Here is a 144,179-nt window from a genome sequence, read left to right as displayed (position 1 = left end):
GAGAATCAGTCCTCTTTCATTCACATGTAAGAGGATCTTTTTAAAATTTCTGTCCATGACATTCTACAATCTACTAATTGTTATATATGTGCATTGTGATTACAATTAGGGTCTCATTTAGACGATAAAAACAACAATCCCCATACTAGAAAATTCCCACGTGGAGTGTAGAGCTGGTTAAGAAATATTGAGTGGAAAACACTGATTGATCAAGCTCAGCATCAGTTTTCAAAACACTTTTTAATTAATCTAAGTAATTAATGCAAGATACACTGAGTAAAAAGAAGGAAGGATGATGACTGAAGACCATCAGAAAAAGTTTGTAGAGTACTATTAAGTGCTCTCCTGCAGAATTAAGAGAAGGGACATGCTGAATGTAGTAGCTAACTGGATAGATGATCTTTTGGGGGTTTTTGTGGTGGATTGCTTTTTTCCCCCCGACTGATCTGTTTCACCTTTATTGGAAGAGCTGAAAAAATTCTGCCTAAAACAGTAGAGAGAACAACTGCAAATTCTTCCTTTTCTGCCACCTTGTCTGTTCATGGAATAAAAATTAGGCAGACTCCAATGACTCTTAAGACCCTATTTTATCTTCTATCTCAGACTGTTTTGCCTTTCTAAGAGCCTTGGAAGGAGCTTGACCTTTGGGGATTTGGTGAAGTAAGGCTATGCTTGTGCTGTGGTGAGACACAGTTCATGAGCACTCTTTGCCCTGCTCCTCTGATCATCTCAACTGGAAGACTTCTGAAGCATGGGACTACTCTGCCTTTGCTTGCATGTCCAAATTTTCCAATGGAAACTAGATGTCCTGGGCAGCAGGTAACTACCTTTTGACAGGTAGTTAAGACCCCAAAATTGGAAAGTAGTCCTGTGTCCTTTGCTGTTTGCAGATAGTGCAAGAGCCTCTAACTTTTTCTTCCAAAAAACACCTCTCTCGCAATATGGGTCATTAATTTTGGAGGACAAAAAAAGAGAGTAAACAACTTGGAAGGTATGGAAATAGATATCAAAACAAAGCAGACATCTTGCCAGGATGGGAAGTTAAACAGATTATAATCTAGCATTATTAGTTAGTAAAAAAAATCTACTTTAGCTCTTTGTGCCATACAGATCAAGGTACATTTTCCTTTTGCCTATCCTTGTCATTATCTCCCAATTTCCTTTTCTCTTTCTAATATTTGCAAATGATTGTGTCGTTCTGCAAAGATTAAAAATGGCTTAATTGTATTGAAGGAAAAATACTATGAATCCTCTTTAATAGCAGTGAAATCTAAATATAGAAAATTGTTTTAATTGGCAGGTAAAAATTGTTTGGTTCAGATAATCTTTATCTGATGGAGGAAAGATCAGTAAAGTGGTCCTAATTAATTCTATGGATGGTTCATTTCATTAGATCAGCAAAGTAGTACTTTAGTTATATCTTAATTAGCATTTTATGTTCTACAGAAACATGCAGAAATGTGCTTGAATACCTCTCTTTTTTAAACAATGTCCTACAGAAAAATATAAAAGTGTAGTGGAAGAGTTCAGAGTGAGGCAGTCTGAATTTGTTAAAACAATAAAACGTGGTTTGGCATTGGAGAAACTTGCTTAATTCATCTCTGTCCCTACTGTTTAATTGTACAGCGTGGTAGCAATTCAGCTCAATGCTAGAAAATTTTATGTATAAATAGATTCTACCTATTTAGAAACAAAACCAAAAAAACCCCAAACAACCCTTTTTTTTTCTAGATTAAAGCAGCAAAATTTTGATGAAATTGTCCGAACTTTATTATTTTGAAGAACATGCACAGAAAGAGGCATCCTTTACTTGCCAATATGAGTTTTCCTATTGGAACTTGACAGCATCCTTGAGTTTTTACTGTTTGATGGATAATTCTCTTACAGCTGCTCTTCCATGGAAGGCTAGAGATCAAGCTTTCATCTTTACCCTTTCACCATCACTTTTAACCTCCGTAACAGACAAGAGATTTTCAAGTGCAAAGAAAAAAATCTGGAACCATGTAAAATGAACCACAGTCATCACAGAGTTGGTAGACATGCAGCTGTTTCTTGTAGCAAAATATATTTTTATCATTTCTGTAAAAGAAATGTATAGATGCGATTCTGTAGGACAGAAGGGAAGAAGTAGACAGAACAGCAGGTACAATTACAAGATTTATATACACACAGATATATAAGGTCTCCTTATATTAAAATATTACAGACACTGAAATGTACACCACTAATTACTTTTGTCTGTTTCTGTGCACAGTCTATGCACTATGATGGAAAATTAGCAGACTGGGATTTGATTTTGATGATCACTTCCCTCAAGAAGGAGACCAGATATTATGTGGAGAAAAGTACATGCTGAAATACAAAAAACTATCCTTTTTATTCTAAGTGAAAAGCCATACCTTTCCAAATCTTGTAATGCTCAGGGAAGCAGCAACTTCTGTGAGGTGAGATGTAAGATAAGTAGCAAGGCAGTTTAATTAGAAAGGACAGGGAATGTTCTTGAAGAAGTGAGCGTGCTGCATGGAAGTAGAGAAACAAGTGACATAAAATCATGATATTGGCAATATTGTGCAGCACGGATTGGGTTTTGGAATGATACCAAAGGATCTTTCCAAACCATTACAGAACTTACTTGTATTAACTATGTGACAGAAGCACACCGCAGACAGAGGAAACCAGAGGAAGCTAAGCCCACAGAGGATGCTATGCTTCACCTTGCAGTGTTTTGAATTCTGCTGTGGTGTTCATGGCTTGGAATTTAGATGCCGTAGTACCCAGGACTATTGTATCTTTGTAAGTTTTCTATATGAATATGATATATATTTTTAATCAAGATAATAGGTTGCTGATGGCAAGTGCAGATTGGAGTGCTTAGATAGGCTCCTGAAATTTGGCACATTGAAAAAGATATATAAACCCAACATTCAAATAGGGGATGCAAAGAACTTACAAACTACCTTCTCTTGCATTGTTTTTGAGCATGATTGAGATATATCTGAATATGTAAAGTATCATCTTACGTCACACCGAAGCACTATCATTTTGCATTAATTTAACAGACTTTAAAACTGGATTTGTGTTCATAAATAGCCTAGCAGATCAATAGCATTAGAAGTACTTATTGATCTGGGAAGATCAATCAGTCTGGAGGCTTGAACCACTTATCTGTGCTTCAAGAATCTTTTTCTGCCCATTACTTTATTCATTGGAGCTTTGGAATGTTATCAGCTTGAATAAATGTCCTAATTCCTGTTCCACCTTTGAATTTTTTTCTTTCCCTCCTCCCACAAATTTTGAGAGAAGATGGTAAAACGACATGAAGGTTTCTCACATTTTATCTTGTTTAGCTTAATCAAAAGCCTTTGGCCGCTGCTAGGGAGAAGTCTTGTACCGGTACTTCATTGCTCCTTCACATCCAATCTTGATCATGGGAAAGCCTGCATCGTTCTCCACACTTCCATCACTTGCCCTAAAAACACATAGTTATGTATGTATTATGTAATGCCTATCTTCTCAAGCAAAGTAACTGCTAATTAAAAGCAGGAAAGAACACCTTAAGTTTAATGGAAAATAGAAGCTCTTAAGACTTCTGTTTCTTGGTTTAATTTTAAAAACCAGAAAGGAAACATGGGAATTGCATGTCCAATGTAAGGAAAATAATTATATCATATTTGTTTCTACTTCAGTACACTTCTGTCCATCAGAAATGTTTCTAGTGTAAGTGAATATACATAATTACTGCTCTGCTGTTCTGATTGCTTATTACACCACAGACTGTTACAAGAAGAGATCATATGGCTGTCAAGATTTAGTCATAGTCATTAGTACATCACCTTTATCTTAATACAGTATATGATATTTTACTGTAAGCTGCCAGTGGTACATTATATGCATCACTGCATTTCCTAAACAGGGAATCAATTATAGTTGCCATTATCTTGTAGCCTTTCCTGGTGTAAGTGGACACTAATTTCAGTCCACTAAGTAATATTTTTATTATCCATCCTTTCTGTCACACCTACATATGCACAAGCACAACATAACGGAAAGGTCACAAGTACTGTGTCAGAATAAGAACTCAGGTGTCAAGTAAAGCACAGGTATTCACTTCTGCTTCATTTTGGTAATATAATTTCATACTGACTGCACAATGTCAGAACTATATTGTAAAGAATTCAGGCTGTATATTGTGAAACTATATACAAGAAGGGTAGATTTTTTTTTCAGTGATCTTTGGTCATATGTTGATGTGTCTGGTTCTTACCAGGTGTTTTGTTTCTGGTTTTAACTCCTCTTCAATGTCAAGGTCCATGGAAGTATATGAGTAACATTGTTCAAAATTCTGTGATTTCTTTTGAATGGAAATATCTGTCCTGCGCTTGAGTGCTCTTTCAGGGTTTGTTGATATCAGCTGGTGATATCAGCTATGCTCAAACACCCTTAATCTGTAAATTCAGAATAGATGCTTGGTTGGTGTAAAGTAATACAGCTCTGGTGGCTCAAAATTGTTGAGTCCAAAGCTTTCAAATTAAAAAACTGTCTTTGTCCACATTAGGAAACTTAATTCTCAAGTAACTTTATAAATTTCAAAGGAGCAAAATTCACTGTGTTAACTTTAGGTCAGCCCTGTGAATAGGGTGTACACTTTCTCTCTCCTGCTCCTGACTTGGGGGAACTAAAATTATTACTTCAGGAACATGTTCGTTCCTCCTCATATGTGTTAATTTCTTCCTTTTACTGTTGACATCAATACCAAAAGTGCCAGTAATAGCCCTTTATTTACTCAAGGATTTTTTTAGGATAGCCTGACCTACAGAGGCAGTTCTCCCACTATCTTTGTGGGAGAAAGAGTTCTAGTCTGAGAGAAGGGGTATGTGATCATGCTGGGCTGTGCTTATGAAAAACAGGATAGAAAACTGTCAATACATTTGGAAATCATCATCTAGTACTGTGCTACACTGAACTAAAACCTGCTGTAGAATCCTTGTCTCCAGAATATTCACTTTATCCAGTGAGATGGCCTCTCAGGACTGTTCAATAAACTGCAGTGCATTACATTTGGACTGGTTTTTGTCTCTTGATACTGAAATGAAGAGAAGAATGAGACTAGCTAATGGTATTTGACAGAAATACACACATGGGAAATCCAGCCCTTATTACTGAGGCTGTTGTGGTGAACAAGGACCTGCCTGGGTGGGAATTGTGCAGGAGAATACCTGTTGGTGTGACAGGAATAAACCCTCTCCCAGAGTCTGCTGCACTGCTGGGTACCTGTGCATGTTAGTGATGGAACTGAAAAGGCAGCGGGAGGGCAGGGAGCATTGCTTTTCTGTGTTCAGGGCTTTGGCGTGATGCGGGTCCTTGTAAATGCAGAGGTGTTTTAATGCTTCCATGTGGCATACTTTCTGCTCAACAGGAATGTGGCCAAGATGTGTCTCTGTTCTCCCTCAAGACTTCTCATAGTTTCATCTGAGGTAGAGTTAAGGATTTTCTTTAATTTTTTCAGTTTTGTGAGTGAGCTGGGACAAGGTAATCTACACAGCATATGGCACTGGGTGACTTCTTCAATCAAATATTGTCAGGCATGCATTGACATTATACTAGCAAATTCAAGTCAACTTTGTTCATGTTTTTTTTTTCTACTCAGTACCCAGGAACAGCCACGGAAATATGTAATTTCCAAGTGTGGAATACTGCTCACAGCAACTGAAAGTCTTTTAAAAACTGTGAGAAGAGGTGCTTGTGAGAGTGCCTGGGGAAGGAATGAAATGGCTGCAGTGTGTCATTCATGCTCCCTTTCTGTTTAGAGAACTATAGCCAGCCAGTAAGGAAGCAGAAGCCATAACACAGCTCAGGTGAATAGCCTGAAAAATGGGTTACAAATAGCATGAATAGTAGTTGTTTGACATATTAGTTGCAGTGGATTGGTTCTGCAAATTTTTATGTCTGCATTGAGCATTGGTGGAATGATTCTGGGTACCAAATTTGCTAACAACATGGTTTGCTCATGATTAATTTGTGAACAGAAAAATGAGCTACATTAGTTATGTAAATGGTGAATACTTCTGGTAGAGGCATTTTGTCAGACTGCTTCAGCATTTTTCAGGTATTAGTCAAAGCAGTATCTATCAGAGCATCTGCCTAACTCCTTATGGCAGTAAGGGAGCTACTGCCTTCTCATTGTGTGGGCTATGTGAAAAGATGGCTAGATCCACATAAGGATCCAGCATCCTTAGTCATGTCTAACATTTTATAGTTACCTTGTTAATCTTTAATTGAAGTTTTTCCAAGATTATATTCAGTTTCATTTCAAAATAATAATCAGTTCAGACTCAGGTTGAAGAGAGGTCAGTTAGCACTTAAAATCTGTACTAAATTTGTTTCTGATCGATCATAGTAAAACTATTACAGGAAGCCACAGCATCCCTACTGCAGAAAGTGTGAGCATTCTTTATTGCTTAAACTAGCACAGTTGTTTTTCTTGTTGAATCCAAATGCTGCCTGGTAGGACCAGGTTATTATGGTGTCTAGAAATATCACCCTGGGGAAAACTCCAAGGAACGTATGTGTTTATACCTTCACTTATGTGCTTTGCATTTCCCTTGCTGCTGTGGTTAATGCTGTAGGATATCCAATTTGTATTTGCCACACAAACTATATAATACTTTTCTTGCTTCCTACCCTCACATGTGATTGCTAAGAGCAGACTGGAGAGCCTAGTGGGGAGATGTACACGACTGACTGGGCTTTTAGCATACTACCTTCTTGAACCCAATTCACAGAATAGCAGGGACAGGTAAAATGGAACTGAATTTCTGAAATTTCAGTCTGTATATACTGAACTTTTAGTGGTGTGTTTCTATTGCAGCATCAAAGCAAGAAGTCCTTTAACCAGAGCAAGAGTTACACATGTGCACAAGTGTAAACTAGGACTCCTAAAACAGGATAGCAGTAGTCTACCAAAATGCCCTGGTGCTGGGCGAAAACTGAAATAGATGTTACTTTCACAGTAACTGGTGAGCATCAAAAGTGTGGATGACTTTCTGTAATTCTTTTCCTTTCCATTTCTCTGCCACTTCTAAAGCTGCCAGCGTATAACTGAACAATTCTTTCCAGCTATTCACATTGGATAAGTGGACAAATCTTATTATGCACACTTAACTTGTTGTGGTTTGTGATTAAGCCAGAAAGCGCTCTTTTCTCCCCCCCTCTCTAAAACATGCGCTATCAAATGAGATTTAAAATGCAATTCATGTAAAGCAATTCAAGTAGCCTAGGAGATTATCCTGGGAAATTTCATCTGATGCTGGAGTCCTTTAGGCTTCATAAGAGCAGTAGTACTAGTATCTTAAAAGGCTATTTACAACTTTTAGTAACAGCATACCTGCATTAAGCAAAACAGAAACAATGGTCCGAACAGGAAAAAACCCACTAGATCCAAGTAGCTATGCTATAAAGTGCTATTAATCCAACAATATTGCATACCTCCTGTGGTAAAATTACATTCTTGATATTTTCTGGGGAATGTTTTCTCAAAGCAATTTTTAAGGCATGTAACACTTGCAAACAGATACAGTTGGAAGCATAATTTGATTGTTTATTAGTTATAGTTTCCATTTCTGCTTAGATCTTCTGCTTCTGTACTCCAAAACACTAGTGCTAATGGTTTAAAAATAGATTTTGGACTGGAGTGCCAGTATTATTAGGAAAAAGGTTTTATTTTGCACTCTGAATTCTACAGGAGAGATTAGTGGTGTGCTGTGACATGTTCTTCAGATACTGAGGCTTGTTGCTTTGAGAGACTCACTGTGTTGTGTCATAGTATCTGCACATTCTATTTGATGAAAAATAAATAACTGGCCCATTGTAAGCTTATCCTCTGCATTTTCATTTTCTGTCAGATTCAGAGTGGAATAATCAAGTGTGACAGTTCCTCAGCAGTCTGAATTTGTGAGTCTTTATTGAAATGGAACCGAGCATGAGGAAAGAAGCTGTGAGAGCTAAAAAGTATGCCCCGTTGAACTGTGACTTCTTCCTCATCTTGCTTATAGGATAACAGTCCTTAAAAAAGTAGTGTTCTCAAGAAAGATTTAAAGAGCTTTAAGAAGATCTTACCCTTTATGGTAGAGCTACAAAGTATGAATTGCTCTGGATCAAACAGGACTTAATGCAGGAATTCTCAGAGAGCATCCTGTGACATATATAAAAGGTGAGACAATGTCTGCTCTGATAAGAGAAAGCATTGACAGTGTATCAGCAGATGAGCACAGAGACATTTCAAACCCCATAGCTGAAACAATGCATAACTAAGGCTGCTTTAATGAATAGCCTAAATTTGGGGAGGAGGGAGAATATGGAAAAAGAAAGTTTCAAAATCAATTTTAACTGAACAAGCAAAAAGACATTTCATAAGTATTAGAAGAAAATGAAGGGATGTATAGGACTTATTTAATAGACAAGGGGGAAAAATGATGGTCTCAGGAAAGTTATACTGCTAAGAGATCTCAGTCCTTCTCCTTTTAAGGAAGAGTGGGAGTGTGACCTGGTCAGCACAGTTTCAAACACCAAGACTCAGTAGGATCAAACCCCATATAACCAGTTGCTTTCTTCCCATAGGCACATCAGCTGAGGCTTCATTTTCGACACGCTGGTTCCCAGTCCTGACAAAGTAGTAGCTCTGTCAGCGCAGGAGTGCTAATCTGGCTGACAGCTCTCATGCAGGACAGTTGGCATGTCTGAATTTTGCATCAGCATGACCTGGAATGAAACACTAAAAATGGGCAAATGTCTGACAGAATGGAATTAATTGAGACTGAGTTTGCAATCTGTTTTCCTTGGAAAAAAAGAGTTTTTAAAAAATTATACTTTACTATTTGCAGTTGTAAAAAAACCTACATAACTAATGAACTCGCATATGGTATCCCTGTAAAACTTTTCCATTACAGGGATCACTCTTAATACTAAAGCAGGTCATGCATCTCCCCTCAGCCTCATAGCAATTGAGGAGATACTTTCTTAGTGTCTCCGTGCAATTTCAAAAGCAGGTTTACCACTTTGTCCTATTTAAAATGAAAGTTCTCAGGTCCTCACATTAAGATTTTCAGTCAACACTTTGTAAGGATGAGCATGATATAAAGTGAAAAAGTAATGAAGTGTCAGAAAAATAGTACAGAGGGGCCCCAGTTTCTTTCCCTGTCCCAGTCATATTTCCACGCTTCTATTTTAAACTTGAAGCAATATCTTTTCCATCTTTCATGTCGATTTTATATTTTTTTTCTGATGGTTAAAATATACTAGTTTTACTGGGGGAAAAAAAAAGGAATAAGAATTATCTAGGTGTTCATTTAAAAAAACTTAGTCTCCTCTTTGCACTGGGATAATTTTTCACTACTGTAAGAGACCAATATGAATGTACCAGATGCTTTTCAGAGGAAATGTTGACATGGTCAGATGGTCTTCGTATGTCAGTTCTTTGCTCATGCTCTGAACTAGGAAAGAGTAAGTCAGCTCCAACCTGGATATCAAGCTATTCTGCTATCTGGTGTGAAATGCCTGTGTCAAAATAATACTAATGCTGGCTTGCGTTCAGCCTGCCTGGGGTGCGGGGGGAGAACTAGAGTAGATGGTCAACGTGTGCATGTGCCCATGGAAACGTGCCCTACACTTGAAAGTTGGACTGGAGTCATGCAACAGTGAAAACAAGCATGCATAACTAAGAGTACCCAGGAGCAGCAAAAGCTGGCAGAGAGAAAGGCTAAGACTAAAGAGAATTTAAAAAAACCCAACCAACCAAAAACAACCCCAAAGAGATTCTATTAATATACTTAAAGTAAGAAGGAAAACAAAGGCAAATACAAGCCCAAGTATGTACTACAAAAAGACTGGAAACGATTAATATTGTTTTCATGTAAGTAGTCACAAAAATATTGGTTATATATTGAATGAAAATAAGTTTAGTGAGGAGATAGAAGTGCAGGTCAACATATGAAATAGTAAAGAATGGTGAAGGTTAAGTCAGCAGGGACAGGACCAAGAAGCTCACCCTAAGGGACTTGAGAATGGGCCAATCTCTAATGAATTCCCAAAGGAAACATGGTATCTATTTCTTTAAAGGGACTTGGGTAAATTTTCAGCTGGTCATCTTAACTCTGATTCCTAGGAATGTTCTGTACCAAATTATTACTCAGTCGGTTGTTATGTAGCTTCTGGATAGTAAGGCAGTAAAGTTAAATCCAGGTAAGGTGAATCTATGAACATTGGATCACACAAAGTTAATTTATCCCCTGCTTTTTCCCCTTTGGTTACTGGTCTTGTAGACTAGTCTTTAAAAACAAAAAAAATAAAGATAGGAAAAAAAAAAGTCAGTGATAAATGGTCATTATAGCAAAGGGGCAGAGTTAGTAGAAGAGTCCCATGAGAATATGTTCTGGGAATTATGTTGCTTAGTGCATTTATAACTGAGCTAAAAATGAGATTGAGGAGTAAAGCAAAAATATTTACAATTGAAAAAAAAAAGGTCAGGATAGTCCAATGCGAAGCTACGTAGGAAGAGTTGCAGAACTATTTTTCAATACTGAATGACTAGGTGATAAAATGACAGATGAAATCCAGTGTTGATAAATGCAAAATAATGATCCCAGGAAAAAAAAACCTTCTCATGCATATACCACAATAAGTTTGACATTAGCTGTTCTCATTCAGAAGGGAGATCTTTAAGGTCAGTGAGAGTAGTTCACTGCAAATATCATCTGTGTGCTCAGCTACATTGAAAAGGCAAATAGACTCATAAAATATTAGGGGGAAAAGGAGAACAAAATAGAAAACATCTTTATACCATCTATAAATCTAGGCTTTTCTTGCACATTGAATTCAATGTACAGTTCTGGTCACTCCTTGAAAAAGGACATAAGGAAAGCAAATACAGAGAAGAGCAACAAAGATGTTGAGAGATGGGAATGACTTCCATGTACAGATCTAATTAGGCCCCCGTTATGGCTCGTAGAGGCAGTACAACTGGGATATACAGAACACAAAAGGCACATAAGGAATTTCTCTTCACTAATTCTCATGGTAGTTGGTGCTGAGCACTTCTGTATTCAGTTGTAGTTTTCCCTTTCCTTCAGTTGGAATTGGGTATGGATATAATCTCTATGAATGTACATGCCTTGGTCCACAGAAATTTCACTCATTGAAGGATCATTCTATTTGGGGAGGATTATAATTTTAAAGAAATATCTGTTACAGTAGTTACTGAATGTCTTTATTAAAAGTCAACTCTGCACTACATGAAGTTAGATATTTTAATAGTCCTCGTAGTGTTCCTCAGCCATGACTCACAACTGTCTATGTGAATTTCAATGGTGTTATCAATATTATGGTTTTGCAATATGACCCTCAAAAGAGGACTGAGTCAAAGAAAAAGAGAGATTAGCTTATTTGTGAGGAGTTCTCTGTCAAATGTCTCTTTATCCTTATCAGTAAGCTCTGTTGGGTTGGTTTTGTTTGTTGGTTTTTGTTTTTTTTCTTTTTTTTTCCTAATGGGAGATATTTGTTTTTGGCAATAAAACTGAAATTGCATTATTTTTTGTATCAAGGACCGTTATGATTAGAATAGGAAAGACTGATGTACTACAGGAATAGAAGAAAATGTTTCTCATTGGTTAAATAATTAGCTGAATTAGCAAAGGGGATTTAATAATCTAAATACATTTTACAAGGGATAAGAATAATTGTTCTCGCTTCATCTTCTGGGATAATAGTGACTGACTGCAGTTCCGTGGTTTACAGTTTTGTCTGCTATAATGATGCTGTTAATAAAATATTTTTACTCGCGATGTAAGCAGCACAGCCTTGTCTTGCAAAACCTTCTGCCTTCCTCACTGATGCCCCAACTTTGCTTACTGAATATAGCAGTCATCTGAGAACTGCAGATTGCACATATCTGTGCATGAGCCTGTTTCAGCATCTATTATACCACACTGGAAAGGTGTCAGCCTCCACCATTAATGCAAGAAAGGACTGAATGCTTCAAACTTCTCTGCCTGACTGTAGTTTTCAGCCTCTATTTCCCTGAAACAAAGTTTGTGCTAAACTTCTGTGAGCTTAATTTTGGACAGAACTGCTCCATACTCCATTCCTTGAATAAGGATAGGGAATTGTGTGGGTTTTCTCAGGTTAAAAAGCTAAATATGACAGTAGTTTTTACATTCGGCAGAATCATTGTGTCAGAGACATACCTTTTTTAACAGTAAAGAAGGTGTGCATGCACACACTTGAAGCTGAATAATTGCCCATTTAGTCCCCTGAAGAGGGATGGGATCTCACTGAAAAAAGCCAACACAGATTTGACTGTATGACTAAAGTTTCAATTCAGGCTGAAATGGTGAACATGAGGGAAAACTAGAACTTTTTGCTCTGAGAACTCAGCTTTACCTCACTATTTCAGAGGATTTGGTTATACTTAACTTGTTTGATGTAAGCATAACATTAATTTACATTAAATGACAGGACACAGGCGAAATGGGTACGACAAACGTCTCTTACAGCTGATTCATTGCCTTTCACCTTTTGCAATAGATGTATAAACTGTGATCATATCCCTTTATTATTTCCCGTTTAGTTTTGTTTCTTTGACATTTAGATTAATTACCCTTACTCAACCAGTATGTGTGCAAAATGCTTTGATTCACACATTTTTTCATTTAGCAGAGCAACAAGCAAAGTTCTCTGAAAAGCCAGGTGAAAGAGGAAAGGAAATAGGTTTCTCAATAAAAACCCACCTATTCCAATGGAATTTGAGCTTACAGCTTCCAATGGCAAAGTTAGGTGTGGGTCCCTTGGGATTCAGCCATCTCTAAGGCAGGCAGCTGCAATACAGAGTTGTTGGAATTAATCACGAGAGGTTGTCTTTGTGCCTCGTGTCACAGGAGCCTACTGACACTGGAGACCTGGATGACAGATCTTAGAACAGGCATCATCCCAGTTCACAAAAGGCTGTCTCCAGTCGTGAAAAATTTTTCAGAAAAAAATTGGGCTTTGTCCCAGACACCGCTTTTAATCAGCAGTATGTGATTATGTGGCACTTCATTTATTTTAAACCCAAATTAACCTCTGTTACAGAGCCTCTGCTTAGTTTCTGTAAATTAACAATGGGATATGACTTTTTGCAACTGAGGTTACGTTAAAAAAGTACAAGTGCAAAAAACAATAGGGAAGCTTGTTAAGCTTCTCTTGCAGTTATGTTCCTTATTACTTATTTTAAAGAATAGTGCTACATATTTTCTGTTACCTTTAGTTGAAGCAATTTCCATGTTGTGTATCGCCATATATTTTCTTATACGTTTCCCTCTCCTTCCTGTCTGCTGCTTCCCCCCAAAAAACCAGTACCGGAAACACATAGCAGCAGGACACCACTGTTCCCTTTCCGCAGTGACTGGGAGGTAGGTGAAGTCAAAGCCAGGATCTTGCAGAGTCAGGAATATTTGTTCAGTATTGTTCCTTCCCAGAGCTGGTGTGATGCTTGCTCCAAGTCTCCCCTGCCCCTTATTTATCTCACCTGGACTCCAAATGTGGCCACCTTTCATCTTCTCCCTCCATTTGCCTCCTTACCACTTTTCCTTGAGTGTTCCCTCTTCCCATCGCTCTTCAGTTAGCTAACCCCCTTCTACTGTAACTGCCATTGGCAGCGCTCTGCTGATCTGTGCTTTCCATCCCTTGAATGCTGCCTTTGGTCTGGCTAGGTTCCTGGGTATCCTTTGCCTCTAGAGCAAGTGCAGCAGGATGAGTTCAGGGGCTGATGGTCTTCTGGCAGAAGGAAGTGCTGCAGTTCGCAGGGAATTCCTAAACCTATCTCTGACCTCCATGGGTGTGGGGTTTGGGCATGGCTTAGATGAAACACTGTATGGGAATAGGCAGCGTTGTGTTCTTCTGCCACCTGTCTCTTTGAAACACAAGGTGGTTGTTTCTTGCTGTAATAATTGTTCGTAGTGCTGACTTCAGTTTTGAAATGGCTGTTTCAATTGTGACCAATTCTCGTCACCCTGCCACAGAGTCTGTTTCTGCTTCCCCCAGTGTGTGGTTCAGTACATAGGCTGCTCTTAGAATTGATCCATCTGTTATGTTCCATGAATGTCAAAAGAAAGAGGCCTGGTATAGAAATGGACAAGTAAAAGTCCAGTACTGTTGCTGTTTGGAGTAAACTGATGTAGATATTCACAATACCTGTTAAGAATCTTCATTTTGACCTTGTGAAACAAGTAGGGGAAAATGCATTTGAAAGTTAGAAAGCAGACTAGGAGAGAATGGAATATAAATAGATTTATGGAAGTGTCACTGAGTGAAGATGGAAGACAAAGTGCTGTTACAATTGGTGTTGTCAAGATGAAACCAATTAGGCAGCGCGAGTACTGTGCTGGCCATCGCAGCAAGGCGATGCTGTCAGAACAGAGTTGGTAGCAACACCAGCTTGTAATTTGAAACCCAGAAGCATTGGAAAAGATAATTTACCCATCCTTGTGTGCACTTCAGAGCTGGTTAAGCATGCAGGTGGATAAATTAATCCTTACGCTGGTATTAAGACTTAATGAATCCAAATGTTTCTATTTAATCAGTTATAATGGGACTTTCTTAATATGCCTGTTTCAACTGGCTTCTGGCTTTGTCTTGTAGATCTGTGGCTCCACAGTGAAACACAAACTAGTTTACAGCACAATAGTCACTCCTGAACTATCCCTTGAAGTCATGCTGTGAGAGTGCAGAGCTCCATCGGCAGTAATTCCAAAGAATGATTGTAGTGACATTACGGACAGTATCATTACCAGTGAATAGAATAGTAGTCTTGAATCCAAAAAGCCCCAAAACTTTGGTTACATTTCATTAGGAAATCCTTAAGGAGTGAACTAGTTACCCGTTTAAACCATCTGTTTTCTATGATTGTATCAGTAAATAGAAGAAATCCTGGATCTGCTGCTGATCCCTGGAATTAACCAGCATCTGAATTTTAAGTAAATATCTGAGGGGTAGCTCTTCACCTTGTGTGAAAAGTAAGAGTATTAAACACAGTTTCCATTGGCTGCAGGTGTCTCAAGACTCTCTTCAAGCTCTATATCTGAAAAACTGTGGGGAAGGGAAATATGGGCTGGCTACTATTGTTTCTCACCTTTGGGGGAGATTTATATGTACTAGTGACATGAGGTAGCAAATGCATTTAGATTTCCCTGCGTACTGTGCTCCTTTTGCACTGAAGTAAACAACTGTGCAGAGGTGGTAGAGTGCCAAGAACCCGTATGTTGAATTTTGTCACTGTTCACGTGAGATTTTTCAGCTCTGTTCTTTCCTCAAGCCATAGGACTTTCCTACTTGCCACTGGGAGAACCTGGCCAGCAGCATTATGCGGAGACTCCTAGGTCTGGTTCTGGAAACACAGGAGAGGCACCCTCCGGAACAGCGAAGGATGTAGGGCTGCAGTGGTGCCGTGAGACCTTTGCGCAGGAGGCAGCGTTAGCCAGGAGAAAACTCAAAGGAAAGATAGCAGTGGGGGGAATGTTTGTTTGATTGCAGAAGAAAGCAGGAAAGGAAGGAATGGAGACAATGCAGCTTTGCAATTGTCCTTTACCACTGAGATTTCTTTGATGATTCAAGCCTCATCTCTCTGCTGTACCGACAGAATGAGATTAAGTATTAAGTGGGTGGAAATGGAGGAGGAAAGCATACTGAGTAGATTTTAACCAGGCCAGCCTCAAAGTTTGGCACAGCAAGCAGCTATTAAGTACACATACGCAAGCATTAAGCATTTAATTTATAATACTGATAGACTGCATTTTTTTTTCTGCTGAGTTTTGCTACTGAAGTAAGAAATGACATTTAAGTCATTTAATAGCATGTCAGTGATAGCACTTATTGCAATATTTGAGTCTTGATGTCATGTGTGTGACTGAAGGCTGGGAGTCATTAAGCTCCCTAACTGAGAAAGTGAGGGCTATATAACCATATTTCCTGTGCGTTATTTTTGTTACCTGCTTGTAATAAAGACTAATTGTTTATAAATGTTTTGATTACACAGATACAGAATACATTTTTCTGCTATGCTCCCTTTGTAATAAAAATGATGCTTTAGAACAGTAAAGAAAAGTTAAAGACAAAAGCACATCCAGAGTCCAGTCGTGCCTGCTCATTCAGTCACACCAAAGCTGCCCCGCAGGCAGCTGGGGGTGTAGCTGGTGAAGAGCAGGGTGTACCAATTTGTACCTGTCTGTAAACACTGGGGTGGTGCAGGACAAGTGGGAACTTGTTGTGAACCTCCATTCATGGCATCTACCCTGAGTACTGGAGGGAAATAGAAAGGTAATAATTCATTTTGAGTAGAAACTGAGGAATTAAGGTTATAGTCAGATCCCTGTCAACAGCTGCTGAGCGTGATGGGGAACCATTTTACAAGATGATGCTGGGAGGTTTTCATAGTGATGTTGGCATGACTCTAAACCAGCAGGTGCTGAGATTTGTAGGATTTGTTACATGTTATTCATTAAAGGAGAATTGCAATCAAAACAATTCGAGCACTCCTGAAGAAATGTGGGACTCCACTCAGCTGAAGTAAGATAAAATCTACGGGAGCTCAACACTCCTCACTTGGTTGCCAAATCTGAAAGAAAACTGTATGAAGTGTAAGATTAGATCATTAGATTCAGACAGTGGTTTATGATATAATAAAAACACTTATGTCCTTCAGTACAGCAGAAGCAATAGCCGTGGGAGAGACCCTATGTCTTCTACAATGCAGTGCATAAAAGACACGACGAATTGTACGGTTTAGCAGATGAGAAGTTCACAGAGATAGTCAAGGTCTGTGAACTTTGCAAAGTACTGCTGGAAGGGCCAAGTGGATTTCCCTGCACGGAAGAGAGGAGATACAGTGCGTTTGGCTGGTTAGTGACTGAATTTTCAGTGATATTTTTGTTGTTCTTGTTCATTTGCTTCACGTCGCTGTCAACTTTGTCAGCTGCTGTATAAATATTTTTAACTGGAGAGCTAAACACCAGTGAGGTAGTATCTGTACTTCTGATGTTATAGACTGTTAGTATTTATAACCTCTGGCTGTTTTGACATCCTTCGTATCATAAAATAGGCAGCGGAGGGGCACCATTCTGTATTAGAATAATTCCAGTAAAACATTTTAAGTACTTTAAAAGTATTCTTTTAATTACTCTGCTCAATTGAGACTGATATCTCATTAAGTGAAGAGAATTAAACAGTTGTTTCCAAGCCTGAATTCAGGTCTGTATGGTAGTGAATAAAAAAGAATGTGATTGTTTTGATCTAGTTCCCTTTTGTAGCTATTAAAGGACTATTTTTTATTGGCTATAACCTCCAAGGGAAATAGACGGAGTATCTTCAGAGTAGAAACATGCATTGTAAGGATACTTGAGCAACACTTCCTTATCTCTTTCTTTACACTGACTGAAATCATGTGGAGTGCTGAGAGACTGTTAAGGTTGAATTTGAGTCAAAAGGAAGAAGTAAGTATGCTTGGAAAGTTAACATGCTTACTGTGTTCTTTAATGATGGATAAAACAGTCAAGAATGAAAAATTCTTCTCTGTATTCTTTCCCTCTAGGAAAGAAAATGGAAACAAAGTGCTAAATTTATATGGAGAGGTTGGAAGTAGAAACTGGGAAAAATGAATTATGAAGGAATTATTTTTTTTCTCTAAACTTTTTAAAATGCTTTTTTCTATTTAGTCTGTAAAAATTCTGTGAATACAAACTTTTTTTAGACTCTTCAAAATATTTTTACACCATTTTTAGTTGCACAGTTTGCAAACATTTTAAATCTATCCATGATTTTTTTTTTTTTTTAAATCATCAGTGTGAAGGCCAATATTTTTTTCTGGAAGGTAAAAAAGAGGAGAACAATTTCCATCAAAGCTGTAGCCTATTTGCCATGTGGCAGAAAGAGAAAATATCTGCAAGATATCTCACTTTTTAATAATCATTCAGAAAGACAGGGCTGCGAGTTTAAGGCCAAGGATAAACATTTGGAGAAAATGTAAGGGTGTAAAACTATAAATGCCTGATTTGGGTTAGTGTATGCACAATTCAGTAGCAGAATTTTCCATCACATTCTCTGAGTGGAGGCTGTGCCTTAATTTTTTTTTTGGATGTGCCTAAACCTTATATCTTCTATGTTTGTAGGTGATCTGGGTCTTTAGTCTCCTATGAGAGAAAGTCAAGCTATTTACCTCCTGATGTAGAGATTCCTAAAATCTTATTAACCAGGCTACTTAAACTGCCTCTTCCAGTGCAGATCGCTCCCATACAAGGGAGGATGAAGTTCTAAGTCTTCTGTCCAATGCATGCTGTGATTGAATAGACCAGATGTGGTTCAGGGAATCGTGAGCTTTAACGTGATTTTGCTTCTGCGACATGACAGGCAACTTTGCGAGTCTGTTAATTTGGTTTTGTTTTTGCCTCACCAGAAAAGTAGGACTAATGCTCCTGCTGCTATCCAATTCCTAGGGAAATAGTTCAGTTTGTAGATCGATATCTTTGGCAAGTTTGGATTATATCATCAACCCACAGGCACATATTTTGTATGCAGCCCATACCTGAGGTCTTCTTGATGTATTTGGGCTAGTTATATGCAACCAGGCTTTCCTTTGAGGACTATTTTATATATATATTTGGTATATTTTCCTTTAAGGACTATTTTTTATATATATATATTTGGTATACTAGTACAACTTATGGCAATTGCCTCTATCCTTCCTAACTTTGCTAGTTGTTTTCCAGCAGACAAATTTCATCGCAGGCATTTATTATTTTATTAGGTATTAGAAAAAGACTCTGAAAGGATGATCTAGCTTTGTTTTACAAGCTAGTTGTTGAATCTACTAACTGTTCAAAAAAGCATGTCATGTCAAAGTCAAAGGGAGAGCCTTCTGCATTAAATCACGGGGGGAACTCTACAGTCTGCCAGGAAGAGTGTATGATGATACAGTGTGGTTCTGATGTCTTTCAGATGGTGTGATGTTATCCTGTCTGACATTATCCTATTAGGTACACGATGTGAAATGGCATAATGTTGCATGCGATAAAACCATATTCAATTAAAAGCTAGAAGAGTAATGACAAAGTCAAACAGGCTAACAATAGCTTCCTTGCAAGCCAACAAATAAAACCCCCCAGTTTTCTAAACCAAGTATGGATCTTTCCATTCAGCTGAAATTAATATAATTTCAAGCAGGCTTAGCTTTTTACCATTACACATACCTTCACACCCACACAGAGTTTATTTCTGGTTCTGCCTATGAATTCTTAATGTTTAAGGTTTAATAGGAAATGCATTCGCTGAGTCAATTAATGCTGCAGCCGCTACTTGTTTTAGCCCCACTGTAACTAAAGGAAAAAAGTGTCATAACCTTCACAGCTGTCTCCTATATCAGTCTGCTATATCTGATGTAAAAGCATGAATAAAACAGAACTGCAGGTTCAGCTGGTTTGCCAATCCTCCAGTGTCTTAGCAAAACACACTTGAGTTTGATACTACTTCTTTAAAAAAACCCCAAATTCTTTTGCCATCTAGCCCGTCTCTGGGCCATTGTAGCAATCAGCATGTCCAGACCCTGCCTCAGTCCATCATCACTAACAGAGCAGTTCTGTGAGTTGGACTTGTACGCAATTATCACTGGCATTAGGGGAAGCAGAAGCTTGGCCTGAGGTTTTGGAATACAGGTGAATGTCCCAAGGATTTTTTCATATATAATCTGACAAGTTCCAGCCATTTGCAGCTTTCAGGATGAACTGCTTAGGAACTGATCTTTTATCTGGTAATGGCACAGGCAGAGCACATTTGTTTTACAGTGTGTGTGTGTGTTTTACTGATCTGTTTCTCAGGGTATCATTTGCAGGTGTCATGTAATTAAAGTTTAGTCTAGCCTAAGGGTTTTTTTTAATAGTACTTTTCCCATTCAGACTATCTCAGGGTACTTACTTAGATGGTGGAGTGATTATATAGGCAATTAACTCAGTCATTATGCGCTCAGCAATAGTTCACACACAGCTCTGTACATTACAACCTGAATTTTATAGAAGAATCTAATGTTAGTCTAGACACCAGGGTCATTTGCTCCTCTTTTAGAAGAAGCCTTGTGGGACCTTTAAACTTAGAGGCCGTCACAGGGTCTAGCTTTATGATTGCCATTAACAGAGAACAGCAGCTGGACTTTCCTAAGTGTTACATGCTGCAGTGTCAGCAGCTGGTTATAAAAATGTGTCATGATTCCCTTTAAAGATCATGACCACCTCCCCCAAAAACGAAGTCGTCGATCAGTAAGCAGGGCTGAGACAAGTGTGGTTTAGTTTGTAATTGTCTTGGAACTGTGCAGTTGGTTCTTTTGGATAGCATATAGCTCCAGATGTCCTCAAAGTCCTTTGCTGTTCTTTGATGAGTATTCATTTCTGATGCTGTGATTTTTAGGCCCAACATTTTGGCCAATAAATTATGCCCATCAGTCACAGATGGTAGATAATGAAGCATTCCCATAAGAAGCCTACTATAAGAGGAACTCTCGCAGAAAGACTATCTTGAATTATCATGAGCAAATGTGAGGAGCTTATTTGTGTGTTTGGCTTTCTGTTTTAAAAATGGCATAACTCTGAAAGGTGCTTTCAGTCTTAAGAGTCCAGAGTAAGGCAATGTGTCAGATAACACTTGCTTTTAGAGTAAGATGCTGACGTCCTGATTGACAGAACCTGCAACTTAGCCTCTTACTGTAAGAACAGGACTGCATTGTGGCCGCATCAACTTATGGGACTTTACTTAGTATAAGGTAGATCATAATGAAGTGTACACACCAGGGTGACCCTGGAAAAACCTCACTGAAGGCAGTAACTTCTAGTCCAGCACCGTGAGTAGGAGATTAGGCCCAGTCAAAATTAGCAAGACACTGCCACATATCAGAAATGTCCTTGCTCATCTTCTCCATGACAGAGAGTGGAGCACTAAGAGAGGGGCAAAATAAGTCTTTTCTCAAGAGAAGGACGTGCCTGGAAGGAATGAAGGTTCCCACTCACTGGTGAGGAGGGGGTAAAGCAATTAATTGTTAAAGATGTTTCAGGAGCAGACAACTCCAGACCAGGGAAAAAAGGTCAAAACCAAAAAAAGTGGATGCCTGCCTAAGAAGGGTAAGCTCCAGTTTCTTTTGTAATTTAAGATCTGCTAATTTACTGTTATAAATTGCAAGGACAGAAGACTAATGAGACAGGAACATAAACTTGGATTTTATAAACTGAAATCTAAAAGCAAGGTTTAATAACAGCATAAATATTGATCCAAAAAGGTTTGAGAATGACTGAGAAACAGATATAAATAAAATGCACTGAATTAAAACATCTTAAAAGGAAGATGATACCCAGAAATCTGGCAGAATTTTCTAAGGGAATAGAACAAAGCATAAAACGGGTTGAAAAGAGTGAATGGGAATTTCCCTAGAACTCTGAAAGTTTCTGTTATAGCAACAAGCATAATTTCACAGCTACCAAGTTTCTGACCTAGAAACTGAAACCTCTGAATAGGACATAGGAACAGTGAGGACTGGAAGCAACTAGAGATGAAGAGAAAGAACAAATTGAGCATCTTCTCAGCAGTGGACAATTTCTTTTGTTCTTTAGGGAAGGGATGTAAAAGTCATCATAGCTGTGTATTTTAAAAGGGAATTTACAGCTGTTGTAAACACCCACTGGGTCCAGCTAACATGATTTTCTACTGCATGCTTATAAACAGTTTGAAGACTTGATAGTATTTCTGGCTGTGGGAAGCCAGAAGCAGACTGCTTTGCAGCAGCAGGAGCCACAGGGCAAAATATATCTGCTGTTATTTATGGCTTGTCAAAAAAATTTTCATTTCCCTACAGTTCATTTACAATTTTGTTGCATTCATTCATACTCTGTGCTTTGTGGCACCGCATCTGCATTGTGGGTCCTCTCAGATGTAAGTAGGGATTTATTTTTTTTCATTCCTATGTAAATGTTGAAAGACTGGTCCAGTTCTTCAAAACACAGCTCATTGAACTGGTCATCTTGGCTAAGGGCACACCCTTTGAAACAGAGTCTAAATTGGGCTCATCAGTTGGAAGGTGATTGCTTTGACATTCTCTGTGATCTGGCTATGAATGGTAAACCCATTGGAAGTGCCTGCTGGAAACCGATGGGTTTAGAACAGCTGGCACGTAAGAAATGCTTTTATAACACAGGATTTTTTGACAGCAACGTTAGGCAGCGAGACTCCTTTAAGTGTACAGATCTGGTACTTGTCTAAGAAATACTAGTGTGGCAGTTCTTGTAAACTTGTCCTTGTCACACCAGGTGCACTAACACACGTGTGCTGCATGGAATATTATTTAAACATCAATGAACCCTCAAAAGGGGAAGAAATCAACCCACTTCCCTCTGGCTTGCAGTTTGTGGTCTCACACCTGAAAGTGGATTTGTTTTAAAATACTGTCTGAAGTCAGGTTGCAGCTATCAATGCCCAGCTGGCACCAGATGATGTAACTTTCTGGAATTTTTTTGTATTATTTCAGGCATTCTCTTATGTTAAAATAGTCTGTCAGGGATTTCTCTTGCATCGGGATTCTTAAAGTGATGTTATCCCTATGCTTGTTTTTAATAACCATTTTGCAGCTGACAGCATGTATCTGTTTTCATATATATTGTCTTCCATTCTGTATGCAGCATGGTTTGTTTATTTTGTTGCTATTTATAGTAGGGTCTCCCACAAGGCTGTGGGCGCTGGTAATGATTTTTTAAGAGCAGAAATATCCTTGCAGCAATTTCATAAATGGAAAGTGACACAGAGAATAAACAGATGCAACGAGAGAACTAATGCATATTATAAATTGGCTCTTCATACCCTCATCACTCAGAGGAGTCTTCCAGTCCATGAAGCTAAGCTGAACTATTATGGATCTGTCTCAAGGAATATATGCTCATATCTTCCAAATATGATGATTTTCTCTGCCAAAAGAAAATGGCACTAGATCTACATTTCTTAGGAAATCTAAGGAGTTTTAATATGGAAAACATGGAAATTGCTGTAATTTACATGCAACCATCATTCTTTTGAGTGCTTTCAATAAAGGACTCCATAATCTATAATACTTTAAAAGAAAGTAGAGGAGGAATTCAGATGTTCACTGTGATGGGACGAAGCCAGTCATAAAGATTTTTTTTTTAAATGTTGTAGCTATTGTATATGAAATCTAGTTATAATCATTACAGAGAAGTATTGCGTTAAAATGGTGCTGTGATTTTGGGATAATAATAATAATAATATAGTGCTTAGGCTATCCTAAAATACTGGTAGTACTTAAACTCAAGACCAAATGTTCACCTTGCCCCAAATGACAGAACTCAACCATCTTCAGTTATGCTGCCAGTGTACTAGAAGGTTTAGCAAAGAAAATGCCTCCTTCGTTTGGGTTCAACTTCCAAAACTTTTGTCATGTACCTCTAAAGACTGTGGATTGCTGAAGAACCTTAAGGCGAGTTCTCTGGACAACAAGCAAAGAGCTTTGAGGATGTCTCAATCCTTCCTGACTGTCTCCTGTGGCTGGTTCATAGGGATTCCAAAGCCAGAAGTATTGGGGCATGCTTTTATACCCAGAACATGGGTTTTTTTGTACTGTCTTCTCAGAACACAGCCATCCCTTATGTAGCTCTTACATTCTTAATCTGCAAGGGCTGTGTTTGTAGGAGTAGGCAATGTGTTTGCAATGCAAATGAAGAGAAGGACTGACCAGACATCTGTTTTTCTTTTAATATTTAATAATTGCTTACATTTCCAAATATGTTAGTTCTAAAGTATTCAATCTGTACCTAAATCTCAAACCAGGCATTCACAACCTAATTTTAGTGTAAAGCAGAACATTCAGATTAGGCACAGATGCCTCATATTAGGCACCTAATTTTTAACATGCTGCTTTTCTTGCTTTAAGAGGGCAACTGAGCTGTATGAGTCATTGTACTCTTCAGGTTTTGAGACATAATGTCTCGACAGACCCTTCTTTCTTTCCAAGCCAAACAAATTGCATGGCACAAAATGCAGGATCACAGCAGGCTTCTCCTTTCTTCTTAGAATGAGAATATGTACAAACAGCCCTCTAGCAATGGTAAACGGTTGAGGACCTGGAGTTTAGGGTTTGATTCAGCATCCTGATCTCTGACTTAACAATGAAGCGGCTTGCTGTTTTCTTGCTCTTTATCACATTTTGTTACTTGACTTCCTTCCCATTTTACTTTCAAATCAATGTCACTTCAGCATCTACATTAAGTTCACTAGTGAATCTGATGAAAAAAAAAATCACTAAAGAAGTGTCACCTATACTCTGTGGTACAGGCTCCAAAGGGTTTTTCATGTCTCTAACATAGTGATCAGTTAGTTTGAACCACAGGAAAATTGTAATTGGATCTAAAATAACTCTGAAATGCTGGTGCCAAAGGGCCACTTCAAGGTGATTTTGTGCTTGTGCTCAGTTACATTAACCTAACTACTGTCCCATATTAAAATCAGATGTTAATGGCAACTAACTGGTAATAATGGGCCAATCTAGGTCTTAGGTTATATCTTTGCCATGATAAAGCTTTAGGCTTACAACTCTTCTATGTTAAAGATAGCTCAAGGACACAGGATGGAATCTTTCATCTGGAAGAAATGGAAGTTTGTCCAAATGAATTCACAAGTGTGATATTTATCAGCTTCCTCAGTTCTTTAGCACTTTTCTGTCTTGTCAGTATTCAAATAGACAAAATTATTTTAGCTGCAGGTGGTATCTCCATTTAGCTGTATGCATTAGACAGTTGTTTTTTTAAGTTATCACTAAAACTGTGAATTTGCCCAAGCTATTATATAAGCATGAAAACTTGGACTGATGCTTGCAAACAGTTTCAGTACTTTAGGTAGCCTTATGTTTATGCTGGGGTAAAGTTTGAGTAATATGCTATCTCCTCCCAAGATAATAAGGTGGCTTTTTTTATTCCAACCATAGGAACCAGCATGAAGTAAACCACAACTTTTGTTAATAAGAATAATTTTTTCTATTTTCTCATTGATGCTAAGATCAAATGTCATGATATTGATGGGAACCCTCTTTGGATAAGATGCACAGAGTTTTCACTACCAGTACTTGTTAGAAAACTCCTGATCAAAGCTTAGTAGGAATTGTAATTGGGCATATATCTGTGGATATAGATAGATGTATTGGGCGAACTAGCAAATGCAGTTAAAAAACAATTGGGTCCAGAATTTCCTGACACAGAGGAGCACCTAACTAGAGGCAAACAGTCAACACACCCCACCCCTACAACAGTATTATATTGTTTCTGGCTTTTATCCTGTGCATTCAAAGAATAAATCTTTCTTTCACATGTGAAACACCATTTTAGCGACAAGAGAGACAGCATTTCCCTGGCCACATACCAATGATCAGTCCAGAAGGCACTTTACTATATTGCATGCATACACATTTTACCAGAGAGAATAATTTCAGCCTGAAATCTGCAGCTTTTCTAGAACTAGGAATGTAATTAATACCTGTTAATTAAAAGGTAAAGTTAATATAATCACTAATTTAAAACTTATTATGGTCTCTTATGTTAGTTATGTGCTCAATATATGCTCTACATAATGACAGCCAAAAGACAGTATCAAATATTTTGTTGATAAAAACTGGTGAAGCTCAATTGAGGTCAATAGAAGTATGCCCACTTGCATGACTTTTTCATTTTTTTGGTCTCAACAAAATGAAATCTCTCCCCTCTGTATATGTATAGCCAGAATGTTCAAAAAATGCTATAGAAGATGGGCAGCGGATTTGATTCAACACAGTAGAGAATGAGGGGGCAATTTCTTAAAAAGAAATATTTGCTCTGGTCCATAAAGCAAGAAGGATTTCAAATTGTCTTTGTGTTCCTGGCTCTCCTAAGCTTGTTAGAAAATCCTGGTGGTTTTTATAGTGATACAGCTCTGATGTTGCCAATGCTGCAGACTCTAATGATAAATGAACCCTGTCATTTTACCTAGAAGTTTTTGGAGTAATATTTTGGAGCTGATTCTTGTAGGAATAACTTTAACAGGATTATTTGGGGTTCAAGGTGACATTCTGCTTCGATGGTGTCTTTTCCCTGCTTCTAGTTAGTTTAACTGGTTGGGAGTTTTAGGGGCAAGGCATAAAGCTAATTCAGCCTACTGTCTGCCTCTCGTTCATCCGAGGAGGCAGTGGCTTTCTGGAGTTTTCCCTTTTGCCTGGATTAACAACCTTGAATGAACTCTAAGCATTTGGTTTCACACGTCCCCATTGCAGTAGAGCCCAGGAACTTTGCCCTGTTGCATACTTGCACGTCATGTAGAAAGTGATAGCATCCATAATCATGCATTCTGGAAAACCATGGCTAGATGTGGTTATTTCAAAGTAGCTCTTTCATGTTACTCCTCAGTTTCCTTCTCTTCCATCTTCCTTCCTTAGAGGCTGTTTCTACCTAGTGCAGCAGTAAGGATGAAGTTTTTCAACCATGTGCAGGGAGCTTGAACAGTAGCATTGGCTTATTAAAGCCTGCTTATTTTGCGTTAGAGGCTTCAAATTTGGCTGTGGGCTCTAGCCAGACTGGCACAGAGTTAATGTACTCTTTCAAAGTCTGCTGAGGGTCTTCATGTAAACACAATTTTGCCAGTAATAAAGCATGTTCTCCTAGGGTCCAGGGCTTGCTGTGTGTATTGATTTTTTTCACTTTGAACGTCCTCGAATCAAAAGATGAACCAGATTCTCCTTTTGTGCTTATTTCTTTCTACCAGCCTCCTGGTACCACACATACAGTCTCTTTCCACATAATATCATTAACTTGAATAGTGCAGTTCAATTTATAAAGATACTTTCTAGCAACCTGGAGATGCCTATTATCACATACAAACATAAATAAAAAAAAAGAAAAGCCCTCGCCAGCACAATCAGGATTTATGTATCAGCAATGTTGTTAGTTTTGTTGTGGATACTTGACCAATGGAGATCTCTGGCAAACTGAAGGGCTTCCTTCTTTCCTTCACTGCGTTCTGTTAGAGAACCCAGGAAGCCTGGAGCAGGGGGAAGTGTGAACACAATAGACTGAAAGTTTTGAGGGCTTAAAGAAACCCTTGTTTCTGTATCCAAAATGCTTAGACAATTTTTATTATCTTCTTAATAAGCAATGTGGATTATTTCTGTGGAAACCAAATGGTTTCTTCAGTGTCTTGGAACACATCAGCTTGCTTTTGGTGATCTGGACTGACTTTGCAAAATACAAGGTGGGGCTTAACATGTACTTCGTTCCTTTGGGGTACATTTGTCTGAGACACCTGCAACTATTGAAAAGTTGTGTAGCTAGAGAAAAGGATAGGTGAGACAAATTGTCTTCTCTTGCAAATACCTCTAGAGCGGCTGTATGGTAGACCTCCCATCCTAATGCTTTCTAGGAAATTCCTGGTGCTTTCTAAGTAATTTTAAAGTGCTTTCTTGGAGTTCTTCCATGCTGAGTGAGAACCTGGTACCCTAGAGAAAGGCATGTACTCCTTTATGCTGTTCTTATTTGGGAAGTGATGCATTTGTCCTGTTGTTAATGATGGACCTAAGACTTAGCTCTGCCTCTCTTGGAGAGGCTTTTCATACTTCCCCAATGCTTCTTATATTCAGAGTGATTGATAGCTGAAAACTGATTAATTCTCATGAAACACTTGTTTACACTGAAGGTTTCACCAGCGCACTTTTTATGAAGGACTTAATAAATGATTAAAAGGCTCTTTAAGAAGCGATTAGTCAGCTGTTATAGGTTTTCCAATGCATCAATACTATGAATCATAGCAGGAGTCTTGCTAAGTGTTCTGTATTGCTCCTGGAGGAATCTGTCTGTCTCCTGTCGGCTGTAGCACCATGCTAAGAGCAGCCTTTTAGCTCAGGTGGCTAAGGCAGATGCTGAGAGCTTTGTGGCTGACCCAGGACTCAGACTTCCCCCTGTCCTGCTCCCCACTCCTGGCCCTTTGGAAGGAACTGTTTTGATGCAAAACATTTCCATGATCCTAACTGAAAAATGAAGGTATTTTTCTCTTATGTTGTAATATAACATAAAAGCTGAATTTCTGGCACAGTGTTTTCATGTTATTGAAGTTGGACAGCTTAACAGATCCAAACAAAATAATTTGGAAATTGCATATAACATTTTGTGTTTTTTCATTCTATTTTGAAACCCAAACACATTTCAAAATGTTAGAATTTTCTGGGGAACTGAAGGTCTGAATTTTGATGAATTCTAACGCAGAGACCAGAGAGTACTGTGGCTCAACATATTCTGCAGGTGCTGCATGAGTATTCCTAGAGACAACTCTCAACAACAGTTGTAACATTTATAGCTCTGGTCAGTGCTCAGGCAGCTTCTGTCTTGGGTTACCAGGCAAATGCAGCCAGTCTGCAGCGGAAGTTATCACATACAGCAGTTCATCATCATTTTTAATAAAGGGAATGGAAGTTTGACAAGCTAAAAAATGATTCATTTACAGTTTCCCTCAGGAAGCTTCCCAGTATCATTAGCAAAGGAGATAGACAGGAAAAGACTTTACTTATTTTTGATGGGATTACAGCTTCTCCTGAGCATCTGGGGTTAAATGCACAAAAAGAAACACCACAAGGAACTGAAATCATGAATTCTCTTTCTTTATTACTTCCAGAGAAAAATCCTTTTGCAATATTCTGTGCTCCATACTCTAGTCTGTGTCTGAAAAATGAGCAAACTGGCAGTAAGCAATCCAAAAATGCAGTAGGATCCGGCTGATCTATTGGCCCTCGTGTTGTAGCGTGCCTGTTGTCCCTTGGGGCGGGCAGGCTGCGTGGTGTGACAGCTCACCGACACAGGTAATGTGGGACATGGAGATGGAGAGGTGTGGTAGGAATCTGTCCAAATGGAAAACAAATATCGGTAGGAAACTGTCCAAATGGAAAACAAACATCTTGGAAGCTGATGTGTCATTTATCCTTATTCTTATCCTGACATGGCAGATTGCATACTGTAGCATTTCTTACGTATGGTCCAGTGTTGAATTGCTGATGTAATCTTTTGCTTTTCTTGGAATCACTTCTATTTAGACTGGAAAACTGTGTAATTGGTCACCATGGAGGGTGCTGGCCTGTTACAATTGAACCTTTTTTCTTTGCTGTGTTAGAAAACATTAGTTAAAAAATTAATCATTTAGTACAGAAGGCAGGCTTCCCCACCATGGCCTCTCAAGGGTACTGCTTGTGTTTACAGTGCTAAATGTTAACAGATCCAAGGATATAAGGCATTTACCTTACTGTTTGTTTCTTTGTACTGAGAGAAGGGAAGGTCAGCTGAGTCAGACCTGCTCAATGCACAGCGAAAAGGCCTGTGGTAGAAGGATTATGAGCAGGACAGGAAACCTTCTGCTGGATTTTTAAATGTAAGAGTGGTTGTGTCTGCAACTCGCGTGTCTGCAAGTGCTCTCTGCAATGACGGTTTATTTCTAGTGTTTTGATGTGGTATACTGAAGGGTTAAAAATGGGCAGCGGAAAACAACTCGGAAAAGTCCAGGCTGAAGAAATAAGATTCTATAATAACTTAATTATTGTACAAATAAGTTAATCAAACCCAGACTACAAACAACCCAATGAGTTTAAGAAAATGAAATATAACCATTATCAGATGTTACAGGTCGTAATAAGAACAATCTTCTATCTTTACATCAGCCTGTTCCTGGAGGTTTTGAAAAATAGCCAGGTTCTCAAACTCATGCTGTCTTATTCCCTGTATATTTCTGTATATAAACACTAAGTTTTCTTAATAATTTTATGAACTTTTGAAAACTGATCAGCCCAAAATGAGGAACAAAACTTAATGCTGGGAAAAAAGCCATCCTTCGTGCAGAAATCATAGCTGTTTTCTTGAGCAAGCATCAAGGGAAAAGGTGGTTCAGTAAGGATTTGCTTTGGATTTTCCAGGCAAGCTTAGGCCCTCCTGAGTACAGGGCAAACCCTCAAACAATGCTAGACCTAGCTTCCTTGAGGCTTTGCTTCACTCTAAAGGGAAGCCACTGGTGGATTCTAACGCTGCCCTCTTTCTGCCCCTTGCTTTCTAGTAGTGTGGAGAGCCACGTTGTTGTCTTTTGTGCCCTCCAAGGTAGAGGAAATAAGTGGTAGAAAATGGACCACACTTTTCCCGACATTTCAACCACAAAAATGCAGCAACATAAATTAATTGTAAAGGATGTAGAGGCCACTGCTACTGAGCTGTTGCGGCCAGTCCTCATATTATTATTATTATTCCTAAGGATCCCAGAAATAAGTGACGCACCCCTTTTGGTAGGGTAGAAGGTGCAGAGTAGTATTACAACCATCAAAAAAAGACAGGGAAAAATAACAATGTGTTACCATTCTGTGCCTAAAATTTAAGCAGTAAGCAGACCCTGGTAGCAGTGACCCACAAGACTGAATAAACCAGCCCATTAAAAAGCTCTATGCTATGTTGTGAATTGAAAACATGTTCAGCTGCCTGTTTTCTCTGGATCCTGACTGGCTTGCTTATAATACCAGAATCATAACCCTGTTTTGTTTGATTCTGCAGAGGGTGGAAAAGCAGAGACAACGGGAGGAGGCAGGGAGCTGTTTGTTATTTGTGGCCATATGTCATTGTACTAGCTATGCAGAAACCAGAACAGTGACTTTAGAAGGAAACTCACTGAAAAGATTTTAAATGGAATTAATTAATTCTTCCCTCCCTCTCTTTTATCTCCGTCTGGAAAGAGCTGGCCTGTGTGGCTTTTGTGTGGTTCTCTGCAGGATCAGGTGCCAAACTGTAGTAATTAAAATGGGGAGTGAGGAGGAGGCGGTAAGACAAAAAGCCATTTTTCTTGGCATGCACCTCTAGTACAGTGTTACAAAAATAATTTGCTCACAATTTTTTCCAATTATTCAAAGCTTCAAAATCCCCTTAAAACCAGTTCCTCGCAAGGAGGGAAAAAAATATGATGAAATTTCACACATTAGTTACCTTCTTCAAACTTGCACATCATTTCAGAGCCTATTCTCATTATAGCCAGTTTTAAGATGACTTGGCTCCAAGAGTATGCACATTCAGAGTTTCTGAATGGAGGTAGTTGTAATTATGATTTGTTTGTGTCTGTAACTGGCACACCCCTGCTGTGCAAGTATGTTCTAGAGATACAGAGAAAACTGTAACTGAAAAGGTAATCTCAAGAAGTATTTCAGGCAGATACTAATCAATATTAAATAAGTGAGAAGAATTTATACCACTGTATGTCAAGTAATTTGGAAAACACCAAGATTTGTTTCTGGAAGAGATATTCAGGCTGAACTCATATGGGATAAATCAAACAAGTGCAGGAGCACTTATCTGTACTCCACAGTTTATTTTAAAATGACCGTAATATGTTGTATTGTTGATAGGACTTATGGAGACTCTGAACATTGGTCACCGTCATTGATCTTGGCAGGAGGAGGAAAAACCTAGATATATAAACCATTAATGGTATACAAATATATCCTTTTCCACTGAGTCCCAGCAGAGCCAGTTTTGCTGTGTTTTATCTGTGGGAATCACTCCAAACTGTTAGTGTCAGTCTGACTTAAATCCCTTTGCTACACAATACAGCTAAAGAAAGACAGATCAAGCTGTTCTATTAAGATTTTCTTATCCTAGTAAGTAACAGTCAGCTGAGTATGTGAAAGGGTAGAAACGGCAGTTCAGTCTCCCAGGCCACTAATTTACAGTCTGCCATGCAGGAATTGTAATGTAATAGCATTATATCCAGGCAGGGTATTTGTCCTCTGCACTTAGGGTGGTTGCTGTTTGCACAGTCTATGCAAAAACTCAAATCTATTTAAGGGCGGAAGGATATTTTGGTTACAGAGTGAGGGTAAAACTAGACATAGCATCTTTGAGGTGAAAGCATCATCACAAGTAACTTAACCATCCCCAAATGTTTTTTCCACACTGTATGCTCTTTACCAAAACACAGAGTTTACAAGATGCATCTTCAGATGCGAAATAGATAGTAATACTTAAATTCACCTTCATATGAAATTTGTCATAGCTAAGACACCATAATGAGCTATGCGGAAAGCACAATCAAGTCATGTTTACAGTGCTTTTATTAGCACTCTGCTGTGAGTTACAAGATGCTTAGAGACAGCTTTTCTCTCCTCCAAGTTGTGTCCTTTTTTCTATTCAATAAACACTGATTTGTGTCTCCAGCCAGCAGAGCTTTTAGTGTACTGTCGCAGCTACTGTGACAGCATCATTTTGCTTTATCTTGATGAGCAAGTGTCCTTTGCAACCAATACCAGCAATGTTCACAAAGACAGATGGGACACGAAGGGAGCAGAGGTGGAGGGCAGAACTCCTGAGCACTGAATCCATTGATGGTGCTTATTCACTCTAGGACTATGGGCATGCTTCATTGCTCATGAAGGGCAAGTGCTATTGTTCAATGCATTAAGTGTATATAAGTAGCTTTGCAGGCTTAAAGAAGTTATTTAGGTAAGTAGCAGGAGAGCCAGAATGTCACCTTGCCTTCCTCCTGGAGATGAAGGTGTATCTGTAGAAGCTGTTGTTGAAAGGATGTTGAGGTCTTCACTGAGGTGGTATGGGGGACGTTTATTCTAGTTAGACCCTACAGAAACAGCAAATATGTCTGGAGGCTACTGTAGATGACCCTTCTTGATGTCTGACAAAAAATTAGACAGGGCGATGAAAGCTGCAAGGAGATTTAGATGGGAGTAAGGTTGTGACAGAGGTGTGAAGATGTCCTCAGAGGCAAAAACTAGCATATATCTTTCATAGCTTTTGTCAACTGAACTCACTGGATGTGCCAGCAGCTCCCCACCACCTCATCCGAAAAGGTATCTCAGGATTTTGACCCATTCTGGTGACAAAGTCAAAGTCAAGGGAAAAGTAGCAGAGGATCTGAAAAAGGATGTTTCCAGAAGAAGAGAATTTCAATGAAGTTGTCCCTATTTTATCTTATTTATAGCGCTCCTTGACTTCTTTAAACAGGAGGGTTTAGTTTTGTAACCAGAAATCTGCAAGTACTTTTTCATCTGATGTCTCACTGCATCTGGCTGTCTTAAAGATGTAGACTCACTTGGACTGCTGCCTAAAAGGAATCACATGTAACACAACAAAGTCACAGGAACAGTGGTCAGTATGTCGGTCACGTGCAAGTATGAACCTCCTGGAAAGACAGATAACCTTTCCATAACATAGGTTATTGCTGGGGCAGGCCTAAGGCTGATACCAGTGTTCATCTATTTTTCACTGCTCAAGCAGACAGTAAGAGTGCTGGAGCTGCATAGAGCTTGATGAGTCAAAGAGCCTAGATATGCACCTATGGAAGAAGAGTTCCTCAAATCAAGATCTTTAAAAAAAAACAAAAACCAACCAAACAAACAAAAAGTAAAAGTAAAAACACACTCAAAAACCTATAGTCCATTAAGCATAGTAGAAGAGCAGTTCACTGAGGAACAATTCATCTGCAAACGCATGCACTTTGTGCATTTGGTGGTAAATGAGAAATTGCTTCCCCTCATGCTACACCCCCCTGCCTCACTTTTTGAAGTACAGCACCTGCTAAGAATGCAACTGGTTTAGCAAGAAATAGTTCTGATCCACAGCAAATTATACCTCAGCACATTCCCCATCATGTGTGGTAGAGATCAATGGAAGACCATGGATGATACCCTCTTGCTTTCTCTGTCTCCTAAATCTACCAAGCTGAGCATTCAGTTTGAGATACGCCAGTGATTTGTACAGAAGCCTAAACACATGGGAATGTGCTGCCCTGCTGAGTGACAGGCGGCCGATGAAATCCCCAGAACATTTCTTTGCAGAGAGTGGTTACTTGGTGCAATCTGACAACTTCATCAAATAGCAATTTGAAATATCACTAGAGGAGATGTTGTACTTTGCTTCCTCTACACTGGCAAAAAAATGCTTTACTTGCTTTCTACAGAGTGACATCTTGCCAGTTGTAAATGGGAAATTTCCAATGTCTGTAATTCAGTGTCTTAAAAGTACTCTCCCTGCTTTGTGTTGTCAACTCCATCTGGAGAGGTGTGACATGCCAGAAAGAGCTGGCTATCAAATGGTGGTCAAAAGACCTGTGAGTATGAAATAGCTTTAAAGTGACTTGGATGAGGTTAGGAGTCTGTTAGTTTCAGTCTTGAGTTGTCGTTAGTTGATGTATCCTACACAACTACTGTGTCTTTCACCTGCAGTTACAAAACTCATTAAGTTAAGAAAAAGGGGTTTTTCTATTTATTTAGATTTTTCTTTCATAGAGGTATCTGAATATACAGTATTAGTTTATTTCAAATTTTCTTCTTTTCAAAGAAGCCTTCTGCTACCCAGGCTTTTCTGGATTCTCTTCTAAGCTTAGGTGAAAAGAAAGACACTTCTTTCTTGAAGATTACAGATGCCAACATGTATTTGACTGTAAGGCAACTGAAACAATTTCCACTGTGAGCTATCTGCTCTGCTGGATGTTACTGCCACTGCAGAAAGCGCAGCTGAATGGGACGTGTATCTGCTCTTGACACACTGCAGTTTACAGTCCAACATGTGAACATAAAGGGTTGTACGTTTGGGTGGTGTTAATACACCAGGACGTCATGTGCGGGGGCCTCTGTTCTATTTGGCAGAGAGGGACAACTGCAAAGACAACTGCCGCTGCTTAGTCAAATGTGCTGGCAGCCATTAAACAACAAGGTTTCCATCTTGCCCAGCAGCTCAATTCTCCATTGTCCAGCTCGCAGACAATCAAATACGCTACTAGCCTTCCTATACTGCCACATCATGTGGTGTATTGGTCAGCATGTGAGGAATGTTATTTATTATTTGAATCTACAGGTCGTAGTCAGGTTGCTTTGTGCTAGACACTGCAAGCAAGTTTTAAGGAGATAAGAGACACAGAGGCCTCACACAGCTTGTGAAATCCAGCTGTAATTCAAAATTACAACATAGTTCATTCCTACTCCTCAGGTTTTTATTCTTCTTTCTTCTTGTTCACAGGGGTGCAGAAGTGTACATGTGAGAAATAATTTGAACCTGATTTTGGGGGGCACTTTCAGAGATAGATGTATCATCCTGTACTACTACCTTTCCAGATTTTTTTTCCTTATTTTGTTTTGCAGTACTTCTTTTAGGCTGGTGATGACTTACTTAGCTGGCTCTCCAGGGTAAATATAAATTTAAAGCATAAGGTTTTCAGGTATGCATATGCATTTTTAATATTGTATTAGACCAGAAAGAAACAGAGTCTAAAGATAGTAATGCAGAGAGCTACATGTCACGTGGTGTGATACTAAGTTTGGTTTCAATTTGTGAGTGTGAGGTGAAAAGCTATTCATTCTGAAATTAGTCCCTCACCACCAGTGAAGACTGGACTGAGCTTCACTGAGAAAAGCTGAAAAACGTTTGCATTTCACAGAATGCAAATATTTATATAATGAATAACAAGATAAAAGAAACCTTGATGACATGTTCAGGAAGTTGGGATTTACACAGTTTGGGGCTATGGGAGCATATGCACACTTTCCCCCCCGTCCCCTTCACTTCCAGCACCTAACCTGGGACCCGAAATTGTGAATCTGGTCTTGGCATGCTTCTCAGCTGGTCAGTAAGAAAGAAAGGGTCTTCCAGAAGGTGATCAGTTTAGCTGTTTGCTTTTAAATGGGTCCTCTATTGGACCCGTTTCTCTCCACTGGCTGCCTAGGCAGCCTTACAAAACTAGTCTCCTAGGCATGGCCCATCAGCACTACAGGCACATGACTACTGAAGTGTAAATGTGAGATTTCATCTTCCCCTCCCAATGACATGCCTCAAGCCATGCCTGATGCTAGGCTGTACCCAGTCAGCTTGACCTCTAGAATAGTTCAGGCTCCTGCTTACTTTTAACAGATACTCTAGACGTAATCTACGCTCTACCTGAGCTGGGAGACAAAACCGGCAAACTTCAGGCGTCAGCATTGTTTGTAGTGTTGGGATTTTGGAAGGCTGTTGGCAGTTGAATTAAAATTGTACTAGCCTATCTCATGTGGAATATTATCCAGTTTCCTGGCAGTGCTCTCATCAGAATTGACCTGTGACCCAAGGGGAAGCCCCAAAATATCTTAGGGTATACCAGATATAGAACAACTTCATTTCTCACCTTGATGTCCTGCAGCCATATCCCCTTGGAGCTGAGGACCATAGCATTAGGTTGAAGTTTATCCTGAAGTCAACAGCTAGCTACAGCAACTGATTGTAAATGATAGTTCCTTTTTGGGCAAAGAAATGGCTACTGTTTTCAAAATGTCAAGGAACAGAACAGAAATTTTCTGAAAACAAGGTTTAGGTCTGACAAATTCAAGTTATGTTCCTTTGTATACAAAGGGGATTTGCTCTGAATCACAGTACGCAATTATTCTACGGAGTTGAGCCCAAATGCATGACAAGGTTAAAATATCGCTGATGAAACCCCTCCTAGTAGGTGGTATGTTTGGAAGGGTTAGGAGAACAATGCATGGGTGAAAAGGCTTCAGTGGAATGAAGTCTTTCATCAAACAGCAGAGGAATCGTCATGCTCAGGGCTTTCACTCCTACTCATCATCAGCTGGAGAACTAGTATCAGCCAAGTCTCTGAAAATCTGCAAATATCTTTAAACATAGCTAGTTGGGGAGAGAGGTTAATAAGAAAGGAAAGTAGCTGAGCTGTGCTGATCTATACTTCAGAGAAGAGATGCTTAGACCAGAAAAAATAAAGCACTAGAGTGGGGAGTCCTAAAGCCTATTCCAAAGATATTAACAATATTATTATTACTAGATGTAGATTAGATATTAGGAAGAAATTCTTTACGGTGAGGGTGGTGAGACACTGGCACAGGTTGCCCAGAGAAGCTGTGGATGCCCCCTCCCTGGAGGTGTTCAAGGCCAGGTTGGATGAGGCTTTGGGCAACCTGGTCTAGTGGAGGGTGTCCTTGCCCATGGCAGGGGGGTTGGAACTAGAAGGTCTTTAAGGTCCCTTCCAACCCAAACCATTCTATGATTCTACTAATGACTTTTGCTGTTATAAACAGCACTTTGCCTGATTAAAACTAACAAGGATTTGTGGAGATCACCAGCCTTTCACGTTTGGCGGGAGAAAAAAAAGTACCTCAAAAAGTCGGCAGGTATTTTTGAAAGGAAATTGGATAAAACTTAACCTTCTTTTCAGAAATAACTGAAGCACTTTGGCTAATATTAAAAGCAACAATAATAACAAACTAAAAGAGCAAATCACGCTGAGACAGATGCTAGACAAAGAAAACATCATTCTGGATAGTAAATTTCTATCTAAGCCCAAATGCAGAGAACCAAAAAGGGGTTCTGGTACTAGAAAGCATCAGGTAATTTTACTAATTTGGCAACATGACCCTAATTGGTGATCAGAGGACCAGTAATGACATAGCAATAATATTATGCCTGGTTCAGGAGCGAGTCTTCTGGGACACTGTCTGAGCCTGGAATAGCAAGTATTGCTGGCTGAGAATTTATTCCTGCGTCTGTAGAGTGGGATTGATTACCCAAGACTCCTGCGTAAGAGGGCAGGGATGGAAGAGGAAAAGGTCTTTTCTGTGTTTCGAAGTAGTGAGGAATATTTCACCACAAAGGAAGCAGGACTGATTTCTTTTAGTAAAAGAAGTTGAAACTTGCATTGTCCTACTAATAACAACGGCCTCTGTAGTGCTCAGAAAAGGCATACTTTGTTTCATAATTTTGACAGCCTCCTTTCCTCTGTCCTACACCTCTATTTCTGCTCTCCTCAGACGCATCCTAATTGCAGATTCACAAACCAGTGAGTTTCATGGGTCAACAGATCTTTAGCCTTTTTGGGATTACATAGTATTAATAATCCACTTTGTTGTTCCAGTCCAGCGAAGCAGTGACCTTGTGAAAGAAAGAAATGTTTCCACTAAAAAAAAAAAAAAAAAAAGCCTTTTTAGTACATTTGTGATATTTTTTTAGCATTTAAATCCATTAAGAATACAGTTTGGGAGTGCAAACAAGCATAGCGAGGTGTAATACTTGCTAGTAAATTGCTTGGCTTTTGACCCTTAAAATTCAGATTGATAAATGTAAGGATAGAGACAGATTTAAAACAGGATCTCAGTTTAAAGGAACCTGTCAGGATACTTTCCCATCATCTGTAAGATATCTCCCTTCAGGATGTTCTTTATATAACAAGACCCTAAGGAGCTTGAAATTAAAATCTGTTTTGGCTTTGCCTGTCTTTTTCATTTTTTTTAAACAGTCACTTGTCTATGTTAAATGCAGACAATTTGTTTATTGTAGGGTAGCACAGAAAACATCACTCTTGTTTCAGTGTGAGGTACGACAAGGGAAATCTGAACAATATGTTTGAAAGGAGAAACTGGCAAAATGAAGAATTTGAAATCCTGTTTAAGAATGCTTGCTGGAAAATAGGAAAAAATGACATTTCATACATAATATAAATTCTGATTTGTTTGAGTATGCAAACACATAAGTGAATTCATCAAAATATTTTTCTGGTAGTGCTGAAATTAATTATACATACACTGCCAGTATGCATTGTGTGTGCCTGTACGGTCTGTGTGCTTGTGCTCACATAAAGTAGTCTAAATAATAGAACCTGAGAAAGCTGGAACAAAATGTCCTCTTCAGTCTTTGAAAATTCTGTTAGCTTCACTGAAATTGGCAGGCTCTCTCCCAAACTCCTTCACTGCAGTCAGACCACATTACCTGTCGGGGAGAAAAAAAAAATCAAGCTGACTAATTTTGAATATAGTTTTAAGGATGCTATATGAAAAAGCTTATTTAACTTACACATCACCAACATTGCTTAGAAGGGTGCAATTTTATTTTCAGAATAATTTTCAGTCTGTGTTTTTGTGCATGCTTGGTTATTATAATTTCAGAAACAAAGATATTCATTTGAAATCTTGCCCAGTGTATACGGATATTGATCACTGAAATGGTGGAAGAGCTCTGATTTAGTTGATGGCAAAGAAGAAAGGAAGTTCAGGCTGGATCATGGCAAGCTTACGGGTCTGTCAGGGAAAGGATGCAAGAGCTTTAAAGGCCATTGTATTGACTTATTTGACTGAAAGATAGAAAACAAAAGGAGTATTAACTTTAAAATCACTTGTTAGGAGCATTTGTAAGCACTGCAGGGTGGTATTTCCATCTTACACCGACTCCTGAAATGAATAGGGATAACTAAATTTTAATACATAAGCGACAGCAATCTGCCTTTCACGTGTGCAGTGATTTATTTGGTTTCTTAAATCAATTTATCACTTTGCTATTTAAAATATTGAACAGAAATCAGGTGTGGTGGACTCTTCCCAGTGGGCATGTATATTTAGCCTAAATATCAGCAAAAATGGTCAACAATAGTTCGTATTAGACCTTGTAATTTTGATCTTAAGAGAATAGAGGCAGCAAGAACCATCCCCTGCACGAATAGCGCAGGGGTGATGGGAGCTCTGGCTTGCCTGATTTTGTCAAAGGGGAACCTCGGGCACGAATGCAGTCTTGTCATCTGCACAGCTCTCAGCAGCTTGTTGCACAACATCGCTCTCAAACACTGCCTTAATGTTAGTAAAGTCTCCTCCAAAGCCCACTGAGTGTGAAATCTCCTACCAGCTGTAGCAGTCTTTGGATAGGCATTTTTTTATGTGCAAATGGAAATGGGAATTATGGTAACCGTACTTTTTTCAACACCCATGAAAATGAAGCGTGTCCTTCATTAGCTTACATTAGAAGTATCTTGCTAGCTCAAATATTTTATTTCAGCAACAAGGTGGGGGGTTGAGTTATTTTTTCATTTTTATTGGTGTCTATAATTATTTTTTCCTCTTTTTTGCCCATTGTTTCACCAATGGCCACAGCATGCTCGTTGTTGCCTGCAGGTCAGGTTCCAAACGAGACAGCTGTTCTGATTTGGACACAGGGTGGACGGCATCTCCCTGGCAACTGGAGTTACACAAAAGCTGTCTGTGTGGCTCTGACTGATACTTTTGTTTCTTCCCTCGTTTTATCAGCCATCACTCATGGGGGAATGGACACTGCAGGACTAGGTAGGGTGTAACGTACAGATACACAAGTAATGGAACCTCAGCAATGGCGTATGTTTTCATTTCCTGCACAATGAGATCCTGATATCCCTTCACAACTTGTTTTATATTTAAAATGTATTCTTGTGTTCTTAAACACATACGCATATGGCTAGCTTTCATTGTGTGCGTGAAAATATTCTCCACGCCATCAGTACAGGGTTTGCTGTAGTTAACTACGGCGTTGAAGCCAGCATGGAGAGCAGGATAAAAACTGCCTTGTTGAATAAGAGACCTTTATGTACATTGACTATCACTTTGGTTTTATATTTCTCTGTTAGAGAAAATTAGCAGTTGTTTTTGTTGGCAAAACCCAATTCTGAGTTATTGGAGACATCACTCTGTTCCTGACATCAGCATCATACCTGATTGCCAGCTCTTTTACCCACCAGAAACAGAAATCTAGATGGGTTTGGGAAGTCCCTTGATATAAAACATCAAGGCTGTTGAATCAGTGGCATCTTGATACTTTTAAACATTCTTGCTTTTACTGTGTGGACGCTGTCCAGACTATATAAAACAGAAAGCTTGAGGTCAAGTGCGAGCTTAGTGTATAGTCTAGAGGTACCAACAAGCTCTTGTATTTGGGAAAATGTCCTAGAGAGACAACTCTCCATTTGCTGCCAGTGATTACAGGTATCGGTGAATTTGCTCCACTCTGCCTCTGTATTTGGCCCTGGGAATTCCCAGCCTTACCTTGCTCTTGCTCTTTGACTTCAGTGGGAGCTCTTGGCTTCTCCTGTTTTCAGGGGTCCCTCAGTGTACTGTAAAATTCTGGTTTATACTACTTTGGAAATGCAGGGAAAGCCCCATCTCAATGGTTTGCATATCCTCTTCCTCCCTATTGAGAACAAAGGGAGAGGGGGAAATGGTGTAACAGAAAAAGTAACTGAGAGGCCTTTAGCAAGGTGAGGCATTGCGTTAGCAGAGTTGGGCTGCTCCCTTTACGACTGCGTAGACAGCCTTATTTCATGGACTGCAACTATCACTGCTACTTCAGTCACCTTGCTGCCTTCCTGGGGAGCTTCTCCTGCCCGCAGCAGAGGAGCACGCACCTTAGCTCAGAGTGGCAGCTCTCCTTCTTGCTTGTCACCCAACCCAAAACCTCCAGAGGGGAGTGACAGGAGCTCTACCAATGCACCCACCTGCGTGGGGGCTGCTCCCCTTGCTGGCGTGCACCAGTGCCCACTTGTCTATGTGTGTGGGGCAGAGGGATGCCTGCGGATGCAACGTGCAGCTGCTGGATGGGAAAGACAAATGAGGCTGCAAGACTTGGATATAAAAAAAAAGATCTAGAACTAGAGAGAAAGTATGTAAAAATAAGTTACCATGGCTGTTATCAAAAACCTACCGTGGCTCTTCCTACAATTAACACCTTTCATCCTGTCCGTTCAATTCTCTCTCCTGGTGGAGATTTGCCTCTTACACACCCTTGAAAGCATTTTAGTTACTTTTTTTCATTAGCCTGTATACACTAGATGGTTGCCTGACTTTGGGCATAATTGCTGCCAGATGCCTAGTTAACTTAGGAGTGAAAAATATACTCAGTGAAAAACAACCTGCCAAGAATACTTACCTAATGACCCAGCCTCTGCTAATTACTTGCTTGTGCAAACAAGACCTTCCATTTGCCAGATATAGTGCTGAGTGGTGCACAAACCCAAACCAAAACCATATACATGCAAAAAGATGTTTTGTGGGGGACATGGACTACAGCAACTGGCACGTTCGGGGGCCCTGCCAAGGGCCTTCACCCTTCTTGCTTGAGGGTGTGATTACTGCCTTCTGGTACAACTGGGTGCTAATAGCAGCTTTACAGTAGCTGGGTAGCACCGAGGGTGGCTGGGGAAAGAAGGGTCTTGTAGCTTTGCTACTTGAGAGGGGATCTTTGCTCAGGACAAAGGGGGTTTCTGTCAGGAAGAAGGAAGAATATAGATTTCCCTAAAGCCTTGAGGTCTCTGGCAAGCCAGAAGGCATTGCACCGCTTTATTAGAGAAGGGGAATAGAAAAGCAGCATGAGATGGATATGACTAATAGCAATGGGAGGCCTCAGGCCTTGTTTTGGTTTTTTTGGGTTTGGGGTTTTTTTTGTAGTTTGACACTGTCTGTGAAGGTTAACTAGGCAAAAACCTCTTCTCCACCAGAAATCTTTCCAGACTAAAGTATTGCAGCTGTGCCTTCTGGCTCCTTGGTCTCTGAAGGCTGCAGGGCTGATTGTTCGGTTGAACAGCTTTGTGGAAAACAGAGGCAATTCTCCTTCTCTTCCTATAATTTAGGACTTAAATAGCTTTAGAGTCACTTCCATGTAGGAAAGTAGTGCACGTGTGGGCTATTCTCCTGTTTTATTTCAATTTAAAGATAAGACTTATTTTTCTGTCTCTTCAGTAATTCCTTACTATGTTGTAAGCCTTAAATGAAAAGGCTGGGAATAAGGCAGCGATCTAGTATAGGATCTTGGAAATAAACAGTTAATGAAATTACAATGTTTGGGACAGGAAGTTTGGTGGGAGACTTGGAAAATCTGGCTGGGAACACACAACTGCCCTCTGTCTATGGAAGCTTTGCAGAGTATCAGTGTAAGAGTAGCAAAATGTCTGTGGCAGCTGGGCTACCTCTGCCTGTCTGTACAAGCATGTAACAGGCTAGTTGATGTATTTAGGAATTTTAGTGGGGAGGTGAATTAAATTCTGTGGATGCTGCTAGCTTCCCAGCTGCATAGGAGAAGGGGTCAGGTGGTTGCTGGTTGGTACTTATCTATAAAACAAGGCTTTTTATTTCCAAGGGCGAAGGAAACATGAGCTTCCTCAAACTGGCTTGCTAATATGCTCCTTTCTGCTCACTGTGTGCTGAAAATGAAAGACTAATTCTCTCTGCATGTCTACTTAGTATTTCATCTCTCTTGCAGAAGTTTTGTGAGTTGGTGTCAATATTTTTGTGCCAGCTGCTGTTGAGAGGGAGAGCTCCTGGGAGCAGGGCTTGTTAAAGTGCAGTCCTGGCTTTTGCAGATAGGCTGCTTGATAGAGTGCTATTTCTTGGTGATTTCTCATTCCTCTGAGGTAACAAAACAAACAATGGAAATAATTTATGCTTGACACTGATCCACAGCTTTTCTCAGACCTTGGCATAGATGCATTAGAAAGCAAGTTGTCCTGGCTGAATTCTCTAGTGAAAAGGAGCTGAGTACTTCATTTTATTTGCCGTCAGTATATATCACAAAACTAGTCTAGCATTAATTGCACAGCAATCGTTGTTGCAGCAAAGCATCTCTGCCTGCAGTGATGAGGGGGAGAGGGTGGTGTCAGAAAGCAAGCCTGAAGTGCCTGGTGTTTCATCCAAAGCCTAATCTGGTTTAGAGGACCTTTCCATTTGGATCAGGCTTTGGCCCTGACCTGAGAAGAGCAGCCTGAGGCAAGGATGGTCGGAAAAGATAGATTCAGAGAGCTGGAGGAAAACAGTCCAGCTCTTGCCTGTGCTACACTTGACTGAGATCATTGTTAGAAATCCTAGCTTGCATGAACATTAAAGACTTTCTCAAACTCTACGCTGAGTTTAATATATAATCTCTAGTGAAATCTTTTTCCACTGCTACCTTTTGGAGGAGAAACAAGCAAGAAAATATTATTCATGGGAATGCATGAATGCTATAATATCCCATGGGAAAACCTCTTTTTGTTTCTGCCTGCCTGCTCCTTTTTTAGGGAACCTTTTCCCTCTTTCCCTACAGATAGGAGAAGCAGGGAGAAGGACTTTAAAAAAAGGATCGGAGTTCTCAAACTTTAATAGTTCTCAAAGCAGAAGTTTCAAAAGGCCCCAAGGGGACTATTTTAATAGGGAAAATTTGTTCTCTGTATATCCAAAATGGTTTATTAAGATCCTAGCAATTCCCTTGCTCCATGCAAGAAGAAATCTCTTCTCAGTCAATCTCCAGAAATCTGATTCAGCAACAGCACTCTCTTTTTTTTTTTTTGCAATTTCCCATTGATTTACTTCCTGGTGCCTGTCATAAATCACATAATCCTAGTAACGTGCTCCATCTTTCCACTTCCCAGGTGTCTCAATATTTGCCTTGAGTCTTTTTTTCTTCCTTTTCAACTTTGTGCTTTGACCAGTGAAAATTCATCTGCTTTTCCTCTGGCTTCCCTGTTTCAGACATTAGTATCCCTGTCCTCTGTGGCTTTCCGTCCCTCAGAACAGAGGGACATAAAAGTTTTGCTCTATAGTGTGTATACTTTCCCCTGCTTATTTACCATTTCCTGAAATCCATGTGATTTCTTTTGCTAAGAAGTGAAATATCCACAAAGAAAGCAGCAATCTTAAAACTAGATCTTTTGAAAATTGGTGAAAGCAGAACGAAAGCAATCAACTGATGCTTTACTGTTTCTTTAATAGCCTCTGGTCTTTTGGGTTTTTTGTAAGCTTTCTTATGGCTACATATCCAGCTATGACAATTCTTCCCTAAGTCTTAGGAGGAAAGCTAATCAAGACAAATGAGGATGCAACACAGCATTCAGTCTCATTTCTGAAGACTAACAACTTTGCAGTCCCTGGACCTGAAACTCCAAATTCTCGGTCTTTTTTACTGATCAGAGCAAATAGCTACTTAGTTTTTAATGAATTCACCAGGTAAGAAGTGTGCTGTGATCACTGAAAGGAAGGCACCCGACTCTGTCTCGAGGTCAGTGATATGCAAGAGCATAAACAAAGACAAAAGGGCTAAAGCCCAAATCATTAAGGTTACTATAATCAGGTATCTGCAACGGCTGCAAAATTGCCTTGAAATGTTGCTCTATTTATATGGTTGTGGAAGATCCTACTTGTTTAAAGAGAAACAAATAAAAAATGGGGGATTCTGGAAGAAAAAGTAACAAGCAACATTAGTCATAGAGAATGATAATACTTTCTATTTGCTTTTAAACCATCTTCTAGAAATCTTTACTTTTATGTAAGTTTGTATTTCTGGTAATGATTCTCCATTCAATTTTACAAGGGTATTTCCCCCCCCAAACCAAATCTATTGTGCAGCGCCTGTTAGTGAGGACAAGAAATGCACTCGACTCCCAAGTTTCTCTGTTATTCTGTCATACTTGCAGATATATATGGCTGTTGCATCGTACGTGACCAATGTGCTTTCTGAATATTTAATTCCATGGAGATTTTAGCCTCTTGGGAAACTCTTGACTAACTCCCAAGTAATTTTCCCCTCCCTTTCCTTTGCCCATTTCAGTGCACTCTTGCACATGATATTCCTTAGCTGTGAGGGCAGGATAAAAGGCCCCTTTTGCAGGAAAACCTCGTTCAGCCTGTGGCCTGTTCCACAGAGTGGGCAATGTGGTTTGTAGGACCACACTGTAAGCCAGTTCAGTGAACTGATGCAGGCTGGTTGCTTTCCCCAGAGATGGGGGTTAGACTGTGGCCATATAAACCCATTGACAGAGCTGCGGAGGTGGACGAGGAGGATTATGGTAGTGTCTGGAGCTGCTCAAGGAAGGCAGAAAACCTTAAACTACCTTTTGCTGTGAGAAAGGCCCTGACTTGCGACCATTTTGGAAGCTCACAGGTTACTAGCTCTGGTTTCCTCCCGTTTTCTGTCAGAATTGTTTTGTATAGTTCATATTGTTATCTTTAGGCAAATGAAAGGCTTGGAAGTTTCTCTAAGTGAGACATTTACAGTTCTGTTTTAAAAATGCAGCAAGGATACAATCTTTAAGGAGATGCAGACGGCACCTCAGATTCTCTGGGGATATTTTGACCCAAGGAGCAAACCTATTTTCCCCTCAATTGACTCGGTAATGAAAGGATGGAATCCTGGAAACATTTATTAGCTGCTAGGTGAACTGGAGAGAGACAAGAACTTTGGTGTGGTCGCAAGTCTTTATCAATTAGTAAATGCAGATATCAGAGAGACACCAAACAATATGAATCCTGTACCAGCAACCGTGCAGTTCACGTTGCCTGCCTGGCTTTCTGCAACTTAAGCAAATTCTCTGCATGTTATCTTGGCAAGAGGTAATATTTTAAAAAGCCATTACTGTTAAATTGATGCTATTGAAGGAAGATTGGTCTTCTCAAAGGTGTTAATAACTTATCAAAGCGCATTACAAGGTGGCTGGTTTAAGAGGTATTTGAATGTGAAATTGAAGTTTGATTCCACTGGTATAATACAATATTTGTGTTTGTCAGAGATGAATTGCAAACAACATTTTGCTTGCTTACAGTGTTGTTTACAGCAGTTTCAAGTCAGCATGCTCAGACAGGCAAGGTGAATGAGAAGATAAATTTGCAAAGGTTACAGCTTGGTCAAGTGGTGTGGCTCTGCCTTTTGTCCTTTTTCCTCTTTCGTGAAGTGTCAGAGAGCATAACAGTTTTCCACATGCTGTACCTGTAACACTCAATCTTCTTAGGGTGTTGGGCCATCCCAGAAGCTGAATGCCAGCACCAGCACAAATCATTTCAGTGCTGACAGGATCTGTTAGAAAATACATATGAATAGTGGCAAAAGACAGCATGTCTCCAAATCCAAGCTGAAATCGTGAGTAGGACCTTGTCATTATTTTGTTAAATATTTTCCTTCCACTGGAATTTGAGGTACCCACTGCCCTTTTGTGACCTTACAAGGTATGTCGTGGAAGATTTCCAGCAAAATTTTCACAGCTGAAAATTGTTCCTGCAGTGGGGGAGTCTGACTTTTACAGTAAGTTTGATATAAAGAACTAATCATTACTCACCTATTTCATATACACATCTTGTTTTACATGTTTCCCTCACTATATGCCTTTCCATAGGCTCATTCTGTGGCTGCTGGGTGAACATGCCTGTATAGGAGCCTGCAGGACTGCTGGCTCGCCTTGCAGAAACAGCTTGCGTTTCACCAGTTGCACAGTTCCTTTTAGCAATTCTGTGTCAGCCTGAGCAGGTTTCTGGCCACCACACACCCAGTGGGTGTGCTATTCACTTTCATTTGTTTATTCATCTATCTGCTGGGGTAATCCTGAGATTAGAGTACATGAGAACATATGTTTAGCACTGCTATATAGAAATGGGATGTACTGATGGGACACTGTTACCTCAGAGAAATACCAAAGCAAGACTATTAATCTTTCATTTAGGATGCAGACCCTAGATCTAGGCATTTCTTCTGCCTGGAAAACAGAGATGCAAACCATTGATGCCAGAGATTGGTGTACACTGTGTCCTGCGTTCCTATTTTCTTCCCTGTGGTTTCCCAGCTCTGGTTTTTATCGCCTAGTAAGTGAATATAGAGTTAAATGCACTATCATTCTCAGCCTATTGAATATCACATCTGTAGTTCATTAGCATCCAAATGCCTTTAAGCTGATTGTCTCCTTGGTCACACTACTCCAGAGCTAACAGGATGAAAGTACCTAAAGTTCAGAAATAATGGGTTGCATTGTTGCTGAAGGGAATATGTGATTAGTGGAGGTTTGCACATCTACAGTATTGAGGAAATAAGAAATGTAAAGGATTTTTCCCTTTATTATTCAAGTGTATTCACATTTAAAAATAATAATAATTAGACAAACATTGCTGGAAAACATGAGGCAGTTTATTCGTAGTCTTCATATGTTTTGCAGAGCTTTGTTGATGTGTATGTAATTAAGAAAGAGGTTATGAACTCTAATAATTGCCAGGCCGGTCTCTTTTAAGGAGTTAGTTTGAACTGGAGTGAGGTAAGAGAAGAGGTAAGAGAAAGGATTCTTGCTAACTTTTCTCTCTCAGATTCTCAGCTATGCCAGGCTGAAATGGTGATACTCACAAAGAAAACAGAATAGCACAACTGTGTTTTCATTAGCAGATGTACCCATGTGTCGATTGAAGCATAAAGTTTTTATTGGGAGAGGTGCTCTACTTGTTCAGTAATGGACTAAAAGGAGATACTGCAGTGTGGGAGTGGAGTGCTTAATGTGAATGCCTGAGCCTGGGGAAGCTGGGGTGCTGTGCATCAGCAAGGAAGCGTGTTAGCAGATCCATATGAGAGAATTTCTTACGCCTCTTCTCCCCTGGTAGTGGCATCACTAGAGGTTCACTCAGCGATAAGAAAAAAATAAGATAACCAAATGGTGCAAAGAGAGATAAAAGCTGCTATCTGTTCAAAATAAAAAGGTCACTAGGGGCACGAAAAAACCTTTGCTTGGAGCCATTTGCATTGTCAGCTCTCTTCATGAAAATCCCTGACTGCAGAACTTGGAGGCAACCCAGCCTGGCAGCTCTGGGATTTACCTTCACGAGCCTGGCAAAAATCAAGCTATTAAAGTGTCTGGATCTCTTGCCCCATGGAAAGTGAGATTCTCAGTCTCCTGCGGCAGAAGAGCACAAGAAACATCGGACTTATCTGAGGCACTGGGTGGGTGGGAAGCAACACCCTGCCAGTGGCTCAAGTGGGGGTCGCAACCTGCCAGGTTTGCTGTGGCAACCGTGTGCACACAGGTGAGGTTGAAGGCTCTCTGTTTCACCTTCTGCTTTGCTGACTCAGGCGCTGGCAGCTCACGCAGCCAGCTTAATCTGCAACAGGAATATAACGAGGACCTGCCAGCTTAGCCTGTGAGGGGAGCGCAGCATGGACTCTCCATCTTGCTCAGCTGAATGGTTTATGCTTTGCCTGGTTGCACTGCTGGGGCACTCTGTCATTTTTCAGCTTGCTGAATGCAGATATAAGTAATGTATACATTTCAGGCCTGCCACCGCCCAAGGTTATTTATGAATTAACATTTTCCTTTATCATTAGGTAGAAGTAGTTTAAGTGAATACATATTGAATGCATAAATCTGCCAACACCACTCAAATAGGGGACAGCAGTTGGAAAATAGCATGCCAATTTAGGCAAATTTCAGAGAAAATGTTTTTTCTCTCCTCATGGCCTAGGGTGAACACGATTTGAAGGCTCATTTCTGATGCAGTGGTACAGTGGCAGAGCCTCTTCTTTAAACAAAATAAACCTTTGGATATGAAAGCCTGCTGAGGGTATCAGTCAGTGGTGCAGGAGAGTTTATACACTGCCTTTGGAGGCCTGGGTTGCAGTCACGCTGTTTGCTCTGAGGCAACAGCAGGAAATGAGTTAGGAGTTAGCCACCTCATTTTTGGATATGCTCAGCATCCTCAGTTCATCTGAAGTCAAAGGACGCTGTGTGTTTCTAGCACCTTGTGATGAATCTCTCTTGTTGCAAGAAGGCATTTGTCTGTTTTACAACAACAAACGGTTTAATTAGTGTCCTAGCCTGCAAGGCCTCAGGCTTCAAAACTAGGAGAGTCAAGACGCTGTAAATCAGGACTGTGGGACATCACAGCAGCAGGGTGCCTGGAGAAAGGAGGGATGTTGGGCTGAAGTTCCTAACGAGGCTTTTATGGAACCAGTCTCCTCAGGTCTGCTGTCAGATCACGCTTGTAGTCCTATGGCCTGTGCAGTGCATGGCAGCAAGCCCCACCTCACAAGGGGTAAGCCTTCACCCAGCAGTTTGGATTGTGAATATACTCGTTATCGAGGCCCAGCTGCATTTTAAGGCTAAACCACCTTGAGGGTTGTTGGCTGGGAGTCTGCTGCCACCTGGACTTATGGGGTAATGTGCAGACCAGGGCTGTGCCTCAGACTCCAGTTGTGCTTGAAGGGATATTGGTATTGTACAAAACCGGCTGTCTTTGGTAAGGAGGCTCGAGATCCAGCTGGCAACACCCTCTCTGGAAGCTGCTTGGGCTACATCCAGGCTTGGGCTTTCTCCTGCCCCATGCGACTTGTACCCCCCCCAGGCTAGCCCCATCCTGGCCAGCTGGCTGCTGGCTCTAGGGCCTCTCTCATGGCTCCTGGCCCATTCTTCTTCCCTCCACCTGCACGGCAGACGCTGGAGGGGCATATCTGCCTTGGCAGCTATTGCGCTTATCAGCCTGAACATTGCTGCTTGTCACACCATGGTGAGAAGCTTGTCCTCGCCTTTGCAGCCTGCAGGAAGAGATGGCTCTGTGACAGAAGGAAGAGCCGTGAGTTTTCATAATGATTTTGTAACACACTTGGGAAAGGGCTCCCGTGAACTCTGGTCTGGAGAGTGATCCTCGTGCTGACAGAAAGTTTTTCATAGTTACCTGGTTATAGACACTGGTCTCTTCAGGGAGTGGCTGAAATATTATGAATGAGAAATTGCATTTCTGAAGGGTCTCTGTAGCCTTTACAAAAAATAAATCAAATTTTAATTTGATAGAAGGTACTCACTCTCTCCTGCCTGCTCTACTGTCTCAAGATGCTCTGTGCCAACCCAAGCCATATCCAACTGACACACTGATTTCTGCTTCTAGATGAAGGAACCTGAAGGCTCTGGAGTCCAGCTGGGCATTTACAACAGACACCCGTTTTGATGATACAGTTCTTTTTCTTCCTAAAGCACTTACAAATTTAGTAGGCAAGCAAGAGAGAGGCAAAGATAGTGTTATAATTTATTATCCCCATTCTACAGAGAGGGAACAGAAACCCAGGCTGTATTTGTGCCATCTTTTGAGAGGGAGGCATACTGTAAACTGCAAATCTAGATTTACTGTCCATCTAGACAACTGGAAATGAGTCTCCTATGCTGACTAAAGGCTTCTCTCCAGTGACTGCAATATATGTACCCAAAAGTGCCTTGCAGCCTGGCTCAGCATGCCAGCAGCACACAACAAATACGGCATTTGCGGAACTTTGGATGTAGCCAGGCTTCCACAACCTGCATGAAAGAGTTTCTACAATGAGCTGGCCGCCTCCATAGTATCTCCAGGAAGGGAAGGTGGCTGGATCTGGTGGCATGCTGTCCCTAAGCCCACGCTGTCTGTAGCACAAACTTCGTCACAAAGCTTATGTGATTTGCTCAAAATGGATTTAAGATCATCTGTCCTCAGAATACAAATTCATTTCCTTAACAAAAGGCTTTTATTTCATCTCCATAACCTCAGCTACGTCCCTTTAGCAGCTGCCTTTTGCATAGCTGTACCTTAACACCTCGACAGACCAGACGTTCGGATGCTATTAAGGCAGGCAGGTAAATTGAGTGCGTCTCCTTCACGGCACAGTTACCTCCCCAGCATGTGGCAGTGAGGTATGCTGTTCCTCCGAGCCATAATGCTGTAAAGACTTTAAGACCATCTGTTTGAAAAGTGCCTGTTTTACCTTGCTGAGCATGTCTGATGGAAGCCATCACAGCAGAGCGAGGCACTTTCAACCCATTTATCTCATCGAACGCTGCCACTGTTCCCCCTTTTTCTTTTTCAGTCTCTCCTTCTTTTCTGAAATATCAAGAAACAATATCAACAGATTGCACTAATCAAACAAGCATCTGTAGCACCTGCTTTAGCTTTTGCACCTAGCATGAATGGAGGCAAAATGTGACAGGTTTGACAGATGTAACTGTCTTGGAATGAAAGCAGGACTTGCACTCTGGGGCAAGCGCAGGAAGGAAAAACGGAGTGAGAGAAAGGGACATCATTTGTATCATGCAGGCAATTTACATCCCGTGCTTTCTGCTTTCCCTGTTCTTAGCATGTGGCAAAGAGGAGGGTTTCCTTCAGGCAATGAGTTGGGGAAAGCTAGGGAGCCGTCCGAAGGGTGCACTACATCTCTTCCCCCCACAGTATTTGGGGAAATGAACTGTGGTCAGCTATCTGAATGCAGAGACGCAATATGCTTGTTCTGTAGTGCTGACCAGGAGGTTACTGGTCATATGGCCAGTGTTTTACGTAACTGGTGGAGGTACTGCCCAGAGCCCTGAACTGATTTGACTTGACAAGGCACCCCCATGGGCAGAGTTGTTACTCTGCACTTCTCCTCAGCTTGTGGAGAGTTGCAGAGCTAAATATGTGGCAGAGCTGCAGCCTGTCCCTGCTCCCTCCTCACAGTGCTGCTGCAGCCAGTACAGGGTGCCACAAGGACAGGTCTGTGTTTGGGAGGAGGGCAGGAGGGCTTGGCTCTCCTCACCCAGCTCTGCCTCTGCCTTCTCCTGCAGGGAAGCTGTAAAGAGAAAAATGGGGTTTTGCAGAATCTCTTTTGTGCCACAGAAGTGACAGCAATGTTGGAAATGTTGGAGCAGGAAAACTCCATCAAAACAGGAGACAAGAGAAGTGCGAAAATATATATTATATATATAAAAAGTATATATAAAACATATACATTATAAACCATATATTTATATAAAATATATACTATATATATTAATATCAACCCCAAATCAATCCATTATATTGGGTAATTACCAGGGGTAGGCAGTGAAATTATGGAAATAAGTGAGCAGATGCATTTCTCTGACAGGCACGTGGTCTCACTCAGCATGAAAGCAATGAAGGAGATATTCTGACATGGTCATAGCCCAGGATGGGTTATATTTACCCAAATTATCTATAACCCTGCAAAAATATGCCTTTGTTCTGTGAGGATCTAAGTATGATTATGAGTTACAAAGGTTATATCAGGGCACCGTTGTTAGAAACGTTATTAACTACTCCCAACTGCGTGAAAGCAAATCTGTATGCACAGATTGGATGATGTTTGTATTTAAAGGCAAGAACAAACACAATATTGGTATAACCAAGTAACATCAAACTGCACATTAACAGGAGGACTTGCTATTCTCAAAGGTGCTTTATTTGATCAATTCAGACATTTTGAAAGCAGGCTTTTGCCTCTGAAGTTTACATGTCTCAGTCTTTCTTTCCTCAACTTTAATTAATTTTATTGAAATGGAAAAATCCATAATACTAAGGTACCATGGACCCAGTTCAGTCAGCCACTTTAAAAATGTTTTTACCTTTATGCACTAAGGAAATCGATAGATGTGTCGAATCTCAGTCTATAAAGCAGGTTAGAACTAGGAGGACAAAGTGACTGGGAAGAATGAATTAGAGAAATGACAATTCTGGCTCCCATCAATTTTCCCCAGAAGTGACACGTTTATCGTGGAAGTCAATCCAGAAAGCAGCTGCATACACAGAGTATGTCATATATCTGAGATGGTGCAATCTCTCTTTCCCTAACGTCAGATATATACACGAGCTGTAAAATGGCCTTTGGAGGCCAGCAAGTTTGGTCTTTTTTGAGCTGACATCAACACATTATTCATGTGTTAGACACTGTCTAGATGGCTGTGATTGCTGTCAGACTTGGGAATCGTTTTCAAATTTTTTTATAGGCAAACATGAGCAATAGCAAAAGGGTCCAAGCTTTTCTTTCCCTCTCCTTTCTGTTATTTCCTCTGTTCTTCAGGCTGTGTAAGTTTTTAAGCATGACATCTTGATGGGTGAAATACAGAAACGGTATGTGAGGAATCCCAAAAGGCAGGCAGAGCATGGTACTTGACTTTTATCTCCTGTTCACCTTCAGCAATAATTTTGATGTTTTAAATGGTTTCCATTCTGTAAATTTGATGGTGCGTAATATGGAAGGGGAGACAGTGTGAGAGGGGAGGCAAAAAAGAAGGATGAGTGATACAGTGGCTCAAAAATGTGATAACTATTAGAAAGCCCCCTTGAGATGGTTGTGATTTTTGAAAGAAATAGTTTACAAAGAATAAAAAGAATTTTCAAACTGAAAAAAAAAAAATTCCTGCTTTTAGGTTATCTATTTTACAAGACTTGCAGTTTTATTATTAGTTGCTGCAGTATTTATGTTGGATATGAGTTCAATGCTGCAGGGTCCAGGCCACTGAGTTAAAAGAAAATTGAGGGTGCCGTGCGCTTTGAAGGCTCACAGTTCTTCTAGCCTAAGTGGAGATGCAGTACGGGGGTATCACAGCATGACAGTCCAGTTTTGGTGCCAGCACAATCTTGTATGTGACCTTCACCGAATCACTTAACAAATTCACTTTGTTAGTTTCTGTTCTGTAAACTAGGGATATACTTCTGTGATTAAAGATAAAACCTGTTATAGACTGGAAGTTACCATACCTGCTTGTTATACAATCTATTTATATAAGAAATAGCACTATCTGTAATTTGAGCAAAGTGTATAGGAGTAAGCAAGCATATTTGTTGCAGGGTATAGATGCCTGATGAACAAAGTCCTGAAAGAAAGCAGTAACTGTGGGAATTGGCAGAAGTGTTTTATAAGTAACTAATAAACATTAATGGACTTTACATATGTAACACTTCCATTTACAGACGGACTTCTGTTTCTGAAGACCTGAGACACTTTTAAAATATTTGCCTTGCAAAGACTTCGGGATTTATGTAGGTAGGGTTTTGTTGTTTGTTTGTTTTTATTCCCTCAAGACCGTAGAGTAGTTGGGGGAGTATGAAAAGAACAGTTAATGCTGCTGGTACATAAAATGCCTACTATGTATGGATGATGGTTTTCACTTCAAACCTGCAAAAGTAGTTGCTTAGATCGATGTAAGCAGAGCAGTTATCCCCGCTTCAGTTTCGTGGCTGCCTGTTGCACGTCCCTGCCCTTGTGTATCTCATCTCTTGGATGGCACCACTCTGTCCTGTCTGTATATTGCAGAACGTGGACTCATGCCTGATTAATGGTTGCAGAAGCAAATCCTATGCTGTCCTGCTAACGTCCTTCCTATCAGACTTGGAAGAAATGGGTACTATCTCTTCTTTCTGATTGTTTGAACCACATCAATCACATACCTGGAAGAGTGTGGGATCTGGTGGGACTACCAAGTGCTGTTAATTTGGGACCTGGTTTTGGTCACAGTCAGGCAAGGGAGGAATTGCTTGCTATTTATCTAGCTGTTGACTTCTAGCATTATTGCACCACGTACTTCCAGAGCCAGTTTGAATTTCTAGGTGGGCAAAGTTTGTGGGTTTGTTTGGTTTAGTTTTGAGTAACATGTTATATATTCAGATTTGGTTATGGGCACTGCTTCTCTCAAGGAGTGCTGGGTTTTGGCGTTGGAGAGGGCAGGCTGAGCAGGGGATCCCAGGGGATTACACTACTGCCAGATTGGCTGCTCTGAACATATGGGAACAACTGTGAGCTGCTCTATCAACCATGCAATCAGAAAGTTAACATTTTAAAACTTTAAATGCATCAGTTTCTCTCTTAATCTTATGACCCTGCGTCTTACAACTTGAGAAAGATGAGAGTGACCATGTGGTTCTTATGCCTAAACCCAAAAAAGGGATAAAGCTTTCACTGCATCAGCTAACAACATGCAGCATATTTTATAAAATGGTTTATGCCACAGAGGTCACATTTACCATCATTTCTGTTGCTTATTTAGCTTTTAAAAGGTTGGAAAGCAAGCAATTTTAATGGAGTGCCTAGGAAAATATGTTGCTTGTCATGTATGCAAATAATCACAAGCAATACAAAATACTTCACATTATGATGCCAAGAATTTTGAGGAATTCTGGGTTTTCAGAAGTAGGGGCCTCTGTATGTTAAAGATTAGCCTGATGTAACAGACCTGATCAGGAAATAGCTTGAACACTGAGAAGCATTAATCTTTTTCCCCTCCCCAAAACAAACTGAGCGTTATCACAAATTTTCGTAAACCAAAGCTCTGAAAAGATTTTTTTTTTTTAAAAAAGTTATTTGGACATGGCAGATTGAGTGGAAGATTTAAGTGGTCAGTCAGATACTGTGTTTTATTTAAGCTTCATTTCAAAATAAGGAACATGGACACCTTTCTGACTGCATCAGGCACTGCCAGTTTGAAGCTTTTTCAGAAATGTCCATTTAGTTGCTTTGCCTGGTCCAGTGGTGCTAGTAGCCAAATAGTGGAGACCCATTTTGCTGAGCAGGGTGTGCAAAGCTCAGGTCTTATAGAGCATATACTGCCAAAGCCAAGGAGAAACATTCAGGTACTGCAAGAAGCATTTCATGCTGCAAAAGAATTGTTAAGGCAAATTTTCATCATTTGATTTAAACAGATTTTACGTGAAAGTAAACATGTTTACCCAAAGAAGCTTAATCAGTCAGAGGATTGGGTTACAAGTAGGAAATCTCAGAGCTAGTTAAGAATTCATCCTGAAAACTCCTTGGAACACTTAATTCAATTGTTTTTTCTTACCTCCCTCTTTCAGTGCTGCTCTATGGAGGGAAGATAATTTACTACAGGGAAATGTTTAAAGTAGTTTAAAATTTATCCAGAGCATGTAAATCCTTTTAGTTCCATTTTTATACTACCAAAGGTTTCTGTGAGCTGCCTTCAGACTGGAACACTCTTAAGGGGTATATTTGTAGAAATAAACAAACAGCCCTCTTTTTGCACATCATCAATTATTCTTGTTTTCCCCAATTAAGGGGTACTGAAGAAACATTATATAGAAGATAGACATGGACAGATGAACCTGAAAGGGAACAGAATTTGCTATGAGTCTTTGCTGAACCTCAGAAACATAATGGAAAATGTCAATTTTTCTTCATCTTCTTAAATGATTTCCTTTCGGAAATTGCTGATAAATTGGTATATAACCTCTTTTATGAAACAGAAGTCCATCTTAATTTCAAGATCTCCTTAGAAAACAGTTTAAATTGTGTGGTAGATTTTCAGGGCAGCTCAGTCACAGCAGGACTTAAGAATATGGAGTTCACACAGCTGAGAGAATGGTGGTGAGCAGATAGACTTTGTTGTCATTGTTGAGGATCATTAAAAAAAGTAGGAAAAAATCCATGGTAGATTTTTTTGTTATGAACTGGCATGAAGCAGAAAAGGATGCCTCAAATCTTAGCCCAGAAAGAGGCTTAGAAAATGTGAAATGAGTAAACCAAAGTCAGAAGTGACAGAATATTCAGGCTATTTAGGAAGCTTTGCAGTTTTCAATTGCATTCCTATTTCTGAACTTATTCCACGAGCCCCTTCTCCTCTAGGGAACTGCATTGACATCAGAGATGGGAAAGTACTGGTGGTCGCAACGATGCTTTGGGAGGAGGTTGGCAGAAAGTGGTTTGATTTAACTTTCAGACATGGTCACTGAGGTCTTGCAAAGTATCGTTGGTTTATGCCCTTCTTTGAAGTGATTCTACTTTGAATCTTGTCTCAGTGAAGCCAGAAATGGGGCTTACCAATGAGGAAACCAGGACTCCTTTAGCAGGTCCCTGGGGGAGTGCAGGGAGTTTCAGACCCTTTCCACCTCGACTGTTCCAGTTGGTGTGAATCCCATAATCCAACTGAGTGTTGTAAGCTTTTTAGGTAGGGTTTACAGCAGCGGTTTAAACCTGAACGTATTAAATCACATCTTGCCAAGACAAAAAATTTCACTATCAACAAGGAACGTTTGTTGATGCAGTACGTGTACCCTGCCAGGATTCTGCCCCAGGCACGGTGGCAGACCTTTTTCTGGTGTGACTGGAACTGCTGTGTCCCTCCAAAAAGGGAGCTTGGTCCAATGTCTTTGTGCCATTTTGTGTAGTGTTCAGATATTAGATTAGTTTCGAGGTCTCCTGCTATCCTGACTCACAGTGATGCAGCAAGACCATTCAGGTGGCTGCAGTGAGCATGAGGAATGGTAGAAGAATTTCCTCTGAGCAATGCCATTTACCTGTCTACTGCACAGTGTGGTCTTAGCATCTGGAGTTATAGGAGGTTGAAAAAATTAGCAGGAAAATAGTGGTTTCTCAAAAACCTAGAGGAGGCACCCAGCATGGCTGACACATTTTCCATTCTCACATTTCCATTTTCAATTAAGAAACTGAAGTATCTTGATGAAAATGCAAGTGTTTGCATACATGGAATTTATTTTTAAGTGGTTTTAGAGCTAACATGTAGATATATAGGTAGGAAAAGTACAAACTCTGCCTTGTCTTTCACTCAGCATGTCATTATGGGAAAAATCCTTTTTTTCCCTCTCCTCTCCTGACCTTGTTTGCAATCTTTCTGAACTGCTACCTGTAAAAAACATCAGATAGCAAATGGGGAGCCAAGCTGCAGAGTTAGGGAGAGTGCCTGAGTATTTAACTGTGTTACCTACCCTTGGCTTGGGATATCTTATAGCTGATCCATAGTAATGTCCACTAAATGCCATGAATACTTTTTAAAAAATTGAGATATTTTTTATTGGTTAGAATTATACTAACTTTGGAATGAGATGCCATTTTGAACCTGAAAGACATTATCTTCTACTTCAAAAGTTTTGAAAAGAAACAGAGAATTTGGAATTCTTTTCAAAATACTATTTCTATTTAGAAATGCATTTTGGCTAAGAGTTTAACAAGTTTTGCATTTTTAAATAATACTTTATTAAAATTATCAATACTGGTTAGAATATAAATTATTTTGTCAGCCACCTTACATAGCAGGTTTTCTTACTGAAAAAGAAACAAGAAAACCCCTTCTCCAGAGAGATTTCTGCTTGTCTAACCCTAAGCCTTGTCAAATGCTGTCAGCTAAGGATAATTGCAGAGCAGCAGGTCAGACAGGAGCACTTAACATCCAGAGTGCATACTTGTCTCTTCTCTGGATCTGTTGTGTGATACCTGGAGTATCAGCACAATGAGTAAATCTTGCTTCAGAATTACAATACAGTATTTTTCATCAAGATCAGAGAACTACTGTGATAGGGACTGATATAAAACCAAACCAAAACAACAAGGAAACAACACCCCCCACCCCCCCCAACAAAACAAAGAGCTTGTTTATTGAGAAAAAAGGATTTTTGTGTTGGGATATTTTCAAAATGATGGTGACTGATTTAGGTTTTCATAAGGCAAGTAAATGTTTCAGGTAAAAATTCTTGCAAGGCAGAATTCCCTTCTTGTCACATCCGTGCCACCTGCTTTACCTGTATTTATATACACGTGTCATATTTATATATTTTTCTAGACGGTTCTTGTTATTACCTCTGATCAGGGATGGGAGAAGGAAAGTGCAGATGGTGAAATAAATTGGAGTGGAGGATGGAAATTCTGCCTTTTCATAGGAAAGCTGTCAGATGGATTAATGGCTGGGCTGAGCCAAATAGCTCCATTATCAGGTCAGATAGAGACCTCTCCCCTCTCTTGCTAAAATAAATGAGAAGGGGGGCTCTGATATGGATTTTGTGAAAGATGAACCCCTCAAGAGTAAATTAAAGACAGGATAATAGAGTTCCTTACTATGCATGTGTAACTACTACTCTGATAAATTGGGATGTATATAATCTTATATATGCCAGTGACATCCATGTCTTCCAAAAATCTAGATATATCTGTATCTATTGATACAGATGTGTTTTATTTTCTTGCAGACTAGGAGGGAACCCACAAAGCATATGAATGAAATGGAAAATCACTACAGCAGTAGGTATGCCATACCCACACAGACAGAAAACTCCATTATCTTCCACTCAACCAAAAATAATGCCTTTATTAAAAAAAAGTGGGGGGGGAAACATGTAATACCCTCTCCCAACCTAGCAAAAGGAACATAGGAAAGAAAGCAAAGCGATGAAGAGAATGAGTTTAGTGTCTCTCCTGGGCCAATGTCCATATGCTAGGGGACAGTGGGTGGGAGTGCGTTTGCCCTGAACTCATGTTGGAGAGCAGTGTTTTGGGAGGAAATCTAACACTCCATGCTTGTGATGGTCACCCAGGCTTTGAAGTGACATGAAGAGTGACCTGAATGTGACCAAAGATGCCCTGTGTAAAGGGCAGCTAAATGTCATAAAGCGTCGTTTAGATTCTCTTTGAAGCAGCTGCATTGCACAGACCACGTTCCTGTGGCTTCTGTGTGACCAAGTGAATCAACTTCTCACCGGTCCCATGTTGATCACACAATGTGGAGGGAGGCTGCTAATCTGTACTTACCTCACAAGGGTGTGTTGGAAAATTAATAAAACAAAGTGAAAGGAGAGGTCAGAGAAACTAATTGACAAGATGAACAAGACAAATGATAAAGGGGGCTGGAAGAACTGACTTGCTGTGTGTGGAAAGGCTGAAAATGAGATAGGGATGCTCCAAGCCATGATTGCAAGGTGACTTGACAATGTTCTGCAAATATTTGAGGTAATAAACAGCACTGGGGAAGAGAAATTAGTACAACAAGATTTATCATACAGAGCAGGAAGGTGATCTGCCAGAAAAACTTTTTAAAAGACGTAATAGACAGTGAAATAAGTCTTCCAGTGGCAAGAAGAGATGTAATATTGGGTGAGATTTTTAAAATGAAATTGGAAATCAGCAACAGAGAGCAGTCCTGCTTTGGGTGAAGGAATGAATGTGTGACGTGCTACTGTGGGCATCTTCTGAGTTTTGATTCTCCTGTACACCATTACTTCACACATGAGTTCGTACCTGAGGGATGTGCTGTTGTTCTAGGGAAATTATAAGAAATTTGAAAAGCAAGTTGGACATAAAGCAGCAAACCTTTGACAGTATGAGAATTGAGTGTATAATCATGCTCAGCTGCGCTCAGAAGCCCAGAATAACAACTTGCAGTTTTCTCTGCAGGGGCTTTATCCCTTATTCGCAGCTGGCAGAGCATTGTGTCTCAGTTGTTTGCCCTGTGGTACCGTGTCCACTGCTCTCCTCTCTAGGACCTTGGCTGGTGGGAGGGTGCTGTGGTTCCCTTCACCTGGTGTGTCTTGCTTTTCTTCCCAGGGAATCAGAGGTGTGGAAATGGGAGACAGGGACTACTGTGTACCTGAGGCTCAGCCCCCTCCGAGGTGGGTTTCAGCAGGGGTGCTCCCGTGGTGCAGGAGTTCAGAATCGTCTTTGGGCTTGAACGGACACTCCAGCCCATATCAGGCAGCTCCCAACCCCAGTGTTTTATTTTGTGGCAGCTTAGTTTCTTTTAAAATCTTTGGTGAGCAGCCTTGCTAAGGACTTAAAAATTGTAGCTGTATAAAATTGCTGGAATTTCTTCATGCACACTCACTCTCTAAAAACGAGCTGCAACACATCTGTGTGATACCACTTGTCCTTAGAAAAAGCTATACTGATTTCCCTTCACTACATCATATTTATTTGTATCTGCTAACTTTGTTATTTATTACAGCTTCTAACAATTTACACTATGCTGTACTACAAGTATAGTTGTCTTTACCCTTTCTTATCTCAGTGCACCTATGGGGGATTGTTTGCAGCAGAATTGGCTTTAAATCAGAATCTCTATCTTATTAATGGGTGATAAGAAACACACAGAGGCAGAAGTTTGGTCTCTGGAGCTCCGTGATTTCTGCCTTCCCTGCCCAGTGGTGCTCCTGGCTGGTGGGGGGAACTGGCTCTTTGTTTCTGCTCACGAAGTGGAACAGCAGGTGAACATGTATCTGAGCATCTCTGCTGGGTGGACTTAAACTGCTTCTTTTTCAGAAGTACATGACTTATCACAGTAATATTATTTGTATTACAATCTGAACACTGATTTATTTTTTTTCCTTCATACATGCTTGTGGTTTTTTTCTGTTATCTTCCCTTTTGTATGTTAGCCCTTTCAATATGGTACGTCTTCCTCTATCATAGAATCATAGAATGGTTTGGGTTGGAAGGGACCTCAAAAACCATCTAGTTCCAACCCCCCTGCCATGGGCAGGGACACCCTCCACTGGACCAGGTTGCCCGAAGCCCATCCAACCTGGCCTTGAACACTTCCAGGGAGGGGGCATCCACAGCTTCTCTGGGCAACCTGTGCCAGTGCCTCACCACCCTCACAGTGAAGAATTTCTTCCTAATATCTAATCTAAATCTATGTGCTTTAAGTTTAAAGCCATTACCCCGTGTCCTATCACTCCATGCCCTTGTAACCAGTCCCTCTCCAGCTTTCCTGTAGGCCCCTTTAGGTACTGGAAGGCTGTTATAAAGTCTTCCTGGAACCTGCTCTTCTCCAGGGTGAACCCCAAGTTTCTCAGCCCGTCTTCATAGGAGAGGTGCTCCAGCCCTCTGATCATCTTCATGGCCTTCCTCTGGACTCACTTCAACAGCTCCATGTCCTTCGTATGTTGAGGACCCCAGAGCTGGACACAGTACTCCACATGTTGTCTCATGAGAGCAGAGTAGTGGGGCAGAGTTGCCTCCCTTGACCTGCTGCTCACACTTCTTTTGATACAGCCCAGGATACGGTTGGCTTTCTGGGCTGTGAGTTCACATTGCCGGTCATGTTGAGCTTCTCTTCAACCAACACGCCCCAAGTCCTTTTCCTCAGGGCTGCTCTCAGTCCATTCTCTGCTCAGCCTGTAGTTGTGCTTGGGAATTCTTCTGTTGAAACTCTCTTTAGGTGTTTGATTTGCCTCCAGAAACCTGTGGTGCAAAAATGATTTTTTCAGGGAGTGATGTTAAGGAGGGATCTGATTACCTTTAATTGAGGTATCTCTTGTATAGTCCACACTTTTCATCACTGCTGTGGTTTGCCTTCTCTGAGTCATAGTAACAGTTCAGAGATCTCACTGAAGACATAAGAACCTAGTGCTTGTCTTAGTCGTCTCTTTCCAAGCAAATGTGCGATACTCCAAAGTGTCTTCTATTTTACTATGCTATCTATACTTTAACATAAATTAGTTATGTGGCCTTGGTAAGAAATGCTGAACAGAGTTCTGCTCTCTTTTCAAATACAGAAGGATTTTCTCATCGTCCTACCCTACTTTTATTCTATTCCCATTTGAAGGTGAGAATTATTGACAGATGGATATAAGTTTGTCACGACATGTTACAAACCTCCATCAGAATGCCCTAGCAATCATTTTATATAGTAGGGATATTCCCACTTTTCATCCTATCTATATTTGAACCTCCTGACCCCTGTTAACTGCAGTGTTGCCCTCTTCTTGCTTGTTTGCAGAAGAATGCTTGAAACAAGGTGAAGTGCTATAATCTGTACTAAAAAACCTCTTTGAGAGGACTGTAGCTGCAGATTCTGATTTGCCTTTACATGTTGAGAAGCCAAGCAGAATAGGTTAACATACTTCCTGGTAACACAGTTTTGAATCTCAATGGGTTCAACTAGTTCTTACTCCTTCAAAGAAATTAACTGCATATAAATTTAATTCTGTGTGGTATATACCCTTTAACTGTTTTAAGATCTGAGGTTCTTTATAAAACATGAAATTATTTACAGGACCAAACTAGCCAAGATCTTTTTTCATATATCCCAGTATGAGTAATGAAAATATGAGACCTGAAATGCGCCTAAGTGATCTCCAAAATTATAATCTCCATTCTACTTCATACGTAAATTATCTAAAAAATGATCTGATCCATCCTTCTGTCTGAGAAAGTGACCTGCATAAAAATCACGTGCGTATCATTCTTAATTCTTTATTACATGGTTTTGGACATTGGACATTTGATTATTTCCTATTTTCCATCCAGAGGCTTGCTCTGAATATTAGTCTGTCACTGTTTTGTTATAACTTGCTTTTCGAGTTCACACTTTCAGAATATTAAAAGAAATATTTATTCTCTTCTACAATATATAGAAGGAAATGGAAGGAGGGAGAAATGACGGGAAAAGCCTGTGGGAAAGCAAAGCAGTGATCGTACACCCCTTGCTCAGTTTCATATTTCTCTTTGCTCTGGCTACATAACCATTTTTTTCTGAACATCTTTCAGTTGTGTTCCCTCTAGGCCATCTTAGATACACACGTCTATTCTGCCTTCTTCCTACAGGAGAGGCACTGACTCTTCCCCACGGATTGTATGTCAGTGTCACAAAACATGTCCTCTTTGTTTGTTATCAAGATGGCCAGCACTAGCAGGCTGCTCAGAAATGCCAACTTTAATTACAAATTTTACTTTCACGAAGAGTACACAGATTATGCCTGGGTATCTTAAAAGCGCCTCTTGCCTTTTGAACTGCGACTGTTATGCTTTGAAAAATGGTAAGGCTTCTGCTCTTGTGGTTACCAGTCCTTGCTTTCACCCTGTCCTGGGAGGAACCCAAACAGAAACAAATGACAACAGACAAATCTTGTGTGCCTTGAGCTGGCTGACAGTAGGAAATAATGCAATTTTCTATTAAAAAAGAAATAAAAATCACTGGGAATAGATTGCTTGCTTTGTTTTCTCCAAAGAAAACTGACCCTTTGATTAACCATGAAGTTAACCATTACAGAGGGTGTCTCAGAAGCACTCCTGCTCCAGTTGCAACGCAGATATTACAAAGTGCTTCAGCCTGCCTTAGTTTTAAACTTGCATGACCCACAGCTAAAGACTCATCACTATGCACAGTAATGTGAAAGCAACTGGCTACTAATTTCTTTCTGGATGATGAACTACCTTGTATGTAATCTTGCTTAATAAATGAGTATATAATAGATATATATATTAGTCACCACTTTGGCAGAGTAAAGTGGATGAAAATATAATGATGTTTACTTTGTAGACCCATAACACTGTTATAGCAATATAAAACAAATCTGAGAACTGGGTCACAGAAAAATATATTGCCTGAGGTGTGCATCTATTGTAGCATATTAAAATAGTTCATATATACTTAATACAACATGAGTCGAGGCATCAGGTGATGATATACTTTAGATTCCGGAAGCTCAACAGCAATGTTGACTTCAAACTCTTATTGTTTTGGGCCAATTTTACTGCAATATTTAACTCAGATTTTGTATGTAATACTTGAGAAAGATGGCTGGAAATTGATCTGCTTACTCAGAGTTTATTCTTTAGAGACTTAAACAAAGAGGCTTTGAACATGGTGAGCTGACCACAGAGTTCAAGGTCAGCCTAAGAGCTTTGCAGGGCTGTGTTCTGTCACCCATGTTATTCAATTGTGTTGCTGACTGGATGTGGAGATGAGCCCTTGGTGATCACAAAGGAGAAAGCAAAGTTAGAGGGTTTTATTAGTATGTTGACAGTTTTTGGACTTTGCTTCTGACCTTCAAACACACAGAATTTTTACAGAAAACACTGCTTTGAAGGGGAAATATAAGTTATCCTGAAATATGGCACTAAGACTTTTGTGGTCAGTGACCAGGAGAAATTTTTCATGCCTTCAAAATTGTAGGAGTAAGGAATGCTGGAGATCAAGTCAATCAAGTGGCTTTCTTTCAAACTAACTGTACTTAATCCATTGTAATTTTCTTGCGTTCTTACCAGATCACTGCTGGTATAAATCCACTAATTTTCTATAACAGAATAGATTATTCCTCACTTAAGAGATATTAAATAAAGCTGAAGAAGGTGGTTTGCATCTACCTTAAGCCTACAGATACTAGTTTTAGCCTTGGAAGATGATGGCTGCACTCCAGCTCTGAAAAAAACAGAGATAAGTGCATTGATTCATTCAAACATTTATGCACGTACTTAATTTTTTTCCCTGGCTCTCAAGCTGGTCACTCAAAAGAAAGGGTTTTTTTGGGTTTTTGTTTTGGTTTTGTTTTTTTTCTTCCCTCTAAAGAAGCATAAGGTAGTGTGCTACAGGCTGTGTAGATTCTAGAAAACAAAGCACAGGTGCTCAGGGCTGAAAAGCCACAGCCCTAAATTTGCTGTGCATCAGTTCATTGACTCAAAGTTGCAAGAAGAAGAAACAGATGTCAAGAGTGTCAAGTTTATTCCACTTTTAATCAGTAGGGATACAGTCAAGTAAGGTGCAATTCTTACTTGCACCATTTAGTTGTGTGTCGTAGCTGTCATTAAATCAATGAGATCAAAAGAAAAAATTAAATGGATTGTTATAGGTTGATTTTCTTTATACATCTTCTAGGAACAGGTCTAAGTTAATCTATAAAGTTCTTGAATGACCTTATGTAACTTTTAAGATAAGTTTTCTCCCCCTCCTCCTTTTTTTTTTTTTTTTTTTTTTTGGAAACAATATAGTTCTCTGGTTAAGACTTTCTGAGCCAAAGAAACTACTTCTAGAAGCAGCAAGCTGCCCGCTTTATACATATTCCATTGCAGAATATTGACACTATTTGAAAACAGTGGTGATTAATCCTAAAATACTCCAGAGTAAGTCACTGAATAGTTAGTGCCAGAGAGATTAATTTGAGCTTTGAAACACTGTACTTACTCTGGATTGGAAAACAGGGGGGAGTACTATGTGAGATTCAGGCAATATCGAAGCTTCTGTTGAAGCTAAATATTATCTCTCATCCATGACAGTCATTTTGAAACTAGGAGTTGCCTTGTAGTCTTAAGATCCCCTCTGGCATTCCCTGAGTGCTCTTCCTTCACTGCAGTCCATGCTTTTGATTAGCGCCATAGGGGCAGGATTTAGGTGACCAAACACAGACATCAATGTCTGACTTAAGAGTCACCAGAAAGAAATAAGCATTTCCAGGGCATGAGTTCTCTCTCCTCAAGTATTTGTATAAAAGTCAGATGAATTCTGTTCTAAAACATCTTTCCTTCTACTAACTCCCAGGGAGTTTCTGGTCATTAGCACAGATTTAGGTATCTATACAACAGCCACCTGAACCTCGTGAGCTCACTCCTTGTCACTGTGCCTGAGCCAACACCTAGCATGATCATTAGGAGGTTTCTTAGGCTGAAGGGAGTCTGATTACATGAAAAAGAAATATGTGGAAAATGTTTAAAGAACAAAATGGAAACATTTGTATTTTAATGAAAAAATGATGAAGTTTTATGTTTTGATTTGAATTTCCTCCATAAACAAGCTGCTTAGTACTTTTGTCTGCTTGAAACACTTCAAGGATATTGATGCTAAATCTGCTCTTTGAAATATAAGAGTCACTGGATTGGGGCAGAGGTCACCTTTTCTTAAAAAAACCCAAACAAACCCCAAATTAACTGCCCTTACTATAGGTTAAGGAATATCCTCCAAAAAATGGGAAAGAGCTATGTAGGGTGCTTGGGATATCTCCTAGCTTATTTGCTGATTAAAAAATGACTAGCAGAAATCAATATTGCTTGATGTGATAAATCCTTCACTACCTCTGTGATTGCATATATTCTCTACCAAGTTTTCTCCTCCTGGTTAAATTTCTCCTAGAATGAAGATTAAAAATTAACTCAGTATGGGTCAATCCAGAGCCCTTTCTTTGCCTACTTTCAGGCAGAATGGCTGAAGTAATACTTTTCAGTAGTAAATCTACCATGGTGAGGTGCAATGAGGGAGGAGAGAAAAAAAAAAAAGAGAAGCCAGTGGGGTTTTCTCAATGCACTAAAGGTAGATTGCAAACTTGGCTGGGAGTTGCCCAGGATACAGTGCTGGCAGACAGCATTCATCTTAGTTATGTCATCTTATAAATAGCAGCTTGTTGTGGCTGCTGCTGTTGTTGGGAGGTGACTGTACCACCCTAAATATCACTTAAAATTTCTGAAAGTTGGAAACGCTACCAGTTACCAGTCTAGGGTCAGCTTTGTGATATCCTGATACTTCAAAGTAGAAAGGGAAGACTGATATTCCCTTTCAGTTCAAGCCTCCATTTTATCTCAGAATTTAGGTGTCTGGTACTTAGAGTGACTGTGTTCCTATAAAGCTATAATAGTGTAAATAAGATTAGACTAGAAGATGGTTCGCATCCCGCAGGGATATAGTTCTACATTGCAAAACAGTATGCGGTAGGAATGATACAGATGCATTACCAAAAATTTTCATGGAAGTTTGCATCTATTAAATTAAAAAAGCAACACAAATACAAAAGCCCCTCTGTAATAGAAAAATGCATAGAGAAAATTTAAAAAGAAAATGTTTTTAAACTAGACAACTGAAGAGATTATATTTTAGGCTCTAGTTGTATTGTTAAGACATGGCATAAGAGTTCATGTGGCCGGATCCGGGGACTGTGCTGCAGAATATCATGCTCAGCAGCATGAAAGAATTCATGGCTATATCTTTTTTCCTAGGAAATGCTAAGGCTTTTTTTTTTTTGGTGGGGTGAAGCCATGCAGATGGCTTCTCTGAAGCATCCTACTCCAATCACAAGAGCAGTTTGGAATAATTTGTTTCTCCCTGTCTTGGATTGATTCTGAACAGGCACAGTGCTCACCCAAATATTTTTCATTCTCTCTAAATAATAGAGAGATACATTTAAACCTATATAACAACTGAGATCATTCCGTGATGTTTTTGTTCATTATTCATAACAGGCCACTGAGGGTAAGTTCACAAGCAGTAGCACTTCTGACAGTGCTAGCATCCCTGCGACTTGAAATGTTCACATGCTGTGGCTCTTCTTCTAGTCTGACTTTTTTAGCAATCACAAAGCTGTAAAGCATCCAAGCCCCAGAATCCGATTTCACCTCATCTACTTCTGACTGTGGCCCATGCTGGGAGTTAGTCCCTCCTAATGAAGTGCTTGTCTTCGTCTGTGCAATTCTAATGGCTGCAGCTCCACCGCGGTTTTCCTTGGGAGTCGGGATTCGCTGTTTGGCCTTTTTTTTGTGTATTTCTCTTAACATCTTCCTTTCACACAATGAGTACAGATGAGATGATGTTTTCTCTTTGCCAGTATATGGGCTCAGGGGCAAGTATTCACATTTTCAGAAGGCCTCCGTCACCGCTGGCTGCCCACGAGGCACCTCGGGGGGAGGCCAAGAGCTGGCTGATCGGGAAGCAGAGCTGTCTGCTTTTTCAGCCCTCACCTCCACTGGGTCAGGCTGCGGTGGGAGGGCAGGGTGAAGGAAGTAAATGAGGCACGTTTTGCTACTGATTATGCTGTGTTGACTCGGCGGGTGTCAGATGACAGCATCTCTACATAAGTCAGTCTAGCAGCTTTTCAAAGAACAGAGTTACTGCTAAATCCCTATACAGATAGCATAAGATGTGAAGATCAAGCCCAATTATTTTCTTTCTGTAACATTTGCCACCAATACTTTTGTCACCTGTTACAACCTCTTTAATTAGTCTAGTACTAGGGCCATTTTTATGCACTCTGTACCAGATTTGCTGGTCTGCTTTTTTCTGGAGCACAAAAGAGAAGTGGACTGCTCTGACAGGGTGAGATCTGCTTCTCAGATTCTTTGTCTTCTTTACAGCTCCCATCTAACAAGAAAAGGGCTTGTTCTAACTTGTATCTGCTGATCGCAGCTTTTCAAGGGCTTCCAGTCTGGGATAAGTAGTGGGCTTATACCCTCCTCATGCATCCCCTGTGGTTGAGTGTCATCTGAGAGGGCAGCTTCTGACTGCTATGAACCTGCTTGAAACTTCCCTCTGTGTTAAGGTTATATCCAGCAGAACAGTTTGCCAGAGTTTGCTGAGTAGTACAAAAGGAGCAGAGCGTGACAGTGAATTTGTCAGTGTATCCGAAGTCTTATTCTGGTTGCCAACTTCATCACATGCTCAGTTGCTTAGTAAATTCATTTGTATTTTAGCTCCCCAAAAGACTGCTGACCTCATGGAACAAGTGAGGGAAAAGAAGCAAGACAAAGTCATCTTCTCAGTGTTGCCAGTCTGGAAGTGCTTCCAATTCCACCTGTGAAAGTGCTCTAATCTACCAGCGCTTCTTTTCTTTCCCTTATTTCTAGCTACGGATCATAGACATCAAAGATGGAAAATCTATGCTGGATCAAACACTGACTTCATATGCCTGTCAATGAAATATTTCTCCCACAAGTCACCTTTTAATTATAATTAATCTTTAACTGACTTGTTTTAAAAAAAATCAAATGACGCTTTTGCCATTTCTGCTACAAAACTAATACGCAACTATGAATAACTTTGTACAGAAAGTCCTTGACACTCGTCCTTCTAATATGATGTATGGCAATTTATCACTACCTGTATTTCTGATCTCTTAACCAGTTGTCAGTCCAGAAGGTAGTATTAGTACATCATCTTTTTCTGTTTTATACTTTCTGGGATATTTTTGAAACAAACTCTTACACTTTCACCCAGCATGTTCTCACTAAATTTGTCATTGCAATATCCCAGTCACTCAGGACAGTGTGCTCTCTTTGTCTAAGTTGCTTTTGCTGGTGATAGCATTGCTTGTAAGGAAAAAGTCGTGCCCTAGCATGTGAAGAAGTTGTGCCCTAGTGTGTGCAGTGTCTCCAGCGACACAAAGTCTTTCCTGACTGCTGCGGTGAGAGACGTTTGTATCACAATGACAAAGAGGGGGTCTGCTGTAAGAGGAAAAGGTCTGTCCACGATAACTAAAGAACATGCTGTATAATCTGATTTAGAAGGCATTTGTACATGCTGAATTATCTTGGGGTATGGAATAATAGGTTCAGGATGAAACAGAGCAGTAAAAACATGCAACAGTCAGTTGAAAGGAAAGAGGCCCTCTGGGCTGTCCTTAAAAAGGGTGAGTGATGCCTTAGTCTGTGCTGGGACAAGTGTTGCCAGTGGAGATAGCGAGGTGTTGCTGTCACTGTCTAAAGTAGTCACAAGAGAGCATCTGGGATCCTGGCTGCAACTCTGATTGCCCATGTGCAAAAAAGAGGAGTGTGAACTACGACAGAGGCAGTCACTGCCACTGCATTGACAACCCTGATGAGAAGAGATTAGAAGGGCTTTGTCTGTTCACTTGAGCCTAATGAAGGATGAAAGGCAATATGGAAACTGTCTATAAATACATCAGGAAAGACAAGAGCTGTGTGGGTGAAAGGAGTGTGTTGGCACAAAAGCCAAAAGCAGGTATAGTGGCTGGGAAAAAACGTAGGGTGTGACAGAGAAGCAAGTTCTGATCCTTAAAGGATGGAAGTCTGACGTGGCAGAGACAAAACATAACAACTTTTAAGGAGGAACATGACAGGTTTATGGGAAAGTTTATTTGATGGGTTGTCTACAATGGCAAGGGGACCAGGCTAGACAATCTAATCTTCTGTCGCTATCCTGGAGTTGCTCTGAATTTGAACCCACCACACAAGCCAGTCCTCTCTCTAGCTTCTCCCCCTCCTTTCCCACTCTCAGCGGTCTCTGCTGTACCTATGCAGGGATGCATATCATCTTATAGCTGGTGACATCTGCGGGAGGAGATGTCCCCTTGCAGTGTCCCCTTTGCTGGTAATAGCAACAGACCCAATGATGAATGTTTAAAATATTTTGGTTTCTTCCAGTATTTTTCCAAGAAAAGAAGTCGCATCCCTTAGGCTGGGTTTTCCAGTGAGATCTTCCTTTACTTTCCATATAGAAAAGCCCTTTTAGCACCTATGATTCTTAGTGTGTCTCCCACATTGCTTCTGTGATAATCTAAGTGTCTAGTGGTATACGCTAATAATTTACTAGATAAGAAAAGGAACTTTAACTGGCATAGTAGTAGGAATAAAAAATTAAATTGATTGGATTTAGCTATTTGACTATGCATGTAAATTCATCCCTTTCCCTCACTTCAGTATCCCATTTATTTTAGCTGTGGTACTGTATCCCATTTATTTTAGCTGTGATACTTTGCTTATAATTAAGGCATAGGACCTTAATTCTAGATGCTTTTCTGAAATATTTTAACTTGCGGCTTTTAATCTAACTAGTTAGACAATGCAGTAATTGCTGAAGAGAATGATCCATGTCTCCAAAGCTCAGTGTATCCAAGGAAAAATTGCAGTCATCCTGTAGAGGAATCTGCTTCTGCACTGACCTACACAGCAAGCTTCATAGATCCTATTTTAGCTGAGGTGGCTAAGTGCTTAGAGGAGTGAATCTGGATTGAAGCATGGTCTGTCATGTTTTCTAATACTAAAATCCCTTGTATTTCCTAAAGTATCCATACTGCTTTTCACCTCCAGACCTTCTCGTACTTCAGTTTGTAACTGTATTCAAACTTATATAAGGTTAAGGAATTATGCCCATCACTATGGTGTCTGGTTCTTCTCTACTCTTCCTTAGGATGAAGGTGACAGGGAAAGTCTCTTTCATTTGTGTGTATTATGCCAGTGTGACAGACCTGTCTCTTCATCTCGTATATCTGTAACCTATGGTTACCACTACTAGCATTGTTTCCAAATAGGTTTTCTTGCTTCTATTCTTATTACTGATCATTAATTATGGCAGTTAAATAGTACCATGTTGTCCACATGTTTTTGCTCTTCTTGGGAATATTTTTGGCTGACAGCTGAAGTAATGTATTGATACTGTCACAACAATTATAAACCTCGACTTTATAAAATCAAGTGCAGAGCCTGCTAATGAAATATGAAAGCAATAGATGTCTGTAGTCTCTGCTCTCTCCTCAGACTGAGAAGTAGCTTATATCTGCACAAGGAGTTCACCTGCTGCAATTCTGGTTTATCTTCACAATCTCTTCATTATAACTTTTGACTTGATTACTGTTTAATTGTAGGTATTTCACATGGAAGTTTGTAACCAAGATGGGGCACATGAAGCATTGGAACGGGAATTCAAACAGATAGGAAGTGAGAGGAAAATCAGTGCTGCTTTCCCAAACTTAATTTTACTGCATCCTTGCTTAAACATTTGGAAATCTGTTGGCTTTGTTTACCATCTCACCAGGGTTAAGGGCCACAAGATGTCAGTGTAGCACCAAACATGAAGAAATGGCAAGCAGATTTTCTGCAACCACTTAAGTTGTCATGCTGGTAAAAGCCTGTTGACTCCAACTACAAAGCAAAGCACGGTGGTCACGAAATGGTCCGTGTGATGAGTAGTCACTTCTGAGTCTGGAGCATGGGGAAGCAGCAGGGGAAGGCAGGCAGGAGCACGCACTTAGTATGGACACTACGTGTGGAGGTAAAAGGCTGAGTTTGCCTGCAGGGAAATGGGCAGTGCAGCTCCCATCTTCCAGTAAAGCACAGGCGGCTGGGCTTGCCCAGCTCTGTTAGTTCCCACTCAGCCTGTTGATTGTTACTAACTGGCAGTCAAGAAAAGGAGCGCTTTTTGTTTTGCAGGTTCCATTCTATTATCGTGTATCCTAACACTAAAAAGCATTAATTCTTGATACTGTGGGGGGAAATTGTTGAATAGTGGTGAGAAAAAGCAAGTGATAGAAATACAGTTCCTTGCATTGTCTTCCGAGTGACTGCTAAAGAAAATCTGATTCTTGAGTTCTGAGGCTGATAATAGCTAAAGAGACATCTCCAAGAGCTTGGGTTTCTTCTTAATTTTGTTTGCAGTTTTCTATCTCTTTGAGAAACTGTAGTATGGAGAGTCTGATACTGAACAACCAAACTGTATTTGGTAAATGCGTCTTAGCACACTGGAATTATACTTTTCCAGGAATGACTATTTCTGCGTGCAAAGGAAACATTTGCTGTTTGCCTGTGGGTATCTATACCCACAAGGGTGATAACAAAGGAACCTAGAGAACATGGCAATGCAACAGTCCAGAGATGTCTGAGCATGATTCTATAAATTAAGCCAGCTGGTACAAATTAGTCCCTTTGCTCACTCATGTATTTGTCCTCTTCTATTTGCACTTGCCTCAGAGGTGACTATCTCTTTTGGGTTTGTCTTTGTTTTCCTTCTGCACTGTAACTCAGTAACTTTGGCAGCTACACAGTGAGGGGACAATCCATGCTTTCCCCTTCTAGTTCAGATTTATTCAGGCATGGTATGGGTGATTACAGAAAAGAGAGAAATTGCAAATCCTGAACTCATTGTACTGTATTGGGTTTTTTTAAAAATAATTAGAAGAAACCAGATATTATCTGCCAGATTAATAGTTTTAGAACATGTTTTATTAAGGAAGATGAAGTGTGGTGCTAATCTCCTTGGGGGAAAGTCTCCCTTCATTAATACAAAGCTGTTAGCACAGTTGTGGCCTGGAGCTAAAGCTGGGGCTGAACGCCACTCTGAGACTCAGACATCTGCATTTGGGATCTACTTGGCAGCCATGCTTCCAAAATGCTCTTCATGTCTCTGATGGACTGAAGCTAAATCCCGTGCCACAGATTTGAAGAACTGAGGAGTGCATAAAATCCAGAGCTTGGCTGCCATTTTTGGTTTGTGCCTCTTTAAATCAGGGGTTTTTTTAATTACCACTTTCCAGGCTGTTGTCTATGAAGATAGGATATGGCACGTCACTGGGAATTGGGAAATGGGAACAGCAGTTGGGAAATGAAGAGCCCAGTGGGAACTACTATCCCATAGTGCCAGGGCAGAGACAGAGCTCATCTGTAATGACTGGACACGATGGCATGCGTTTCTTTAATTCACATTTTCTCCCAAAGTTTCAACTCTGTTTAAACAAGTCTCTCAGTGTGGTGGTTTTTGAAACCGCCTGGAAAATCTGAACTAAGAGTAACAGAAGGCACTGTGTTTCTGTGCCTTTAAGCAAAGTTTGAAGCAGTACTTCACACAGAGCTACCAGTCTCAATCCAAGGCAAAGTAAACCCAAGCAACTGAAAGGGCATAAATGATTTCTGAACATCACAAAACTTTGATTTTGGTGGTATCTCACATAAGTGGAGTTTCATTTCATTGATGAAAATTGGAAAAAGGATCAAACCAGATAACAGTGACACATTTATTAGCCTAAGACCAGATTTGTTCAAACACTTTTATCTATGGGACCATGCAAGCCAGCAGTTACTGAATGTTGCATGATAAGTGCCTAGCTCTCTGCTTTGATATTTTTGTAAAAAAACACTGGTTCAGTGACAAACTGATGGCACGATAAAACTTGTTTTATTGCTATATTACTCGCTTCTTTTTCTATTAGATCTGTGTTATGATAGGATATAGCCATCAGCATAATCAGGCAATTTTGTTTTGAATGCTAAAACCTAATCAGGCATTAACTACACACTTTCTTACTATCGCAAGTGACAGCAACATTTGATTCTATTTCTGCCAAAATCGATAAATGAAAACTCACAAATATAATACATTAAATGAACTAGGGCACTCATTGTTTCTCCTCTTCTCTTTCTCTCATGTTATGAACATAAAATATTATTCTTTACATCATGGGCTTTTAGAGCACTTAGATATGTTTGGATTTTTTTGTGGTGAGAATACAAAGTGCTAAGCTTTCATAATGTAGGAGACCTTATAACAGATGCATATGGATAGATACTGTGATTTTTATTACAGCTGGTAAAATTTTACCAGCCTACTCAGCCAATGTATCATCCTTTAGGTAGAGAAATTAAGTATCATTAGTTTGCTTCGTTATCTTCATTGTGATAGTGGAGAAGGATGAATAGATTTTGCGCCTGAGCTGGCAAATATTCCTGACAATATTTTAAAGTTGTTTCTATTTACATGCTGGTTAAGGACAACCTGGTGATGGAGAAGCATCATGTGGCAACGTGAGCTAGGTGAAAGGAAAAAGAAAAATCAAAGAGCTTGACTTGAGGTAACGTTGCTCCTTTCAGTCTTGCCAGACATGTACGCTATACTCAGTTTAAAAGCTGCTCTTTAGCTTCACTTAAATGTAGTAATTACATATTGCTATCACCCCAAAGAAAAATGCAAGGAATCTTCTAATCATAAGGAAGATGAGAAAAAATGGATTACCTTAGAAGGCCTCATTTGAGAATGCTAAACTGAAGTATGTGTCCTGTGCTTAGTCATTAGTATCTATCTATAAATTCAGGCATGAAAAACTGAGAAGTGCTAATGCACCCACGAGAACACATCCAAATTATATAAAGATAGCTTTATGCAATGCATTTATCTGACAGAGAGATGAATGGATCTCTGTTTCTCTTCCTTCTGTATTAATGTACTTTGGTTTACTATGCTATCCAGCCACCTCTCGGTGTGAATGGATGTAATTACTTCATTGATGTTCTAATTACCATCAGATTGTATTGTTGTTGAAGGACAGATGATCACAAAAGGCTATATTTGACGACAGACTTAAAAAAAACCATTCTGCTTCATGTTGGTCTCATATACATTATACCTAGTGGGAGCTGCAGAAAATCTGCTGTCATCTTTTGCGCTTTAGGGAAGGTACAGTTTGCAGGAAGGCTGGATTTCAGAGTTAGGCTTTGTCATGTAGACTTACATTGTTGCTTTATCCCTTCAGTTTCCTGTTCTTCTTCACCCCCATTTTCCCAGACACTCCAGAAACAGAAAAAAACCCAAAATCTGGTTTCACCAAATACTCTTTTTCTTCCCTTTCCCTTTCCTTTCTTTTCTTTTTCTTCTTTCCCGCAAGCTGCAACTCCCGGGGTAATGGAGCTTGAGGCTGAAAAGATATCTTGATCCTGAATCGGAACAATGTCCCTTTGTTCAGTGGAACTTGGTTATAAAAATACACACACTCTCCTTTCAGGGCTAGCTTTGCCATTCTGGCCTATATATGATGTCAGCAACTGCTTGTCCTTCCATATCTAATTCTGGTTCTAAAGAAATGTAGCTGTGGGGTTCTGCCTGATTGGCACTATGTTTGTCCTGCCAGGTGATGCAGTAGTTCTGAGATCAGTATTAATGAGTGTGGGAACACGGCCATAGCTACACGGTGCTATCAGCAGGTTGTGCTTCCCTTGACAATGAGTGACAAATTATCCGTGTCGTATATCTTTACTGATTTATGTGCATATGTTTGTTTCCAGTAAAGATATATTTCAGGTTTGCGGTATTTTAACACAACAAATAATGCAGGCCTAACGCCATGGAGCCAAAGAGAATGACCGCTTCTCTTTTCTTTTTTTGACAACAGAATTTTGAAATATTAATGTACTTATACATGCGCTGTTTAAAATAGGACACTGAAAACTAATTCCTGTTAAAATATAAAGGTTAATAATACCTAAAGAGAGATTATGAAAAAATGAAAGTGCTGTGTTCAAGAGCTCTCCACTGTAATTCTCAGATAAGCTATGGCCAGATGATATCAACAATATCAACGTTGCTCATGCCAGTAAACACCTACCATGTTGCACAGTCTCTCTGAAACCAACAGCGCTGCCGGGAGTGGTTAGCCCAAGACTGTCAGAATTGCTTCCCTATCAAGATTTTAAGAAACTTTAAAATGTCATTAAAGCTCTGTTAACCTCAGAGTCACCTTACAAGCAATGCCTTTAGAAGATTTGTCTAAATACAGCCGTTATGCACCTGATGTCAGGTACAGTTTATAAGTAAAATTAGATTAATAAAAGTATTTCTGCTATGTAAATTGCTGATGACCATGCATCTGTAATTTTTATTTCTTATTCTACTAAGGCAAGGCCAAAACCTTACCGGTTTTTCAGGTTCTGTGGCAGATTTCAAATCACTCAAATTTGCCCAAGGATAAAGACAATCTTGGGTAAATCAGTTTGGGTCAATATCCAGGTCAGTAGCATGAAGAAGCGACTACAGTGATTGAGCTGAATTTCAGTGAGGGTTCCGGCTTGGGTGTATCTGAAACTTAGTGAAACTGGGACAAATAACTATGAATTCTGGGGTAGAATTGCAATGGCCTGTATGAACTTAAGTTGATATGAGGCCTGTTCCACCTAGAAGTTTGCAGGAAACCGACAGCACATTTTTTAATAACCCACCTAGTCACTGATTTTCACTTAGCTTCAAGAGGAAGTACTGTATTTACTTTAGCATTATATGAAATGCTTTCCTTCTCTTTTTAAAAGGAAGCTTCAAAGTTGTCAGACCTAAAATGACAATAATGGTGTTTAGAAAAATTCTCTGTGGCATGACGTTTCACACCAAATGCTGCAAAGTGAATAAAATCATCCTGGAAAATAGCACTTCCAGCGTGAAAGGCCACCTCAGCATGTTTGAGTGATTCATGCAAGATATAGTCAAGATTTATGTGGTCCAAGTTTTTCTAATAAGTATAAAAATTCCTGATATCTGCAACAAAAATTATTCCAGTAACATCTTTGGGATACCTTCTTCTTGTTGGGAAACTTCCTGAAGATCATGTGGGTTTAATTTTACTGGTGGTAACCTGGCTGGGTACATTGCTACCTCATTCCTCGTCTTTCTCAGGAACCAAGAAGAAGACAGTCTCCCTTGTTATTTACCCTGGAAGAGAAGCCGTACAGAAAGCAAAATGATGCTGTTTTGTGCATGTAGGTAATCATGAACCATAACCAGATGTATATTTAATTTCAGGCTCAACAGCCCCAGCAATCCCTTTCAATGAACTTCTCCCAGATATAAACAGAAATAACCTAATTAACTTCAGATTACATTTTTACCATGGAGAGTTTTCTGTCTTTCTCACCCTTTCCTTCTCAGAGATTCACTTTCTTTTCAACAGATCAGCAGTACAAAAAAAAAATCTGTTCCCTGCTCTTTTACTGTCTTTTCTTTACGTCTTCTTGTATGAAGTGAATTAAGTCCCTGAATTAGGAGCTATCTTTTTGGGTTTGGGGCTTTTTTTTAATAGCAGCATGGAGGAAGAGATTTGAACACCTGTGGTCTCTTGACAGAGTGTCACAATTTGACTTTGCAAAGTCCTGACATTCTTTCCCTTTTCTCTCTCCTCTTTTGGTGTCAGGCTAATATTTGTACCTTTTGATACGCAGGCCTCCAAAGGGACTTCTGGGCCTTAACCCCAGCATTCTCAGCCTGTGTTAGTTTTGATAAAACCAGACAGTTTTGCGATCGCTAAATGCTTTGAAGAAAAATTAAGTCATTTTTTCCTCTCCTTTTCCCTTTTCGGGGATTTCAGGCCCCTTAACACTTCTCCAGGAGAAGGAAGAAATTAGAAAAAAAAAAAAAAGGGAACAAACAGCTGCTCCCTTGGAGCCCTGAATGAAGCAGAACAGGGAGCACAGAATACTTATGTGCCTGATAAATGTCTGCATTGCTGAAAACTAAAATTCTGAAATGGCAAGACAAGGCATGGAGGTCTTATCTTGTATAAAGGATGATGATGTACACTTGTTTTAGTGAAATCAGATTGTTAGGCTTACTTCAGGCTTTGACTTAACTGGGACTTGATTAATATGACAGATTACATATAAAATAGTTCACGTGATGAAAACCAGGAATAGTTCTCTGTGAAAAAACAAAAGCAATTGATAGTCCCCTTAGTGGCAGTAGTTTATAAGAGAGGTTTACTTAGATGAATTCCTTCCACATGAATCCAGTGATGTGGGACTACCTAGGGAAACCCTTTTTTTTTTTTTTACTAGCCTGTAAAGAGGCCAGAAGCCCACTGGAGCAATGAAGCTTCCCTAGGGATTTTAATTCTGGGGAAATTTTTTTGTCAGCTCCTCTTCAACTTACATTTGGATGACACTGCCCAGCCAGAAAAAAACTGGTTGATGGGAATCTGGGAAGAGGTTTTACAAATCCCGCGCTTTGATTTATGCCACGTTAAGCCACTGGCATGTTTGTCTACAGAACAGTACCTGCTATTTTTCCCTCCATATCTTTTTAAGGATTGCTTTTAATTTGAGGCAATGAAGAGTAGGGGTGCAGCAGAACATGCATGAAATAGTGTTGAGACTGGAAACGTGAGATGTGAGCGAGGCCATAGCTTGAATCAAATAATGGAAACATGATTTACACTAGAACAGAGCAAGAAAGGCCCAGAAACTGAGAGAAGTACAAATCCTGGTCATCAGCAAGGATCCAGAAAACTCCTGGAAACGGTCTATCAGAAGCAAAAGAAAATAAAAAGGCTTGGAAAAGAAGAGGTTAGGTTTTCATGGTGTCTCATCCACAGGATGGGGATTATGGGTAACGGAGCAGAAAAAGCGTGGACTGAGCAGCTTATATTGAAGTGGATCAAAGCCACTGATTTTGGACAGAGTAGGATTTGTCAGGGTTGTAACAGGGTTAGAATATGGGCCCTGAGCTGCTTTAAGGCATGCTCAAAGCTCTGCAAAGTGTGAGAAACTAACCTCTTGCTACAGCTCGCCCAAGAAAAACTGCTGTGTGACAACTCTTCAGAAATTTAGGCCAAATGGTGCAGGACAAAATAAAATTATCTTTAAAATTTAGTTTGCCATTTTCAAAGCATAATGTTGTATTCCAGAAATACTGGAACTTCTCATTTTTACATTTATAAACAGAACTTCTTGGCTCCCAATTAAAATAAGGCATTTTAATTTTGCTTTAAAGATGTCTAATTAAAAAAAACAACAACAACAACAAACTGCAGAAAATTGAATAGCACCAACATCATAGTATAGTGAGAAGTTTCTGTCTTTTTAATTAAATCTCCCAACAAACTAAAATAAATAATGTGGTTGGATTTGATTTAACTTTTTTTTATTTATGTTCATCCACCAAAGTAAAAAAAATAAAATCCATTATTCCCCCAGATCTAATTATTTATGGATACAGGTACAGATTTTCTGCCCTTTTCCATTTTGGTTTCACCATTCACCTAAACAGTATCTCTTGATCTGTCAGTTTTTCTGAGCCTTAACTTAAGGAAGATATAGTTATTGTTGAAAAGTCTATTGTAAAGAAAAAGATTGACCTAATACCAACAGAGGCATTAAACCTCAAGGAAACAAAAGACACCCGTTGATATAAAATAGAGAAAACATTTTCTGTGCCGATAAACTGTAAAAAGAAGAGCTCTATTTACTGCATCTGGCCAGCAGTCTCCTAACATCAAGGCGTACGCTTCAATGCTGCGTCCAAGCAGGCTTCAGTGCTGCTGAGAAAAGCTTGGAGCTTTAGACCTTAGCCAAGCAATCAGGATGTCGTTAGAGCGACATCTCTGATACTCGAGACAGTCAGCTGTACAGGTTACATAAATTTTCTCCTAGAAGAGCTAGTAAAACTACCCAGGGCAGTACCTAAGAGTTTTCCCTGCCTGATGTCATAGAGTTAGACTGGCTTTTTGCTTTACAGAACATCACAGTTTTCTCTTTAGCTGCGCTCTCCCAGCTGAGCCCTAACTACCAGCTTCAGAGATGCTCTCATTTGCTTTCTGCCTCGGTGAATGCATAAGCAGAACAGCTCCAGCAGGGAGAGTAGGGAACCGTGTACTGGGTCAGGATGTAATTTGCTGTTCTTCGTGGAGAATGAGGATTTGTTTATATGTAAAAGTTGCCTTTATGTGGTGGTGCTTATACTGTAGGGAGCTACTCCACGTCCACATGCACTTATTTCCTTGTATCAGTGGCGATATACCGCTGCCAGAGCATTATTTAGTGTGAAAGAGCTTAGAGACTCCAGTCATACGCTAGGATTCTAGCTGTTCATGGTAAATAACAATTAGAGATTGGCGCACTTCAGAAAGTTAAATGATTGCCAAGCTCAGCAAATCTGTGAAAAGACAAAAGGCAGATGTGTTCTGCAAAATTTCCCCTTCCTCCCCAAATGAAAACCCTGTCCTTCCGCTTTCTCTTGATGTTATAATCTGTCATACACGTGTGGCTAAGACTAGGACCAGAGACTCAAATGCTGTGCTGAATCTGACTGAAGCAGCTTAACACACTATGAACCCCTCTGTTCTCCCTGCCCTTTGGCAAGAAGTTGCCACGTCTGTAGCTGGATTAGTAGAAAGGAGCATATGCAGCATCTCAGCTATGACTACAGCAGCTTCTGTATAATTGCAAGCATGTTGTCATTAACTGTTCAGGCTAATTAGGCCAGAGAGGTGAGACCACACTGCTAAAAGAGCCTGTGAGTGGGAATAGCTGAAATGTTTGCACACATTTGCTTCTGCTGCTTTTCTTCAGGCGTGCGGGAGGTCAGCAAAGGAGCAGGGAGGTCAGCAGGCTACGGGAGCATCTTTAAGTGCTTCAGCTAGTTTCACGAGAGCTCAAGAGTCAAGCCCTAGGCTTTATCCTTGTGGGCTTCATCAAATTGCCTATGGTTTTAAGGTCGGTCTTGAGGATTTTTTTCCTGAAGTGCTACTTTTTAAAGCAAGCAGGAACATTAAAAAATACAGTCACACCACAGGAAATTTGCAGGTCAGTTTAAACCCTTCTCTTCCAAACCTCATGTCAAGCAAGCAGCAAACAAAATCAGTAAAAAAACCCCTTTTTGTTTTTTAGAAAACAATACTTGTTACTGATTTTTTTAATATATATTTTTCCTTCATTTAGCAGAATAGGTCTTCACTAATTTTACTTTGTTTAAAAAAGAACATTAGTCAAAAACACCAGTGCAAAATTTTCAGCTCTGTGCAACACTTCTCTATACCCAGCATCATCCCGGGGAATGTCCTACCTCCTCATGTCTACTCCATTGGCTGATCTGATAATGTTAGGGCAACAGGAATCTGTGACCGTGGATTTATGGTTTGAACTGCCGCGACGTCTGTGTCCAACCTTTTTAAACTTGGTTCTCTCCTTCAGAGAAAAAAAGTAACCAGAGAAAGGAGGCTTCACTTTCCCTTGAGTAGAGTTCATGTATTTGTCATTGCCACCATGTTTCAAAGATGCATGATACCAGGCAGAATTATGGAGAAAAAGAAAAAAAGCTAGTTTCTTCCTTTTTACTAGTTAACTGACTGTGGAGAGGGACGTCCTGTTAGAGCATCCCCTGATAACGATGTTGCTTGTCCCAGGGCAGATGTGATTTTTTTGAGACTGGGCTGAGTGCGATGGGAAATAAGCTGCTAGGATGGTGTGAAGATCTGGTTATGGGTCACAGGAACAGCTTTTAATTTCCAGAAGATTTACAGAAAAACAGCTGCAACTTTCTGTACTGTCAGTAGCTGTACAAAGCAGCTCAGGGGAGAAACTCTTACCCCTAGGACGGACTTGTGGGTCTCAAGAATAGCTCCTTTCCTGTCTTGGCCAAGAGCAGCAAAACCAAGATTTGACCTGGCAGAGTTGCAGCTCGAATGTCTGTGAAATGAAGATATTTCACAGAGATTTGGTCCTGGTATAGTAAAACTACAGCTTTTGGAAAGGTAGACATAACCCTTCCCCTCTACATTTACCATGGAGTGATGAAACAGCTTTGCTTTTTCCTTTCTGATGCCATTTCTCTGATCCAGCAAAAAAGGAAAGGAGTCAGTGGGGTTAATCCCTTAGGAGCACAGTGTTTAGCACTCATTTGGCAGGTGATCTTTACCCTGTTTTAAAAGGATTAGACACAGTCACAGTCCAGAGTACTGGCTGGGCTGGATATCTCCAACATCAGCGATCTACACCTTCTTGCGCAGTCTTTGCCCTTTTAGCCAGATCTTTTGTAACACTGGGGGCCACTCTGAGTTCATCCTCGCTGCCAGGCCCAAGGTTTTTCAAAAAGCGGGAGCGGGAGAGAAAGAAACTCTGAAAACAAGCCACATCCGTGCAGTTGTATTGAAGTAGCTATCAAGGCATTTATTGGTATGCCAATTGCACTTTAGCTTTCCAACTGTATAGCTCTCTTGTTTTTCAGTCCTGTTCTTGCTTACAACATTTAAAATCACACCATGGACAAACTGTTTAAAGGCAACTGTTTAAAGTGCAAAATGCCAACTGAAAAATAAATGGGGAAGTAGGAGAAACGAAGGGGTTTGTTAGTTCTGGGTTGGTTTCCATTTATTTATTTATTTATTTTTAATTTAATTTGTATTTGGAGTGGAAAATGTGTGTAATCATGTGGAAAGTAAACTAAGACAGTTCACTTGTAGGTGTTAAAGACAGAAACACCTCATTTTCCTGAAGGAGGTGGCTGTTGAGAGATGATAAGGTAAAGCATGTTTCCAAGCCGGACTCCACACCAGAACCTCTCTGTCGCCTTTTGTAGGGCAGTGGGGGCGGAAGAGCAACCTGGCTCTGCTTCACCTGGGGAGGCAGGTCTACCAGGAAGCACACAGGCAAGGGGCACCCTTTGTCCCTTTCTGGTTTCTTTCCTTGTTTCCCTCTAAATCTTCTGCACTTACTCCTCCTTTCCCCTCCAGCTGCCCAGGTAATGCTCAGCTGGCAGCTGTGCCTGGCAAAAGCCTGAGTGGAAAGAGTATCTGAGACCAGTCTGTAGCAATGGCCCTTGCGGCTTTTATCTACTTCACAGAAAGGGAAACTAGTATTACTCAATCAGTTATCTGAACTCATGAATGGGTAATGAGTGTAGCACTGCAGCTCTTGCTTAATGTTCATTTCAGAAGTCAGACCTACTACCATAAATGCACCAAAGGACAGAGTGTTTAACATTGGAGTAGCAGATTCTCTTAAAGCCTTCGGAGAAAGGAAAAGGAAAACCTTTTCTCACTATGTTTTTTCTCAAAAGCATGAAAAAGGAAGCTGATTGAAAAAGAAGAGTTGAGTTTAGGAGACAAACAGATGAGGGATTGAGCCCAGGGCAAGAGAACAAACAATTTCCACTGAATGTATTTCTTGGGCAACCCTTTTAAGCAAATGTGTCAGATATTTGAGGCACCGCACGCCTTCTGTATCATATATGGAAACAGATTTGAAGCCAACTTTGATTTGAAAGGCTTGTACGTTAGTCCATGTTCGAGACTGCGCTAGTGTGAAATGACGGCTACAACAAATGGCAATACTGCCTTTTATGCATGTGTTTGCTATTTCCAGCTGCTTGAGTAAATGTTGTGTTCCATCAAATTTCAGCCTGGGGACTGAACCTGAACTCAGATTATATTTTGTTTTGCCTTCCTCATCCTTTAGCTTCATACTAACGGTGGAACTGGCACCTCGAGACCAGGTCCACTCAGTTATTTATTGTGGCACATAGTAATTAGGCGTCTGACTTAGCAACCTCAAGCCTGTGCAAGGTATCTCCGTTTGATATATGGAGCACGAGAAGTTACTTGTCTCAGAATGGGAAAAAAGGCAGAGGATATACTGAGCAGGGAGTTTCAGCCAGATTTCATCAGTCATCAGCCAGAGCAATAAAGATCCTGGAAAGGTTTTACTACCCATCAGGGAAGTTATGCACATTTTCTCAAAACTAAAAAGATACAATGGGAAGGACTAGGAACTTAAGTCCTAATTCAGCCTTGGCCTTTCTCTGGCTTTCATTAGGTCACTTCATCCATCCTGGGGAGTATTTCCCACCCACGTAACCTGCCCACCTATTCTCAAGCCCACTTTTGGTTTAAATTTTATCTGCTGAGTTCTGCTTGTACATCTCCCTTAATTATTTTCTTGTTTTCTTTAATTACCCAAATATGAAACAATGGAATGAAAATGTCTTGTGTGAGCTAAAACATATATTTTCTATTAAATTTAAATATTTTCAACTTTTCTTGGTATAATAAGTATTTTTCTGCTGAAAATTCACTCTGAAGGAAATGCTTCATTCAAAAAAATATTGAATTACTTTGGCTTTTAAAGTAAAATGCTAAGAAAGCCAACATTTTGAAGTGCTGTACTTGTAACAAATAGATTTTTTTTTTTTTTTTTGATCAGGCAACTGCTTTGGTAAAAGCTTCCAGGTAGTCATAACTTCATTATGAATTCATAATAATACAAATTAAAATGTTTATCAAAATTCTTTCAAATTGCATGAAACAATTTTGGACAAAAGCTATTGAAATAATGTTGATTATATAAGCACATAGTAAATTTAAAAAGCATTCAGTGAGAATTTTAATTGTTTGTTGTGTTGTGGGTCTTTTTTTGCACTGATCAGAATTGCTGACAGTGAGAATAAGTGTGCATGTAAAATGAATGTCGGGTTATGTGCGCATCCAAGACTGGGTGGGCAGAATTTAAACTGTGCTAAGTATGTTGTAGGTTTCCAAAGGAAATCTTTTAGCTCGGATACTAGCCAAGCTCATAGGATGAATTAACTACAAAGATGTTGGAGGGGGGTGGTGGTGTGTGGCGTGGCTCTTTAGGGGAATGCAAACCTTGATCTCATTTGCCAAATAGGAAATGAATTGACCGGGTAATTTTGGCACTCTGAGTCAGTGAAAATGCCACATGCACTCATTTCTCAAAGGGTACTTTTGTGCCCGAACTTGAAACGCTGCTGAGTTCAAAGGGAGAAATAATGTATATAAATGTACATTTCATGTTCCCCCCAGTGACTCCAGAGCAGGGCTGTTGTGAGTCAAAACCAGGGGCCCCTGTGCAGAACAGCGTGTGTGCTCAGGCTATCGTATATCATTATCTATCAGCGTGAGCATGGCGATTGAGTGAGGAACACTGGTTTTGTGGTCTTGTCTTTGACACTGACTGTGACCTGTCTAATTAACCTCTCTAGATCTTACATTCTTGGCTCTAAAATGAGGATAATAATCATTATTTACCTAAAATGGGAGCTGTGCAGCTTAATGAGGCAATGTTTGTGAGGTTTTCAACTACAGAAGATGCTATAAAACTCAGAATAGTCATTGAGAAAAGGATTTGAGGTGCCAAGTTAGTGACACAAAGTACATGATGCATAGCCTTTATAACACTGGGTGACGATCTGTCAGCGCTGTAGGAGAAAAGGTGCTGTCATTAGCCAAAGTCTCACATCATCGTTAATTTTCTATTGGGTCTTATATCTTCTAAACAGGGTTTGGCATCTCTGTAGACGCACCCTCCCGGGGACAACGATAGGAATTAGATGTGCACCCTGTCGTTACCCCGACCTGGGCAGGCTGCTCCTGTGGTGCTGAGCTCTGCTCGGGGCAGCTGAGGAGGTGCATCTCGGCAAAGTTACTCCCATGCTTTAAACAAGAGCTGTGTTTAAGTATTTTGCTGAATCTGGGCTTTCAGAGTGAGCCTGTTCAATGCTATGCCCCACTGCTGATCCACAGCCAGTGATGCTGGAGCTTGGCTGGCAGCATCCTTTCACTGCCAAAATGCATGAAGGAGCATCAGCAGGGCCCCGGCTCTGCCTTATGTGTTTTCTTTCTGGCTAATACCAATGTCATAGTAACACTAACCAGAGCACAGAAGTGAAATGAGCCCTGAAAGTGTTAGTGGTATACAAACTTTGCTTTACTGATATGAATTTTTCCTCAATTTAAATAGAATTTTTAATGTAAAAGCTGTGCAGACCAAAAGAATTTACCCAGCTGGTCTATCATTCCAGGCAGCCGGCTTGTATTCAGGATATGTTTCTTACTGTTTTGCAGTCAAACAGAAAAACCAATATTTCTTATCATTTTTTATGTGTCTGCCTTGAGAAAACCAAAAGGATCCTGTACCAATCGTGCCTTTACAGCAAGAGCGTCTGGCTCTGCGGTTTCATGTGAGTTTTAATATGCCGGGGCTGTTCTCACTGCTACCATTCTTTTTCTTTACCTACTTTCTACCTGCTGTATGAAGAGGAAGATTTTTTTTCCCCATCTTTAATACAGAGCTGGGCTGATGTATGTTTTGAACACAGCAGCTTTGGTTCAAGTTGGAAGTACTGCTAGGGCAGGGCAAACTGTGATGAATTTTAAATGCTGTTTTTTAAAGATGTGTCCAATGCACTGCAGCTCATTTGAACACTCGGAGACCTCTGCAGCTTCTCACAAAAAGAGGAGGAGGAGGGAGGGAGTAGGCATCTGCAGCAAAAATATATGGCAGTGCTTGTGTTGCACAGCATAATTGCCATAACCAGAATGAGGGATCTGATGTTAAGGCAGGGACAGGTGGGAATCACCTCACCTAGTGGTAGAAAACTGGACATCTGCTTCTGTGCAGGTAGCCCAAATATCCCTTCAGCGACAATTCATTTCACCTACTGCTGTGTCACCCATAAAATGAGATGAATTAGGACCTAGGAAGAAACTTTGGTCAATACAGACAAGCAGGACTTGACTAAGGAGAGCTTGGTCATGCCCTGGACATGTCAGGTGAATTCAACCCGGTCCTGCGCTGGAGTCATGACGAAGCAGAGGATTTTCATACCATTTTAGAAACACATTAGCTATTGCAGGGAGTGATAGTCCTCTGGGCCAAGGGACATGGACTTCCTCAGAAACCTGCAGGTCAGGAGGGTAACAGCCACAGGGGGAATATATGTGGACGCCTTGTACAGCACGAGCTGAGCAGAGTTGCTATAGGTCTGTGTAGTAAACCTGCTACCTTTGGGTGAGCGTCAGACGCTGGTGCGCGTGCTGGCTGCGAGACAGGAAGGGGACGCACAGAGCCACCCCCTCCTGTGTAGCCCACCTTGCCGAAGAGGGAGAAGCCAGGCAATTTCACCCATCCTGCACCTCCTTTCCTTATGTACGCCGAGCACGGTTCTTCTCTTCTTCACAGTGCATAGCACTGTATTTTCCAATTTAAGACCCTGATCTGAAGCCAACTCAAATAAATAGGAACATTTTAGATAGTAGTATAATTTGAATGAAGTCTTTACTGCATTTGCTTCTCAAGTTGCTCCAAAATTCCCTCATAATAAATTCTTAAAGCTGGAGTCTGATTTCTTGTTAAAAACCCAAAGGGCAAAAAAGGGATTTTCCTAACCCAAAGTCACGAAACGTGTAATTTCTTTCCAGTTAGGAATCTTGTTCATTTTTTCCCTTCTTTAAAATCCTCATGGATTAAGATGCACCAACTAAACCCAGTATTTTTGTTTTTATTGTACGTTTGGAATGTCCATTCATTCATAGGATAAGTTTATCTAATTTGATCTACAATGAGAGAGAGGTTTCTTTTACAAATAACTATGGAGGCTTTTCCTGCAAGTAAGTGCATAAATACTATCTAAAAATTCTGTTGTCATTCCTGATTAAGGAAATACTGTTACAGTCAGGCCAAAAGCTAACAAAATGGTCAGCTTCAAAGAAGCTGTGGCTTTCTGCTTTTTTTTTTTTTCTTTCTCGATCAAAACCCAGTAAAGAATAAGCAGCCTTTCTGTTCTGCGTGTGTACCACAAGCTTTCTTGCTTCTGCCTTGTAACCGTTGTATTCCAACAGAACTTTTTTATGCTTTTGCATGCTGAATATCCAAAATGTGTCATTAAGCACCAAGCAGGGAGAGTTTTAAGCTTGAATAGCAGAGTGCCAAATTCTGGCTTAATTTATATTACTTGGCATAGTGTCTGGCAGAGGATGGACATAATTATATCCCTCCTCTTCTTTTTTAATCCCCTTTTTCCTTCCCTCTGTTATCCTCCCAGCTCTCACCAGAGCACCAGCCATCTGGTTAGGAACTGGAATGTGTCTCCCAAGTGGAGACCTGGGTTTGTAAAGACAAAACTAACTGTAAGATTTTTTTCTTTTCCTTTGCTGCATGCTGATGAATATAACATGGGTTTCAAAATGAGATTCTCTTCCTGCTGATAGACTGCAGGTCTCATCTGGAAACAAAAAAGAATTTATGGAGGTGGATGTTAGTTGCTGTTTTTCATAACTGCCATGAGGTATTGAGGAACTGTGGGACTATTTATTTTAGGGTTTTGTTTTGCCACCCATCCCTGCAGTACCTGTACATGCACCGTGTAAAACAGAGTAAGAGAACAAAGACCATAGCCGAAATGATGAGTGTTTTGACTAATTGGCTTTTTCTTCTGTTTACAGAAAGTTTGGCCTGGATGAAAAATATTGTCTCTAGGGAAAAGTTTTCAATCCTGCTAGTCTAGTTTGAGATTTTAAAACTATTAGAGAATAAGGCAATTAAGAAGCATCTTTTTTAAGTAAACATTTAGACATCCAGCTCCTAGTTTACTTAGAAAGGTGTCAGGGAAGAAACCTTTCGTGAGTTAGCAATCAGATTTATTTCCTGCGCAGCTTTCACTGCAGTGTTAACAGAGTGTCTGAGATGTCTTGAGATCAACATTCAACAGGGAGAAATACATTGTATCTTTCCCAGAATTTCTTTTTGTGAAGTCTTTGTGTTATTCATGATTTATTGCCTAGTTCTGTGCTCAGAAAATTATTTATCTCTCATGATTTTTCATATCAGATGTTCATACTGTATGACTACTGAATTTTATTTGTTTTCATAATTTCCAGCCTAGAATCTTTAAAACAAGCTTAGGCTCTTTCCTTTCTTTGGTTACCACCAGCAATAAAGATTATGCAAGCCAAATTAGAAAGACAAGTATCAAATTTAACATAGAAGGAAACAAAAATAAATTGAGCTCCAGAAATTATTTCTTCTTTTTATGTGTCTATTGGCTTCACTTCCAGCAGAAGTCAGTGCACCCTGGGAATTCCCAAAACATGTCAAGTAGAGGGGGAAACATGGAATGAAGAGACCATTTTGATCAAGCCAGGCTTACCTGCAAGCCATTACACAGAGGTAGGCTCAGCTGGGCTTGACTCAGACTGCCGAGGAACAAAGGAAGGGATCAGAGAGAGCGATTTCTGTGTCACAGGTCCTCTTTGGACTATGGGCTGCCCAGTATGCACCCCAGAGGAGGACTAGTTCTGCCAGCTGTGACCTGCATTGGTTGGATAAGTCAACTTTGCAGAAACTGTAGGGTTTTGTAAACATGGCTCATTTTCATTGAAATTACCGAGGGGATGATTACACTAGCAGCTCAGCAGCCAGATACAAGGGGACAGTGACTTTTAGAAGGCATTTTTCCAAGCTCTTTTGTGTACAAAGCTATTTAAATGGGTGTTTGGTTGTTGGTTTGGTTTTTTTGCATAAGTAATGCCCCAAATTGGATATAGCCATTTTGTATGGCTCTTCTGGCTGTTTCTGTGACTGACATATTAAAAAGAACAATAACTCTAATTGGAGGCCCCATTGGAAGAGAGAAAATACCCCTACCCCATGGGGGAGGACAGCAAAGAGAAATGCCCAAGATCCCCATTGGGGAGGACAGCAACGATGCTGTCAAGTCTCTGAGAAAAGAAACTACAAATGTGAGACTGGAGGAGGAAGAGAGCAGATGTAAGTGCAGATAACCTGTCCAACGGATGAAAAAGAGAGTGCTTAATCGTACCAAAGTCTGTGCTCTGATTAGCTAGCAAGTGAAGAGAGGACAATGAATCTGCACAAAATGATGACGTTCAAAGCAAAGATTTTCAGGGACAAAGTGGAAAGGGAGGTTTTTGTGAGAGCAACGGCCAGATGCTGAAATACAGATATTATATTTTTTTAATTTAGCGGCTAGTGCTTGTTCTTTAATATTGAAAATTTTGCTCGTCTCCTGAGCTAATCAAAGTAGCAGCACATTGGGGTGCAGTAAAGACAATTGTATGAAACTGTATTTTTCCTGTGGAAGCTGTTATGTTGAAGCTGGGATGCCCTTGCCTGTTATTATTAAAAATATTAAGTAAAGAAATGAAATAAATGAATAAACCTGAGATGTGCAAAAGCCAAAGGCTGGCTGTGTGCAGCACATGGTTCACCTGCTGGCCAGAGTCCGTGCTTCTGGGCTCTGTTTATTTTGCCTCCAGGAGCAGTCTGCAGAGGTGTCTTTTCCAAAGTGGAAGTCAAATCCTCAAAGTCGGAGATGTGCAGTGAATTGGAATTGCTCTTTTCTGGCCAGCCACAGTTGCTTGCCTATTAGGAAGTACACAGAAATACAATAGCAGAAGAATTACTCTCTCTGGCATCCCATGAATCAGGAAAATCTGTATTCCAACTTCATCTCTCTGTATTGCTTGCCGCTTATGTCTTTTTTTTTTTTTTTTTTTTTTCTGGTGGGGTCACTGCCATTGCTATTGTTTTAATTGCAGCTGATGAGTCGTGGGCTTTTGAAATCATTAGTGGTTCCAATGAGCTCCAGAAACAGAATAACATCATTTCTGCCTTGCTGTTCTTAGTCTCCCGTGAAAGTGAAATCTATACAGAACTTAATTACATTTTATATCTTATGTGTTGTTTTAACTGAACTAATATTTACAAATGGATTTGACTAATATCATTGCATTTAAAGGAAGGACCCCCTGCGTGTTGTCTTTTCAAGTTACTGAAAAGAAATCAGAAAGAATGAATTCTTTAGGAAACTTTAATTACTAGCTGATTTTATTGACCCGCTAGGCTGGTGGCATTTGCCTTCCAGTCTTTCTCAAATCACTTCTCTTTCATTTGGATGTTTAGGGATACATTAGTATGTGGCTATAATAATTACAAATTATAATGATTAAAAATTAGGGGTTTCTGCTCTAAAGTGTTTTTCTCATTCCAGCCAAAGGCAAGATACAACCTCAAACTTCTGTTCTCTTCTTTGTACTAAGGGGATGAGATTTGTGAATCAGTGTAGGAGGAAGGAAGCAGCTGATGGCAAGCTTCAGCAGTAAAGGAGGCATTTTGCGGAGTCTTTGTGAAAGCCCTGACTCACATCCTTCTGTTAGAGGACACTTTGGTTTCTTGTTTCTGGCCACAGCCTTGAAGCAGCTCTTAAGCAGTAAAGGTGGTAGGTTTGGTTTCAGTTGTACTTTATGATTTCAATTCTCCGACCTAGCCTTGTCCATTATTTTTATGTTTTGCCTTTGAATTCCTAAACTTTTAAACACAGTAAATGAAGCGTCTGCAGGCATTTAACTAACAAATACTAACAAGTTCATCTGATGTCTTCCAATTCTATTTAAGTAGCTGTTTACTGGGGAAAAGACAACTGTGTGTTGGTAAAGCTAACTGTGCGTTTTTATAATTGAATACATCTGTCAATTAAAGTAATCCTTGAGGTGCTCCCTGAACCCTCTCTCACCAGTTTTCTGACCCCCTCATTTGCTCTCAGACTTCTAGTTTGAGAAATTGATTTTTTTTCCACTTTTCTCCAGACTAAATCTTCAGAATATCTGAAGGTATTACCCATCTTACGGCCACTTTATACTGGACAGGGGGACCATCAGAAATTGGACAAATTACATGAAGGCTATCCCATTCCTCTCCTAAATGGGATAGCAAGAAGCGTGAGTTCAATAAATTCTAATAGGCAGTTGGGATATGGAAAAGATATAAGTCCCTATCCCTCCTCCAGTCCTAGATTTTTCATATACAAGCCCAAGAGAGGAGGAGGGGTAGATGATGCTCTGAATTATTTCTCATCCTTTTGCTCTCAAAGGTGAAGAGGTTGTTTTAGTCTAGGCAGCCAGTCCTGCCATGACTTCATATTTTGTAATAAAACTTCTGACTGTTGTAGCCCATCTGTAATGAATTCTTCAGTAAGTAGAGACGTCCACGACATATCAAGCATCCCTTGCTTGCCCTGGTGTTCCCTGCTGCAGAGCCCTGTGTTCATACGTTGCAGAAATCGAGGTTCGGTGTGTGTAATGCTCGAAAGACCCTGCTTGTAAATATTGGACTATGACTTGAAATTTCAACTCTACCACTTGCTTGTCATTCTTAGTTTAATAGATAAGTAAAAGTTTATTTTCTGTACTTTTTAGGAAATGTAATGATCAAAGTAATTTTTAACCTGGCTGCTGTCTCTGTCCCAGTTTTAGCTTCATACCTTTGTGGCTTTTTTCTTTCCTTTGTCACCTTTGTAGACAGCTGAAGTAGACATTTTACTTTAAAAAATCCAGTCTCTTACATCTTATGTTAGTAAGGGGAAAAAAAACGAAAAAACCCAGCCTGAAAACAATTCTTGCTTGATAAATGAATTCATATCTTTTCCAGGAGAAGAGAGAGGAAACCAAACCACAATTAATTTAACAAATTTTCCATCTTAATGTTTCAGGGGAGATTGATGCTGTTTACATAACAAGGGAACTTGCCTACCTTTGTTCCAACACAGATGCTCTTAGTTAGCCAGATGTGACCCAAGAGGTGCCCTAAGCGCATTTTTGTTTAATTGGGCAATGTATCTGTTTTGGGGCATGTAAGGTGTGACTGACAAACATCTGCCATGAACACGACTGTCTCTGCATTAGAAATGTGCAAATAGATTTGCCCTGCTTCAACAGCTACTGGCACCTTCTGGAAACTTTTCAAACATATTAGTGAATATTTAGAAATGTTTCTGCCTTGAATATTCTATTTCCTTTCATTTTCTTCTCTCAGCATCCTTTATTAGCACAGTCATTTACAGGAAAGTTGAGATGCTGTGGGGGTTTTTCAGTTGTTTTGCTTTTGCTGATGCTATTATTGGTGCTTGTTGGTTTTTTTTTTTTTAAATATCACTCACCTTTACTACTTAACCAAAATTTACAGCAACATCTACTGCATCACTGCTGCAACGTATGATTTTTTCCAAGAGTTCACTTTTCTTTCCCTTAAGAAAAGCTGTATTGATGCATGTGGTGAGAGCTATAGGTAAAGTAACCTAAGAGATTTTCATTATAAAGGTGATTTTTAAAATAATTTTCTTTAGTTACAATGGGGTGCTGGGTTCTAATGGCATTGCTGTGTTTCCCTTTGACTTCCATGGGAGTAGGATGGAGGTGTAGCTCTTTGAGGAGGACAGAGTAGAGACGAGGGGACGTAGATTTCTGTTTGGTGTTAAGCAAATAGTTCCACGTGAGCAGGTTTTTCCATTTTGTCACAGTTTATTTTATATGTATTATGTATTTGTTTCCTGCTTTTAGGAGAAATGAAGAAAAGGAAGCTCTCACAAAACATCAACAGTCACAAAACAAAACTGTGGCAGTCAAAAAGTCAGAATTTTTCCACTTTTTCCACCTATTTTTTGTATCTCCTGGTTAAAGGGACAGCACTAGAATATTATCCTTAGTGAGGAAATACCAGTGTTTTTTCTGAAGGCTCATGCTGGACAGCATCCCATTCAGACTAGAGACGGTGACTGTGATTGCAGGGGCGCAGGTATGGCAGGCAGGGATGCTCCTGGCCTGGCCTGTGTCAGTGTCAGTTGTGAGCCATGGGAATGGCATGCAGGAGGCTGCAAGAGTGAGGGGGCAGCTGCAGAGGGTGAGATAGGGCTGAATATACTGAAAAATCATGGTAAAAGTCTACTGAACAGCTCCTTCCTGCATTGTGGGCTGCTAAATCAGTCTCGGAATCCCACGGAAGAATGAATAATAAATGATCATATTAATTAAAGACCAAATTGTAGTGGACCTCCCAAGAAGGCAGTGTTAACTTTGTGCAAATGTAACTCTGATGTTTCTCAGTTCTACAAGCTTTATTTTGCCCCTAACCGGACATTTATTTATGAAAGGTTTAAACTTCACAGATTGATGCTAACGTGGTTCTCACACTATGGGAAAAAGGGATAAGCGTTTCCAGGGGCTTGAGAAATATTCCCTGCAACCTGCAGAAACAGCACCTTGCCCAGCTGCTTCTGAAGTCTGCCATCTAGCAGGCCCTGATACTGCTACCCATTCTGCTTCTAGTTTGAAGGCTGTGACACTAAACTGATGAATGAATTGTGAAATGCACAATTGAATGATTAAATTTGGCTTGGACAATTGGAATTTTTTTGGTTTGTTTTGCAGAATGGTTTGGAATAGTTACTAATGATGAGGCCAACATGATGCAAAGCAATTTGAGAAATGGTATACGTTACCTAAATAGAGCATTTAAAAGAAACAAGCTACTGTAGTATTGTGGGGTGTTGTTGTTGTTGTTAATTTATTTGATAATTTGATTTTAAATCCAACAAATCCAGCATTCAGTGTATAGTTTTCTGTATGTCAGGTTATGTTCACTGTATTGTCTATGTTCACTTAACTCCCTATCTTGTAGCATTACAGTTTACAGCAAGCTGGAGTTTTCTGAATTAAATTTTCAGGACTGCAGAGAGAGGCAAATTCAGCAATCGCTACTGCATCAACACAATGGCTACAGAAATAAGTTTTATCGATCCCCACCTAAGTAGCTACATAAAATATTTTTTTTATAACTAATCCCTGTAGAAAAAGCTATCTTTCCAAATAAAAATGTTTGCTGAAAGAGATGGGTATAGTTCAATTCTGAAATACTTTCCTTCTGCAGTACTTACAAAACAGCACTAACATAAAGCCCAGGGTAATTGTCCACAAAGCAACAGGCTGGTTTATGAAATACGTGCTTTCATGTATATACATAACCCATAGATCCTGAATGAAATTGTCTTCCCTGCTGGAGAACCTGAGTTCACTTGCATTTCCTTCCAGATGACTTCTCTTGGTGGCAGAAAGCAGCCTGTGGCTGGCTTCCACAGTATCCTAACGCTATGCCAAATGAAAGCTGCTTCACTCTTCTTTGTTGTCACTTGCAGGACATTTTCCTGTCCTGCAAATCAAACATTCCTGCTTCATGTGTAAAACTTGGAGGCAATTAAAATAGTTTTATCTTTCCTGGGGAAGAGTAAGACGTATACTGTTTCCTATACCAAATACTTGACAAGTAACAAACCAGCTATGACAGTCTGGAATTCATGCGTGTTGTGGTAGAGAATCCGTCCTTGTCAGGCATTCATAAGTTTTGCCACGGCCATGGTAAGGAGTTTATCTATCCAATTTGCACTCACAGATAGGAGGTCTTCAGGGAAGACAGTATCGCGTTGCGGCTGAAGCAGCTCTGGCACAGAAGCCTTCCTGTAGCGTGAACTCGTACTTACAGTCAGAGCTGAACTACGATTCTGTTGGTTGAGAAGCTGCATAATGCATTAAAATAAGAGCTGGGAAAGGCTGAGGGAAGTATTGGCTATTTCTGACACAAGGGCAAAAAGGCAATTACCTGTATACTTGTTTGAAACTCCGGAAAGTGCTGACATGGTAAAATGTTGTTATAGTACTAATAATCACCAATGCTTCGCTGCTGTTTTTTCACAGGGTAGAGACTCTTGGTAATACCTGCATTGTCTTGTAAAAAAATATTCAGTGGATATATCAAATGTATTCCTTTTTATATTAAAAATGTCTTTTGGGATGCCATCCTAGGACCATTCTAGGCTATGTAAATGAATTTTGGTCAGCTTGCTTGGATATATACAAAATGAAGATGAAATATCTCTAACCTTTCACAGGTTTTTCCAGTTGTTAGACTGGAAAAAGACATTTTTTTTATCCCTGCAGACAGTATGATTTTCTTGAACAAATCAGGAAGCCCTCCCATATTTTTACCAAAAAATTAAACCACTGATGAATTTTGACCTGATAGCAAACATTTCTGAACTTCCGTGTGCTTGCCCATCAAGTTCAGTCAAAACTCAGTTCATCTTTGAAAAATAATTTAGATTAATAACTTCTAATCTGGCTTAGGTGCTGTCAAAGTAACAGAACTGTCACCTTTGGAACATTTCTTCGAAGCCCTTGTTCCAAAAGGCTGTTGCTTCCTTTTCCACTGATCTGTACATTTCTGCAAATAACTTGGATTAGCAGCAAAGTCTGGAATTGTGAGAAAATAATGGTTCAGTTTGCTTTGGTAGGTAAAACACTATGCACTCGTGCAAAAGGCATCCTTACTCCATCTTTGTTACTTTGTGATTGTATTAACTAGCAATTTCAGTCACATGCAGAAAGAGGGGTGTCAGCAGATCACCTGCATCAGCTAAAAGGAGACAAACCCGGAAACGTGGGAGAATATAGAGAAACACTGATTTGGGAAAGCTGATTTCTTTTCTATTTTTATTTTGTTAGTTCTGCCTGTGGCCCTCAAAGGAAGGAACTGCCTGCACAACATATGTATCCAGAAATCTCAAAATCAGCGAAAGGTAAAGTTTATGATTTTTTTTGTGTGTGTGTGTGTCCACTGCTTATCTCTAAATATAGTAGTAATAGGCACAGACAAACCTTTTCAGCTGTCGTCTCTGCAGACCTTTCGGAACAAATATTTACCATTCTAGCTTTTCTTTAAACTTTCATGTGAACATAGAAATCTCACCAAGAGCTTGAAATATCGTGGGGAATTTCCTTAGCAGTTTGTATTTAAGCTCTTAGCACTACATAATTTTTGAAATTGTATTTTATAGGTCTTCTCAATTCACATAGACACCAATTTCCTAGAAATGGTCATTTTTTTGTGCACAATTGATTTGATCATGATTTGAACTGCAAATCATCAGGCTCTCCACTTCTGTTATGCAGGCTGCACGCCTCTTGAATAATGGCCTGTGTGTCTATCTCACGTTGCTCACGCTTTAGCATAGATGTGTAACAGCCTCTATTTCTGGGACAAGGTAGAAATAAGATATAATACTAGCATGCTTTTTTTGGTGAAAGAGTGGGAAGGAAATGAAATTAAGCCATCTTTTTCAAAAAGCATGAGAGAAAAAAGTTCCACACAGCAGTTTGTCTCTTTCAGGTGATCTTATTAAATTTTCTTGGAGCTAGAAGAGAAGTTAAAAAGAAAATCTAGCCTCCTTATATGCTTTTACTACTTCAAGGAGTGTTTAAGCATGGTATAGTACAGGCACAATTAACATCAGCCCTGGGAGTGGCTGTAAAATGTGTTTAAAATGAGTCACAGAAATAATGTAACATGTAGTTTTACTATTACTGCCAAAAATATACTTTATTATAAAAAATAAGTAGACATGATTTATTTTAAGTAAGAGCCACCTGTTTTAGAGGGAAGAAACATGTAATACAGTGACAAAGCACTGCTGAATTTTTGAATCATATGTTACTTTTATTATCACCTGAACCCCATATTTAACCTAGTGAGTACAGCAATCAGTATAGGTGATGTAAAAGGTGTTTTCTATGTCAGTTGGTCCTGAATCCCCAGTGCCTTCCAGCTTTTTTTTTTTTCAATATACAAGAATAGGAAAATCTGGTAAATGAAAAAAAAATGCAGAAATAAAGGATGGGATGTTAAACAACAAGGAAAAATGAGGTAACAAAACTAGTAAGAACAGTAGGAACATAAGGGATTCAGCTAGTGAAAGTGCGATACCAGATATTGAAAAGAAAATAGATGCGATTAGTGAGCAAGCACTGTGATGCCATTCTTGTTAATGAAAGGAACATGGGCAAAAGTGGAGAAAAGGAGCTTCTGAGACACAACCTTAAGGTGGATATCTAGGATGACAAAGCCATGGTGGAATACAGGTTTTGATTGGGAAGTCAGTAGTGAAGGACCTGTAGAAATCAGGAGAAGCAGAAAATAATGTTCAAAATACCACTTTACACTTATAATGGGACAGAAGCAAGATGGCAAAGCACGGCTGAAATAGACACTTCTGGAATCAAACTGCTTGCTGAGAGGACGGTAAAGTAGTGCTAATATACAAGCTACACTAAAATCATTATGAAATATACAAGTTAATTAAGCAGCATTAAATGGAAGGATAAAAATAGGTCTGTAACTATGTATGATTGAATTGGAAATCCTGCATTAGAGAACCGAGAAAAAAGCCCTTGAAGAGGAGCTGCCAAGCGGGAGGTGCCCTGCTGTCCCCCACCCAAAGGAGCACGTAAACAGGGATGGCTGGGAGCGGGAAGAGCCTCTGTGGGAGAGGGGGAAGCAGTGAGCTGGCAGCTCAGAGGCAGGAGCAAAACATTTTAGGACAAGAGAAAAATATTTCAGGGGCCATTGCAAGAGCTGGCTGGGAAGAGAGAGGACTGAGGAGAAAACAGGCTGGCAGGCAGTAGGGAGGAGAGAGGAGCTGGGAAGGCAGCATGGAAATGGTGGAGAAACTTTCCAGAAGCTGAGTGGAGAATTGCATGTGGCAGAAGCATCTCGGTCTGTGCAGTAGTGGGTGAGCCTGGATACAGCCAAGTGCCTCCCTTAGTCATGGGTTAAGAACAGCAGATTAAGAGGATTAAGAAGGATGTTTGAGGACTCTTTGGGATTTCTCTGTTATTACGGGGCTAAGTAGCTGGGGCTCTGGGCCATCACTGTTGGGGAACAGAGGAATGATTAAAAGACCTAGGGAAGAGCACATTGTGTTAAGGCCCTCGAGTTCAAAAAGGCTTTGAAAAAGTGTCAGTTACTCTAAAGCATTTAAATACTAGCAATGTCCTCAAGTTACAGGTAGAAAAGCCATCTGGAGTTTATTTTAGGAACAACAGAAAAAGCCTTCAAGGCAAAGGGCTGTGTGTTCATAAGGGTTATGAAGTCACTGAAATAGAAATCAGGAGTTATGAGTTAAAGTAGTGCAGAAGAACCTGACCAGGAAATGAAGCTGCATCACCAAAAGTTAGGATATAGTGATAATTACTTCATCATATTGGACTGGACACCAACGTGTTGTAAAAGAACAGTAAAAAGCTTGTCAGTGATATATCTTAAAAAAAGGAGGGGGCTGCAGGTGTTACTCATGGCCCCAAATTAAAATGCCTATATTCAGCAAGGGAGAGGTTATTGAACATGAGCACAAACTGGGATAGCTGATAAAGTGGAGATGCGTTCAAGGTAGAGGCAAACCTGGAACAATTCACAAGACGGAAGGAAGGGAATTACTGCAATAACTTGGTCCTGTGCTGGAACAAGCTCTGAAGGAGAGCATTGAGCTCAGATGTGCCACCGAGTTACGGGATGTCACCTGGGGTATCTCGGGAGGCTAGGTGTGTATCTGTAGCCTGCTCTAGTTTGAAGTAAAAGCTGTTGTCTCAAAGCACAGTGAAATCTCAACCCTCAGAGCAGAAGGCTGCGTTTTCCTGCTGGAGCGGTGGGAACAAAACTGAAAACAATAAGCTTGCTGCTAGATAGTTCAGTCAGCCTAAAAGGCATGTATGATACAATTGCCTAGTACAACAGGGAACTCAGCTCAGCAAGAGCTTTGCAGGACTGTTTTTCTGTTGTAGCTGTTAACCATATTCAGTGCAGGTGTAAAATGTTGCTGCTCTGACTTTATTATTTGGTGTTTTAAATGCTTTGACCTACGTTTCTTGATCCTTGATCCTGTCCTGTTTAAAATGAAATCTCTACCCAGAAAACACCTTGAAGCAGCACTTCAGAGCTCTGTGACAACCAATGAGCAGATCAATGAATTAAAGCTGAGCGGAACTTGTTAGCCAGAGCCTGGCAATCAGTGATACCATGTAAAGTCACTTTCAGGAAAATTTCTATGCTTCCACAAGACACCCGCAGGCTATAAAGTTATTCCAGTTCTCTTCTGCACAAAAGCTAGTGGAAGAGAACTGGAAGAATTTCTCGTATGTCTGTCTTAGAACACGTGTGGTTAATGCAGTAGCAGCCATTTGCAAAGTCATAAAACTATACTGTTGTTGGAAATGTTTATTGAATATGAGGAAACAAAACCATATGATTTGTCTTGGAACCTAAGGAGGTTATCAATAGGTTCAACTGAATACAGGTGTCTATACTCTCTCTATAACCAGACAGTCAAAAGAGGTGATTATCCTGCTGTGTGTAGTGTTGGTGCGGCCTCACCTTGAGTACTGTGTGCAGTTCTGGGCCCCACAGTCCGAGAAGGATGTGAAGGTACTTGAATGTGTGCAGAGGAGGGTAACAGAGCTGGTGAAAGGGCTGGAAGGCATGTCCTATGACAAGTGGCCAAGGACTTTGGGCTTGTCTAGTTTGGAGGAAAAGATGCTGAGGGGCGAACTCGTCACTCTCTGCAGCTTCCTGAAGAAGGGAAGTGGAGAGGGAGGTGCTGAGCTCTTCTCCCTGGTATCCAGTGCCAGGATGCCTGGGAATGGCTCAAAGCTACATCCAGGGGTGGTTCAGACTGGACATTAGGAGCATTTTTTTACCAAGAGGGTGATCAAACACTGGAACAGGCTTCCTACAGAGGTGGTTGATGCCCCAAGCCTGTCAGTGTTTAAGAGGCATTTGGACAAGGCCCTTAACAACATGCTTTAGCTTTTGGTCAGCCCTGAAGCGGTCACTCAGTTGGACTAGATGATCGTTGTAGGTCCTTTCCAACTGAAATGTTATGTTCTATTCTATTCTGCTCTATTATACTAAACTATTTCTTTGAGTATGTCCCACCTCTGTCCTCCACTTGTGGTGGGAGGAAATCCTCAAAGACAGTCATTTTCTTATTTTGGAGAAACCACTGGTGGTGTGCAGGTCAGGCAGAAATGGCACATGTACTATAGGCCAGCTGGTATGTGAGATTTGGGGTGGGATAGTTTTTTTGAATGGTATCTCCAACATGTTTTATTATCTCAGAAAGGCATCTATCCCCAGGTAAGCTTTGGCTTTTATTTATTTATTTATTTATTCATTTATTTTAGGAATTTATGATTTTTATATACTTACCTGCTAAAATTACTCTGTCTCAGCCATGGACCATACCGTACTAGCATTGGAAACTTCTGCCTAAATTCTTGTACTCAGAAGTAGGACCACAATAGGAGAGTTTAGATGGCTATACTAAGAGTTTTTACTCTTTCTTAGCAACCAGAGGGATTAGCTACAGTCCTATTAATGCATAGCTCTCTTAGCTCTTCTCTTGCTTCTAAACAGAAGTTTGCCCAGCACGCATCGATCCCTAGCTAAGAATCACCTGTCTTCGCCTTTTAGGTGGCTTCATGTCTGTCAACCTCTCTCCAAAGCTGGTTCAGGAGAGCTGTGTCTCCAAGGAACAGTAAATACTGAAATCCTTTTTGTACTGAAAACTTTTGTAAGACAACAGCTTCATCAGAAGTAAAAACTAATTAAACTTAATCACAAAGTGCTGTAAATTGGCTAATAAATGACCAACCAGGTATTATCTAGGTATTCATTTGATTATATAACACTGTTGATCTCTTGGAACAGTCACATCTTTGCATGAGATCAAATGCTTGAGGTTAAATCAGTAGAGATAATTTGTTAGCATCTGAGAAGCCTCAAGAAGCAGTACTATTTCATAGTGGTGTTAAAGGTGAAGTGCCCTGGCCAGTGAGTGTCACAGGAATGTAAATCTATCAAAAGGACATTTTAAAACAGAGAGACAAGAGTAGGGAAATGAAGTATTCATAGACTGTTTAATTATCCATCTGTAAAATCTCACAAGCTACTGCTGTTGATTATTGCTTTAAAATTCCCCCTTACTTGCCGAGGTCCATGGGGCTGATAAGTTTATGTTACCTTTTTCTGAAATAAATGAATGTAAGTAAAATGGACGGACTAGAAAAATAGAATAAAGATCCTTTAGCCAATCCTTTTTCTACATGTCAGAAGAGAGATGAGAGCTACTGGGTCCTGATCCAGATCCAGCAGAGTGTTAGAACAGCAAAAAAATATATATTGTGATTTGAATAAGAAAATGATATAAGTCAAATTAGAATTCTACACTGCGCCACTACTTTTTAAGCCTTTTAATTTACATTTGTAAGGTGATCCAGCCATAGAGACGTTTGACAGAAAAAAACCCCTTTCAGAACTCATACTTCCTGTAGCTAATAGACTTTTTCTTTTCACCCCTGAGGAAGATGAAATAAATAAAAGATGGTAAAAAATCAATATGCAAACAGGTGGAGAAATTTATTGGCTGGGAGTGTGCGCAGAACTAATTTAGATAAGGCTAAGTTTCTGGAGTAATCCGATGTTTCAGAATAACCTCCTTTGCAAATGCTTGACCTTAGGAATAATCCACAGTTGATGAATGTTTACCAGAAAAGTTTGCTTCACTTCTGGTAGTTATTTCTTAAGTAAAAACATAGGTGGTATTATTATTTGTATTAAGCGTTCTTGGTTTTTTGGTTTTTGTGTGGTTTATTTGTTGTTGTGGTTTGGTGGGGGTTTTTTTTTGTTTGTTTGTTTTTTAACTCTCATTGGAATATTGTAATTGCTTGATTCGGGCAGGACTTTTCCTATCTGCCTTTCTCACTGTCTTCTGTCTGCCTTCTCTCTCTCGGACGCCCGAGAGCACTTCATGGATGGTTTTTATAGACTTCTTGAAGTTAGTTGAGTTCTTTGTCCTAGCATTTCTCTGTAACATACTCAGTGAATGCAGCATCTTGAGGACTAGAGCAGAGAATAATGCTAGTGCCTAGTAGCTTAGAGAATGTACCTTCTACTTCCTGGCTTCAGGGAGAGCTTTGAGAAGAGTGGGATCTGGTTTTCCAGGTGCTCAACAGAAATCCACGTAGGAAACTGTTCAATATCTTCTGGACTCCTGAGAATCCTGAGACTCAGGGATGCACTACTTCCCCTCTGCCAGTTGTTAGCCTAAATGTTCTTCCTGAAACAAGATAAGAGCTCTTTGGCTGGTATCCTATTTAGAGGTTATTTGTGATTAGGTAGAAGGCGGCATATTTATCCCCATGGTTTCAACTTTATGAAAGTTGAGTAGTGAGTGTCTTTTTGAGATGAACATTTCATTAAAAACTTAGATGTTGTTCTTTATAAGCAATTTTTCTGTTTGAAGCTATAACTTTATGTGTGGTTCTACTTCAGCCAAAGGCAGGCTTGGTAAAACCTTCATAGTGGGACCTAAACAAGGTATCTGCTAGAACCATGTGCTGTTGAGCTCGTGCTTGGCCTCAGTGGGCTCTGTGTGGGCTCTTATTCTCTAATTCTTTATGTCAGTCCAGCTTGTGGGGTTCCTGACTGGAAGCCCAGACAGATCTGATTTTCCCCACTGACAAGTCCTTACTATGATAAACACAGCATTTCTCAGAGGTCCAGTCAGGGAGGAACAATAGTGGAAGTAAATACAGATATTAGTTTTGTGATGGCTCCAAAAAGCACTGTAGCTAACAGGACAATCTGGACTTTTTTCCTACCTAGTTTATTCAACAAGCTACGAATCACAAAGTCTGTCTCTGATCCTGTAGTTAGACTGTTTATGTCTCGTCTGCACCTCCAAAATACCTAGGAGGGGACCATTACTTTTTACCCCGTCCAGGTAACTTTGTCAGCTGCATTTCTGATCAGCCTTGACAAGTGGTCAGTACTCTGCAGATCACTTTTTTCTAAGTTGTGTGTTTCTTGGAGTTCAGACTAGAAGAAACAACTGTGAGGAGATCCACCTTTATATACCCAGGCACTGTATTTGAATGGATAGTGATTACTTTCTGGGTGATCTGTGGTTATTTAGTCCTGAGACAGGTACCAGGATATTTTCACTACATTTTGCACCATGAGGGAGACACCAGGCAATGGAAGGTGAACCAATGCATATTCGTATCTCACTTGGAAAGAGAGATGCAAAGAATCCCTCACACCGGACAGTGTACAAACTCCCTGAATTGTCATGGCAAACATTCACAAACATCTGTTAAAAATGTGTTCTAGCCATGCTCCTAAGCTCAGTGTCCCACCCATAAGACACTAAGTTTTGCAAAAAAGATAAGGACAATTAAGGCAAAATAGTTATTTTGGTAGGATTTGCTCACTAGAGCAGAATCTCTAGGATTTTATTGCATATTTGTATGAGTGGATGTGCAAACTTTATGAAATTTTAACATTTAAAACTCAAGTACAAATGACTAAGATTTAATTGGTTCCTTTTGCCATACCATGCTGGGCCTGCCACCACTGATCTTAAATAAATGACTAGAGTAGCAAAAGTCTTATATTTTTTCACATCCTCTGCCTCCTTATTATAAAGAGATTTCAGACAAGAATACCATCATTTTTGTTTCACATCCTCTTATTTCCTCGGATAATAATGGACACTGGACGATTAGAGGGTTCTTGGAGTGAAGATGTCAGCCAGATGTGGGAGAACATGAATCTTGACTTGTCAGTAGTGTCATCAAGTCTCTCAAAACTGAAGTTCTTGCTTGGGTGATATACACATATTATTTCAGACCACTGAATGGTAGTATATTATCAAAACAGAAGAGGAGCTTGAGATCTGCTTCTTTCACACTCTGGCAATAAAAAAAATCATCGCTTTCTTATATTCTTTCACACTCCTTGAAACAAAAATTCTCTCACATGCTTCGTTCAGAACTCAGCTCATTGGGAAAAGACATGATGATTCAGCATCTTCACATCACAGACTTGTTTACAGCCAAATGCTGTGGAAAATCTTGATCAGAAGGTAAGAATCTTTACCACCAAATAGTTACAAAAGTGTGATTCTGCCTGATTCAGTATTTTCCCTAGTTCCAGTCCAAGTGATGAAACACGCGCCAGCAGGAAACGTGTTGTCCTGTGAAAGCATCACTGAATGGCAAGGGTTCAATGAATTCAGTCCTCAGGTTGGATCACTGGTTTCCCTGCTAGAGACCAGGCACTGACAGGGTGGCTGGCTGCTGATAGGGAGTATAAGGAGGACATCAATCCACTACCTCCTTTATAGTTGGGAATTCATAGTTCCTATCTTCCATAGCTGTAATCCCAAAATGAATAATTTCCTAGAGCTGTGCTGTCAGTGTCAGTAATGGGAATGAAATGATTGCCTGCAGGAATGGTGAGAGCTCAGTTCAGCATTGCAAACCCTATCTCAAAGGTCCCTCAGCAGTAGAACATTGCCACAGGCATCACTGAATGTGGGAGCTCAGGGAAGTTCCCACAAGTCCTTTTAGGATTAGAAACCCTGTAAAGGTCACCAATCCCAATCTGGGATGGTTGAGAGAATGGCAGTTCCAGGTACGTAAGTAAATACTTCAGCTATGTTTAGAAAGGGAAAGGTTGCTGTATGATTTGAGGGCCGTTCTGTGGCTGGACCCATGAACATGGTTAAGTCTTTCTGAAGGGAGAGTAGACTGCAACACAACTTGATTCACCACTGGGCATAGACCTGATTCACTTTTTGCCACAGGGAATGTTTGGGATCTTGTACCAAAGTTGTAAAACATCAATCTTGCAAAAGCATCCCTGCGTATTACCCTACTAACATCACATAAATATTGTTTGTGCTAGCTTAGGAAATTGCTGTAATGGGTATAGAGCAGTGCTGTGGAGCTTGTACGCTGTTTTTCTTCTCCCTTTCAGAGGACGATGGGCTGCCTTTATGTCGGAGTCTAGAGCACCTAAGTATCAGCAAGTCTGTAGAGTTCCCCTCACTGTGACCTCTCTGGGCTTCAGTTTCCTTCATTAAATTCCACTATTAATATTCATTTTCCGTCATGGGGTGTTGGAAAAAGAAAATCTAACCTTAAAGAATGTGAATATCTGAATTTGCATAGACAGAGCTATTAATCTCATTGCACTATTTGTCTGCCCTTTCATAGCTCCAATTCTGAGTCAGTGTCTGTATTTCTGAACTGATTGTATTCCAAAGAGGAACACAGTTCTGAAGGATCACTTAAACAATACACTCTGCTTAAGTATCACTCACTTTTCTCGCAAATCTTTAGGAACACATCTGAAACAAATGCTATTTTGGATATGTTACTCCAAAGTGTTCCCTTGTGTTTTCCATCTCACCTCTGAGCTTCCTTCCGTAAGCAGACTCACAGTTTCCCCTCTGAGGACCTTAAGAAAATCCCTGATTTCTCATTTCATTTTGTATTCAATATATTAATACATTTTTAGTCTGATGCAAAAGCAGAATTTTTACATTGGCACTTGGTAAAACTGGAGATTTTTTTTTTTTACTTTATTTATATTTTCTCAATCTTTTACTTCTGGGTTCCAAGGCACTAGGAAATTGTTCTTTGTTTCCTTTGCTTGAAATGATAATTACTAACTTCATAATCCTTCATTTTCAAATTCACCAATTTCCTGTTGCTAGACTCATTTTTACCATCCATGGCTGGCCAGTTCAATCAATTGTTCCCTGTAGGATATTAATCTGCATTTCTGTGTATTTGTTAGGAAAAAACTCACATGAAATAATCTGCCAGAAGTCTCAGGAGGCTGAAAAAAATCCACATTTCTCTTACTCTTTTTTTTTTTTTTTTTTTAAGAAATAAAAAAACAGAATAGAGACTCTTCTCCCATCAAACTCAATACATTTTTTTTAGTGAGGAACTGTATACCAAATAATTTAAATACATTGAAAATAAACATTAGATTTATATAAACAAGGCAGCTTGAGTAACCTGAATGAAAGTAAGCTGAAATAATCTTATCATAGACGTAATTTAGACTTTGTTTTGGTTTACTTTAGAAAATATATATTTTTAAGTTATACTATGTTATGCATTTCTATGCAGATCATTGGACATTAAAATAGAAAAACGAGCAAGGTAATGTCCTATTTAAATTTCATAACTGGTTGGCACAGCATATATGTGTGTGTGTACTTTGAGAGATATGCTGTATTTCTAAGGAGATGAAAAATAATTTATTATTAGTGTATATTCTTATAATCTAAATATTACCCCAGAGCACCAAGTTTTGGCAACATGTTACTCATGCAGTCTTGCTTGCACACTGTGCTGTGGTTCAGGCTGGCAGGAAGAGAAGAATTACCAGGAGATATTTACTTGTTCTGCATTATTGTCCATAACCTCATGAAAGGTAGGGTGACCACTTTCTCATAACTGGAATTTAAAAATTTCAGGAAGTCACCAGGAGTCTACAATATGTTTTCTGGTGATCTCCATATGTTCTAAAGGAAGTATAACAACTAAATCAGAAGAAATTGGACTCTTTACCCCATTTCTGAAATAAAAATGGCAGCCCGTATGCTGCTTTAAAGAACAGCTGAAAATAATGATTATAGTGTATCATATTTCTGAAAAGAGAACATAACTGCTCCTGGGTTGTTGGGGGTTTTTGTCTTCTTTTTTTGAGAACCAGTAGCAAAACAATTCTTGTCTCAAGGAGAATTTCATATTTCTGAAGATGAAAAACTAAGGACTGAGAAATATCTTATTTCTTCCCTTCAGAGTCAAAAAACTTACAAGAAGAACTTGGAAAATTACAACATATTCAATGTTTGATCCGTTCTGTTCTCAGCCTTAAAAAGAAATGATTAAAAATTCACTCTGAAGTTAACTTTGCATGTATCCTGTAGATACAAGCCTGGCTGACAGAGTGGGTTCAGATTTGTAGACATCTTTGTACGTCTAAGAATAAATAAACAAGAAGGCTAAGAATAGATGAGAAAGTACCAACCAGTTTGTTGGATTTTGCTAACAAACTCTCAGTAATGACATGTGATAGATTGGACCTGATGCAAATTTATCATAGGGAGGTGGTTTTGAATTTCTAATGTGATGGTATGGGGCAGTTTTTCTCATTGGGGATTAACACAGGTAAACTAGTTTACTTTGCCTGTATAGCTTGTTTTGATAACTTACTTCTGAATTTCATTGCTTCAAATACTCATAAAATGAAACCTAGAAATAAGCTGGACTATCTGGTAGCTGGAAACCTAACTAGTGATACATTCTTGTATTTTTATGTTCTATGAGCAATGCTCCTTGTGGAAATTGAAAAGCCCTGGTTAATCTTTTTAAACAGAAAATTGGAGGCAGAAGCTCAGTCACTCCTGAAAGCATCTTGTCAGGGAAGGAGTTTAGAGTCAGACACAGAATTCCTGCCCTTTGTGAGTGTATTCACTGCGCAGTGAGGCTAGTCTGATATTGGTGCAATTCTGAGGAGCTACTGCAGTTCAGAGAACTGATTCAAAGCTGCTTTTAAGGACTATAAGTTCTTAATTAATGGGAAAATGCCATAATTAGCAGACGTAGCAGGAGAAAAGCAATAATAACTTGAAAATGCTTTCAAGCAGCCCATTTATTTATTACTCTTAAAAGACATCATTAAACTCCTTCATAAAGTAAGGAAATGGCCTATGTACCCCATCAGAAGCTTAATGTTATTCTATTGCAAGACAAATTTTAGCCATATTTTCACCTCCCTCTTTCTTCCTGTGATTTTCCTTCCCTGTAACTATGAGGATTAGTTGAAAGGGCAAAGGCTCCTCGTTCAGATGAATATGATGTAAAGTCAATGTCGGTTGAAACCCGATGAAAAATGACTCAGGGTTGAGTCAACAGAGAATTGCCGGTCCCATCTGGTGATGACGCATAGCTGACACTTATTCCCTAAGTGAAGGCTTAGCTGACTGTACTTGATTTTATTTGGGATGTTCCTTCTGTAATTGATAGAAAAGTGATAGGATAGAAATGAGAGCATCTTCTTACCCTCCTTGCTGCTCTCTAAATTTCAGCTACTTTTCTTCAGCACGTTTTTCTTTTCTTCCTCTCCCTAAATTCAGATTTGAGCGTAGCTAAGAACTGCAGGAGGGTGAGAACTGAGCTACTGAATTAGTCCAGAGTGCAGGTGCGAGACTGTAGTATGGGAATTCACCTGGCACATAATACTTTAACCCTTTACTTGTAGGATCTTTGTGAGACAGTAGCCCCACATTCTTTAATTTCCCTTCTTTGGCAGGCTGGTGGGCTGTTTCAGATAGCAGAAATTAAGATGCAAGAGTGGCCTGTGGCCTCAACAGAGAGAATGCTGGTGAGCTTCATCTGGTACTGTGCTTGAGGAGACGGAGAGCTGGAGGATGCTTTTGCTGGAATATCAGCTGAGCATTGCTTCAAGAGGCAAAGACAATAAGTGAGGGGGAAGGAAAATAAAATTAAGTCTTATACACACCTAGACTTTAAGATTTGTTTGAGAATCAGAAAAGCTTACTCAGCTCTAAGGGACCTATCCCCAGACAACAATACTGGAAGGCTAAGCAAGGAAAAAAAATGCAATGAATGCTAATGGACAAGTATTTCTGATCCACGGGATTCTGGTTTTGTTGTCAAATAGCTTGGTATCTACAATACTTACTGTTTCATGTTGTGGTTTCAGTTTTCTGGAGTAGAAGTTCTAGGGAGAAAATGCCAAGATAGTAAAAGTGTCAACATGTAAAGGATAGATTAATGGACGGGGGGGGCGGGCAGGAGTGGGCCTATTTAACATATGCTCACAGAACTAATATGGCATGTGACATCCGTATTTCAGTAGCTGTCCTGAAGCCTCTAGTTGGCATCAAGAACATACTAAGACCTAATTTTTGTCTAGACAAGCAGAGGAGACCAGCAGCTGTGATTCCTCTGACAGTTCATGCTACCATAGTACTCTACTGCATTATTCATACTGGGCAGAACTCCAAATGCCTAACCCGTGTTTTCCTGACGCATGAAACATTTGGTGTCAAGTCCAGAACATCTTTCAATTTAAAAAAAAAAAAAAAAAAATTCTAATATTTAGAATGGGAGAGAGACAGAAAGACAAGTAAAGGGTGCCAAGTCTTTTGCAGTGTTTTCATTAATTTTATAGGTATAACTGGCAGTATAAGTAGGGATTCTTAAGTCCTTACAGAAATAAAACCAAAGCAGATAATGTTTTTCTTCCTTGTTTGCTTTGTCTACCTTTATGTTGTTTGGCTTCTGAGGATGTCACTGAAGAACTAAGGATGTCCTTGAATGCCCATTCTTGAGTATTAGGCTAAAATTTGTCCAGATGGAAATATTTTCAGTACTGCTGCTAGAGCTAGGTTTAACATGAAATATTTCTGCGGTGCTGAACACATAGGAGATATCATTTGTTTTTGCAGTATCACATTAAAAACACCTGGGTTCCTTAGAGAGTGACACTGTCTCTTTGGCTGCCAGTACCATCCTGACAGCTCCTGTTTGTGCCACGTTTCTGATATTCTCTAGCTTATTGCCTTCACACAATACTTTGGCACATTCTTGATTTTTTTTCTTCCTGATAAACCTTGCCGCTCCCCTTTCTCTGGAGACTTTCAAAATTTAAAGCTGCACATTGTAGTCTTTATGATACCTCTGCATGCATGCCCCAACAACTGTGCTCTTGAGTTATATTTATCATTAATTTGACCATTTGGTTCTTCCCTACTGGTCAGCTATCAAATAAAAATTTTATCTTTGCTGTGCATGTCTTTGAGGTGAACACACTGAGCTGATGCAGGTATTTCAGTATTGTCATGAAATGCTTTAGTTGTCTTTTCAGAGTGGATTGATTTTATCATCCATGACTTTTTTTTTTTTTTTTTTTGGTGTGAAAAGTGCCAGGCTGGGAGAAAGAGACACCAAAATCTTCTAGCTCCCCACAGAACCCCACATAAAACATTGAGTAGCAATAGTGAAAGTGTCCTCACATCAGTTCAGCATTTCTACTCATCCTAAATCTGAAGAGATCACTTCAAAAGACAAGACATTAAACTGTTTCCTGTGCTTTCTCAGTCCTTAGTCTCTGGTGAGATTGTAAATAGAGGAGAGAATTTCTGTCAACTGTGATTATGTTTTGGAAACTACAGACACTCCTTCTTTAGGAAATCCCACAATTTCTCTACAGCTTTCTTTTAGTAGTAGTTCTCTTTCTCCACTCAGTTTTACTGGCTAATGTGAAAACTAATTAATGGTACAGTCTGTTTAAAGTTGTTTTTTTTTTCCTGAAGAAAAAAAAGAGACTTTTCTGTAATAAGAGGGCCTTCAGAAAGCAAAAAAATCATCAAATGTAAATATTAGGTCTCTGAACTGTTCTAGCTGTTCTGCTAAAAAGTCTGAATTGTCACCAGAGAAAGTAAGAGGAGGGTATCTGTGTTTTAGATGTGAAAAATCTTTTTTTTTTTTTTGTGGTATCAAAACTGGACTGTGATTGTTTTTGTAATACAACCCTCCCCCACCCCCACAGTATTCCCCTGTCAACTTACTGTCAAAGTACGTAGTACCCCTCCAAAGTATTGTGTGGGCTTGTTGCTAACAAGAAAAAGAAACAGAAATTTCTGGGCATTCTTACTTCCTCTCCTCCTCTCTTTTTCTTTTCTACTGCATTTACTTTGAATTTTCTTTTTTATCTTTATTTTATTCCAGGGCTTAATTTTGCCAATGAGCCCCAGAAAAACAGAGTTAGGCTCAGTCTATGTTTATGCTGTAGTAATAGTGAGGACTGTATTCTTTATTCTTTTTAAAAACTGTAAAAGTTTTAAAAATCACAGGAAAGACAGCGTAGCTTGAATCTTGGAGTAGTGGTGTAAGAGTTTAGCTATTGTTGAATTCAAGTTGTTTAATCAAGTAAATATCACAAATAACTGGTTTATCTGCTACGTCATCGGACTTGGCTAACGCAAGTTGTCCCACCTGTTCCGTGCTGTGCAGATATGCCTGAGCAGATCCTGCCTGTATAGACAGCGCTGTTATTAGGGAGCTGGAAATGATAATATTTAACACGGCACCACTTGAGAAGCGATGCTGGTACTCCGTCCAACTGGGAAGCATGGGCTATATCTTACTCATGATTCAAACTTGCATTTAAAGGATTCTATCCAAAAAGTTGAACTATTCTTCATGTTTTTTGCTCCTAGGTATTAAGCCGGTTTTCCCACAATGAAATGTTAATCTCAAATGCCAAGAGAAAACCTGAGTACATCTCAGTGTTGCTCCATGACACAGGAGCAGAAAATGTAAGCAGTAGCCCTTCTAGGAAGTGGTCAGCAACTGCTCAATCATTTTTCACAGGCTACCAAAAACCCAGCATGGCGAAAACAATTTGCATTCATTTCCCATCTGGGGTGGTCCTAAAGGAGAGCCCATTAAACTGCTGAGGCATTCTGCTCCAGTCTGGTATCTCATGCTCATAACTTTTTGAGTTACTGGCTTTGGAGAAGAAATAACAGATGTCCTTGTGCATGCGTGGACAAGGAAACAGAAGACATGAAACAAGATGCGAGGGATTTGTGTGTATCTCTTCTTTTGGGATCATGGTTGGAAGCTTCCTCTTAGTATTCTTGGAAGAACAGAAAGCTTCCATCTCCAAAATTGAGGTTGCCTGGCACTTTGCACAAGAACTATATTTTGAAGAGGAAAGACTCCATAATTTATAATTCGGCATGGACAATGTATTAACTGAACTAATTAATGTAATATACAATTTTGAAGAAATATAGAATGTGGTAGGGAAGGTACTTTCTTTCAGTTTATCATTTGATATGGGTCTGGGCAGTTGAGGCTTTCCTGGTCTCTTAGCTTTCCTTCTATCTCTAGTTTTCTTCTGGATGATAATTTTTCTTTTTGAACTGGTCTGTGTAGACTGCTTGTGAGTTGAACTGTTTAACAATCTAAGAACAGGTCCTCCAACATCTGCAATTGTAGCTGAAGGAGAAATCAGCTCTTACTGCAGACTGGAGGGAGCAGGGACCACCATGCTGAACATAAACACGAAATGCAGGAACATCTTTAAAAAAGCAATTGACTTTGTGAGCAACTTCCTGAATTCCCATTTCTGCTTTTAATGCTCTCTGTGTCACATTAAGAACCTTTCTCCTTCATCGGTTCATCGCCATGAGAATAAATGAGCTGTCACACACTGAGTACGCTGGGCTAAATCCTGCCCTCAGATGTCTGAAATTTCATTTACATCAGTGGAAATTTCATACACGTGCACATCCATACATTTTTGTGCCTTTGAAGTGGCATTTGCTTAACATTATGGCTTCAGTAGAGGGAGGATGAGAGGAGCTTTAATTTTTAATGGAAAGTCACTAGTTACTCTTCTGCAAATTGGATATAATTTCTACTTCTTTTTAAGTCACCACGTGAATTAATGAAACAATGCACAATCAAATTTATGGAATTCTTTATATAAATGGGCGGTCTTTACAACAGTAAATTAGATCAGATCAGATTTATTTTGTATTACATATGCTTTTTAAAAAACATATGATGTTGCAGCTTTGGTATAGACAACATGTAACTGTTGCAGCAAGATGTATTATGGGCAGCAGCTAAGCGTGGGAGGTGGCTAGGTGCTTAGAGTAGGACCTTGACCTTATTGAAGCCAACGCAAATGTTTTCACTGACTTCTTTAGAGATGAGTTTTCTAAGAGCTATGACAGCCCCCCTCCTATGTTTTTGGTTAAAATGATTGACATAGAAATAAACAACTCTTGCTATTTCACTATCATATTTTTTGCTTCATTGCTAACACTGAAAACAAAAGGATCTATGCCTACTTTCTAGAGTTATTCTTTGAGAGAATGTGGAATTCTTCACAAGCTTTAACTCTATTAAAATTTATTGTCTTTAGAGCAAAGTAAAATCCCACTATCTAGACCACAAGTTTAGAGTAAAAATCCACTATTATGGCACTGTAAAAAAAACATATCAACTTTTTTTATGGCTAACAGAGTTCCTGATATGAAAGTATTATATTTGAGAAATAATACAGATCATGAAAAAGAATTACTGATAAAGTGTTCTTAATAAATGTATTTGAAATGGAAAGATGTTCATAATAAAAAAATGTTTGTGTAAGTATACGTAAAAGATTACTTGACACATGGACTACATGTGTCCTACACTTGCACTGTAGGAAAAATGTGTTTTTTCTCCTTAATATAAATTAAATAGAAAATGAAAGATGTTAGAAGCTAGAAAAGCAAAACATAAATCTGCTTGCAATAAAATTTTCCATTGTTATTTTTAGTATTGTTAGTTAATATGGCTTGATGATAAAGTGTTGGCTTTTTTGAGTTGGGGTTTTTTTTGGTGGTTTTTTTTTGTTGTTGGTTTGGTTTTTTTTTTTTCTCCAGTAAATCAGTTTTAGCAGAAGTAGCACTCAATGAAAGATAAAGGGGACTGGGGGAGATTTCAGTGACAAAGAGCTGTTGTGACAATGCTGTAATAAGATGTTTTCATTGGTACTGTGATTCTTCCTCCCCCTTGCAGCCTGACCATGGTGGTTTTGTCTCTTTGGAAATGAAAACAAAACTCAACATGATGGATCAAAACTTGGAGAGGATATTTCTATTTACTTTTTCTTATTTTAGTTTGTTTGGCTGAAAACGTCATCTGTTCCACTGAGAAAGCTAACTCCCCTGCAACAGACCCTGGCAGCAGACTCATGACAAGGATGTTGAATGTGCTAAATCAACACTAAGATGATCTATAATACAAAGGTTAAAATAAACTTTACAGGGTGAATAGGAAGGATGACAAGTGCAGCTATTTTAGAAAATTTTAGACTGTCCCAAATCCTGCTGACTAAAATCAGTGGGAGCCAAGACTGGGACATCAAAGAAATGTGAAAGAAAAGTTTGTTTCTAAAGAGATTCTCTGGCAAATCATGCTATTCCTTTTATTTTTCTCCCTCCTTTGTTCTTTTAATGATAGGACTTTGGTTTTTTTGATAAGTTCTTTTCCTCTTATTCCTTAGCTCTTGTCTTAAAAGTCAACAGTTTGAGAACTTAATTGATTCCATCCCATTGGATAGGAAGAAAAAAGTATCTGGTGACCCTATACTTGGAGATAAAATGTGTTACTATAATTTTAATTTTAAACTTAAAAACTTATAATAAGCTGTGTGCAGAAAATTGGAAAAAGAAAATATTAGCAAATCCTCCCGAATAACAAGCATGTTCCCCAAAATGCATTTTTTTCAAGAAAAAAGGCTAAATTAATCCAATAAATTAATGGACAACTTTACTTACAGTGATAGTTAGGGATAAACTGCCAAGGAAAAATTAATTAAGAAACAAACAGCCAAATATTTATGCAACTATCCTTAGTATTAAATACAAAAGGACAAAACCACAGAAAATGTGTGATGAATCATAGAGTTATTTCTAAATGGAATTAGTTGTCATTTTAAGTTCTCTATGTCACATCAAGATAGCTTTTTAAGATGTGAAGTGACAGGCAAGACTGGGAGGCCAGTCTCTCCCAGTGAGTGCCTGTCTGCATCTTGTGTGCTTTGTAGAGGTAGTAGTAGTCTCATCTGGGAAGCCCTTGCAGAAGTTGGATTTAAGCCCTTTTAGAGTTGGATTTCCTTGAATCTATGGTTTTGAAATTTTGGAGAAAATAGAGGTCAGAAAGGGTAAGACATCCAAAACTGGAAGCTTAAAATGAAAACCCATGTGTCTGAAATTAGTGAAAAAAAGACTTTTCCACCTCTCTTGGCCAGTATTCCATGTATATATACTTGAATGGCTTGGCAGTATTTTGTCTATCCATTAGCACACTTCTTTTTTTGGAATTATTATCACTAAAAGTGTTCAGACTAAGTGGACTTTTAAAATCAAGGAATATATTCGGCTTACAACTACAGAAGCTGACACCAGGACCGCAGCGTGAGCTCTTCTCTCAACGGCAGCATAGAGAATAGCCTGGCACTTGATGGCGGGCTCTCTGACAGTGGCCTGGGAAACAAACACCCATCTGTAGTCTTTCAAAAGTACTTTGTAGGTGGGCTGTGGAAGACAGCACAGGATGGCTAAACACACTTGTTTCTCCATATAGCGATGCAGGTAGCTCTTTCCCCGTCTCCTTCGTCACTTTCTGCTCTCATTCACTTAGCAGATGAGGAAAGGGGAGAGAGAGGAGCTCTGAATTATACATTGCTGGCCTGGAGACTGTCACGTTTGCACACTGAACCCAATGTATCTAGTACGGTGGGCATACAATGTCCTTTAGCAGTATGGTTCTTAGCTTCAGGGCACAAACATTATCATTTATGCTATGCAGGACACTGAGTCACAGGAGCCAGGCATGTAATATTGCTGGGAATTAAGGGTGACCTTTTGTAATGTAGCCATTGGTAGCAGCCCTAGAATAGATGCTTATTCAGAGGAAAATCTATGGGGTGTTGTTACTACTTCCAGAGTGAGACATGCAGTCATATGGATTTTTGCCATCGTTGTTATTTGTCCCTATCAGTCTGTATTTTCTGAACTGACACTTACTTTTCAAGTACTTCTCTGTTCTTTTGGCCATACTTTTTAATAGCTCAGTCCTCTGATATTCAAGCAATTGCTAAATATCTTATGATTCACTTGAGCAGTTTCAAAAGATATTTCTATGTTCATTTCCAAAGTGCTTGAAAAAGTATCAGATGATTTCCATTATATGACCTACCTTATTTTGCATCAGGAGAACAGGTATTGAGCAACAGTTCATAAAAGCTAAGAGGTCTCAAACTGCAGAAATGAGTTTCAGAGTTCAGGTTTGCCTCCTTTCTTGTAACTTTCTGACATTCACAGGTATTCCATTGGAGTCTGCAATATTTCATGAGCTGGTATGTCTTTCTCATTAATTTTATGTCTCTGCCTCTGCAGTGAGGATAGGGTATCTGCACACGTGTGGGATGTATGCCCCATTCAGTATGCGGTCAGGTTTTAGTTGTAGTTGTAGTTTTTCAGCCATTGGCAAAAGGCTAAGGTAACTTTCCTAAAGAACTTGCAGCACATTTGAATGACAGGTCACAGCTATTTTTCTTCCATGTATTCAAGGACTCTGAATTGCTGTAGCTTGTTCTAACATCAGCAGCCTTTCAAACTCTTTCTTCTGGAGCCTAAGTTCTAACACCTTAATCACTCTTCTTTTAAATGTATCCTAAGAAAAAACCACCATGTTTTCATTTTATTTGCTCCTTTTTTGATATATGTCAAAAGTGTGCAATGGCTTGGGCTTGTGTTTATTTTTTATAAGGAAAGAAGCTTTTTAGCTTTCCTTCTTTTGTCTTATAGAAATATCAGCAATGTCAAGTAATGTCTTTCCTTTTTATGCTGATGTAGGTCCCTCATGATAAAAGCAAGATATGACTCATACATATGTTACTGCAGAAACCTCTCCTCTACACAAATAGGCTGAGGTAAAAGCATTGACTGGAAAGCTACTTATATACTTGTATGATCCAGTGTGTACCCTGATTGAAAAACTAGCCGGGGAAGGAGGCAGAGAAACAGCTTTGACAGACTTCCCTCTATGAGACAGAAGTCTTCTTCATCAGACATGCTAGCAGATATATTCAAGCAAAGCTAAAGTTGCCTTCTAAAGGTAAATGTTAAGAGACTAACTAATGTTCCTACTCTATATCTTTTGCTACAGCAGTTTCTTAGAACTGTTGCTGTTTCATATGTAAAAAGAAAGGCATAGGACTAGATGGATGAACTGTCATTACTTCTTAAGCATATTTGAATGAAAGGGCATTACAAAAAAGACTCAGACTTCCTTTGTGAAGTAACATCTAAATAAAAACATTTGGAGTATAGGGCTGGATTTGATGAATGGAGCTTAGTTGTCTTCATCTTGTTGCAGCTGTGCACCATGAGTGCCACCAGCTTTAAGTTAAGCAAGCAGGATGCTAGAGGCTACAAGAGAGGCTGAAGGGATTAGGGACTCAAGCCTGTCCTGGTGGCTATGTGGTACTGTCGTGGTGTAACCCCAGCCAGTAACTGAGCACCACGCAGCCCCTCGCTCACTCCTCTTCCCCCAAGGGGATGGGGAGAAAAATGGGAAAAAACTCATGGGTAGAGATAAAGACAGTTTAATAAGATAACAAAGGAAGAGAATAATAATAGTAATAATTATATTTTTATATATATACACACACATATACAAATATCTATATATAAAACAAGTTATGCACAAATGCCATTGCTCATCACATGCAGAAGGGAAAAAAACCCCTGATGCTGTCTTTTCATAGCAGCGATTCCATCTCCCGGCTAGCTTCCCCAGTTCTAGCTGGAGCACGAGGTTCTATGGCAGGGCATATCCCTTTGGCCAGCCCGGGTCAGCTGTCCTGGCCGTGCTCTCCCAGCTTCTGGTGCACCTGGCAGGGTGTGAGAAGCTGAAAAGTCCTTGACTTAGTGTAAGCACTACAGCTACCTAGCAACAGCTAAAACCATCAGTGTTTTATCAACATTATTCCCATACTAAATCCAAAACACAGCACTATACCAGCTACTAGAAAGAAAAGTAATTCTATCCCAGCCAACACCAGGACAGGTACCTACACTGAAATGGGGCGCAAAGGGAAACCCTGCTCACTCCTCTTTCACATTCTGATTGTGTTTACCCAGTGTGAAAGGAGAGCAAAGTAAGACAGTGAACAATTTTTGCCTGCAGTTCTTAATGTTGGTGCAAGTTGGAACCTGGTATTACACACAGATAACCGCACTGAAACCCTTAGCACTGATTGCTTGTCTTGCTGAGTGCCAGATAGTAGGGTCAACAGAGAGGCTGTATAGCTAGTCCCACACTCATTGAAATGGATGGAATCTTAGTGTAATTTTCACACGGACAGATTTATGCTGGCTATGTGTGTCGAAGAGTGTCATTTGGAACAGGCTGTTGCATATGACAGAAGTGTTGCGCGGAGATAAACAGGTGAGGTGAAGGCACTGAATGAAGTGCTCCTTTGTCAGGCTCCTTGGCCACGTCTGTATTAGTAAATTATACGTGCACAGAAGCGCCCTCTGGCTCCGAGCCCAGCTGCACAGGATGACCAGTCCTCCCTTTTAAACTCAGCCTCCAAACCGTGGTGGGTGCATGTGTATTGCCACTGGGAGTGGTTTCCATCTCAGACTAGTTCATAAATTGTGCCTGGGAATTGTTTTGAGAGATTGCCACAATTTGGCCCTGATCATAAATCAGTGCAATGCTTTGACAGTAAGGACAATCAAGTTCCAGTGCCTGGCAATCAATTTAAACATAATTTTTGGTTTTGAGTGTTTTCACAATGAAGTGCAGTGGCAGGAATAACACAAATGAAGAAGAAACCCTAAAGAAAAGTGTGGAATTGTCCTACCAAAGCCAAAAACTTCCAGAAATGCTGAAGATATCTTTTAATACCCACTCAGTGGAGCGAATCTACACATATGATGGAGCACTGCGTAAAAGGTAGCAGGGCTAGCTATCGTCAGAGACAGGCTAGTTTTACTATTCATTCAGATTTACTGCAGAAGACTTTAAGCTGCAGTGTATTTGCATGCAACAGGTGCTAGGAAGAGGAGCGGCAGTCAGGAGATAAACTTCTTTCTGACGGAATAGCTAAAGCACATTTTCTGTTTCCAGCTGGAGGAGGCTGTATACAGTAATTTCTGGGGCATTGCTCATTATGTAAAAATGAAACATTTATGTAGTATGGCTTTAAAATAAAGTTTACAAAAGGAAGGAAAAAGAACAGGAGCACTAGTGACTTGTTGAGACTGAAGAGAAAATCTAAGCTGAAGAGTAATTTTATGAGGCTAGCCTGAGTCCCTGGTAATTGACTACATCAGAACTGAGATCTGGAGTAAAACAGTCCTCTCAGATGGCACTGAAAGGCCCAGACTTAATATTTGATGTCCCAATTTAAGGCCTTCCCGCACAGCAAATGCAGTGGATTATGGTAGCTGAGTGCCAGAACGTGGCACAGCCGGAGTAGTTGAGTTAGCGCCAGGTGATGACAGTGGAAATGATGTATCAGGAGGCCAAAGATCAGGGATAGGTTTGTCTTTGAGTGACAGTCAGCTGGAGCCAGTTGTTACAGCATCAGGCAGAAGCTCTGGGTGCTCCATGCTGCTGTGTTAAGTCTGACAGTGAATGAGGCAGCCCTCGGTCAGACTCTTTGGCTTAGGGCTTTTTCTGAATAGCAAAGGCTGGGTCCACCATGGAGATCTAAAATGCAACTTATGCTTGCTTTCAGCATTACCAGCATGGTTGTGTTTTTCGCTGCTGCTCTATGCCAAGCACTAAAACACAGTGGTTATCCTCCAGTGTGCCGTGTTAAAGGAATAACTCTAGCCCGTGGTTCCCAATCTTTGTTGCCCTCACGTGATGGGGACCACTTCTGCAGTAAGGGCAAAGGTTTGCCACAGCGAGGGCTGTGTGAGGACAAAGGAAGTTTGTGGAGTCATAAGAGGCACACTGGTTTGCATGCCAAGGCGTCAGTGGGTCAGGTACGGGGCTTTAGTTAAGGACTATTTCTTCTAGTGAAGCTCTTGCACTGATTGCAGTACAGTGCCACTCTGGGATCCACACCGCATACATACGATAGAAGATCCCACCCTAAACAGCTGCATCTGTTACGTAGGGTCTCACAGTGAGAGAGGTAGCAAAGATGTGACATAAATGTGCCCAAACGGAGGAGCTGGAAAGGCAGAGATTGAAGGTTCAGGAGCACTGCGGTAGCTAGGCAACTCTGAGCAGCCATTTCAGACTGCTGACAGGAGGGAACCACAAGAGCTCAAAAAAGGTTGACTAACACCAATTGACAAGTAGCACATTCATTTTTGACAGACCGTTTTGGCGTTTTTCCTCCTCCTGAGCCTGTTGCTCTTTTACTAGCCTAAAATAGCTCAGTGCTGGTTTTACTTATCCCTGCAGCAAGCAAGGGACCAGGAAATTAATGCTGACTTCCAGAACAGTGATTCAGCATCAGGAGCATCCCTGCCAAACCCTGTCCACAGGTAGATGGTTAGCCCCAGCTCTGGACTTGTTCCATATCATTTTACCATGATACTGTGATTAGAAGTGTATCATAAAATACAAATCCCCTGGCTACTCATGCTAAAAATGACTAAACTGTAATCATATCATTTTTCTCTAAGTGTGTACCTAATGTAAATAGAGTACAAGTAATTATTGTACAAGGGGAAAAACATCTGTTGTGAATATGATATAGGAAAGATAAGTAGTTGTACTGTCTATTTGAGAGTGTTTCTAAGAACAATAAATGTACTATATGTATTCAAGCTTGAAATGCGTTGCTATGGTAGACACATTAATTACTAAAATAGCAGCACATAAGTGAAAAAAGGCTTAATTTTTTTTCCTGATTTTGTGGGGGAAAGCAGTGGGGCAGAGGGGGTCTGTCTTTTTAAAGTAAATATATACCTGAATGCTTTTTGCTGGCACAAACGCATTTCCAGATTCTCTGGGCTATTTACAGCTCCCTCCTCTGTATCTGCCTGATGCAACAGGGAGTTGGAAGCAGGAAAGCAGGGACAACATCTTGATACGTGCCCATCCGTACCCCAGTCAGTCTGTTCCCTTTGTTTACCCAGCTCCTGGTCAGTAGGGTGTCTCACACACTGCAAGGAGCAGAGCATCGTGTTTCCAAGAAAGTGTCCATTCTCACATTTGACAGCAAGCGGGGCTGCTCTCTGTCACTGACCTGCTCTATCTGGATGTTGAAGAGAGTTTTGAGAATATTTTTGAACTTCATGGTAAACATCTTCTTTGAAAAAGAAATCTACCACCTATCTGTATAAGCAGACAAGTTACCTGTCTCCAGAGACTTTGCAAACTATTACTCATTGTTTGATATGTTAATATGTTTAACTAGTTTGTAAAGAAACTAGTGGAAAAAAGTGATCTGTGAGCATCTAGTTTCCTGGAAACCACATGGTCAGGTCGGGTGTTTAGAGACAACAGCTGTAACAGAAAACTGTTAGACACTTAAATGGCCGTTAGAAATAACTCAGACACCCCGCAGAGCTCATAAGCCTTTGCACAGATGTTCTGAACTGAGGACTTGGTGCCAGAGGTACAATTTTTCCCAAATTAAAATCAGTGTCAGACCTCATCTTGAATGTCCATATTAGAAGAAAAGGTCAGGAAGATCCAGCTTGTCCCTTCCTTCACCATTAAAAGGCAGGCTGAGCTGGACAGTAGAAACCTCTTTGGGGAAGCAGCAGAGCATTTCCTCAGTTGTTCACCTTTCCATAGCATGCAGTTTAAATCTCTTGTTTTGAATTAAGCCAAGATGTAAAAGGGCCCAAGTGCCACACAAAATGCTGGTTTTATGTAATTCTGAGATCAGTGGAAGGAAAAAAACACTCAGGGAAAATCCACGAGGAAAGTGCATTTTTAGTCACAGAATTCAAGCACTGATCTAAAGCAATATTCCAGAAACTGGAAGTTAGTTAAAAATCTTTACACAGAAAGATGTTTCTTTTATGTAGAAACATGCATATATATATACACACACACACGGAGTGCGTCTGATGCTGAGTATGGTAGTGGTGCCCAGCTTTTATGGATGCAGAGATGGTGTCCAAAATGTGAGATGAACATTCAATGAAATAAATTTTGGAAAGGCAGAAAGAATGGCCGCACTTCAGCCCCAGCTGAAACATAATGATGATTGTGTAATTGTCAATGAATAATTGGCATTTTTATATTTTTTTCATTGCTGGATTCATATGCAGATACTAGATGGCCTACAACATGGGTTGCTTTTACTGTTTCATTCCCTTCCTTCCCCTAGAAATCCATTTTGTAACAAGACCCACAGTGGGAAAGCCTCATCCTTGCTTCCCGAAATACTGGCTGGCCACCCTACCTCTTTTATCAGTCATTATAAAATACCAAATCCTCCTGTGATCAAAATTCTTCTAATAATCAATGAACATTTCCATAACATTTAAAAAATGGAAATTTATGTGTAAAATAAATTGAGGAAAAAAAATCGAAGTTTTTATGAAATCAGGTACCATAATTAATCAAATACTGAAATAGAAAAGAGAAAAAAGAGAGAAAAAAAGAAAAAGAATTTTTCTTGAAGCTTAAGTTGTTATTTCAGCACATGATAGAATCTAGTCCTCCTTAGCCGCATGTCTCAGGCATTTTGGCATGAATTAGAGGTCTAGTAAAGATTATATAATGCTCAGTGTCTCTTCAATGATTATTCCCCTTCTATTGTGTTATTTTGCAAACCTTCCTTCCATCCAGGTGGTTTGTGAATACAATACAATATTTTTATTAAAGGAAAGGGCTGCTAGCAGAACTCTGAAGAGACTTTATTCATGCACAGTGCAAGAGAAGGAACAGAAAGTCAATTAACTAGCTGTAAAATTCTCAGGAAAAGCAATTTTAGGGGGATAAATCCAGAATTGAAGGACTGGAGAGGAAGTGCGCTGGGACTGGGTGATTAAATTTTATCATGTAGCCAAGAGACTAGCACTTATGTTCTATGAACATACGCCATCATCTCACTAATCCACTCAGCACTAATAACTGCAACTGTAAAAGGACTGTTAATTAGGGGCTGGCCAAACTAGATTGAAGGAGCTTGGCCATACCCCAAACAGACTTGGTGCAACACCTTTTTGATCAAAGTTTCTGATAGCTTTCTAAGCAAGCAGGTAGCACGGCTGAATATTTTAGTAATTGTTTTTGGTGACTCTGTTACCCTCAAAGCTTCACTTGAAGTGCAGTTTCAGTGGTACAAACCAGCTGTGATGGATGTTTAGCTGGTGAAAGAGTGTCGATATTTCAAACTCTGGAGAAAGAATAAATAGCTGGACCTTATTTCTTTTTTCCTTGTGAAAGATAATGGTGTATTGTTCCTCCCACTAAAGGAGGTGAGGATATTAGACATGGGCAGATGAAAAATGGCTCCTCTTAATTTGCTCTAATAGATTACACTTTTTTTTTTTCTTTCTTCTGGTTTTCTTTGGGGAAAGGCATCTGACGCTTGCATTTTCATTTACTCTGCTGTTAACCTCAGTCATATTTACTCATTGGTTGGTTATTTTGTTTGCTTTGAGATACATTTCTTTTTCCCCATCTAGTGTCTTGATGTATTTTTCCAAACAAGTGGCTGTCTGAAGGAGCTAATATTGAGAGTCACAGATGGACAGGCTGCACTTTAGACTTGGCAGACAAGGACCTGAGACAGGAAGATAAATCTCTTTCAGACTGCTGGGTTACTGGGGAGAGTTGATTAGGGGATCTCTGAAGTAAACACACACTGCAACATACCCGAGATACTAAGAGATCAAATGATACTTTTAGCTAAATTGCGAGTTGTACTCAGCTGCCTGACTCACTCCTGTGGACCAGTGGGCTGTGCGTGATGGCACAGTGAGTAGGTTGGCCCAAGGGAGCAGAGCTGCCCAGGTCACATCGCTGGAAAAGCAAGCCATAGACAGTATCCAAAAGCAGCAGGGAAGAGAGTTAGGGACTTAAGGACTTAGGAGATTTAGGCATCCTGTTTTCAAACACGCTCTGTTGATTCTTTTCTGTCCACATTTATGTTTTCTTCCCTCTTGTTTGGAAGGAAAAGCTACTATAAACAGACGGAATGGCATTTAAATGTCACCACTTGCTGTCCTTTTGACTTCAAAAGAATATGAGAAAAAGGATTGCTTATACCTGTGCTAGAGGTGGGACTCCTTTGCATTTCCTTTACTCCTCAGTGTCAGCTTTGCAGCCCCGTGAGAACCGTGGCTCAGGGTGAGATATATCTGTTCCACAAATACACTGACACATCTGTGGACGTGGTCTTCGGTGAAACTAACCTCACAGGAGAGTGTGCAGATAGGAAGGAGACCAATTTCCTTTGGTACAAGGCAGGACAGCTCCAAAGGCTGCTTCTGTTGAGCAGAGCAGTCCTGCAAGGAGTGAAGAAACCTTCAAAGTCTGGTTCTTTTAATTCTGCTTCCCACCAAGGCCCAGTGGCAGGGCTCAGGAAATGTTCATTTACAAAAGCTGAGGATTTTGTACATATTACTGAGCAGGCAAGAATTGATATAGGAAAAAAATTTACTTTTTTAAGAACTTTACCACTAAGCTTTACAGAAGTGGGCCAACATGCAAAACATTGTATTGACAGAGCATATGAGGATATGTCTCTGTTCTGTGTTTTATGTCTCTTACAAACGGCCACTTTCAGGAGTGTCACGTATGTTCCTTGGTACCTGTTGTAACCAAGCAATTTTGTAGCCTTCTTTTAGACAGATAGAAAAATGGGAATTGATTGTACAGATATTTAGTTTGTTTTTAATTTGCCATGAATAAGTGATGGCGATATGGGTGGATATGGTGGGAATGCTTTTAACAGAGCTGTCTCTCCTACAGCATTGTTACGGAATGAGGGAAGCCAGAAAATACCTGCTTAGTATACGCGTTATTGTGCTAATCCTAGCCTGTTGCCCGTAAGACATCCACGATAGTCTCTTGTGACATTTTAATTTGAAAAAATGTGAACCAGGAAGAGTTTCTCTGACCTTTTAAACTATAATTTGCATAGTCTCAAGTCTTCCACTGGGAATTTATTTCATGGACTGAACTGAGAAAGTCTGTGTTTCCCTCCCTTCCTGTTCAGCTTCAATTTCCATTCCTTAGCGCTCTCTGCTTCCCCCAATAGCAGCAGGATCCGTGGCCCTTCACAAGGACCGGCCCTTTCATTCTTTTTCCTGCCTGCATCAGTGCTGACAGGCAGATGGCAGTAAAAAAGAGGCACCTTGGATTTCCTAAGCAATGTCAAATCCCGAGGCACTAGGACGGTCGTAGAAAAACGAAGGGGAAAGCGTAACTCGGGAAAGCGGCCAGTCCTATTTCTGAGTCTGCACAGTGGGTATCGTTGATTTGTTTGCGTTCCACAATAAGAGGCAAGAGTATTTGGGGTTTTTTGAGATTTCCCCCTCCCACGTAGTGAAACCCTTAAAATAATAAAAAGGAAGAACAAATAGAAGTGGAACTGAAAGAAAGAGATTGAGGGATACATAGAGTGAAAATATGTTCTTCGTTTTGTTGCCACGTTGGAGTTTGGTCAGTCCTTGTCTCAGACCTTGGCCTGAGCAGCAGCACTGCCCAGGGAGTTTGGACGGGGGAAGATGGCTGTAAACCAGAGACACCTGGGATGGAGCCCATGCAGCCTTCCCCTTGTCTCTTGGCAGATGGGCCTCCTGGGCAGGCTGAGATCCAAATGACATATTTGCTTAGTAGCACTTGTTGTTTCTAAAACACAGAATATAATGAGTCCTGCCAGGGCTCCATAGCCTACGACCGTGGAGAAATTTCTTTATTATTATTAGTCAAGCTTTATATCAGTATCAGCTGGATGTGTACAGATAGTTCAAAATTTTTGATGTCCTAAAAGTTGTTTCATTTTTTCAGTATAAATATTAGTAAAGACTCTCATGTCTGTCAAACATAAAAAAGAAAGAATAGTACATACTGATTTACTAACGCCTGTTCACTGAAAAAACCTGCTTTTGTGAATAACAGTTGTCTCAGCCTCTCACTGGTTGTTAATATGTCACTCGTTCTTGCAAGTCCTGCCAAAAATAGCAGCGTTGTCGTTGTGCCCAAGGGGCAGGTGTGGAGCCCTGTGATGCCTCTCTGCCAGCTCCGCTGCAGGACCAAGCGTTTCCTTCATGGCTCAGGCCTCCTCTCTCCTGTTTGCGGAGGAGGACTAAAAAGAAAAAATGTGGGGGGAAGAGCAACACATGGATCTATTTTTCTCTCAAGTACTCTATTTTTAATGGGAAAAAGCAACAAATTTTTTTCTATTCCAAACTTAATTTCGTTTTAGCCAAAAAATATAATCTATTATTTCTATAGAACTTACAGGGAAATAATGATGATTCAAACTCTATTTCCTATGCATGGACATAAATTTGTCATTTTAATATAGGTAAGTTTTCAAGTTGCTGGACTCTTCAAACCTAACATTTTTAGTTTCAGCCGTTTATAGGTTCACAGCAGTAAGCTCTGTTATTTATTCTTGAAAAACTGTATTGGCAAAAATAGAGGGTGAGCTGAGATTTGAAGAAAAATCCAGAAGATCAGTGAAATCTTGAGAGAGAGAAAATGTGGAAGAATGTGTGTGTATGTCTATTCACACATCTTACAGAAGCTCATAAATAAGTACTACCATTGTCACCCGCTTAATACAGGTGTCTTCCAAAGACAGGGGAAACCTCTGGTAATCTCACAAGGTTTTCTTTGAAAGCTGTTGCTGACCTCCCACAAGTGCACACTGCTGTATGAGCCTGGCCATAAAGCAAGGATGGTTGTCTAGAAATGTCAGGTTGCTGTAGAAAAAGAAGAAAAACCCACGCTTATTTTCGATGTATACTTATGCCATACTTCTTAAAAAAGCTATATCTTTGTATTTTAATAATAATAGACTTTTCATTCTCGATAATTCAAATATTTAATGTCCTATCAAACTTTAACTATAGTTCCCTTTTTAATAGCGTAAACTACATAAAATGCATAGTATAAGGGGAAACCTTTTTTTTTTTCCTGTGAAGAATGACTCTTGTATATTCAGAGACACACTTGAAAATGTTTTCAGTACACTTTTCAGGGAAAAATGAATTTAACAGAATATAAATTTCCTTGGTTGCTACTCAGAACTCAGCTAAACAGTTAAAGGGAGGGGAAGGTGTATAGAGAAAACACCCTAGTGTTTCACTGAACCTGAAATGAGATGTGAAGTGTTTGCACAGTGGTATACTGGCTTTCATGAACCTGAGGCCCTATTTATAATCCCAGCTTTTTTAGGGTGGTCCTAATGCTAGATTGCACCATACTTAAAAGAAGGAAATAAATTTCTAACAGGCTGTCTCTGGGTAGGCAACGAGAGCAAAACAGTTTCCTCTTCACTTAAGTGAGGACTGGGTCCCAGATCGGGGCTGGAAGGAAGACTGCAGTGGTTTCTGACAAGGGTCTGTAGCTTGAGCACAGAGATCTTTCTAATCACTCTTACCTGAACTTAACGCAGCAGGGGGGTGTCGTTTATTTTCATAAGCTTTGTGAACCACTGGCATCTGCCATGTTCATCATCAGAAAGCAGCCGTAAGTCACAGGAATGGTTTGTTTGTTTGCTTTTGTTGTTACTTTAGACGTTATTTACATGATTTGTCGCATGCTATATAAACATGCTGTATTGCTTGAGCTACCAGTATGTCGGGGGTAATATACTAAGAATGTAGGAAACTTAAAGGTGCACATTTAGTTCCCAATGCTTTTTCTTAGAGCCAGTGACTGTAAAAGGTTGCAAAGGCGCTTCTTCAGGGTTGACAAAATACAGTCAAGGAGTTGCACAAGGAACCTGACTTCAGATCTTTTCCTTTTTGTATCTGTTCGGGATTTCCACTGCTGCCAAGAAAGATTATACGTATCCCATGTCTAAAATAAAGCAGACTGCAAAATCTAACAAATAATGATACTTTTTATAAAGGAAGATAAACTTCTGAAAAACCTACTTTTTCCCTCTTTTATTTCCTTCTATATCTTTTCGTAAAATGCACTTGATTATTCATGGAACAAATTTTCCTCTCTTCATTAGTGCTCATGCTTGACTAGAAAAGCCATCTCTGCCAGGTGTGCCGAGCCTGGGTTGTGTGATGATTAGTGTGATGGTAATGAATCAGCTGAGGCTATATGTCTGTGGGATAAATGATGGGCTCCAGTTAAACATAAATAGAGAGTGTGTCATTCTTCTATTTTATAGTATTCTACCAAAACCCTATGTTTAAGGTAGGAAAAGGTTACAAAACTAAAATCTTCAAAAAGTGGGGATCGGAAAACTTAATATTGTTCTACTTTCAATAAAATCTGCAAAATATTTTCAGCAGATACAGTTTTGTAAAACTCTTTCTCGTTTCATGATCTTTTTCACTTCTAAATATGAATACTATGTGAAGCTTTCTTAATATGACGAAAAAGCATTTACTTATTCTCCTAGGCTTCCTACGGGAATAGTGCAATAACAAACCCAATACAAACCTTTATCATTTCATAAAAACTAGATTGAATTAAAGCTTCAAAAGTTTCAAGTTCTGCTGAGAAATTCTGATTTTTATTTACATTGCCTCTTTATCACCTTGGTAACACTAGCCTAATTACGCAAAATAACACAGTGGAAATGTGGATCCCGATTCCAGTTCTTAAACTCCTCCTTTGCAAAATGGCTCCTAGAACTTGCAAGGGTAGAGGAAAACTTTGCCTATGAGCAATTCAGTCTTTTTCTCCAACTTCAGTGTTTACTGCATTTATTGTTAACAAAAGGGGAAAAATGGCCTTGCAATTTACCCGTAGACCTTACTCTAGAGTAACCTTTTAAGTGATGTGGACTCGTGAGGCTGTAATGTAGCGAAACCTTTCCCCGTAATGCAACAAACTGCACTATATGAGCAATACAGGTAGTTGTTACTGATCCTGGAGTAACTGGAGTATTAGGTCTTTCCTGAGACACTGATGTAAAGAGAATATGGAGAGACACAAATTTCTGCGGAGCAATAGGTTAGCTCAGAATTTCAATATAAAGAACACCAAGGCAGTATCCTGTTATCTGAATTTTAATGACTCTGTCTTTTTTATCCTGTCAGTTGTAGGGAGGATGTGAGAGGTTTCATGAAACATTAATGGTCCTAACTGCAGTCCTCTCCTTTTCCTTTTTTCTTTCTTTTTTGTTCTCCTGATGTGATGTAAAATATAATTTTGTGCGGTGGAACTGCACAGTTGTGTATCGCTCGCTTGATCTTGCAGCGGCGGCTGTGGTTCCTACTTGGCTCAGGAGCTTCCACACAGACTGCCCAGGGAGAAGGAAAGGGGGAGGAGGTGGGTCGAGACGAAGCTCTTGCCGATGACAGATCATCAGTAATTTTAAATACTGTACACATTTCAGGCAGCATTAAGTAAGGAGCCAGCTGGGTGTTCTCTAGTAGCCTCAGTCTCATCTGTAGATTCCCTCTAGCTCCAGGCTCGTTACAGGCTGAATTGTTGCAAAGGCAGGAAGCCACGGGGGTGTAAGGTCCTTTCACCTCCTCAGCCCCCAAGAAACAGGAGTGAAGAAAGGCGTAAAGAGGAACTAAATCTGAATCATTTTGAAGGCTGACTAGGTGCAAGGGCACACCAGAGGATGTGGAGATTACTGTATGTGCCAGGCGCTACAAGGAGACTGCTGAGCAAAGTCCTGAGCAATAATGAATTCCTCCGACAGCCAGTCTCAAATCTAAAAAGTGTGCAAGGATTTGTTGGCATTTGACTGAATGCTCCCACTTTATAAGTTTCCAGGGGAGCTTTGTAGGAAAATACATAGTTCCCAAGCCAAATGAAGAAACCTTGAGACTGATAAGCATAGTTTAACACAGACATGGAGGCCAAGCATCTTGGGAATCCAGTATGTGAGGTGCTGCAAAAATAAAAGCAAATTCAGGACTCTGATCCAAAAGATGCGTAATAGTTGTTCTTTAGTAAATGTTCCTATTTGTTCAGAGGAAGTCTGCTACAAACTTAAATTTGCATTATATGATGCCACAATATAGTGACTATAACGTAGCAACAGATTCAAACAGTGACATGTTTATCTTCATCCAAAGACAGCGTGACACCTACATTTTCAATGAGAAGCCAGTAACCGCACCATTGTGACACATATATGCCGTGCTATCTGTGATTCATTGGAAACTCTTCTCACTATGATTCAAATATTTCAGCAGCAAATGTTCTGCCTTCCAAGAATGTCACCCTGTGAAACAAGCAGACAAAGCTTTGGGGAGCAAACATACAGGCAGTGGCTGTCAGGCTCAGTGTGCTCCTGTCCTCTCGTTACCTCCCCATTCCTTAGGCAGCTCCATGAATTTGGAATAGCCTGACCTCCAAAAGTTTCCATTTAGTTGTCTTTGGAAAATATATTTCTTATTGCACTAGAGTGGCAAAAATATGGTTGACTCCTCTGAGAGCTGGAGAGCAGTTGGAATTTGTGTCTTTCTGGAGGCTGTGAGTGATTTGGGGATGGAGATAGGATATGCTGCATGAAGCTTGAGGCCTGCCACCTTAAGTACATTTCACTTGAAGCAGAGGTTTACATGGAAGGGTGGACAGATTGCTGAAACTTTAGCTGTTCTGTTTTGCTTTTCAATAAGTATTTGTTCAGGTTTCTGTGATGTTCTGCTCTGGGAGCTGTGATGAAGGCTGGAAAGGTGCAGTGGGTGTATGATGGCCTGCGAGGAGCAGCTTGGGGTTTCAGGTCTGCATTGGTACAGTAACAGTTAGTAACAGCGTCGGGTTTTCAGGACGGAGTTTGGTAAGCATGGGTGCACCGAACAGCTGGAGAAACAAATGGTCTGGCAATGCTTAGGTGCACTGTTTAGCCATGGACGAATGAAGTCTGCGGCTGTCCATAGGGCCAAACTGACGAATGTAGGTGCTAACAGGTCTGATGCATATGTAGATTTTGTCCATTAGAATGATCTATTTTGCAATAAGCTTGTAAATGAATAATCAAGTTGTTGTGTTCTCTGTGCAACAGATTGACTGCTAGTATGCTGCAGAGCTTTGATAAAAGGACCCACAGAGTAAATAAGGCCCAAAGAAAGTCAATGTGAAATAAAAGTTATTTCAAGCTAACTGTGCTAATTAAGTGAGCTTACACATTTCACCATGATTAAGATGAGATGCAGTGGTAGAGCTCAATATATGTGGGAGTTCATTTAGATGTCTGTAGTTCTTCCTTTTTATTTAACAAGTGCTTCTTGATGTGAATGGAAATCTCTAATTGTAAAATTATCTCTGCTGCAGTATGTCACAACAAATACACACATTCTGATACAAAAAGAAAACATTGTCAGTTTATATTATTTTCACTATTGTCTCAGGTTTTCTCAACTCTTTCCCTCTCCTTCAGTCAGCATAAAGTTTACTGTATTTCTGCCTGAAACCAGAATAAGGCAAGGATGCCTATTTTCGGTGAATCAGTGGCATGTACAAGTGGCATTTAAACAAATCTGGTACAGTAATGGTGGATCCTTGGTCTGAAATCTGAGTTTTCTTACTAATACAACCAGGACATTTTTTGATGGAAAACAAATATGGTGAAGGGTGACGTTTTGTGCTAGACTACATGAATGCATTTCTCTGAACTTTAGAGAGATTCACCTTACTGCAGAACCAGGGGCAACATTAGTAGATTAAGAGTTTATATGACAGGTAGTTAATAGGAGGATGTTTGCGGGAGGAAAGGCAGGTTGTTCTAGAATGAAAAATAGAGGGAGAATATCAAGTGAAGGAAAGGAAGGGTAAACCAGGAAAACCCAGAAAAAAGGAAGAGGAAAATCCTCAGAAGTGGAACGGGCAAGTCTGAGGACTTCCATCCACTCTGCCATTTTCAGCAGGAGACTGGATTCGCATGCAGTACAACGAAGAGCAGAGGCATCCTGTGCCCGCCTTGGTCTGTCCCGTCAGTGCAGCGGGAGAAACGTTTGCCTTCAGTATTAATCTGGATGCATTGAAAGCAATACACGCAGGGGAAATCCCTCTGTTGCTGTAATATTCCTTGGGAAAACAGGAAGCACTTGTAATGGAAAATGTGCAATACAAGCGATAAAAAGGGTAACCAAGTTTCAGTCCTGCAGCAAATACAACCTTCATTCGTTTGCAAAGTATGAAACAGTTACAGAAGGAGATAATGTTTTCACCGTGCCAAAGCTGATAATTCTAGCACTAATGAGAAAACCACAAAGTTTGGGAAACAGATTAAAAGAAAGGATATAACAGCCAAAGAAAAGCACGTAGACTAAGGCAAAACTTCCCATACCATTTATTTACTGCTATTTATTCTTTCAGCTAAGAATATGCGTGCATCTGATCACATATAGAAAATCACAGTACGCTAACAAAATGGATATCTGATTATACTTAGAATTTTATTAGTAACTGACAGCTTTATCACAATATACATTAATGTATATTTGCATAACACCGCAGCTCCCATTTTAAGCAAATACATACTAAGATGTTTGGAATAGCTCAGCATTTTGGTTAGATTTCAGGTAATATGGCTGCTAGAAGAGTTGTTAAGTAGAGCATGAACTAAGACAATCTCTCTGCTGGTTTTGTCTGTGTAATTCATTCAGCACAGGTGATGAGGAGATACCAAATACTGAAGTAGGTACGTTCTTACTGCCCGATGGTCACTGGGGAGCACTTTCTCTGTGTTTGGCAGTAAATTCAGTGCAAAGGTACCACTGAATGTGGTACATTTAGAGTGCACAACAGAATTAGGGAATTTTAGGATTTCCTTTTACCAAATATTGAATCCTCAGAAAAATAAGGAGCTGGGAAAATTAATCTTTCCCAGTGATGGTTTTTGTCATTACTGTCAAAACCTGTAGATTATTGTCCTGCCAGATGTGTAATATTTAAATAACAACTGTCTATGAAGGCAAAGTTAAGGCAACTGGGAAAGCCATACTGAAAGCAGTGACGTTGGCCAGCATAACGTAATGAAGTGTTTTAGCGTAAGAGGTATAATTAACATGTTAGAAACTGGTCCAAACTTGATGGGAATTTTTTGCAGACTTGTGTAGCTACACGAACATGATACTTTCCTGGTGTACTGTCGTATGTTAATCGCATGGACAAATGGTCAGACCGGAGAGCCCGGGGAAGTCTGCTGTAGCACCTCGCAGCAGGCAGAGGAGCAGGGCAGGGAGCGGGCAGCACTGCTCCACTGCACCCAGGGGACCATGGATACTCTCCCTGTGTGGCTGTGTCAGTATCAGGACGATGTCTGCTCCAGGGAGATGGTTTTTACAACCTCTGTTTCCCCCCCCAAACCCAGGACTGACAGGTTGTCAGCTGTGAACGAAGAACCGGATGTTTTGTTACTATGAGTGTAGGCATGGCTAAGATCTAACTCTATTGCATGCACCTTTCTTTCAGCAGCTGATGTGGAAGGAATAATTTAACTAAATTATGCCATTTCAGTGCTGACTCGCTGGGTGCGAAGCATCTCCACAAATACTTCCAAGAGGAAAAAAAAAGTCTAAGCAAATGTTCAGTGAATAAATTGGGACTGGGACATATCAGAGCACTATGATTTATGGCATAGCTGCCTGATTACTGATGCCACAATCTACAACTATGTAGTGACAGGATCTTTTCTCATTATACACCTGCATACTGCTTTTCACCACACGGAACATTTGGATGCCTGAGGCTTTTGAACTGATACACGGATAAGATAGTGGCTGGTCACACGGGAAGAATACACACAAAGTTTGTATTTATATCCACGTGTCACTACTATGTTAAATCTGTTTTGCTTTTGCTGAAATATTTTGCTGAAATATTTTCCAGCAAGAAGCTGGAGAAAAAGTATGATCCACTATGTTCTCATATGTTTGAACTGCTAGCTTTGATTAATCTTGAGATGAGTTTGTGCTCTGTAAATTAAGTCTTGGGGTGCTTTTTTAAAATTTATTTTATTTATTTCTTGTTTTAAAAAGTCCTGAGTTGCCATCTCCATCTATACTTGAGTTTTCTGAGAAGCTGAGGTTGCTGTAGGGAGATCACCGAGCATCTGTTGCTGGGACAGAGGCAGCAAGTGTCATCTGCCTGAGGATGGACAGACAAGCAGCACAGAGCTCCAGGTCTGCCATACTGGTCGGCTTCCTTTACAGCTGGGGCAGTAGTTGTCAGTCCTGGCTGAAACTTTCTAACAAGGGTCCCCAGGGTGTTTTAGAAATCCAGATAACAAAGCACAAGACACGTTGTGTCACTGCAGACTAGTTGTGTCTTAGGTCAGGATTTAGCGGCGGCCTTTGCTGTTGCAGGTTCAGGTGAGAGTTCTTGTGAGTAGGGCACTAGTGGCCATTGTGATTACCACCATAAAGGGCTTGGGTGCGAATGGAAACCACTGTGAACCCTTCCTAAGCTCATTTTGGATGCTCCGTGGTGGCACATCCTGCATCCATTACAGTTCTTTGCAACACTGCCTATGAAGTCTGCGCATGAGAAATGTCTTGCTTCCTGGATCATTGCCATTGCTTTATGTCTGTCTGGTGGAGCTGCTACTTCTGCCTGAATCAGAGTGCTCAAATGCCTTCTTTTCAGAAATTCCTGACGTGAGGAACTGCAAGAGTAGCAAGAAAAACAGAAAAGTGTTGAATACATTGGTTACTTCCAACTCCATTGCTGAGTATGCAATGCTTTTCTTTCTGACATACTGCTGGCTTGCATAATGCTTTTTTTTCCCTTTATTCTGAAAATGAATTATCGTGCTTACGGGTCTGTGTGTAATTGCAGCCTCATTCACCATCGCACAGAGCAAACCTCCCAGAGACGCTGAGCTGTTAGAGTATTAGGTTTCAGACAGGTTTTGAGTAAGTTTGGGGATCTATCATCTTCACAGAGCTACTGTTCTCTGTAACAAATTCTCGTTAAGTACTTGCCCTTAGGTGTTTTCATTGCTGGAGATGCAATTTCCAGAAAGTCAGCTGTCCCGTAAATGCTAGTTGCACAGTTTTTGAGCTAAATTTTGGTCTCATATCCCTAGTTTAATTTCCATGGACACAACTGACTTCCGCTGAGTTGCTCCAGGTATAAATCAGTGTGATAGAAGGCAGAATTTGTTCCTTTTCTTTTCAACCCAAATCGTGTGCTTTCAATGTCTGGAAAGCTATAATCTTCCCTCTTTCTGACTTGTTTGATGCTTACCAGAATTCTCTGAAATCTATGATGGACATGACATCATCCACCTTACTGTCTCAGTGATGTAATCCCACATCCTTAAATACTTGCACTGGTTTCTAGTCTGCTTCGTATTTCAACATTTTACTCTTTGTATACTCCTTCTGGACGTTAAACGCTTGTATGGTTGATGCTTAAAAAATACATGTAGGGATAGATGCTTTCCTCGAAGATTGCACACAGCTTTGTTCCTGATTGTCTCTTGCCTTTCATTTTGCTTTTCTAACAATGCACTTTTCTCTCCAGCCTTTCCACACTACTCATCTGTCTCTCTCATTTTATTTCCAAGGCCCTCTCCTAGGCTTGGAATTTTCCCTTCGACCACAATGGTCTGCCACAGCTTTCCCCTCTAAAGGCCCTCAGATTCAGTAGCTTTGATCGTATTTCCACTGCTGACCAAGAGTTCAAAGCTTTTTGTCCATCATACCTGTCTCATATTAACCTAAGAATCTAACTATCAAATGTTATTTCCCTTTGAGTCAGCTAGTAGAAACTGATCTAACAGGCTAGAACGGGGAAAGTACGACGTCTTGTGATCTGCGCATGTGCGTTGTATTCCTTTGTACTAATCCGAATGGAAAGCAATGAATACAGAGCTTCTGAGAGTGAGATCTGATTCAAGTCCCAAGTAAAACATACTCTGGGTGTATTCCTTGTCAGAATGTGGAATATTCCACACTCCGCACCCTGGGGCTGTGTGATGCTAAACAGTCAGCAGTCGTACATCTGAATTTATGCCAAAAGTAGGTTAACTGCAAGGAGGTACAAGATCAGCCTGAGTTAATCCCTCTTCCTGAAGCGGGAGCTCTTACTTTCTTGAAGCAAGAATTAGCTGTGTGTAAGAAGACATAATCTCTGTGTTAAAGATAATACTTATGTTGAATATAAACCATAATAAGCCTTGTGAATATGTGACAGAGTGTCAGGATGACACAAGCTTGTTCTTGCTCTCGGAATCACGAGAGCTGGCATAGCTCAGTGGGGGATAGATATTTACTCGTCATGTGCACAAGAGCCATCTAATACTGTTCCAGGTACTCTCATTTACTAACGCCTATCCTAGCAATGAATGGAAATGACTTTCCCGTTATCACCAAGTAAACAAGTATGCAAACAGGTCTCCAAACAAAGCAAGCAAACAAAAAATAAAAACCCTGAAGGAATCAGTATAATGATGCAGCGTGGTCTATTAATGAAACCACATGGGTTTTTGTGTTTGCCTAACCCAACTTTCACAGGTGTTTCAAGAAGTAAAAGTTCACTGATCTGAGTTCAGATCTGGGTTTGGGTTCCCCCCACTCCATGAATTTCCTCATTTCATAGAAAACCGGTAATCTTTCCGTAGAAGAAGATCAGATTATTTTAAATTCCTTTATTAGTAAAAGTTTTGGGGTGTGGAAAAATAATCTGTAACCACTTCTGCTACTTTATTATTTCTGTTATTTAAAGAGCTATTCTTTAATTCAAGCAAACAAAGTTTTACTGTTTTTCATAGTTGCATAATTAATCTGTAAGAACCTTGACATTTCAAAGTATGTGGTATTCCTTGCCTTTGCTAGTATCTGTGTATTTCTCTTTAGATTTCTGGCTTGATATTTACACTTAATGAATGAACATGAACCCAGACTCTTGAGGTCTGATCAGTTTTCTTGTGATTGAGTAAGCCACAGAGGATAAACTTTTAAATCTTGTTTCCTGTATTAAATTCTAGTCTGCTCCAAGCTGCAGAGGTGAAGAATTTGCTGGATCCCTTAGAAGTTGTGAACAGTTCAGGATTTGGGCTGTAATAGCGAGCAGGAAAATTTGCCATTCCAGTACTATCTGCCATGCCTCAAAGCTGTGTTAATCTTTCTGGGTAATTTTTTACAGCACCATAACAGTGTGGCTTTGTGAGTAGCATGGGTGAAAGAACAATGAGCCAAAGCCGAGCATTTCTAGGCCCGTGCGATGAATGAAATCACAGTTAGGCCATTGGTTGCATATCTCACAACATGTGGTTTAGTTGAGAGATGATTGAGAACTTGAAAGATTTTGTTTTGGTGTCCTTCTCTCTGTTTTTTTCATGGTAGTATGAAGACATGTCTTTCTACTCCAAGGCATATGGTACAAGAATAAGTCCATGCCCTCAATCTGTTGAAAGTATAAAGTTAGTGTACCATATTCTTTCTTTTTTTTTTTTTTTTTTTTAAAATATCCTGGTATGCTAAAGGGAATGGTCTGCATGTTCTTGAAGAGCAGTTATTCAAGAACAGTATTTGGTACCTGGAGCCCACTGGAAAATTGCAAGGAGCTGCCCTTTGCACCATGAATTTCAATCCCCAGGTACCTACTGGGAAAGAAGATACTGCTTAAGTTAGGGCAAGGATCCCATGAGATATAACCCAGACTACAAAAGCCTGGGCAGTAGTTGTATGATGTGAAATATTGCGCTGAGGTTTTCATGGTTAAATTTAGGTTTGACATCTGTAGCTGAAGGTAAATTACCTCAGCATTTATTGATCTATTTTTTCAGGCAAGAATGTTTCCCCTATAGATCACCTCCTGTGGATCTCTGATATGGTACTGTGGCACTTGGGCTAAAAATGCTAACCTCCTTGTAGCTGTTCCCCTCTGATGCGAGGTACAGAGGCAATTACCATTAACTTCGGTGGTCTTTGGATCTAGCATAGGAAGAGCTACAGGAAATCACCTGAATGAAACGCTTTAAAATACTGGGTAGTTTTGGCTGGTGATCCGCTAACAATGAGGCAGAGACTGTACTCGTTATTAGAAACATTTTCTTCATGGCATAAAAACTCTCTTTGAAAGACAGCAAATCAGACCTTAGGAGGCTTATTGCACCTACAAGTACTATTTACTCCCATCTCAACTACCTGCTCTGTCCTGCTGCATTTGAAACAGGTTTCTGTGGCACTGAGACCAACTCAGCAGTTGGCATAAGTGGAAGAAGGGAGCCGCTCAGCAGCAGCTGGGAAGGGCATTTCAGCAGCCCAGATCCAACCTGTTATCAGACACTGAGCCCATTGATCCAGAAAGTGCTGTCATTTCAAGGTTAACTGCACAGTCTGGAGATGCTACATGGGAGGGCCATCCCTGTCTTCATATAGTGTGCACCTAATATGTATTTAGATTTACAGTTATACTTAAACACATACAACTTTTCCTGCTGTATAGATTGAGTGTTGAAAGTGTTATTAATCGATAAGAAACAACTGATAAGTATTTGAGAACAAGCCTTTGTGTGTGTGTGTGTGTGTGTGCAGATGCTGGTGTTGAATTAGCAGTGAAAACAGCCCTTTAATAAGGATAGTTCACTGATACCACATATAATTTCATACTCTGGTGGCTCCACAAAATGCAATGGAATGGTCTATAACATAGGATAAACCCACAACATTAAATTTAATCTACCCATAAGATTAGGAAAAAAATGCTAATTTGTTCTCTTTGGTCTATCTATGTATGTGAAAATCTTCTGTCTGCCTTGTGAAGATACACATGTACTTTTCTACAACAGAAGAAATGGAATCAAAATTGGGAAGAAACTATTGTTGAACAAAAAAATTGCATACACTGCATTCCTGAATGTATCTTAGTCTTTGATTATGGGTGAAACTATCAAGAGTGGTTCAATTTTGGGCTTGTCAGTCTTCTGGGAAGAAACTATCACCATCTGCAAAAGCAGCAGAAAGTCTGATAGAATATTTATAAGAGCAGGCTTTTTATTTTACTGCATAACTCTCACCAAATAATTTTCCTAACAGCATATAGAAGAATTTATAGGCAGGAGGTTACATCACAAGATGTTTTCATGAGAATTAGGTTATTTTGTAGAATCAGCAATTGATTCCTAAGTATAATAGAGAATAATTCACTTTTTACCATTCAACCAATGATCTGAATTATTTTTTTGAGCAAAATGGATCTAATCTCACATCTTGATATTTTCAAAACTTCATTAGATCCGCTATCTTTTGATTTTTCCTTGTATCATCTTAGAACATGCTCTAGGACTGACTTAGCACAGGCTAATCATGAACATGATACACAGGGATAAATTACGTCAAAAAGGGTTATCAGCTGGTCACTGTTAAATTCTGATTGCACTAAAATGGAAATTCTTCAAGTATATCATAATTTTGTTATTCTTCATGAAGCAATGAAGTAGCACAGTGTCCAGTGCAAAAGCTTAGCTTTACCCCTGTGTAACTGAACTATGACTTCTGAATGAAGGAAAACTCCTCTGCTGTGTCAGTAACATTTTTTACACATACCGAGAAACAATTCTAATGTGATTATTGTTAAATGTGTCATAATATTTGCAAGGCAGAAATTCCTTTCTTTAGTCTTTTAGAAAGGTTGTAAGATGTAAACTTAGAACCCTCGTGATGGATGATATTCCTCACTTGCTGTCTTAATCTATTGCATGTAATAATTTTTTTCTTCCCATCAATAGACTCCAATTTTGTTATGGATGAAGAAATTTCTGTATGAATGTGCTAATGGGCATAATTCTCTAATAGCATAATAGATCCATAACAGGTTTAGTTTATCTTCTGTCGTTACATTGTCTCTGAGCTGGTGCTCATTAATTATAGTGAAACAGCACAGGATTATATGTCTTACATTAAACCACTGTTACTGAGGTCTGGCCTCATGTAGAAGCCACCCCAGTGTCAGGTGAAGTCAACTCAAAGCTCCCATTAATGTCACCGAGAAAATCTGTGCCAAAAATTGCTGTTAACGTAAGGGCTTCAGAAGGTTTGGAAGGTTTGTGTACTGCCTTATGCAGATAGAGAATAATAATCGGTCAGGTCCCTGTCCCAAACAATATACCATGTAAAGACTGAGAACAAATAGTTAGAAGCAGGAGGGGAGGATCAGTGTTGTGAGGGCGATTAGATTTCCTGCAAAAAGTGCCAATATTTCATACTGTCTTTCCAAGTTTGAAAGAAGGATTAAGTTTCCCTTAAAAGAAACTACTAAAAATTATTAAGAAATATGGAAACAATTTATTAGCATTTCAGGTTTAAACAAATAATAAAAAAATCTCAGTATCATAAATTGGGAAGGGTGGGTATATGGTTTGTGGAAATATTTCCAATCCACTTTGTTCTAAATCCCCCTGAGCTTCTGCTCAGTCTCAAGTATCAGCATTGCAGTGTTTTAATACCTTGTTTGCCTTTCTGGATAAGATTGTTCAGACAAGTTGCACATATAAATTCCACTTGGCAATCTCTACAGGACTTTTTAAAAATACTACTGAGTTCAATTTACAATAACATTTTCAAGGAAATTTTAGGCTGCCTACAATTATTTTGAAAAAGTGTTTGTCATCTGCAATTAGGTTATTAAATTATTGCCCATATCATAGAATGGAAAAGAACAAAATTGACGTTATGTATAAAAAAAAAACCCAACCAATTTTACACTCACTAAAGAACAAGGTTGTAAAAATGGGATCTGGACGTGACACATCGCTGGTTTAATTTCTACAGAAAAGAATCTGCTGCACAATTTGGTTATCACTGCTTTGTATGCTTGCTAAGCTTTGAAATTCTTCAGGCTGGCCTTGTCTTCAGCTATGATCACTGAAATGATAATGGGGAGAAGCGCGTGGGAAGCAAATGGCTGTAAAGAATAGATACACTCTAACACCCCTTGGCATAAATAGATCATTGGAAAGAGTAAATTAGTTTACTCTCTCTTATTAGTTTCCTCTCCCTTATTTTTTTCCTCTGTCACCCTCCTTCCATCCCTACACACACACCCCAGTTGCAAGGCAGTTACATCCTACTCCTAAATAAAAGCTTTGACATTTCTCATGTGACCATCCCAAGTAGGGTCACAACAAACTTGTAGAAGTGGCTCTGATGCAAATTTGTGACAAATGCCAGAATAATATGCCAGAGTTTAATTCAACACTTTTGCTAAGTGATGCTTCTGAGGTGACACTGCCTTGGAGTAGGTGAGGCTGGGGGTTTCTGAGCAGCTGATAGAAGCCTCCCGGAGGCAGAATATGCTGCTAATGGGATTCTGGGGTTAATAACCCCAGGTAATGAGGTTAATTAACTGTGTAGCAGTTAGAAATAAAATATGACAGGCTACTGATGGCTTACCACATTCTTGCATTGTGTCAAAGACAGCTCTTCATGTCAGGAGAAGGGATTCCAACCCATTTAGGCTTCACTCTCATCAGTAGGAAGTAACTGTCTGATTAGTTTCAATGGTGAGAAATCATTCGAGTGACCGTCATTACAAAATGACTTAGAATAAATGTAAAGGTCCTCACAAACAAAATTTTAAAAAACGGTAAGTTGGGTTTTTTGAGGTTGGTTTTGGGATTGAAGTGTACAAAAAGCCAAACGCAACCAAACCAAACATTCCCAGCAGTTACTGTGAGGGATTAGATTGGAAGAAAACCAGTAACCACTCTGAGGCAAGGGAAGGAGAAACAGAATGGTAGTAGGAAGCAGTCTGGCTCCATCAAGAGTTTTGAAAGGACTGGAGCAAGCAAGCAAAAGCATAAACAAGGTAATGAATCAAGTATAAATAAGACACAGGGTTAAAGGTGATTGGCATGGGCATGCTGAAATGAAACTGGAAAAGCTGAGGCCCCAAATTACTTACTAGAACATAAAAGCTGAGAAGAGGGCTGACATCCTCACAGAGTAGATCTCAGTGCAGAAACAGCAGCCAGTCCAGAGCAGGGAAGGGCTGGGATGGAGAATCGTGGGTTTGATGTGGCAGGGCATGAGGATTTTCATCAGACTATGAGGAAAGACCTTGTCAAAGGAAATCTGGGTGTAATGATCTGGGAGACCTCTCTGGAAACTTATAGAGGATGTGTGTCTTCTGCTTGACTCCGTTCCCTTACTATGGTACCTCTGCCTCCTCCTTGCTCCTTTATGTACTCAGACATCCCCACTGAACAGAAAGCAAGCATGTGCTCCGGCTAGCCTGGAGATTTAGTTTGGCTGACTGGTTACTATTGAGGAGGACGTGTGTAGGAGCTGAGTTATCCCTGCCTTGGCCCCTCTCCTCCAGCCAAACACCAGTTTTCACAAAAACAGTGGCATGTTTGAGAGGTCTGCTTTTCTTTCAAACATGATTTAAATTGTTTTCCAGGCTTGGGGGCTGGGTGTCTGCCAGCTGATTTGCACAACTATTGTCTCTTTAGGAAGCCAGGATAAAAAAGAATTGGGAAAATTATAGATCTTAGTTGAAAAAAAAAAAATACAAGAACAAATAATTTAGTAAATGTCTGCACACCAGAGGAATAACATGTTGAGAAGCCTGCACTAGTTTTTTTTTTTTCTCTCATAAAAAAAAAATAACCTAGATCAGCTAGGATCCATTTTCCAGATATCCTCAATTGAACTGTGGGAAAATCTTCAATAACCCCTGTTTGTGATTTAAACTGACAGCCAAGAGACTTGCCTGGCAAAAAATGGGTTAAGAAAAAATGCAAATACGCAAACCAACTCTCTGGCTGAATAGGGTGCAGTACTTCCAGTCAGATCAACATGATTTCTAAAACATGCAGGCAAACTGCAATTCTTTCTTTGTGCCAAAGACAGGGCTTTTATACAGTGTTAGAGAAGTTGTTAGGAAACCTTAAGTAATATTGTCCTGCGTGGCTGGGAACGTGAAGCCAACATGTGTCTTCATGGAGAGGTTTCAGCTCAGGACTTATGTTCTATAAGGAGACAATCATCGCTTCCCAGACGCTGCCAATAGCCATGCCTGACCTGAAATAGATCCAGAGCTGCTAATGATGACTAGGCCCAATAATATCAGGCTTTTTCCCTTGCTAGTAAAAACAGTTATTTTCACAATAAGTGAAAGTGCTTGCCAAAGGAGAAAAAAAAAATGACAATTTTTACCTTAACAGGAGTAATTTGGGAAACTGGAGTCATTTTAGGAGCTCAGTCCAACACAGCTGGAAATGCATTAAAGGTTTTGGTGTTTGAGTTTATTGAAAATGAGGAGAGCTAGCAATGGCCAAGCTGAAAGCTAGCATTGCATTAAA

The sequence above is a fragment of the Grus americana genome, chromosome 7 (genome assembly GCF_028858705.1).
Source record: "Grus americana isolate bGruAme1 chromosome 7, bGruAme1.mat, whole genome shotgun sequence".
Lineage (NCBI taxonomy): Eukaryota > Metazoa > Chordata > Aves > Gruiformes > Gruidae > Grus > Grus americana.
The sequence above is the reverse complement of the archived record's forward strand: the minus strand, read 5'-3'. Positions refer to the sequence as shown.